At 41.1% G+C, this 121,896-nt stretch overlaps 1 protein-coding gene across 1 annotated transcript; it reads right to left on the bottom strand.

Annotated features, from left to right (window-relative positions):
• Positions 1-8,530: 8,530 nt before the first annotated feature.
• On the bottom strand, positions 8,531-112,010 carry LDLRAD3 (low density lipoprotein receptor class A domain containing 3). The gene is made up of 6 exons (XM_066552596.1): positions 111,912-112,010; positions 76,625-76,771; positions 58,141-58,266; positions 55,594-55,728; positions 10,479-10,824; positions 8,531-8,860 (listed from the first exon to the last, which is right to left on the bottom strand). Exons 1-6 carry the CDS (start codon positions 111,943-111,945, stop codon positions 8,599-8,601), a joined length of 1,050 nt encoding a protein of 349 aa, XP_066408693.1. The 5' UTR covers positions 111,946-112,010; the 3' UTR covers positions 8,531-8,598.
• Positions 112,011-121,896: the final 9,886 nt, after the last annotated feature.

Here is a 121,896-nt window from a genome sequence, read left to right as displayed (position 1 = left end):
GGTGCTCTCCCCCCACACCCCCTTTCTCAAAGAAGAGATAAGAATGCAGCTATTTTAAAAGGAGGAGGTGAGATGAAAGCACTCACTTTAGTTAGGATGCTGCTGCCATTCCATAATTAACTTCACCTAAATTTTCAAAGGAAGGAAAAAAAAGCCATCCAAAAATCATTTTGAATCACTCTCGCCCACGTTAGCCATCTCATTCTTGATATCAGTATCAAGAAAAGAAAATGGGGACTTCTTTTATTTTTTTAATATTACCCTTCAAAGCACTATCTTGAGCTAATTTTTCAAATGCCAGCATGAAAGGCAGCCAGGTCACACTCTTCTCTCTGTAGTTCCTTGTATCTCTTTGGGCTACCTATAAACTCAGGGTCAAAATGACATTTCTCCCTCCCATCTCCTCCCCCCCCTCTCCCCTGTTCCATAAAGCAGAAAATGTCGGTGCCAGCCACCTGACAAAGTGTTCCTTCAGTGCCTGTAGTACCTGTGGCCCTCCCTCCACACACTGTAATTCCAGTGTGCATCTTTAAACCAGCATTATTTACAGCAAACCATTTCCAGTACACTCCCCCAGCTCCTTTCTGGAGTCCACATATTTGTTAAGCTACAACCTTCCTTTCTGGAAACCTACAGAAATACCTACTATAGGTTAAGACCTAGCCTGGAATCTTACTCTAGAGCAAATCCTCCTCCATGTGAAGAGCTAGACAGAGTAACTGTTTCAATGAGTCTGCAGAAATAACAGGGCTAACAAATACCTAAAAGATAGAAGAAAATAAGGAATTCAAAGATTTGTTCATATTTTTTTGATCACTACATGAATTTTCACAAAAAAGAAAAAGAACTTAAAACAGTTACCTGCACATCCAGACTTACCTCTTTTTTTTTTTTTCCTCCATAAATCTGCAAAAAATCTTCTGTTAAATGGAATGGATTTAAAAGATTTCAAATACATGAATTAGACAACACTATCCAGTGGTCAGGAAGCTGGATCTTGGAAGATGCAGGTTCTGTTATTCCTGAAACTCATTTTGATGTCTCTCCCTGTGTCAGCTGTCCCTACTTAAACAGTGCAAATCTTCCTCCCATCCCTGCAATGGATAAGGAAAAGAGAGTGGTTAGTTGCTTGAGAAACATGATGCAAACAAAGCAGCCAAATGACTTCCATGCAGCTTCCTGAAGGAAGCTGACAATTGGTCTGGAATGATTTTCACATATTTCAGATATCAGATACTAGAGAGACTAACTCATGCTGCCAAACCTGAAACAACCATTGGTTTTTTGGTTTTTCCTCTGAGTGCTGCACTTGCAGCTTCACAAAGGGTCTCAGTGCAGGAATTTCTAACCCTGACCTGCAGCCAGCTCCTAGACTGGCCTTGCTGATGAAGATCTGCTGCATCTCTCAGATTCACAGGTTTGCTGCCTTTTTTTTTTTCCTGTAGAAGCTCAGGTACAATTTTATGTAATTTATGTCTCAACTAGCATACCTAACATGACACCTTGCAAGTGGATATGTAAGCCAGCTCCTTTATTTCTGAAGCAAAGCACTCTCCAAATCCACTTCAGGTAATTCACTGGTTCTGCTAACTCCTCTGCTCTGCACAGATTGCCAAGGGAGAACGATAAACACAGCAACAGAGGCATGGAGAATTTTTGCTCTTGACTATGCATCATATTTGAGTAAACAGAAATTAGCAAAAGAGCAGCCAAGTATCAACCATACTTCCTTAGTCTGCAAATTCACTTATTGTGCAGCACTTAAATATTTCTTATTCAGGTAAAAGAGCTGGAGCACATAAGAACTCTCCAAAGCAGTTATATATATACATCTACATTAAACAGCCAACCTTACTGTCCTCCCCTTGCCCCACACCTCTGTGAGATAGTGCTGCTTTGGATGCAGTGTTGGGCAAGAAGCATTTGAAGCATTTTCTGAAATAACTCTGTTACCAACAAATGAGAAGAAAAATCTACTCTGTCAAACACAACATCATACTTCTTCATCACTGTGCCACTATGGGACCCACATCTGTCAAGGAAATAGCAGGTGTTGCAAATAAATGTAAGAGACTCAGATTCATTCTGTCAAAATGATACTGCCAGGGTGCTCCTGGAGAAGTGAGAGGTTTGGGTGAAGCTGAGCTGTTACTCCTGTTGTTCCTGCACAGGTGAAGGTTATTGTACTTTTGTGTGCTGAAAAATGACAGTGGTTTCAGTCTGAAGGGGTTACAGGCTGTGGTATCAAATAATGAGAGATGAAAGGTTTTACCTCAGGGTAACTGATAGGAATTAACCTTAGGTAAGAGACTAGGAAAAAAAAAAAAAAGAAAAGCCACCTGTGCAGTGGCTGTTGGGAAGAATATAGGAAGTGATGGTCCCAAATCAATTCTCAGTGAATGGGGGTCTTCTACACAGTATCCAGCATCAAAGCAACTGCACCTACTGAAACACTTTGTCCTCATTCCCACAGAAATGCTGAGGGTCAGATCAGCCCCAAAACTGCTCCACCTCATCTTCTCCAGCAGTCCCTGCAATAAGGCTGTAAGGAATACTATTAGGATTTTGGGGAGCAGAGAATCGTGTTTCAGTTTATCTATTCACAGTATGTTTGGCAGATAAACAGAAAAGTTAATTCCCTAGAGAGATCCATCCAGTACTTTTCCAAAGTGCTTTATGCAATATGCATACCCTCAACTTTGCTTTGAAAAGCAAAGAAGAACTGTGAATTTCCACATGAATATGTCTTTGCTTCAATTAATAACAGCACATCATTTTGGACTACAGCTCCCCAAACAGTGAAAAGATGCTTAGCTCTCTCTCCAACAGATAAGTGAGGCTGACTGATTAACAGACTGCTTGCTTACAAACCAGCAAGAAAAGATGTTGCACTCAGAAATCACTGCTGCCTATTTAATTTTTAAGGTGTAAAAAATAGGATCTTTAAACAAATCAAAGCAGAGAGAACAAAAAAGATTAATTAGGGAGCTTAGCTGGAGACTATGGTATTTATTATCAACATTCCTCAAGCAAAGCTTTTGCTGGGTGTGACTGAATGAGTCAGCCCTGAGAGCCCAGTATTCCCTCTCCTGCAGAGAGCCCACTGTGGCAACCTCAACAGCTCCATCTCCCTTGTGCTGCTGGTGTGAATTCTGGAGCCACAGCTATTTTGGGGCAGTTTGCCAGCACCACACAAAGATTTTCATCTGAGAATCTGAGTCAGAGTATGTGATTTAATTAATGAGGATAACAATAAAACTGGCATGCCTTTGTGAAGTTAGCAAGAGGAAAAGAATCATGGAAGTGGAATATGTCAACTTCTGTATACTTACAGAGAGTCAACAATTTAGACATAACATTTGAATTAGCTCTCCTTAGACTGGGAAAATAACTTTATAATGTTGGGGTACTTCTTACAGTAATCCTTTGAGTGACAGGACTTTGTGGGTCTGGATGGTTCCCCTGGCAGTGGTGGTGCCTACACGGGGCATCTGTCAGGGTCAGAGCCCTGACTCAGGACCACAGGCAGACACGCCGCCTCCATGGAGCATCTGCACTTGAACCTGGCTCACACCCCAGCACGTGGATCCCAGACCTGGAGATAAACAGGGACATTGTGCTAGGAACACAGTGGTGGGAAGTGGCAGGCAGAAAGGGGGAGGTAGAGGCTGTTGCTGACAGCCCCTGAGCTCTGCTGATAAATCCATACACAGCAGCCAGCTCAGAGCACAACCTCTGCTGCAGCCTCCAGAGCTTTGCAACAAAGCAGACAAAAGTGGTTCTGACACCTCATCTTTGATAGCACAAACAGGACTGCAAAATGAGAAATTATAATATTAAGAAATTTTCATTGGTATAACTATGGATCACTAGATTTTTATACACACAGGTACATGTGATTTCCAATATAATTTCATTTAAAAAATATATTTAAAACCCACAAAGAGTTAACAAAACTTAACATGGAATGTAAAAGAAATTGTAAGAAGCCTCATGTAGGAGGCTATAAAACCAGAACAACTGAGACTTTATGAGACAGGGGACATGCCCACTTGCGAACAGTATTAAAACACCAATTTTATTCAGGAATACAGAATATATTTTTAAGATTTCCAGTTTACAAAAGTTTAAGACAAGGCTGGCTCTCAACACACAACCTCTTTTAAAGCATTTAAGTAACATCTAAATTTCAAGTTGACAAAACCCCTCAAAGAAAGAAAAAAAAAAGACAATTGAAGGCCACAGTCCTGTACTGGGATACATTCAGGCAGAATCCAGCACAGTATTGAAATTCTTCCTGCAGTCCATATTTTAGTCCATGGGTGTAATATAACCTTGTGTTAACAAAAAAAAATACTGCAGATCTACTAAGAACTGCAAGAAAAGCCCTTGTTTTACAATTTTAGTTCCAGGCATTATAGGCAAAGTAGCTACCAATAAGCAACAGTTAAAAACAGTATTTGTCATTTGATCACCACATGAAAAACACAGCATTAATTTTTTTCTTCATTTATACAATTTTAAATATTCATTAAAAATCAGAATCAGTGTCCTTCCATCCTTTTCATCGTTAATAGTTTTCCTTATCTACTAAAACCATTTGTCTTTGCTACGATGTCTAAAAGGAAAGAGCACAAGATTAACAAGCTGCAGCATTAATTAAAGTGAGAGTCATCTCTTTTCCTCCACTCAGTTTCTAAATCTATCACAAGGGCCCTATTAGCTGTATCAAAGCGAAGTCGTGTAAATAAAACTGATTTGGCTTAAAAGTAGAGGAAGAAGGAATGCAGTTATTTAAAAATTGCAATGCAGTCAGTGTTTTTGTATATATCACTGCAGACAAGAGCCAAGAAAATTATTCACAGGCTCTCTTTTAAAAGCATCAGTGCCAGTTTTCCATTTCCAATACCAGAGAGGCAAATGGCAATTCACCTTACAAGGAACTTCAGATTACCACCAAGCAGAATCACTAATGGCTTCATTTTAAATACACAGCACTCTGATTTCAGCAGAGGTTACGTTGAAGCTCCTGAATTTTATTTATTTGTTTGTATTTAAATGACCTTTCCAACATGCCTTCATTTACTTCAAGTAATCATTTCTTCAAACTCTTTTGTTTAAATATATTAATAGTTGCACTGAGAACTACTCAATCCAATGGTCACCATTCAGTACAGATGTGGAAAAAGAATTTGGCTCTTGAAGAGAAGTTTAATTGAATTTACTTTTGTAAGAATAAGTCTTTGAAATAACATCCATTTGTCTAAATATTAAGTAGAAAGGAAAGCTCTTGGATGACTAACATCAAACTAAAAGGTTAAGAACAATTGCAAACAATAGGATGATCAATTCCAATTTTGCCTGCTACTGAAAAGAAACCCTACCACATTTAACTTCAGCCCTACAAGCTGCAGGATTTTCAATGAAATATTTAATTTCATCAGCACATTTCCCAAAGATCCCACTGAATAATGCACCGTAATGCTGTATTAACATACTAGAAGTGATACACCATAAACAATTTCTGTGTGATTTCAGCAATTTCAAAGAAAACAGCCTAGCAAACCTGTTCTACAAACCAGAAAACTGGAGTAAGGTAAGCCACCCCAAGTTTTAGCACACCTTTTTTGAACAAAACACTGAATTGCTGTAGTCCTTAAAGTTCAGCAGTCCCCATAATGAAGAGGAAGACAAGACTTGTTGCTCTTTCTGGATCTCTAGACAATGACACATAACACCCAGAAATGCAGGTAACAGCTTTTCCAATCAACATTCAAACAGAAAGGCACAATCTCCTTTTGTGTTCTCAAAAACTAGACAATTCCTATACAAAGATAAATATACCCTTAGCTGGAAGGGAAAACATCACACCATTAAGAACATTTTTTCTTCTTTTTTGGTAAAGTCCAAATGGATTATCTTAATGCAAAAATTACATAAATATATACATCCTGAAAGAGTATCTTTTTTTTTACTATATGTATGTACATATATGACAGTGACTGACACAAGACAGAAGAAACAGGCTATATTCACTCTTTTCCTACTTCTTAGCAATGTGAGGCAACATTTTTCAAATGCCATAGGCACACAGTATTTGGGCTGCACACCCTCCAGGGTCTTAGAATACACATGGTGAAATGCAGTCCCCTGTGGAAGGCTTGTTTGAGGGGTAGTGGACACAAAGATTTGGTTTCACTAATACAACTTTAGGCAACTTTAAAATAAAAAAGATACCTAATTACAATGAAACTACTGCAAACTCTTCAATGGTGTGGGGTGTGTTTTCAAGGCAAATATGAAGTTTATAAAACTATAACAGAAAACCATTAAGGTTAATACAGCATAACACAGCTCTCTTACAGAGGCCAAGCAGAACCTCATTGAAAGGCAAGAGGGACAGCAGGGTCCAGTGATCACAGGAGATGTCCCTGCACCCATCTGTACTATTAATTCATTCACATACTTGAGTCTGATCTACCTGTAAAATAAAGAATAGCTGTCTGCTCTGTGCAATGACAACAGTCTGCCTATGGCCTTGGTCAGTCAGTAATAAAGCTAAATCCTGCTTTGTGCAGGACAGCAGATTTACACTGCTCGAGTTCTCAGCAAAGATGAAATCTGAGCCACTCTTATACATTACTTTGCAAGGACCTGGGAGCATCTTCACCAATGCACTTCACCACAGGCTGCCTAAGCCTGTAATGAAAGCTGCCCTTAATCTGCTTCCAAAGCCAGCCTAGCCCATCAGCATTAGAATTCTCCAGGACTCTCCGCCCTGTCCTCACACCATGTCCTCAGTCCTGGAATGACCTGTGTTTGTAAATCTATCTGGTCCCTGCCTCTTGCATATTTGGAATCTGTGGCAACAGACTCCAAAGCTGGAAATGAAAAAAAAAAAAAAACAAACCAAAAAAACACCAACCCAATAAGCAACACCCTAACTCCCTCCCTGAAAAATCAGGTCTATTTGTAAGAACTGAGACTGAACTTGAGTTGTTGCCTCACCTACACTCCAAATTCTTGGGTTCTGAGCATGTAACCTTTGGGCAAAAGAATCTACCTTACAAAGATGGGGAGGAAGAAAGCAGAAGGTGTGGGCAGTTAGCTTCCTTCACTTCCTTTAAAAAGCAAAGTCTATTAATGACACTATTCTTTCTTACATAGAAAGAGTGGGAAATGTGGGATAAACAAACACAAATAATTTTTCACGGCAAATTTCCCTCCAGACAAGAGGAAGACACTGTACTGTGTTCTGTAAGTACAGCACTGCAGTGGCATTTAAATTCACAGCTTCTTCCCTCTCTAAATACCTTTAACCTCAGAGGTGCTTTCACATGGTGATTCACCAAGGTGCACTGAAACACATTTGACAGGAGACCATTACAAGACTTATGAGAGAACAGACATAAATAGTTCTGCTGCAGAAGCTACAATTTCAACCAAATAAATGTGAAAAATGCAAACCCTGTGAAAACCAATGAGCTTATCAAAACCAAAACTTTGACATCAGAGTTCTTGTGGTCTAGCAGAACTAAACCCAAGTGATACGCTCTGTACATACCTACACACAGGTAGGTATCCATGTCTGTTCACACACATGCTGTAGATGGGATGTCAAGCCCACACCTTTCACTGCATGACCTGCTTTCAGGTATTTTACAAATATAGCAAACTACTAATGTAGCAAGCTACAATAAAGCTTTCTGTCCTGGGTGTTTGCCTCAAAGAAGTTTCAGTGTTGAAGCTTTTGCTGGAACAATTTGGGGGTTTGTTTTGTTGTTCAGTTGTGGGGTTTTTTTTAAAAGGGAATATATGGAGTAATGTTATGCCACACAGGAAAAGAAGCCCTGCCCTGTTGTTTTGAGATGCTTCAGTGCCTCTGTACTCAGCCTTGACATTTGACAGATAAGCCAAGCTTTGTGGTGTTGCTAAGACAACCCATGCAAATTTGGCCTAGATACTGGCATCTGGGGGAAAAAAACCTGACTTAGAGTTGCTGCATCCTCACAAGCTTAAACCTCCTTCACAGTGAGAACGTTCCAGACCACGCAGAGATGGGTCAATAGGAGATCTTCTGCAGTTTGGGCACCGTTAGGAGACTGGCATTGGGCACCAGACCTCCAAGCAGCATGAGTGCCTCTCATGTGCTCCAGTGACCACCAGTTGGCACCAGACAGTAAGAAGAAACAGCTCCCACATTGAGAGGATGGAAGGCAGTCTGAAAACAGGAGTCCTTCTGGCACAGTTCTCCTGTGCAACTTCTGTAAATATTATACACACACATATATACATTCATATACAGTAAGCAGTCCAATAAATACACCACATCAGTTCTTTTGACAAAGCACTGATGTTTCTCTTAGTTTTCTGAACCAGAACTTGCTCACAGAAATACTGTGGAGAGATGATGCGACTCTACGTTTAGCTTTCCTTGCTCTGCCTTCGATGAGCCCAAAATGCTGAATTCAAATATTAACTCAGTGTGAACTCAAAACAAGTCATCATTCAGGCACACGTCCCCCTGAAACCTATTAGCCACAGCAGATTAACCCAGACACAGTAAATGCCTTCTGGCCATCCCAACTACTGGAAAAGTTACACTTCTCTTTCAGCAGTGTGGCTGACCAGAGGATCACTCTGATCTACTGTCCTCTCCAGCAGAGTTCTGTGCCCATCCATGCTGCCATGGAAATCTCTCGTCCAGCTGTCGGATGTGCCCACAGGGCTTTCTGCCACGCGGCTGTCTGCGCTGGCCAAGCTTCCCGACCGAGAGCGGTAAGGAGGAAGGTCTGCCTGATTAGGGGATTCAGATTCAGAACAGTAAGGTGGTGGAGGAAGGTCAAACCAAGGTGGTCTGCTGTAAGACACACAACAGAGTAAGAAGTTACTGAAAACAGTGGGACAGAAGATCGTACGCAGTACTCCAATGATGAAAAAAACAAACAGCATTTCTCAGCTTTTCAGTTATGACACATATCAAGAGATCTCAGGCCTGCTCCCATTATTCAGGTAATTTCAAAATATCCACACCACCACTGGGAAGCAAGTTTTCTGGCCAAGGTGCAATATAGTAATCACAACCAACCAATTTAACAATCCACACGCTGAGTTAGATGGCTGTGAACTTCCAACAAAGCTGGCTCAAAGACAGCTGTACAAGAGGTAAAAAACTTTTCTGTTTAACATTTACTCCAGAGAAAACACTAAAAGAAGTTACATTAAGTGGTGGATTTACACCTATATATGATGATGCAAGCAGAAGAAAGCTCCAAGGAAACTTCCACTAAGTGAGAGAGATTAATGGCTTACAGTCTACAAATAAATAACAAACTGAATTCTCCACACTGACAAATCACTTTGGCTGTCATGAGATCACACGCAGAACAATTGTTAAGTAGGCACAGGCAAGATGAACACTGCATTCAGGAAGACTGTTCTGATAGCAAGCAAGTCAGAGTTGAGCAGATTGGTAACAGGCACTGGGAGCAATTAGCTCCAAAACTGCTGATGGTTTTATCAGCTCAGGTGAGAAATGATTACAATCTGGACACCTGCTCATTAGTTGTCCTTAATAATGAAAATATATCATTAGTATGAAAGTCAACATTAAGACAAGGGACCTGCAGCCAAAAGTGGTAGAGAATAGGAATTTACAATTATTCTTATATCCCACAGTTTGTACTGTAAAGACCAACAGGGTGATAGTGAACAATCTGAATTGTTGAAGTTTGTACCATATCCTTTTTAGGTACAGGGGATGTCTGCTTACAAGTTTTGTTTGGAAAGGCTTTACAGACAGAGGTTAAAATGAAGGTTAATTATCTACAAATAAAACCAGTGTCATAACCACATAACTACAAAAGCATCATATACAAGCCACACCCACACCAAACTTCAAAGCACTTTCAGCTATTTAAATTAGGAAGAGTCCTTTCCATTCCAGAGTTCTGTTTTTTTCTTCTCTTGGTAAAAGGTAAAACAGTGCAAAGTAGAAGAATGATACAGTTCTTTATAAAAGAATTGAAGAACGCTCTCACCTTTATATTATTATCATAAATGAACAGGGCTGTATTTTGTCAGTTCTATGACCTACAACTTACCTGAGGTTTTTTTTGGTGAAACTTCAAATTCAGTTTTCATATTTTGATTCCAGACTGGCACAGGTTATCACTACTAGACAAGTGATACATTCTCCTGCCATTCTTAAAATCTTACTACCAATATGTGCTAAGAGACTTGAGTTTCCCTCAAATCCCTTTTAATACCAGTAACAGTAAACAGACCCGAGGACCATGAATTTTTCATACACAGAATGAGCTCAGATTTACTGAAACTTGACCCTGTGCAGGTGACAGAAGCACAGCACTGGACTTCTGTCAACAGCAGCAGTAAGTGGGGAGCAGTAGTACAGGTTACCAGAGCTGCAACCAGCAGAGGGATGCTTTGGGGAGGCCACAATCAGCTCCTGTACATACCTTTGGTCGAGCACAGCCTCAGAGTAGGATGGTGGGGAGTCCAGCTCCAATGGCCTGGGGTAGGGCTGGCTGGCCATGTACTGGATGCCGTTGTTGACATTGTAGGTGACGCTGCAGTGGTGCGGGTGGTCGAGGACCACCAGGCGGGACAGCAGCACCGGGTGCTGCAGGCGATGCACTGGCAGCGTCATCAGATTGTTGCGCTTGCGCTGGTGGTGCAGCACCAAGGCCAGGAAGGCCACCACGAGCACGAAAATGACAGAGCTGCCAATGATGGCGTAGGTAATGCTCGGGTAGTAAAGCAGCTGATTTTCAGAGGTCACGTAATCCTGGCCGCTCCCTGCTTCTGCAAGACAAAAGGAAAAGGAAGCCTGAGATTGGTTTCAATATAAAATTGATTTTGTCCTACGTTGTGTATTCTGCTAACACGCTGCGTGACAAAGAAAGCTTTTCCCTTTTCCTTCAGATTGTGAAAAATGAGCTCATTAAAAGCACATGCATGCAAACTGGAGATGGTAAAGTATCCCTCAGTCCATCCTCACCCACAGTAGTGCCAGCATGTAAACTACTAGGGAGAGACAAGCTGAGATACACACTGTAGTAGGAAGCATGAGCATTATCATGGGAGTATCTCCCCCATCCATACCTAACAGTCACAGCTTTGGTTTCCAGAGGTGAGATACCCAGTTCCAAGCCATAACCACAATACTTCAGCTGCACCTGGCAAAGCTCACTAGAATCAGACATATAGAAGGCACAACATGTTTTGCTTTTTTTTTTTTTACCTTACATTCCCCTGACACCATTTAAGCCCCACACCCACAAAGTCATGCAGTCATTGAGCAATGTATTTTTGGGCAGGAATTTCTCTTTCAGTGCAGCCTGTAATTCCTTATAGCCTCAAACAGGCTATTCTGACATTCATCTACCTCAAGAAAAATATGAGGCTGAGTAAAAACCAAACCAAACTAAACAAACAGAACCTCAAATCCACACAATTGTGGATGATCCATCCAAATTCTTAATTTCCTACTGCAGAAGGCTGGCACAGTTAAGTCTTGGCATGTGATTTTCCTCTCTTTTCCTTATCAAGCAAAACTGCTTTTCAGTCATTCAGAATAGCAACAGAACCACTAACATATTTCTCTAACAACAGATAATGAAACATACACTGTGCCCAGCATAACGGAAGATCTTTACTCAAGCATCCATTGTTTTCATCCAAGATGCTTTATGTATCTCTCTCAATATTTGATTTTGGTAGTTCACTTCCATGGTTAAACACCAAAGCACAATTTCCAGCTTCACTAAAAACAGCTTCTGCATTTGTCAGTAAAACAATACAACATAAAATGGCTAATCCTTTAAACATCTCCATTTTAAAGCATACTTTCATAAGAAGAGATGAGATGGGGAAAAAAGACTGTAACAGAACCAAGAAAACATGATTTCTTCATTATGAGAGTAGTGAGGCACTGGAACAGGTTGCTCAGAGAAGCTGTGGATGCCCCATCGCTAGAAGTGCTCAAGGCCAGGCCGGATGGGGCTCTGAACAACCTGGTCTAGAGAAAGGCTTCCCTGCTCCCAGCAGGGGGGCTGGAACGATAAGGTCTTTATGGTTCATTCCAACCCAAGCCATTCTGTGACTACTGATCCTGCTACCAACTATGAAAAGTACCACTCAGCTAGAGCTGTTCCACTAATGATGCCACTACAACCACAGACCAAAGCTTTGCAGGATAGATGCAAGCCAGACTTTTCCTGTTACTTAGTGTAACACCTCAGGGAGGATCTTTGCTAACCTTACTTCCTTGTGCAACTGTGCTAGAGAAAGCAGAAATCACTGTTTCCAGTCAACATTTGGTCTCTGGCTCACTCAGCAAAGTGAACCAAGTCTGCATGAGGAATGTGAATGAGAACAGAAGGAAGGAAAGGAATTGACATGCATTAGTAATTTTAATTACAGCTCATCACGTATTACTCTGGCTCCTTTAATACACTCCCTAAATTCAACAGCTGAGAAATGAATTCGTGTCACGCATCACAGACAAGGGCCAGTGCAGGGAATATAATGACAAGCAGATCATTTTATGCAAGCATCAAGAAGTTCTGCAAGGACTGACCCATGGATGAATACTACTACCTGCAGCAAGTGCAAGGAAGGTAAATCTACTATGACATCCCAGTAAAATACCATAAGACTCTCAAACAACTTGGCCCACTGGTTACAGTACATTGGCATAAGGCTGAAAACAGGATGCCTTTGCAGACCTGATGAGACCTAATTAGTTACCATGGGGTCATTCTGCAGCAGCACAGTCTCTTCTCTGTATAATCTCCATCTTACTAAAAAGAGGAGAAAAATGAGAAGTGAATTATCCATCAACTTTTTTTCCCAAGCTTTTAAAGTTATCCACCTGTTTAAGATAACATCTTCTAGGTCCTACAAGAATCAGTTCTATAAATCCAAACAAGTTAACTAGACTGCTGAAGAAAAACTGCTTTGTCAAAAGTCAGGTGGGATCTGATGACCAGCTTCAGAACAGTGTGAAACAAAACATCTCTTATCTGATTTTACAGTCCTTTTCATACAACAACTATTGACATATTTTGCAGAGATTTGGGATAACTTTGCAGCTAACACGCTGTTTTGGAGATTTGGGATTACTGTGGCTAATGAAACATTAATTTACCAGTAACTATTCCTTTTTGGGTGTTTAGATCTGTTTCTCGTATTCCCATTTAATTCATTGTCTTTCTGAAACCCAGAGCAATCTAAGGGCATGACTACAGATCTGTGTAGAGGTCTCTGAACCAGAAGCAGAGCTATTAGGGTGCTCTTTTGAAAGTGCTGTCTGGAGCAACCTTTGAACCAGCCAATGCAGCAATATTGCATTTGGGACTGGAATTAGCATCTCCATCAGTTCAGCTAATTCTAGCCCATGTGTGTCCAACATGAAGCAGCACAGAGGAGTACAGATATATCCTGTGAAGAGGAAAGAATCTGCTTTATTTGTCAAGTGCTCTTTCTTGCACCCCAGGCAGAGTTGAGGATTTGCATAGAGACACCCTCCCCACACAAAGGATCCAGCTCCCTAGACATGCATAGTCTTGATACCTGTCCAGGAACGCATTGTACCCGAGATGGAGTTCTAACCAGGAAGCTTCAGCTACCATTGAAACTAAATCTTTTTTCACCACAAAAACATTACTCTTACCTTATTGGTGGGTTTTCTGGGCCAGGAAGACATAACCTTAAGGTCCCTTAGCAATCCAGACTCACAAGTGAAGTCCATTGGCACTTCACTTTTGCCGTGATATAATTTATTCCACAAAGACCAACCTGTACCTAATCTCTCTTTTCTAGCAAGGCCAGTACATCCAAGACTGCAAAAGATGAAAGTAACATTACCTGAGCCTATCAACACTGCTTGGCTTGCAGTTCTAGAGAGGTGAACTGCCCTTAATGGTCTTCCAAAGTAATGTTTGACAAGAAAATTGCTCTATGGCACAGCTAAAACAAAACATAGTAGAGAACTATGAGACAGTTTGGCATACAGGAGACTTTTGCATCAAGTTTTTGCTTTGTCTTCCTATGTACCTGATCATGTTGAAATATGTAACTTTTTAAAATTCCTTGATAACATTCTGGTTTTTTTGTAGAGCCTGGTGAATATTCACAGGTTTGGAAGGGAATGAGAGGTACTGAGCTGAGACTGCCTGATGAACCTATCCATTTGGCACTTGATGTAAAAGGAAGAAGGTGAGATAAAGAGAGCACCTGAAAACTGTCTGTAGGACATGCACGACTACTTAAGGAAACAAAATCCATGACTCTTTAGCTCTGCTCTAATAACTTGCAGCAAATGTTTACACATCACAGAAGTCATTTAACTGAATTTCTTGGTAATTCAGTTATCGTCTCCCAGGAGAAGCAGGCATTATCCAGGTAGATTTTAAAAGCTCTGTCTGCTCTGCTACTAAGCGCAAATGCATGAAAAAGAGTGAGTGGGCAAACAAATTTCATCTAAATTCATGGAGCATTTACTATTTCGTGCCTTTTCTTTTCCCCTTAAGAAGATCCATTTTCTATCATGCCACATATAAACAGTTTATCAATGCCACTTACGCCTATTAAACCCCAGTATCTGGGAAATGCCAAATTCACAGATTAGAGATTTTTGGAATGTAAAAAGCCTTGTGAACAATTTAGGAAAATACTGATAAAGGAAACATAGCAGGTTGTGCTTAGAGGTCTATTTTTGACTGTGAACAAATTGGGGCTGCAGCCCGGTGTTGGGCACCAAAATATTGGAATACGATCCCAATATTACTAGGTGGAACGTGCCTGGGCTCTTCTGGCCCTTGCTGCTTGGCCAGAGGTGGCAGCTGTGGTGTTTTCACCTCAGAGACACTTTTGGCTGGCTGGATGTTGCAGCTGGCACTTGGAACAAGTCCAGGCAAGCAGGAACTCAGTTTTACCTCTGGTGGAAGGGCTTTAGGCAATGGTGAAGGAGAAAAGGAGACGGATTCTGACGGAGGGTTTAATCCAGAGCTTTTTTCCAGGGTCACAGATCTCTGAATCTTGTAACAGCTCCAACAGAATCCCGACCGCATGGTGTCTTTTAAGCCCCCGGGGAAAGGGGGAGGGAAGGGATAGGTGTGCCACCAACCAGGTAGGAGGGAGGAAGGCTCAGGGGACAAGTGACACTTGGATAACCCAATGACCCCAGGGCTGAGGGGCACCTTTTGAACTTCGCCAATCACACGATACCCTTGCTGGCATGCCAAGATTGACAGACAGCTCTCAGCAGGACACAAGGGGAGGGGAAGGGAGAAGGTATTGGCACACCTGGGAAAGGACTGGGATAGCTGAAACAGGATATTGCATCACACTGTAACAAAAAAAGATCTGAGAGTAACTGCATTAAGTCTGCCAGACACAGGGATGAGAGGCTATTATTTTATCTTTCACAATCCTCTGCTCAAGCCTGGCTTTTCACAGTTCATTGGAGAAAAAGCTTTTGAAATACATAATCTAAGCAGACATCTGTAGCCTTAATGAGCACGAGTCACGGTCCATCTCCAACAAAGATGCTACTGTAACAACACATTTAAATTCCAACTGGTTAAAGTGCAGAGCTGCAGCTTGGAAGGTTAAAGAACAAAAATCAAATGCAGACAGGCAGAGCCTCTGCACATTATTTACTTTTTGTGTTTGGAGTTCTTAGGGCATCCAGCTAAGTCTCTCAAAACTCTTATTAAATTTTTCATCCTTGATGATTTTATGTGCCACTAAAACAAGTCTTTCATAGATTTTTGTGCACTGAACTCTCAGAATGTTCTTTATTCTAGTGATGTTTTTCTAACTGACTTATCTTTTTTCCTATTGCCCTTCTCAGTGTTACAAACAAGATCTCTCTCAGACAACAGAGCACCTTGACCTCATGAAGCCTCCTGCTAGGTTACCACTGTTTCCCTCCTGAACAGCTTCACAGTTCCCACAGACACCAGAGACAAGGATTTGTTTTCAACTGCATTCAAAGCGTGTTTTTGCCCTGCTATGGCTTTCTCTGTTTCAGGCACAGAATAGAGATTCACTAATGGAAGTGTTACACATACAAAACAGGTCTTATCTATGGGAATTGGCCAAAGGAATACAATATGATTACATTTTTGCTTAACAGGTACTTGGTAAATGGATAAGATTTCTGGGAAGGCACCAGGATGAAGCTCCTTTCAGGTATGTCTGTAAGTTATGGCTTTACAGACAGACAACAGGCACCTGCACAGACGTCGTGGCTTCAAATGGCACCAAGGTTATCTCCTGTGTTTAACTCCCTGCTAATCACAACTGTCCCAAATGCCCACAGCCCAGAACCACAGCAAACAGAACAGCCCTTCATCCAAGAAGTTGGAGGAAAGGGTGGATCTATTCCCAGCTCTTGAAGTTTCCCATCAGGTAATTTTCTCCACCTCTGCCTGGCTAGCCCCACCTGAAAACTAGATAGTGATGTTCCCACATTCCCAGGACATTCTCCAAAGCTGTTCCATACTGACAAGAACTACATTTTCCTGAAAAGTCTAAGTGTTTCAAGTATCAGTCAAAAGTCTTAAATACCACTGGATGCTCTGTCTTTACCTATTCTTTCAGATGACTGGAAAGAAAGTCATGACCTTGCCTGCACAAACACAGCAGGACGTCTTGATATGAAGAACTTGTTAGCTGTACATATATATATATATATATTTACATCACTATTATTATTAGTATAGCAACTTCAGCTCAGAGCAATGAAACAGAATTTCTCTGCATAATGCATTTGAGGCTCTGAGCAAAACAATGGTTATTGCTCCCAAGAATGTAAAGCTATGTGTAAGACTTGGAACTATATATAGTTATAAAAGTAGCTAGCAAGACACAGATAAACCTAAGGACAGTAGCAGTCAGCAGAATTAGAAGCAGTGCCGGCATGTCTCATTCAGTACACCAGAATGGGTGCATTACCAGTGCCTTCCTCCCCAGACTTAAATCCTCATCCTGACCACACGCTGCAAGAGCTGTGCTTTCAAGTCTTTGCAGCTGCTCTAAATGAGCAGCTGAGTCAGCCTGAAGATCAAGAGCCTCACCTCTCACATGCCATCCTTTTTTATCTTCTGCAGGGCAGGATAATTACTCCATGCACTTCACACACACACACACAAAGAAAAGCAGCAAACTGAGCAAATAAGTGGAGAACTAAGAAATACTTAGCAGTAGTCATAGCAACCAAAGTTCTAAAATTAACTTGGCAGCAATGTAAAAACCTGCAAAGCCAAAACCTGCCATAAAGCACAGAAGCAAAAGGTCCAGGCTTGGCAGCTGGAGGGAGCCCAAGGAGGAAATTAAAGTGTTACTCAGAAGTAATTTAGGATTACTCCAGCACTGATCTATGCAGCAGTTCCTGGACACATGATAGGATAGTGGTGTACTTTGATTAAATCACAGCCACTACAAAAACCCAGCCCAAAAGAGGGGTAAAACATAAAAAGGAAGCACTTTGTCCTGTAAGTCTCCTCTTTCTGGTTTGCAAATGTAGAGTCACCATTAACAAGGCTACCATGAAATTAGTTACTATAGAGTTCTTGCAACATTTTAGGACAGGAAGATGCCGCTCAGGAAGAGTCTGGGGCACTGAAAGCTTTAAGGGCTTGTGCTATTATTGGCCCCTCCAAGCACTAAATTAAACCTGCTCTGCAGAAAGAAAATCTCTAACTGCACCCACCAGAAGGCTCTTGGGTAGACCAAGTTATAAAATAAATCAAGAATCTGCATCAAAGAAAGAAAAACAGTATTAATCTTCATAGCATAAACATGCTCTGGTGCTCTTGCTGAGACACATGACAACTACACACCTCCCAGGCTCTAGTGCCATTTCAAACAAGGTGCCTAAGTTGAAGATAACAGCCACTGATCCTAAAGCATAGCCTGCTCCTTCCTCCAATCTCCCAAGAGATATTCCAGTCTCACACAGTATTCTCCAACTGCATAAAAAGTCCAGGTTTGGGGTCTTTGGCTGTGCATAATCTCTTGTGTGCCATTAGTGAGTAGTATAGGACAGTCTTGAAAGTTAAAACAATATAATATTTTAATGGAGACATTAACAGAACTATGAAATTCAACCAGAAAGACCCAAGCACACTCAGTCTCCAATATTTAAGGAGTAATGGACATACACTAAAATACAAGTTCCACCTCATCATGAAAAAGAATTCCTTTACACTGAGGGTGGCAGAACACTGGAACAGGCTGTCCAAGGAAATTACGTCATCTCTCTCTGGAGACATTCAAGAGGTCGCTTCGAACACTAGTGATTCTTTGATTCTGTAACATCAGCTTCATCTTCACTTCTTTAACTAAAGCATACTGTTTTCTACCAAAAAAACTTGGCATCACAGGCAAATGTATGTGCAAGTGCACTGTGCTGTCTTCTGCAAAGGTTAATTGGAGCTCTGAGCCAGGAAAGAGCCTGGACATTGTATCAGCTCCCTGCCAGTGCAAAGGCATGCCCTACCTTGATTATTTTGAAAGGTCATCAGTACAATTCTAAGCCAAAAGTATGATGGAAAACAGGTTTGGCAAAGGATGTGGGTGGCTTTGCCTTTCCTATTCCCTAAGTGTTTAGAATCCAAGTTTCCATGACATACTCCACTCATATTCCTTGGAATCATGTGAATATCTAGGAGGCAGAAAAACCAACAAATAAAAACAAAAAGTAAACTAATTAAAATGAAAATTTGTAGACAAAATGCTTGTGTTTTTATCATCTATCAACTGTGAAAAGAAATTACACCCATTGCAAAACTGTTACCAATTTATCTTGAGTGATCTGTATGCCTGAAAAAAATACATGTTATTTCAACAGAATGTATGGGAAAAGCTGAATGTGGGATGCTGTGCAGGACAGCTGAATTGCATTTTTATAGTGTTTATTCTGGAGGCTGGCAAGAAGAGACACACAGCGCTCAGCTAGAATGTGCACATTAACTTTTTCCTGGGTGCTGATTAGTGCTATGAACAGCTGGAGCATAAGAAGGATAATAAGGCTTGAAGAAATACAGTGCAGGATTTATGGAGCCTGCAGTCAGGTATACATGGCAAGAAGTACTGCTTAAATGTGATTTAAATCTATTTTAGAGTAAGTTTATAATCAGTTTATAAATTTAGTCTCATCGTTCAAGAACTGTATTTTAATGGCTCTGATTTTTGAAAAAGTATTAGTACAACATCCATGTCCTATTTTACATATTAATATTGTCAATCCTACTTATTTTCTAGAATTGTGAAGAAGACACGTTGCCAGATACACAGTACACATAGTTTCACTTGTTCAAGAAGCTACTAACAATCTAGAAACCATGAGCAGGTTGTGATCCCGAGTAAAAAAAGAAACAAATCTGCAGAAACAGAGAATACCTTCCAGGTCACCTAATCTCTTTCCATCAGCCATTCATTCATACCTACTCAATGCCCCTTCAATGGCTGCCTCCAGGATGCCACAGAAGAAACCAGCAGCAAATCCACTCCAGCAAGAGCCTGCAGGCCACCCTCTGGCTCTAGGAATCAAAAGGAGATGGGAGAGGAAAGCAAGACTACAACAACTGAGCAATGTGGGTAAACACTGAGTCCAAAACAAAATTAGCTCAGTGCTTGGCTCCAACAGACAATACACCTGTGTGAAGTTACATTCTGAGATGCTTTCCCTCTTAAAATTATCCTGACTTTGCATTACATTTGTTTGACATACAAACTAATGTTTCCTTTCAGGCACAAGCTTCGTAAACTCAAGAAACTCTTGCCAAACAGTGGCCTCAGCAGCTTTACTGTCTTCAGGTTCCACCTTCAGGAAAGTCTTAAGAAACATTGTACCTGGCTGCAAACCAAATTCTAAATATTTCCTTAAATATTATATGCACATACATACAACAGGGAAAAAAAAAACCACCAAAATACAACAGCAGAGAAGACAGCAACTGGCTGTGAAAGCAGCTCTTGCACTGCCCTTTTTGGCCTTCCTGATCACGAGACTCAGACTGTCAAATGCCAGAGAAAGAGAGAGGGAGGAAGAAAGAATAGAGAAGCAAATGAGGCAAAGAGAAGAAAAAGAAAAAAGCTGCATTTGAAAGCTAGTGTACACAAATGGGACACTAACAAGCATCTGGAAGGCATTAACACCAGGAAGAAGATAAACATGTCCTTTTCATCCTCTGCTAAAAATCTCACTTGATCAGAAGAGATGACACTGAAAATAGGGAGTGGAAGGGAAACATTCAAAGGCTATGGCTGCTGTGGCTCATTAGAAAATTGAAAGCTTTTCGGGGGGTCCAAAAGGCTCTGCTCTGAACCTGAAACTATTCAGTAATTACCTGAATGACAGAGAATGATTATTCAGCTTGCTGTTAGGCACATCAACCCGGCTAGATGAGATCAAAATTAAAACTTATTTTAAAATAGCAGAAATGGTCAGGATCACATGTAGTCAGGTGTCAGCAGGGAACAGTATGTTCACTGGCAGTGAAAAATACAACCCCAACAGAATCTAGCTCTAGCAAGGTGTGTGCTCAAGCAGATATCCAGCTCAGGACATCACACTTTAAAAAAAAGAGCAAAGGTGAATCAGCACTTGATGGAGAACATGAATTATCAGATGCCCACATAGACACTAACTACCAAGAAGGGATTGTTTAGGCTGAAGAAAACATTGCAGGGAAGCCTTTAATATGTTTAAATATAGAAAGTTTGAAATTGAGAATCAAAACTATGCCTGCTCTAACAATGTAAGTGCAGGGCTTTCAAACACTGCAGGGAAGTGTCCCAAATTACTAATGTGAGAAATCACAGCTTTGTTTCACACATCTAATTGATTAGAGCTGTCACCTCTGCCAGTAAATAAACACTAGTAGCACCACGTGCCTCCATGCCTAGATTTCCAGTTACACTGATCACTCTAATAGTTTTTCCATAGGGACTATCATTCCTGTAAGTCCTCAGGAGAGTTTCTCAAAGTTTTTCTGATGAATATAAAAAAAAATCCTATCAATTTAAAGTGTGTACATTCCAGGTTGAATTTGAACCACTGACCTCCAAAGGGAAGGCACCACAGTAACTTACTACCTACATGGGTAGCTCTGGTGTGAGGCGCAACTTGGAAAGTGGCAAGGAGAATGCAGCACTGGAACAGATCCCCTTGAGCTAGCAATGGTCTAGCTGTGCCTTGGATATACCCTGAGACCTCTGACAGTTCTGAATGCATACACTGGCCTGCAGTCAGAAATAACAACACTTTCAACCCTGACAATCAAATAACCCAAAACACCTCACAGAACCTAAATTTGGGTTATTTCTCCTGGTGAGCTGACAAATCTGTTTCACCAAACCTGTCTTCAGATACATAGAAAAAAGACAAAAAACACCTTCTAACAATGAGGATGGCAGCCCTCTTGTAAGGAGCTTTATATCACTTGTTACATGATCCCATTATTCTCCCAAGTTCAGTAGGAGTTCATACTTCATTGACAAATCAATAAATTCTGTAAGCCTTAGAAGCTAACCATGCATTCAGAATGGAAGGAGGAGCTCACCCCCTCCTTTAGAGTGCAGAGGACACTTGGACACCTTTACCCTGTGAATGGACTTACTGTAACATTTCAGACAGTAAATCAAGATATTACAGTACCTGGGACTTGATCCAGAACCTTTTTTTTTTGAAATATGCATTATAAAAATTTTGGTCTCACTTCAGCAAGTTTTCATATAAATAAATTAAGCAAAAAAATATCTTTAATTACAGAACGGAGAAAATTGCTGCACTTGATGAAAGGCTGTTTATTCAGCACTGACAAATGCAGCCTAATGAATGTGAGAGTGCCAGCTTTTATTCTTGCTGAAGATGTAGTCTTCTTTTTGTTTCCAGAGAGATTGTGGAAACATTTATTTTTCCTTTGACCCTGGCTGACTGACTAAACTAGTCATACTGAATTGTGCAATTCTTGATATGAAAAGCATGTGTACAATGCAAGAAAGAAAAATGTATTTTAAAATTTGTATTAAGAGGCAAGAATCATAATTATTAATCACTATGTCAAGATAATTACTGTATGCAAGGGCAAATGAAGAGACTTTTGGTGGCATACTTATAGTTCTCATTCTGCCTAAGAAGACTGGAGGCAAATAATAATGATTAGTACAGCTTAGCATAGTTTAAAAGGCACTGAATTAGCTAATGTGTCACATGAGAATGAACCTTTATTGACAGAAACTTCAGCTAATGCATAGCAGTGCTAAAGAAGGTTAATAAAAAACTGGCTTATCACAAGGAAAGGATATTAACTGCATTATGGCATGATTCTGCAAAACCCCAATGAAACCATGTTTGAACACTGGCAGCCTATTTTGGCCAGCTTACTTGAAGACAGAATTAGGTTGATGGAGAGTGCAGCCTGAGAAACAAAGATGATGAATGGGGGAAACAGGGCTTAAATATCAAGAGAGAAAAAAGCATGCTTTATTTAGTATCGAGCAAATATTATTAAGAGGAGATATGACTGAAGTATTTATAATAGCCACTGGTTATAAAAAATAAGCTCAGTGAGTAATTCTTAGATTATTGGGCAGATCAGAACTAAAGGTGAACGAGGGTAAAAGGGAAAAGATGCATGACAAATTTAATGAAATACTTTTCAGGATGAAGAGAAAATAGGTAAAATGATGCTTCATGACTAAATTTAAACAAAAGCTGGGGGACTGTGTGGGCTGGGTAAAAGCTTCTAGGGAGCATAATTTGTAATAGTTGAGACATGTTTCCATTTACACACACACAAGCATCTGCTGCAATTTTAAAAATAATTCTTAACAAAGGTTAAGAGTTTAGCTAATTTGAAAGAGGAAGAAACAAAACCATTTACTACTACTCCTTTATAGTATAGATACAAATGGCCAACTATAGTATTTTTTAGCACTATTCCTTTAAGTATTTAAAGACAAATCACATAAATGTTACAGTAATACAACAAGATAGGTAAACCTATTCCATACCTAAAAAGCAAGACTTAAATTAATAAAACAATTCACTTCAAGTTGCAGAGCTAAAGATTGTCAGCCAGGATCAGAAAATGAGAATTCTCAGCTTCCATCAGCCATACCCTGCTCTCCACACACACAGAGACTTTAATGAATTATTTACTTTTTCTTTACTATCAAAGAGGAGGCAGCTTTATTGCTTTACTCTTAAGGTGCACTTAATTATCCTTGAGCAACCCAGTCCTGTCCTCCCCAGCACTCTCTGGTATTTTAACAAGCTGTCTATATACAGTGTTCACACGTTAAAGATGGAGGCTGATTTAATATGCCTACGTCTCAGCTTAAAAACTTGTTTAAACTCAAGTTAGGAAAGAAAATTAAAATAGAAAAAAAAAAAAAGACCAAATCACACTGGATTCTAGTCTAAGTGGAACAAATCAAGTATCTAAAAAATACTGAATAAAAATGCATAACAAACCACAGACACACACTGGTCTGCATGACTCCTGGCTCCCTTTACAAACCAGCTTTTATTTTTCAGCTGATTTTGTAGCTGTAGATAAGCACTCCATAAACAAAGACCTCTGGATGCTGAAGGCCTGACTGATCATAACATAACTATTTAGCAGTCACTCTTACCTGTGCTTGATGGTTCCTCTGCATCATGCTCACCTGTGCAATTCTACATGCTTCTCTTTGAACTTTTTAAATACATAAACAACAAATTGTGCAATTTGCTTTCATCAGGCTTTTCACAAAAGTTTCAAGAGCTGTAAAATTGGAACATAGTGATTACCTGTAATTCATAAAGTGACAGATGACCTGGGAGACCTCTATCTAGGAAAAATAAAACCTAAAATGCAATTTTCACACACTGGGGTGTAACTATCCTGCCTTGGGAGTGTCACTGCAGTTTTGAAGGGATTAAAACAAAGAGCAGTCTCCATAACTAAGCCAGCTAAAAGTTTAATTAAATACAATTGCTTGCTGTGCTTCCCTTCCCCAAACAGCCTCATACATATTTATCACTGTAATTACAGCAGTAAAAACCTCCACAACTAATTATGCCATGCTTCTCATCTTCTGTATGCCTGGAATTTTTTACATAATTACTACTGAAATTAATTGCAAGTTAGTTAATTTTGCACTTTGTCCTTTCAAGCTTAATTGAAAATTAAAATTTTTCAAACCAGTCATTCTTGAAAGCATGGTGCTTTTACCTCAGATGGTGCCATAACCAAAATGCTATTTTAATGGCTTTTAGTAATACAGCATAGGGGAGTAGTGTAAATGTTATCATTTAAAATAAGAGAGCATTGCTCTAATGCATATGTACCATATGCTTGGTAGTGCTACACTTTCCATAGAATGTTCAGCCTGTCCAGTGGCCCTTGGCCTCTGGTGCAGTGCATTAGCATGTCATCCCTTGAGGCAGAGACTGCTATCAGCCACAGTTAGCTTAGATCCAGCTCAAACCTGGAATTTCATCTGACTATGGTTTAAGCATTGTGCTAATATTTTAAGGGTGACTATTGATTTTGGATGTCCAGTTCTACAACTGATTTTGAAAAAGTAATGAACATTTCCTCCCTTAAGAGGTATGGGAAGAGGGGAAGAGCCAATATTTGACTTGGTCTAGAAAAATAATTGCCCAAAAAGTTTTGACTTAGCCCAGGCAGCACACAGTGTCCTCATATTCTAGGGTAGTCTCTGCAGTTAATAGTGATTTATTGATTTGGGAGTGCCTTTAATGAAGGACAACACAAAATCTTCCTATCAACTAAGGAAGCATCTAAATGCCATGCTGTGACAACAGACAGAAGATGCAGAACCCCTGGATGGGGATCCCAGCAATTTCCAAAACACAACTGGCACTCAAAGAGGACCAGTGACACATCTCAGCAAACCAGAGGACATTTCAAGGGCTCACACCATATAGTCCCATGTAACTCAATCCACTATTTTTATTATTTCACTATTATTTTCATTTAAACCTATGTCCTTAGGATCTTATAATAGTGGCAATATTAGTGGATTTTGCCCACTCAAATAATTCATTATTGTTTTAAACAAAACAAAGTCTTTATTTCAAACACCTTTTCAATCTTAACTTCAAAGCTTCAATCTTGCTGTGTTTATTTTTTTCCATTTGTCAAGAAATCTTGCAAATTTCTAATCAGATAGAAGACTTTCAAAAGTCCAAGAGAACTTTGCTAGGAGAGCACTTGTTCCTCACTCCTTTACCATAAGTCTCCATAAGCCAGTGACTCAATGGGTAATTTTTCTCTTACAATCTTTTGTTTTCAATTTCTGTAGAATCTTTCAATTCTGTAGAAATATTTAAATTTCTGTAGATTAGTTGAATATCTTGTTGCAACAAAAATCAGGATGGTTGGGGTGTAATTAAAAAGGTAATAAGAAAAATCATTGAAAGTCAAGAGCCCAAGAATGCCAAGAAAGCTCTTTCAGCAAGTGTCAAAGACCTATGACAAGTGATCGCTTACCAGTAAATGAATACAGTATTTGTTCTGTCCCAGTAGACTAAGAGCTGCCAGTGAGTAGCTGTGAACCTGTGAGCCACATGTGTATTATTAGCTAGGAGGTTCTGAGCAAACTAGACTAGTACAGTGTCAAAAAGCAATGATTTCTGTTTTACAGATAATTTGCAATTCAATGAGGAAAAAATCCCTACTTGTTTACTATGTCCAGTTTAAAAGTTGAAGCAAAACACGAATTCACTTGTGCGCTTTCATAGACTGACTATAGCTCAATACTTCTACCCACATAAAACTGCAAAGCTTTTTGTAAACCAGTCTCACATTTTCTTAACCAAAGAAACTTCACTTCTGGTAGCAAGTGTTACATAGATGTATATACAAAAATACAATGAATGATTTGGTGTGAAATTCATGATTTTTTTTGTACTCTGCAGCTTTATCTGATGAAAGTCTTCTATGCTCTTATTTGAACCTCAGAAAACACGGTTCAAAAATTTCATGCTAGTTCAGATATTCTAAGGAATTCTCAGTGCATACCTCCATACTACACTAAAAAGCATTTTTAAAACCTAAAAAGAACAAGGGAAAAAAAAAAGATTCTGTCAATGTTACAAATGTTGACAGTCATTTATTTCAACTACCCCACCACAATATTTCTGCTTTAATTAAACATTAAATCAGTCAAGTAGGCATGCAGATTTAATTACTGCTGTGGTTTAAAATGAGCTTATTTTCCCTTGAAGCCAGTGAAGGTTAGCAGGATGACCTCAGTATAATGGAAAATACTCAGTCTGGCAGGATGCTGGACACAAATTTGTCCCTTATGGCACAGTTTAAATATCATTCTCAGTAATACAATGCTCACAAAGAAGTACTGGTTTTACAAGTTTAATCCAAACATACCTGAGGGTCTATGGCAACTGAATATTTGATGGAAATAAATCAACCTCTTTTAGGGAAACAGCCTATTCAGCATTAACTTTGTCAGCTCAGTAAGAGTGGACCTGATGCAGAAGTCCCAAGACTTCTTCATGTTTCATTGATACTTTTCTCCTCTGAGTCATCACTGTGACCATTTCAGCCATCTGGGTGCAGGAGTCAGGGTCAGGTCACTTCAAGTGAAATAGTCAGAGCTTTCTTGGGGACAATGGGTGGTACAGGAAAGGGGAAAGAAAAGAGGAGTCTTTCAGGCCACATGATATCAGTTCACAGCAGTTTCCATCAGACATGACAGTGAGGATTGTCACCTTGAGCAGAGTCTTGTCCTGTTCATACCAGGGGATTGAAAGAGGCCAAGAGCACACCCACCACAATGATGGTAAGAAGTTCTGTTCTCTCCTGAGTTATGTCCTACAGGGACTTCTGGAAAGCTGTCAGCAATCTGAAACCCACCCACTGATTTCCAGACCTCTGCGAAGGACAATTTGTGTACATCTTCATCCTTTTCCTGCACTAAGATTTTTGACCAAGAATCCCAAAGGCTCTATGTCAGATGCAGACAGTGATTCTGGTTCTGGGCAAAACCCAAGCAATGAGGGCAATTACCTGCTTAGTGACAGATCTGAGTAGTTGAAAACAGGGCAAAGTTGTTTAGTAGGAAGCAACTACAGACGTCTGTATTTATTAAAAAACCTAAGTATGCAGTGAAAAGCAACTGGCAGCTGAAAAGGTAGTTAGTAATAGAGTCCTCTTGCATTTAAAAATTGCAGATGTTCCTGAGTATCTTTGCAACCCTACTCTAATACTCTGTCTAGACAAAAACACCATAGAATGTATAACATATGACACTTTCTATATCCTCTGTGGGGATTCAGCAATAAATCAGGTTTTCAGACTCAGAAAAATTGCATTCTTTTGAAAGTGACTTGCCAAATTTCAGTAAAGGAAAGGTTTTCTGCCCTTGGGAATAAACCCATGATGCTTTAAGGATGAGTACCAAGAGATCACATCCAGGAAAATAACTGAACCAGTTTTGAAGTAATAGAACCTGTAGAGATCAAGGAGAAAACAATGACATTCTATGCTGCACACCCTCTTTTTAATGCTGCATCTTACACAAACACTCCAAACTTGACACTCATTGCACAGAACAAATATTATGCATGTTCCTCATTGCATGCTAATTCTGTAACAGAGCTGCAGCATTATGACATTCAACACAAAATCAGTATTCTTCCATTCTCCTTCTTCACTAGCATCTGATAACAAAGGCAACTGGGGCTGTGTGATTCTTTAATCTCCCCAAGTTACTGAACCTACCTTCTAGGTTGTGGCCTAATAATTACAGAGCTCACCCAGGAAACGCCAAGTCTCATCTCTTCTGCAAGGACTGCTTATGCTTTCCTGTACAGTGCAATATATAAATACATGAACCCTACTTATGGAGAATGGAACACAGAGCTGCCTCCTCCCACACCTCTTCTGGATCATCCTCCCTCTTTCTCTTCCTTACCCACCCAAGGACTCTCAAATTCTCTCCTACAAAGCAATAAAATGTCATAAAAAGTGTTTCCACCCATATACCCTGAAGCTGTAGAGTTCAAGGTTCTCTCTTAAGGTGTTTTGCTCATAAACATTTTAGGATGAGGGCAGCAAGGTGTTCCATTCTCCAACAAAGATTTAACTAACCCTGATAGAGGATGAAAGGGAACATCAGCTTATCCTGGGTATTTCTGAGGTAAGTGAATGCAAGTGTTACATTTCTGGTGGAAATTAATCCTGTTTGTGCATGTGAGTCCTCCACCTTGGGAGTCTTTGATAAATGAACTCCAGCTGAGACCATCTCAGTCAGATACATGAGTGATACCAAAGCCAAACTGCTTTGCTCCACCCAAATGGAAGCAGGTACAGAACACTTCAGCTGCATTAATCTAGGTCCCTCTTTGGACTAACAGCTTGCTATACAGTGGCACAGATCTTTCAAAACCACGTCCTTCTTATTCTGTCATCTCCACCATTATCATCAGCGTATTGTAGAAAGATTAGCAACAAGCTTTCTTTCTGACTATGTCTTTGGCATAGTTTCTTTATTGAAACTCTAATGAAACTAATTCATTTGCTCACTAGTTGCTTATTGTTCCGCTGCTAACAGGATATACAGCAGTTCACTCAATGAACTGTACATCCTTATTTAACAATCCTTTATACTGCACTGTTTTTACATAAGGGACCAAGTGAAAAATCTGCTGCATTACATCATACAAGGCAAACACTTTCTTAAACAACGAAAATTTGCTTTCATCTGAAGCCCACAGACCAAATTCATTGGTTCTATTTTCTTATACTTGGTGAATGCATGCCACAAAGCATAAGTATTTGCATGGCAATACATGGTGTGTGATAAACATCTTAAATACTTTATGCAAATTCCTTCTTCCTTCTTTTCCAGCACAGGAAAGCTCCTATCCATCCTACACCTGAATTTTTGACACTTCAAGGGGTGACTTAAATAAACCCTAACTCAGAATGAATTGTATGGAAATAGCCCCAGGTTCTGACTTTCTCCTGTAACTAATGACACCCTTATAGAGCACATAGTACATGCTCCTAACTATTTTTCTTGATACCCTATAGTAAACCAGGTATCCTGGAATTTTCCTTTCACCCCTCCACTCTGACAAACTCCTGATCATTAAAATATCCGAAAAAGATGCAGCAAGTGCTTTCATCTGTCTAGAAGAATATTTTGAGCTAGGCTGAAAATCAAGAAACAGAAGATACAGACCTCCACTATTCAAGCCACAACATGTCCATGGATGAAGTCTGTTGTTCATTACCAAAAGCTTTTTGGCAGGAAGAAGACATGCCAGGAACCTGTTCTGCAGTAATAGATGTACGTGTATATGAAAAAGAACACATCTGTTAAGACTGCATTAATGTTCACTTTTGATTGCTCTGGACACACAGTTAAAAATTAACCTGCACTGTGGACTGAAAAAAACCCCAAACTTTCTACCCCTTCTAGTTAATACAGATGCTTTCTCCTCAGGAAGAAAAACACATTTTTCTGTAGCACCCAGAATTGTGAGTGCAGGTTTGCTGTTCTGCCTTGTGGTTATACTGTGCATTTAAATCATACACCATTTAAGATAAAATAATATAAAGTTTATGATCCTGTCAGTTTTTAAAAGCTAATGATATGTGCTACTTAAAGCAAACTGCAAGCCCAGTGGGAGGCATGATAATTAATACAGTTTGTTCAAAGAAAAACAAATGCAATTCCCCCTCATCTGTCAGCCAGCTGCACTGCAACCTGAATGCAAGGAACATGGAACAATAAAGCAAGAGTGTGAGAAAATCAGACAGAATTGGGGCTCAACAAAAACCAGTAAGACTATAAGCCAACTGCATCAATATCAGGCAGAAAGATTTGAGTTTGTAACATCTATTTAATAAACATAATATTTCACCATCTGTTCTGATTTCAGGTTTATCTTTCCTAGCAGAGATTACAAGGCAATTTTGAAATGCTCCCTCCTAAGGAGAGCTCTTCAATTGTAATTATAAATTATGAGAATTTGCAAATTCAGGCACAGAGAAAAAGCACCATAGAAAACAGGGGAAAGAACAAAGGAAAGTTTGCACAGCAGAATAGGCCATAGGAATTTCTCTCCAGTCCCTGAAATCTCAGCCACACCAATCAGTGGGTCCCATTAGCCACTAATCTGATATTGATTTTAATCTCATTTGCACCAGATTAATTGCTACAATACCAGATGACTTACTACTCATTTAAAATGGAGTATGTTATACTCAGATTAGGTCCTTAACAGTTTGACAATCTTAATATTGATTCCCTCACGGCATCTAGTCTTGCAGAATTCCTCTCAGGACATCTATAAAGCCATTATTTCAATTTTTTTTTTTTTTAACAACACCACCACCAAAATTTCAAGACTGGCTGTCAAGAACTCACAACAAATTTGATCAGTACTTGCTAACATCTTCATGCTCCAATATTAGTATGGTACTTCCAAGCACTTGCTGAGGCTTGAAACAACAGAGACATTTTAGTTTTCGCACTGACGCAAATGTAAATTTTTTAACGTGCTGTGCTGCTAAAGTTAGACAGCCTTCATCTGAGTGAGAAACCAGTCCTGTGGACTGCAGGTTAGCCAACAGCTTCCAGGCAGGACATGTGAACAGGTATCCTTGGTAGAAATCTACCTAGAGAATGGCAGGGACACAGCCTCCTCCTCTCCTGCTGAGCCCAAGTGATCCCAGAGCTGTCAGCTGAATATTTAAGTTGAGGTGCACATAAATGTATGGCTGAGTTTAAAGTACCATGTCAGTACCAATGTATTGCTGGGCATGTCTTCACACACATAAACCTGCACAGCTTTATTTTCCTTCATCACCAGGCTTCATTTACAGCCAACAGCTGTTTCTATCTTTAAATTATCAATACTTCATTTTATAAAATGAGGAAAATAGTCAGCCAGGTCTTCTCTACACTATTATAAAATTCACCTGGCCTGTGAGAGGAGTAACACCAAGAATCTTCCTCTTAGCACATTTCCCCTTAAAGCACAAGGTATGCATTTCTTTTTGTGTTAAAAGGAAATGGGTGGATAATGACATACACTGCAGATCTACTTAGAAAGAAAATTACTCAAAATTTGGCATTCAGGAAGCTTTAAATAAATTAATTTTTTCTTGCACTGTTTTTTCTCCTTCCTTTCTCCCACACCTCTACAAATGTGAAAAAAGTCAAAATCTTTTTTATACAAGTCCCAATATTTATCTTGGTACAAAAGCTGTAATAATATACTCTTTTTCAAGCAAAAGGGACAATTCTGAGACCACACAACCCAGAGGAACTCAGGACAACATCCCTCAGCACCCAACTAGGAAAGTGAAAATCCACTGTCACCACCAGCATCTGATCTCCTCCTCAGAGCTGATTACTGCATTGCTCTAATTTTTGCTTAGCTCAGTATTATATAGCTGTGCATACGATACATGCATCATACTTGATAGGAAAATAGAAAACTGTTTTATTGCTCATTGACTACTATAAATGTTAATAACTGTTCCACAGCCTCTATTCTCTTGCTGCTTTCATACTCTTTACGGGAACGATGTTTTTGCCTCACACAACATACCGACCCCATTCGCTGGATTTTCAGCTTGACTGGTCATTTCTTTGAACTGGTGATTTAAAGTGGTAGACACTGTATTTCTACCACATTTATTTGTGACAGAATTAATGTTATCTTTTAAATTTGTGTAACCTGAGGACTGTTGCACTTAGCTATGCAGAGAAACTGAACAGAAGCAGCTGTATGAGCAGCACTGAACACAGAATTCACATCAATGAACTGCATAACATACATAATATTTTACATGATGTAGAGTTTATATTAAGTCTTTTCAGTACGTACAGAATCATATAAAATTCAGAATTGTCTTCACAATGGTAAATGGGTTTAAATTTTAATGGGTTAGAAGTTTCCTTTCAGACTCCACTTCCGAAGATGCCAAAACAAAACAGTGTCTTCTCAGATATTGATTATAAGCAATTAACAAACAAGAGCTGCTCTTTGCTGAGTTGAGGGGGCACGGGAGTGTGCCAGGTTTGGATTGCCAATAAATCAAGAAGCAATGAGTTTCCTTTCCCTAGCACCTCCACAGCACTTGTGTCATCCCCCAAACTCCATGGGGCTTGTATGTTGTAACTCAGGGGAACAGAGGCTGCCATATACACTGACTGTGTCAGCATGATCATTATGAAGATGCCAACAAAGAAATTACTTTCCAAGTAAAAAGCCTCAATAGAACACCAGATGTTTCTTCCTGTGGTTAATTAGCAAAACTTCTCCCCCACCTCTGCCTTCCCTGTTCTCATGTTTATTTCATCTTTTGGCCTTCATCACTGATTTGCAACAAAAATTCCTCCTTCTCTATTTCCAAGAAGAGCAGATCTGAATGAGCATAGACTTATCATTTGAGGAAGCACACCCTGGAAACACTTTTAATTGCACTGTTTTAGTGAGAAAATATTAACCTCTCCCTGATAATTAGTGGATTTAATTAATAAGGACAGTCTTTCAAAAGAACTAAAATCTGACTTTCTAATGCACACCAAGCTTAATGAAAAGAAAACCTCCATAAAATCAGAAGCAGGGATAACATATCTAGAGTCATTAAAATTATATGTCAAGACTACAAAAAGGAAAAAGGCTATCCAAGAGACAAAAATTACCTGTGTAAGCAAAAAAACCCCACCCAATAAAAAGCCCCAAAACAAACCAGATAGAGACAAAAATTATAAACTTTGATTCATCATTATTTACTCACACAGACAAAGCAAAAGAGTGACTTAATCGTATTCTGATGTTCTGATACTTCCATTTAATCACTGGATTGATTTCAAATGGAAATGTAAATATATGAAAAGAGATAAAAACATCTGGTAGATTTAGAGGCCAGAGTAAGTATTTTGAGATCATAATGTGAATACTTATTTTGCAAATATCCTCTTGTGACCATATTATTTTTTATACAACTCTAAAGTGTTCTTATAAGAATTCCTAGGTGAAATGGATCTTCAGTATTAGACTCTTCTTGCTGCTCAAGAGGATTAACAAGGCATAAAAGAGTCACGCTAGAAAACAAAGACTAATGCCTACAATCAGACTCTATTGATCAGAAGGGGAACTATATTTTTTCTGTTGCCCTTCAAATTGCTGATTGATACAAGTATGTTCCACAAACTGAAAAATGCCCATTTCACCCATGCAGAAGCCACACAGCAGTTCTGTGTGTCAGCATAATGAAGTACTAAAAGCTTTTTTGGGAAACTCCACATACAGGAGGCACCTCTTTGCTAGAAGTGAAATAATCTACTGGGAGAAACATGATTTGAATTGAACTGCAAACATACAGCAGCATCCAATCAAGATCACCCCCTCTCCAAAACACCTTGTCGGAGATGCCCTGGGGAACATCATGAACTAACTCCTAACATTTCCAAGGGCATGTCCAAAAGAGAAACGGACTCACAACTTCTTCCTGAACAATGTCATCAAGTGAACTTGTGGCAGTATGTTTCTGTCCTGCTGGATATAAGAGACAAGATACTAATGCTTACTGGTTTTTTAATGTCTTTTTACAAGGGCACGTAGTGACAGGACAAAGGGGGTGGCTCTAAACTGAGAGCAGATTCAGATTATGTATTAGGTAGAAATTCTTTACAGTGAGGGAGGTGAGGCACTTGAAGAAGCTGTCCAGAGAAGTCATGGATGCACCATCCTGTTCAAGGCTAGGCTGGGTGAGGCTCTGAACAAACTGATCCAGTAGGAAGTGTCCCTGCCCCTGGCAGAGAGCTTGGAACTAGATGATCTTTGAAGTCCCAACCCAAACAGGTGTTAATGATTCCATGATTAGGTAAGCAATCAAAAAATAGTTTACATAAATCTCTAACTATACCCTTTGAAGATAAAGGAAGTGCAACTGCTAACTTAAAAAGTTGGGGAAAAATTATCTCAACAGAAACTTGCTGTAAGTCACATAGTAGGATCACAGATGATCAAGGAATTAAATTTATTCTCTCAATTCTTTGATTAGATGGCTCAAATGTCAAGGATGCCTTATTTAATTTTTATGATCTCTAGTGATGATTACAGTGTGCCAGGAAACCTTTAGAGAGATCATTCCTATATTTCTCCTCTAGCTAAAAGCAGAGTAGGAATAGAAAGTATTTTTAAAAATAAAAACTATATATTTCTTGATTTGCAAAACCAGTTGCTAACAATGCAGATCCTTTTAGTAACACTGACAGGGATCAAGAGCAAGGAATACCTTCACATTTCAGCAAGTAAGCACTCTGAATCGCAATGTCAAATGTGTGACTAAACGTCAGACTCCCTCCAGCAGCTCTCTTCCTTCTCTGGAGGATGCATTCAAAAAGATAAGCTCCACAAATATACCTAGAAAATCTTTCTTCCCTAGGAAAATACTCTGTATAGAGGAATCATTAGAATCATTACAATATCAATAAAACAGCAGATTAAGACCACAAGACTTATCAGAAATACCCTGCTCCTGAGTCTGTCAATGCAGCCATGGCTACACCAGCATAAGCAGCTGGGATGTTCCCATTTACTCTGCAATTGGTCTGAAGTACAAACAACAATAAATTCTGGAACCACAGTGGACAGGAAAATTCAGCGTAAAGAAATGACATTAAAACATCCTTCTTTACATCTCTGAAGATTAAGACAGCTCCTGCTTTTAGGTGAAATCTATTCAGCATAGGATGGCAGTAAATGAAGCATGCAATGAGTATCTACTCACAGATGGGGCTTCAATACCTTTCCTAGATTAGTGACATTCTGCTGAGCCACTGCATCCCCAGCACAAGTCTGCAGTCTGAAATCAAAAATACCTGGGCCATAATGCAAAGTGCTACTTTGGGTTAAGAAATTTAAAAACAAGTGCCTGCATCTGAAAACATTGTGCTGGATAGACATCACCAGTCTTTCTTCAGCTGACCTAAACTCAATGCTGCGGTTAACAACAAAAATATGGCCAAATCTGTACCTCTGACTGACAGAACAGCAAACATTCCCAGGATTAACAATTCTGGAACCATGGTCTCGAACCGATCCTATCCTCTGACACAAGGCACTTGGAAGGAAGACAGTATTGATCATCAATACCTTATCCATGAGCATACATTTTAATTCTTTGGGGTAGAAAAATAGGGTGTTTGTATGAATGCTTTAGATTTGTTCATTTTTACAATTACTGGCCACTTTTAGAAATTCTACTATAGTTCAGAGGCAATATTATTCCCATGGATCAGGGAACAAAAGTAATTGAGAGCAGAAAAACAGAGTCACAAGGTTGGCATAGACAGTTATAACAAAGAAGGCAAATAATTTATAGTATGAAAGGGTGCAAACACAAAAAGCTTAATGTTAACCTGATGTGATGCCAAAAAAATAAAACAGACTGAAAAGAAAATATTTGACAGTACATTCTCTGGATCATTAACAATGTCTAAAAATATCCTTGGTCAGCAGCTTTCCTTGACACAAGCAATCTGTTCAGAAAGGCAAGTCAGCCTCCCACTAAATCCTGATCAATAAAAAAATCCACAGGATACAGTAACATCTTCTCTTGGCAAGTTAAATAACCAGTGCTTTGAACATCTGACTAAGCATGGTAGTGAGGGAACTAACAATTAAAGCAGCAGAAAGCTGAGGAGGCACATGAGGGAGAAGTGCAGAGGACAGAAACTGGAAATACCAGTGTTCAAGCTGCACATGAAAATGCCACTCATAAGCACTTGATTTACACAGCTGATCTGAAAACTCATGTAAATAAATATTTCCTTTGGAAAAAATATCTACTTGGCATACAAGAATCAATCACATGATTACATGTTAATAGACAGAAACAGAATGCTCTGAATGCATTTAATTATAGTAATGGGAACCAGAAGGGAAAACATTACCCACTGGAGTGACAGAGGCTATGGCAAGCTATTCTGATAGAAAATCAAACATGTTATTCCAGAGTTTTCTATGTGTAGCCCAGAGAAAAATGATCTTCCTTTTGCTCTAACAATTTTAAACACAAATACTCAGCCCTTACATGACACCATTAACAGCAAAACAGATTTACTAAAATATAACTAGCATAACCCTGGCATGGCACAATTATTTGAAAGGCTGATAATCCCTGCAGAGTGACTGTAACACACCAGAAAAGCTCAGCCACAACACAACCTAGAGCTGACTTCTTTATCTGTGCCACAGAGGCACAGCAGCTCTTGAAACAGGCACAAACTTAGCAATAGCTCAAGACATTTCACTCATCCTTGACAGAGGCAATGTAGCTGTCAACACAGGAAATTATACACAACTCTGACATTCAAGTGTGAAGTTTCTAATTTTAAAGGTTCATCTTGAAAATGGTCTAGCTCAATTTTTACACAGGAAGGTGTCTGAAGTGGCCTATTTTCAAGTCATAAAAATGTGATGAAACAGGAATATCCACAGCAAAATATCTGGGGCAAAATATGGGAACCACGCCAACATTATTTCAGCTTTCAAATCAATCTCTGTATTGGACAAGGACAAACCAAAAGCTTTGACTGTTAAAGCCCATAGTGATGAGTTGAATATTCATGAACCAGATCATGGAAAATGAGCCCACCAGCAGCAGAGATGCTCTGGATCTGCTGCTCTCTGGAAGCCAAGACCACGCTCTTGCAGAAGGTGGCAGATTCCACCACTAAACATTCACACTGCAGCTCAGGAGCCTCCCCTGACAGCTAGACAGCACTTGGGGTGTGACAAACCTGTGATGGTTCACTGCTTCACAATGAAGCCTTATCTCCATCCCTATCTGGCTGCAGATGCCAGGACAACAAAAAATGCAACTGATTTATCTTGCTGGTGTGAGGAGGAAGAGCAATGTTCAAACCAGACTGTGATGTAAAGACATCACAAAGGTTATATTGAGTAATTATCAAGTTACTGCTTTTCACTCTAAGCTTAAAACCACATGGAAGTGATCAGATTTAATATTTTAAAAAACTGACCCTGACCTCTAGCTATATATATAATTCATTAAATATTGTGCAACAATCAAACTACAAGTTTAGTAGTGCTAAGAAGCTGCATTGTCCATGTTCTCAGCATAACGCAGACCTGGGAAGGAAAGCTCTTTGCCAAACACAAACCTCTCAATTTAACAGGTGAAATTCACTTCCATCCTGAGCAGCAATCCCAACTTCATCCATTGCAAGCTTCAAAGTCAGAATTCATAAACTGACAACCTTTTAAGGTTAAAGACGTGTTAACTAATGGGCCTCGAAGTATGGTCTTGAACAAGCTGCCTATTGAATCTCCCTCCCAACCCTGAGAGCTAGAAGGAATTTGTTTTCACAGAAAGATGGGACAATTTGTGAATGCTATTTCCAATGGCACTTGACAGCACTCACAAAAAGTAGTTTTGGTACCACGTACCACACATTGTACCTTCACAGAAGAACAATATTCTCCCAGGGTAAATAAATCCTCCCATGCACATCACCAGTCCCTACCAGCTCCTGCATGTACATGACTAACACCCACAACTAGACTTTAATAAGCCTTCGAATTCTATTTTCAGGTAGGTGAACTACCTGACATGGGAACTCCCAGAGCTGCCCTCCAGCCAGGAAAGTTCCAAGCAGTAGGATGTTTCATGTGGTGTTCTCATTCCCCTCATGTTGGATCAGACTTACAATCAAGAACAAATACATCAGGTCTCCAGGTGTAACAGGAATAAGGCTTTGTCAAACCTCACTCCCCTGACAAACACTTCCTGTATTGTACTAGAAAAAATTAGGGACCCAACACTAATTTATTTTTTTTAGCCAAATAGCCAGAAGTTTTTGTTCTATGTATTTTCACACAGCCTCACAACACATGCCTTTCTTAAAGAAAGCCAGCAAATATGCAGCAAACCCCCAAGCTTTAGTGGAATACACACAATACCATGCAGGACACGGTCTCATTTGGCAAACACTGCCATCACACTGTTAGATTTGTTTGGTTTATATTGTCAGGGTTCTTTAAACTTTTAAAGATTAGTTATAAATCAAAGCAACATGACTCTTCTTCAACAGAACAGAGAGTCCTACCCTTTTGCGGATGCATCTCATGCAGCTCTATAGACAGACACTAATTCTCCTGGCAACTGCACAAGTTAACAAAACCACATTTACATAATAGGATTGTGTAATAAACTCTTGGAAACCAAGAATCTCAACGTTAACAGTCAGCTCTTTGTCAATGTTAATGATGTGCATACTTGTGTGCATGTGAGTGGGCAACAATCATCTGCAAAATGAAAAAAGTGCATTAGCATTAAATTTTGAATTTTCTGTGTCTTGCTTGGGTTGCAGATTTAATTACTTTTTAATACAGGCTTCTTGTCCATTTTCTGAAAAGGGAAATAAATAGAGGGTTGTGAAAAACAAAATGCATCCACAGAATGTTATTGCTTTAGCCAAGTGATTATTTTAAACTGTTTTAATGTTTTGAAAGCTTTGTCTCAAGTAATCAAACACCACTTTAAGGAGGCTGTTCATGATATTTATGAATGCAATTGCTACAGCGATTTATTCTCAAGCTATTAGCTCATTGGGTCTCATGAGTCAAACACAGAATTAGGCTAAATGACTTTCCTGAGATGCTTGTGACAGTGCAAGACAGGAAAAAAGGGAATCAAAAAGCTACTGCCAACGGTAGAAATAGGAATTCAGCAAGCTAAATGCTCACTTTCATCAGGAATACTGCCACACCACCATGCCAAAAGAGTCACAATATTCAAGGTTTTGTCTCAGATGAAAGCACAAGATCCTCATTGAAATATAGTCCTGTATTTAAGTGTCAATACCTGATTTGCAGTTTATTGGCACTTTTCACAGGACCCAGATTACAACTTCCCTTAGGCTGTGCCCCATCACCCTCAATGCAATTTCTCTGGAAAGCAAAAAAAACCCCAGAGCTGGCACTACCACAGCACCAAGTGTTCACAGAGAGCAAAGCAGTTCTTCTGTGTGAGCTCTCAGGACTCCCACTTTGCCTTCTGGACTTCTATGAACATGTCTCTTCCAAGCAAGCTCATGTAATGAATTTAGCTACTGATAGTTTGCAAGGAAAAACTGATATTAGGATGTACCTAACCGAAGACAGACTGAAAAACTTGAGCTTTGGAAGCCCATTTGGAAGCATTTTAAAGATGTAGTAGTAAGTTGTAAGAAATTATGGTGAATCTGTAGAGTGGGAATTCTCTCTCTCCTGTAGGAATGAGAACTACACCAACACTAAGGACTCCTGCTGCAGTGACAGCTGTACTTCGATGAACCAAACCCGTGCTTCATTTAAAGCCCACGTGGGCAGAACATAGGTGGCATCATAACTCATAATAGTAAATGCTTGTAAATGACAACAGACAGGAGTTTTGTCCTTGCAAGGAATAAACTTTCACAACCTTGGGTAAGCAAGTGAAACTAGAGAAAGCAGCAGCTTTCTCCAGGGCTGACAGAACAGATGGCCAAGGTGCAGCATGAAATCAAGAGGGAAAAGACAGGTTGATAATCTCTTCTGAAAATGCTCCCACTTACACATTACTGCCAGAGAACAGACCTCTCCCTCTCCTTTCTTAGACTGCATAGTGGTAAAGGACCTTGTCTCCCACTTACATCTACTTTCGCACCTTTCCCACTACTTCTCCACCAACAGAACGAAAACCACATCAGCCAAACTGCAGCCATACCACACACCATTTATCACCAGAGGGGGAAAACTGCCCAGGGGAAGGTGACACCGAACTGCAAAGCCCACAAGGCCCAGCAGAAAAACCTAGAGCTTCTCATGTCACTAAGACACACTGTGCAACAGTCAGCATCCCTTTCAGATTCATCAGAAAATTAAAAATAAGCTGGTGTAGAGGACACCAGAGAATTTTCCCCAGTTAGAGAGAGAGTCAAGCCCTCAGAATAACCATCACAAGCAATAACAACTCCTTTTTGTGTTCTGCACTGACATACTCCCTCATTTCAGCAGAGCATCCCTGTATCTCAGCAAATGAAGAGTACTGAACATCCACCTGCACTTTCAGACACTCTGCCCAAAGTGCGAAGGAAAGGATTTTCACCAGCATTGGTGAGACAGGGGCTGGAACAGCATTGCCAGTGAATCAATGTGAGATGAAGTAAAGAATGACAGAAGGAAAACACCTTTTAACAAGCAGCAGCAACAATTGGAAGTTTTAAGAGATACTGGTGGGGCAGAAGAAAGGAAAAGTAGGACTCAAACTTTACTATTAAGGCCAAAGAGATCTCCCTTTCTACCTCACTGAATTCCCTCTGAAAGTTTCTATTATTTTCTTCTCCTTCTACCCTCCCATGGAAGGTTTTCGAGCCAGATCTGTTTCCTGGATCTTTCATGCAATACTTGGCTAGTACAAATGCTTTTCTGCTGCTTGAAATAATTTTCATGCAGCCTGAGAGTGCCTAACAAAACAGATGCTGTTGAGCACTTTCTGAGGCTGCAGCAGAGCTACCTTTACCCACAGCAGCTGGACACCAGGCAAAGCTCCCTCCCTGCAACAAACCCTGGCCATTCCCTGGGCCAGGCAGGGGACAAGGGCCTGGAACTGGATCTTGCCCAAGGAAGCAGCTAAATAGGGAGGAGGAAACACCAGGCATTTACCACCAGGATCACAAGATACATTTAGTGTTCCAGACTGAAAGTGTAAACTATGTAGGGCAAAAGTAAGGTTTAGAAATTGAGATCCAGCAAAAAACACAAATAGGCAATAAATTCATCTGGACTGAGGATGGATTCATGTGATTTACCAGTCACCGACTCTGAAAACTGACCTCAGTTACTTACATCCATGGAGAGAGAAACTAGTGCCAAGAAAAATGAAAGAGAATCCTTGTTTGATCTTTGTTGTGAGTTCCAGAGATCAAAAAAGCCCAAACGGTATAATAAATAATAAAAAATGAAGTCATAACATCTGTATCCTCCTGTACTCCTCTGAAATGAAGCACCTATGCAAACACATGAGACTTGCAGGAAAAAAAGACCTCGTAACAGATAGAATGCAGAGGACAGAATGAGATCAGGCCAGGCTGAACCATGCACAGAATGTCAACAGAAAGGTTGATGTTTGAAGATGAAGCCACAGAGCAGCAATTTAATAACTTCCTAATGGCAAAATGGGGCTAAACGCAGCTGATCTAACCACTGGAAAAGTAACAAGTTAAAGGACAAGCTCAGCGCTACGTGATCCTACCTCTAGCCAATGAGAATTTTCTTTCAAGAGCAATTTAGCAAGACTCAGCAAGAACTGGTCCACAAGACCTTAATTAAAAAAATGCAGCTGGGATTGAGTGTTCATTAAAAACAGGAAGCACATTTAATATATAGTTCACAGAAAGAGTGGAAGCAGCCCAGTGAAGGGGAAACCTCACTTATCTCAGCATCAGTTTTCATCCAAAACAACTGAGATAAATTCAATATTCTATTCAGGATAAATCAATGATCTAGAAAGTTTATTCTGGATGCAAAAGACAAAGGAAAGGTAAAACTTAAGAGTCATTCTACACTACAAGCTTGCAGAGGCCTTGAAACCACATAGGCTATATAACACTTGAGTTTTCCTTGGCTTTAGAGCAGAGGTGAGGTTAGAACAGAAAAACATGTGAGAGCTGCAGTTACAATAATCCCCCAGAAACAGTAATTAAATCCTCACAGCCTGAGGCCTTGAAATTTAGACTGAACAAAGCATAGCACAGTGTACAGGACAGAGCAAACTGAATTGTCAAGGTATGGTGATCCTTCTTGAAGCCTCTAACAAGGAAATAAGTGGAAAGAAGGACTCTGTGATATCTGCTCCAGTCAGCATTCTTTCAAGCAGGGAGAAGCCTTACTTGTATTAACTTATCTTTGGTGCTTCATTATTTACCTCCTTTAAAGAAAACCCACATTGACATTATATAAAGGGTGATCTTTTCAAATTTGCCCAGGAGTACAGAACCTACTAGAAGTTGACCTTCCTTGTGCATCTAAACATATGTTTTGGAAAAAAAAAACCACTTCTTAATTTTTGGCTTTCTTATTGGGACAGAGCCATAGCACATGTAAAAGAGACACATTCCTTTCTCAATGTGAAAAGGGCAGAGGTGTGCAGCACCCTCTTCATTTCCTTGGCTTTCTCACTGCATAGTAAAAGTAGAAGGGAAAAGGGTATGGAAAAGAAAAGAAAGAAAAAGCTAAAGAAGTCTGTCCAAATTATCAGGAGAAGAAACAGAATATGATGTGATTGCAATTCCAGAGACAACTGCCATAAGATAAAATAATGGTTTTGGAGAGGTAGTCCTGCAGCCCCTGGAAAGGAACGAATTGAAGAAGTCTGAATAATTTTTTTCCTCTCCCCTATCTCCCACAACTGAAAAACTTGGGGACGAGCACAGCAGGGAACTCCACCCTGTTACGCATGACAAAGACTTGTGGTTGAAAAAAGCCAAAGGAGACACTTCTCTGAAGCATCACTCAGGGCAGTGAGGGATGCTTCTGGACAACTGCTGGCAGCAGCCTGAGCTCAACCCAGCTGCAAAGGCTTCTTCCCCCTCCTCCCTTTTAATGTATGAGTGGGCAACACTTCCCGCTCTGCACCCCAATCTCTGCAAAGCCACATTTGCTGCTGCGTGCTGCACGGGCTGGGGTTGGCCAAAGGCTTGCCCCCAGCTTACACTCCAGAAGCAGACTATTAACCCAGTTCTTGTGGAAACTTCCTCCTCCAGCAGATGTTTAATGCAGTAACTTCTTTCAAGACATTCCCCCCACCACCTCCTTTCACTACAAGGGTTTGGTTCTGGTGTCCAAAGGGAAGGTACTGCAGCCAACAAACACACCTCATGTCAAAAGCATCAGGACACTGCCCCCACCTAGCAAACCACAGGCAGGGAACTGCTAGCAGCATCAGAGAAACTCATGACATATGCTATAAATCATAGCCATAAAATACAAGCAGTACAAATAATATGGTAAAAAAGGCAGAAAGGAAATTCCTGCTCTAACAGCTATAGCACAACCAGAGCAGAAACTGACTCCTTTTCTCACCTGATTGTGAACTGCAGGCACCACTAAACTTACACTAAATCTCTGCTGAAAGAAACACACAACTGCTATGAATACTGCCAGCTGGCAATGTTCTTGTAGAGGGCCACTGTCTGGCAATCTCATTGGAGAGAAGAGATGTGGTCCAGAGATGGAAGAGAAAAGAACTCATACCCAGTCTTCTCAGGGAGATGTGTGATTGCTCCTGCCTGTAGGTTTTGAGTGTTTTCTTATATTTGTTGATATTTTAAGCCTAGATGATCTCCTGCTCCTCCAAGGTGACACTAAAATAGGAGAACAATGATTATGTAGGAGAGATTTACCTGAATAGGGCAACAAAACTTTGTGATGTTTTAACTAGCGGTAGTAGAGTGAAGTCTGGATATGGCTTAGTGCAAAGTTCCCCTTGTCTAACACATTCAGAAAAGGCAAAAACAAATGTGTGACAAAAAAGCAAGATGCAAAATTTGAAGACAGAAAGAAACCAAAGCAAACAAACAGAAACAAATGAGGAAAAGCCCCTGATGTCTTACAGGAAAGAAGGCAATTAAAAAAAAAAAGCTGGGGGGGGGGGGTGCGGGCAGGAGAAGCACAAGTTTGACTTAATTTCTTTACTTAAAGAACTTAAAGAGTTTTTTCCAACAAAAGAAAGTAGAGAGTATGGTGAAGGTGAAATGATGAATGAAAGAGCACAGAAACAGGAGAAACAGGGGTTCAGTATGTTTCCTCTTCTCTGTATTTACACCAGGCTTTCTGGAAAGATTGACCATATTGCTGATGTACAGATAAGAGAGACACAAACCAAAAGCATTCAGGTACCTTCCTGGGAAATGCATTATTCAAAGGTTAACTCATTGCACAGTGGTTTTCCAGGTGCTTGGTTTCCACCTCAGACAGGCCATACAGCTTACAGAGGCATCTGCTGGGATCTGTCTCCAAGATGTGGGCTCACAGCACCACATCTGCACATTTCCTAAGGCACTTCCAGCCAGCACTCCTTCACATACGGAGTCTTGAATTACGTCCACCTTGGCCAGGAAGGCACTCCCTGAATATTTTCTTGCAATTATCAGTCATGGCTAGAACCTGATCTCATATGGCTGCCAACTAACCATCAACTGGGATTTACATATCGAGAGGTGCAAAAGGTAGTCTGGAAAACAAGGGAGAGGCCAGCAGTGGCTTCCACAAAAACTCAGTGATTCAATCACATGTGCTGTGAATTCAATGAAAAAAGCAAGATTTTGGGCTCAGGATTGTAAACCTTGGCAGCTAATTCATCACAAAACTGATCATGTGTGCAGATGAACAGCATGTTACTACCACCTCAGTCTTAATTATAGGAGCTGCCTCCCACACAACAGCAATTGACAAGACCGTGGCCAACTGACCCTTTCATAAAATGCAATTAAAAAAAAAAAGAAAAAAAAAAAGGAAGGAGGAACACAGCTTAAGCCTCTACCTGTGATGTGCAGCTGTGCAGTACTATTTGCACAGTAAGTTCTGCTCACTGCCACCAGGCCTCATCTTTTATCACAACAGCTGCTTCCATCCTCTCATTCCTGCTGCAGCCTCCCTGTCTGAGCCCATCTCTGAAAGCCTCGTTATCAAACCTATCCCAAGCACAGCTGTTCCTATCTGGTCAGACAAATTCTGCTTTAATAGCAAGTAAAAACAACAAAGAAAATCAACCTGGAATTTGCTCAGTTTTGAATAGAACATATGGTCTTCTCATTCCCCTTTTTGTGGTTGATCACAGTTGACCAGTTTCTAAGAAAGGACACAACTTCCCTCACAGCACTGCATTCCTGAAATCACATACTTATTGTTCTCTAATTCTACAGTATGAAATAAAAAAATTAAATTTGATGGTGACTTACTGTAAGGACCCATACAATATTCCCTTGCGGTATTCCCACAACTATTGATTCTTACAAGTATCAGCACAAGATATCTTGCAGAGCTTCCATTTTAATTGCACATAATGTTCCTTTTCTCTCAAACTAACTCCAAACCACATCCTCACAACCAGTCAGCCGGGCTCCAGCCAGCATGGACTTTGAAGTCGACTGACCAAACAGTTCAAGTTTTAGTTCAGAAAACCTCTGAGGTCTAGGATTTGTGCTGCAGCACAGTTTTTAGTCTCCTGTAGTGAACCATAAACACTATTTGCAGTGAAAAAAACGCCTCAAAAAGTTTTCAAGTGTTTTCCTAACAGCCATCGCTAAATCAAGGCTGGTGTTTGCTTGCTATTCAGCATGAAGGAGGCAGAGGGAAATGACAATCTACAGAAAACACTTGAACAAATGGAACAAGTTAGTTTTTAATTCCCACAGGTAACACGTTTCCTGCCTCTTAACAAAAACACCAGATCCTCAAAATTATGTCCACTTAAGAGCTCAATAATAATTGCATTTACTGTAGTGCATTAATGCTGTTAGAAGCTTTGAAGATGTACTTCAGCACCAATGACCAGACTGAACAGTGACTGGCTAGTGTACTGCAGCTGACTGACAAATTCAGAAATTATGAATAATGTATTTTCTTCAACTGGCTTAATAGTATTTTACACACCTTTTAAAAGTTGAAAGTTTGGTATTTTTCCCATGCAAAATAGAGATGAGGCATACAACCCAAACTCCCCAAGGTTATTTACCACACCAGTAGCAGTGAGCATCAGACAGCTCCAGCTACTGCCACCTCTGTGCTCAGGACATGAGAACAAGCACTCCCAAGTGTCCCTGCCTTCAGCCACGTTAATGGAAGCACTATTTAATCACAGGATGCCACAGCATATGTCACAGTTGAGACAGCCACAGTACACAATTTCAGAAAGCTTCAATCCATACAGAATAACACCTCACCACATCAGAAGGCTTCAGGTATCTACCCATACAGAGCAACTTCACTTCAGAAGGCTGCAAGCATCTGCTTCTCTTGTTCTTTAGCTAACCTTTTATACCCCTCATGTCCATGCACTGCACCTGTGTGCCCTCTGTTCCCTTTGGTGATTGGTCAGTGCCCCTGGGCACTCCAGGGCTCATTGCTGTCAGTGCTGTTCACCTGCTCCTCACAGCTGTACCCATTAGGGATGAGGGTCAGCCACAGCCCCACCCCAGTTACCACAAACGGTGTCCCTACAATAGGGCATATGTATCAACAGGAGTTCTGAACCCAGTGCTTCCACTCACCAGGTTGTGACCTCCCTTAATAGCCTATACCTGTTTGGACATCTGAACTGAACAGAGATGCTAAAAGCACTTTATGGCACCATACCCTTCACACTTGTCCCCCTGCTCACTCTCCAGGTTTTACTGTTTGCATAGACTCTATATTACAAACAAATAGAAAATTAATTATTCGGCTTCTAATTTGCATTGCATGTTGATGTTTATGTAATTGAAAACCATATAATTACTTTATGTTTTAACATCCCTCAAAAATACGGATTTTTAAACACAATGCTTTACAGCAAATTAGCACCAAGAATCTGGTAACGTGAGATGGGAGCAGGAGTTACTTTGCCAAGCTCAGGGAACAGCACGAACACTAAATTCCAGTGTGATGTCTCTCATCACTTCACAATTTTCAGCAGGCTGAAGAAAATCCGCTGCAGTTCCCAGCTTTGCTAGGAAGCCCGATCAGCCTCTGCGACACAAGTCTGAATGCAAGAGCAACAGAGAAGGAAAATCTAGAATTCAACAGCCTCATCCTTCACACATTTACAGGTACTGAAATGCTTGGCTGAGGATGAATCTCAGCTTAATCTAAAGCCTGGCAAGAAACTTCCTTTTCCATGATAATCCACTTACTCATCAAGTTTCATTTGGTAGTTTTAGATCAGGCAGTATGAAATACCTTTCTCTGGAACCCTGGCTGGCAACTGGCTTGGGCTTTAAAGCCATCCTCAAGCAATGTGTGCTCCAGTGAATACAGCACACTGGCATAGCAACTTAAGCGTGATCTACAATAAAGAAACAAATGCTTTCAGCTGCAGAAAGTTAATGCTTCCATTGACCTGGCTGGGACCAGCACATGGAAGGAGTGGGCATGAAGATCACTAAGGCCTGGTAGATACAACTTTGAGATTGGTATCACCTCAGTGATTTGGCATCCCCCACCACAATTCAGTTTTCCATACCTTTATTTGTCCTATAGGATGATATAAAATCATATTTTCTGTAAGGCAGAATAAAACTGCAGTTATGCTAGCACAGTGAAGTGAAACCACTTAGAGAAAAACAGGAACCACCCTAAACAAGGATTTCTCAAAGTAATAGAGAAACTGCCAAGGTCTGTTGAGGTCCTGCACTCATGGGATCACGTGCACTTCTAGGGACAATTCTGCATTTCTACCTGCTCTCCTCCCTACAAACCAAGTGCATTGCAGCAGCACAGATTCCAGCTAAAGGGACATCTGGCTAACCTGGAGCCACTGACCTTGTTGTTGTTGAGCAAATGTCAGTAAAACTTCTCTCAGCAGAGCTTGGTAACCCTGCTCTAGGGGACTGTCTACACTGAAAACATACTGCTTTAGGTCAATCACATAATTGGCTATGTACTAAACTGCTACACAGTCTGAATGGAGACCCTTTTACATCTGGCCACGTTGGCTCTGCTGGTGGCTTTAGCTTTGCATATGAACACACATACAAGCTCAGCCAGAGCTCACATGCCACAGATTATTCCCAGATATAACTGAAGTAGTGAAAATATACAGATTTTAACCACATGCAAAACTATTTACAGTGGGGACAGAGTAGCAGCCTGACATTTTAGGAGCCAGATCTTCCAACTTTACTCTTGGCAGCTGCAGGTGGAAAAAAACCAAACCAAAATTAAAAAACTACCCCAAAGTCAGACACTCAAGTAGCTAAGATCTGTTCCCCCCCCCCACCATACAGGTATATGCAACAAAACTGGTCTTCTTGCCAATTCCAGTGCTGCATAAAAAAACAGTCCAACTTCTTAAAAGAAAGAAAGGGACAATAGTGCTCTCTGCCCAAGTCCCAGTGCAAATTGCTGAATACAGCCACCTTCCTCAATATTTCATCTTGGGAAATCATTTGTAACCAGTGGTTACAGACATGACCATGTCAGACCAAGATTAATAAAGGCATTGAAGCATAAATTAACCTCATACTTTTTGCTGACCTCATTAATGCACACAGGTCTCAAAGCTAGATTTAGGCTAGAGCATTAATACTATCAGAGATTAATGCCACTAATCAGGCTAAACAGCAAGGTTTAACTAAAAGTGCAGGGTTGATGGGGGCAGACCTAGTGGGAGAGCCATGCAGACCAGCTCCCAGCTGGGCTTGAAAGTAGAATTACAGGCTGGGGCAGGCCAGTGATGAATGAGGGTTAGAACATGAAACAGAAGACACAGCCAAGCCAACTCCCACTCTGCTACTGAGAGTGTCTCTTCAGTACTTAACCCAGGAAATCTTTGTGGAGGCTCTTCCATGACAAATGTTTGCTATGACAACTCCCATTTTCCAACAAAAAAAGTACAGTTGCCCCTGTACTGAAACTGCAATAACAGAAGGTTTCATTTTAAATACAAATGCTATAATCATTTCCTACAGCAACTATAGAAAATACACTTTGTCATCTTACCTGGAACTGATTTTGTTTCACAGCAAGTCAAAGATTAACATCTGTGCCTTTTATGTAGATTTCCCCCAGTGACAGCAAAAAGACTTGGGTCTGGCACCTAGAGTCCAGCAACAGGAGCCTTTTGCCCAATTAGATCACACCGACATAATGAAAAGTTAATGCAATTCAGCAGCCAGGGCATGTCAATACATACAATGTACTTCAAACACCAACACAATATTATAAACTTGTGGAAAATGTATTTCACAGGAATTTATTTATTTTTACTAATGAGAGCTCAAGAGATAATTTAATGAGCCTCAAGATCAATGGGGAAAAAGAATGTCCTTTATTTCACACTTGTCTTCCTCAAGTGTAACATTTTATAGCCTGTTTTTGAAGTTTTGAAGCACAGGCAATGAAACTGGATATCCATGTCATCACCTCTTTCGGGAACCTTTAATTAGACATAAATGCCACAAAGTGAAGGTAAGAATATCTGGACACAAGCGTTCAGAGCTCACATTTCATCTCTGCACAGGTGAGAAGACCCCATGCCTTTTCAGACTCAGTTCCCAGGTCTTCTCATCAGCTTGATGAAAGAAAAGTATCTCTGCACCTCCTGTTTTTGTAGGTAGCCTGAGAACTGCAATTTCAGTTCCAGCAACAAAAAAAAAACAACCAACCAAAATTAAAAATCATGGTATTACAATAAAAGTCCAGTAAGGCATTCCAGTGAGACCAGCACTTCCATGATGGGAGTAAGCTGTGCCTTGAGGGAAGGCATTTTGAAGTATACCTGTCTAAAGAACATACTTAACACAAGCTGGAAGCACAATGGTAGTTCTTCATCCTTACAATCTTCAAGGAATTGCTTTCAGGTCAAGGTGACTGTTGCCAGATCCTATTCTTCTTCCCTATCATCTCTGATAAAGCTGTTGGTAAACATGGTGACTCCCAGTGACACAACAACCCAGCCAAGATCATAAAACTGATTTTTACAGTAGCCAAGTCATCATCTGCTGGTAAATCTGAGCTTGAAGTCATCAAAGGTGAGCTGAGCAGGAGATTAGGTAAAGAGTCTGGACACCTCCCAGATCTAGAAATACCTTTTAAAGTAAGGTTGTTGCCCATTTGAAGACTTGGAGTCATTGCTTTTCTATTGCCACATCACAGTTCCTCTTAATAGAGCATCTGTGCTCCAAGCAGGGGCAGCATAACATTTTGGCAGCATGTCTTTTATTACTCTGCCAAAATGACAGGCCTGTAGAAGCAACATGCTGGTCTACAAGGAGACTATTCCTCATCTACATTTGCCTGTTCTGCAACAAAACCTTGTCATACTCACAAGCTCAAGGAGCTAAGAGGCATAGCAACTCAAATCCACTTGTACAAGCTGTCTGGACCTCTCCCTGAGGTCCCCACATCTATTTTAAACTGCTTTAATTCCAAAGCCTCCATGCACAGTGAAGTAGGAGTTCCTCTCTTGATCCCACTCAGAAGATACCATGTTTCTGAATGAGTCTGGGCCCATCTACAGTAATGGCTGGTTATTATCAGCTGTTCTTATCAAGGGATCAACAATCCATTTTACAAATGATGGGAGGCACAACAGACCACAGAGTCCACGTGCAGTCAAAATTAACGTAGAGATGAATTCGCCCATCACCTGAAAGGTCAGTACCAACCACATGAACACCTGCCTCCCATAGCTCACCCCACCTGTTAGACCCCATGTTAGTCCCAAATGGATACATTTCTTCCATGACAAGAACCTTCTCAAATAAATAATCTTTTGAGGAGAAAAAAAGGGAAAGAAGAAGCATGGATTCAGGGAATGAAGAAACACAGCAAAGAAAAAATTCACAGCTAACAAAACCATTTCCATTAGTAAGTATTACAAAAGAAGGATATTAGAGAGCTAAATATGGTCAGGCAAAGCCTTCATTTAATAAAACATTCAGTGACATTTTATTTGTGTCCTTCTTTATGTTTCTGCTTTTATTCAGTCTGCCTCTGAGTATTAAATTCCTGCTGCAGGCTGAATCTGGGCTAAGATTATGCATAATAATTGCAACTTGAGCTTCAGTTTACAAACTGAGACAATAATGAATCAGAGAGACTCAATAAAACTCTGTATACAGACAGGATCAGACTACAAAGCCTTGGGATGTCTAAGCGATACCACAGCATTTGGGAATTTCAGAATTTCAATTTATCATGTGCAAAGGGCTGGTTACAAGCTCCACACTGAGCAGGATGTTCTGGGAGCTATTTGTGCTTCATAAACTAGGTTTTGTTGTATTTCATTGAAATTTAGAGTACGTGTGTTCCACTTAGCTGTCAGTTCTAAAACCCACTTTGCATTGCGACTCAATCATGCAAACAGTAGCAACGGCCTTGGTGCTTACTTCTACAGCCAGCCTACTTTCAGCTTTGCCTATAACTTAATCCACAGAAATTATCATCACAGAATTCATATTATCACTTAAAGATTCATTTTAGGAAGTCATCATTTTGAATGATTTTCCTCTTATTCGACACAGGTCAGATTTTTTACTATATACTACGCTGACAAGTTTTATATAAGCAATTTATAAATGCCCCAGAGAAAAGAACAGAGACTTCTAAAACTATGTATGCTTCTGTTTTAGAATACTGGGGTATATAAAAATCATAATGCAAATTCAATGAAAAGATACACAAAAAATAAAAGGAGGTATCCACATGGACAGCAGTGGACATTACCAAATAGACAGAACAAGAATTAACTTCTGAACACTTGCAAAACATTTGGTTTATAAGATGACCACAACAGTACTGTTTGCAAACAACTGCAGAGCTAGAATTTCAGGAATATAACTTAAGTCAAGAGCCTCTCTTTACAGTAGCAGACAGAGTGAATACAGACTAGCAGCAATAAAACTCTCTTTCCTAGGCAACGGGGTTAAAGCTACTAAAGGTATTTAGCAACTTAGATGGAGAAAAAAGAAGGGCTGTGAAAGAAAAACGGGTTTGAATTAAACTACCCAGTATGCTTTTGTTAGCATTGAAGTCTTCTAAACTAAAACTACAAAATGGAGGAAAAGAAGAACTGTGAAGACACATTTAGATTAAAAAACCTCCAAACTAATTAAGAGAATAAATTAAACACAGTCCTTGAGCTGAACAAATTTATATGGTTGTTGGAAGATACTGAAAAGGAGTAATTCCTTCCAGATTGAGTGGATGCCTGTCACAGAACAGGAAATCCCCCCCAGCAACAGACAGGCCTGAGGAGTACACCCAGAGTAGATGCTATGAATGATTAAGATTAACTCTGTCAGCTAAATAGAAGCATAGGAGAAAAGTGTATGGGGGAGAGAAACTTTCCTCTGAATTGAGATAAAAAAACACAGAACAGGAGCAGAAATTTCTAATCACTGCTGGTTTTGTTAAACCTGGAGTAAAGCCCTAGAAAGAACAGTTCTTAAGTAATTCATGTATTTGATTGGTGTAGATAATCCAAGCAATTATGACTCCAATCCCAAAACTCAAGCACATACTTTGATGAATATATCACATTCCAGATTAAGGGAAATATTGTGCCATGCTACTTCACTGCTGGAAAACTGAGATGACCAAAGTATAGCTAGAGTGGGATTAAAAGAATTGCTCTGAAGTTCATCATGACAGTGACAAGAGCTACAGATAACTTCTGTGAGGAATTAGAGAAGAATTCTTTGACTTGTTGATAAATTGGCACTTTTTAATCTGACACTTTCCTCATGACACACAGACCTTTGTAAAATACACAACACTCAGTTACAAGTGGTAAGGAGAAAGGAGGACAGGAACATCCTCCAAAATTTGATGATCTTCTCATTTTCACAACTAAATCATGGGGCCCTCCCTCCTGTCAAATGAATCTGCTCTTATTTGTGACTAAAATTAATCTTTATAAATGCATGTCTTCAGGTTCATCTCAAATTGCAGCATGCTAGCAAAGCTGTTATTCATCGAGGATGGCACATTTTGAAGTGTTCCATGTTAAAGCTGGGTCAGTACTTTTTCAGTAGGAGGCCACATTCCCATTTTCCTCGTCTGCAGAGTGACCCTTCTTAACTGAAAGGATCCTTACGCATGGAGGAGTATCTGACACAAACCAAACTGATACACTACTGGAGCTCTGCAGTAATGACAGCAGGATAAAGGAGGCCTTTGAAGTTCATGGAAGAGCAGGAAGAGGTGATAATTTAAAAAGCTTGTCAGTATACCCAAGAGCAGAAGGAGAGCAAAGTAGCAATTAATAATTCACGCTTCTAATTCCCATGTTGTCATAGTATCTCAAAACAGTTTGCAAACATTGATTAAGTCTAATGGCATGCCCCTGAAGCAGACAAGCACAGCTGAAGCTCTATTCCTACCAGTCAGGATGGCACTCTGGGAGCATTTCCTTTAGCTGATCTATGCCCTCTCTTTCCCATCTGGTAAATGGTGATGACACTATCATGCAGTGGTTCAGAAGCTTAGTGACTTCTAAATCAACACATTTACAGATAGACAAACAGCACACAAGGACAATCTCATATGTCAGATTACACTCAATTACACTGAACTAAAGCTACCACATTTGACATAACACAGACAGTGGGAAGAAACCCCTCTATCTTCATTTTATAACACCCTACAGATTTGCCTTGCTCTGTCCCTAAGCACCCACAGCACTTGAGTTCTAGTTAATGACCAGGATACTTGGGTACTGTGTGAACACAAACACATTGTAATTACAGTAATTAGATCTGCTGTAGAAAGAATTGTGAGAAATTAAAGACTGTCCACAGTAGCATCTAATTCCCAATTAACACAAAGTAGTTGCTGTGTTTGCAACCCAGGACAGACATTACCATAGCTGCAAGATCCAGAGGGAATCGTCAGTTATATTCAGATGAGAAGCAGATGAACACATCACACTGTTTTAATCCTGGCTTTGAAAGACAGGTACCCACACATTGTCCTCTTACAGACTGTGAAACAGCAATTCAGGGAGGCTCTGAGCTGCCAAAGGGAAAAGCCAGTTACACAGGTTCCCCACAACCAGCATTTCACTTTGGGAACTCCTCATTCCCAACCCCATACTTTGACCATTGCTTTTTTAAATTAGCCCACAACCATGGCTGTTCTTGTCCTAATGGAGAGAGTTTCTTCTTCCTTGTTTGGGTCTCTTTCACACATATAATCAGAAAGAATTACTTTGCTTACCCTCTTACTAGTCTAACATTTCCAGAAGGACCAAATATGAAGACAAAAGTAACAGCTTCATGAAATACAGCTCTTTTCTTCTCTTGAGCCTGACAGTCAGTTCCAAAAGCAGATTGTCATGACAACAAACAACCTGGAGGCAATCCAGCCAATTAATCTGCACAGGAAGCAGTCATCCCAATCTAAGAGAATAGTACTGCTGTTTTAAGCTTCAGAAGCCAAAATAAAGAAGAGAGAAAGCAAAAGAAACCTTACCACCCACATGAATGTGATTAGGCTGCCTTAGAGCGGTAGTGAAGAACAGCCCAGCCCTGGGCACGTGCTAGGCCCTCGGCAGCCCTTTTGTCCCACTCCCGACAGAGCAGGGGCAGGCCAGCCCCTCTCCAAGGCTCTGCTCTGAGCACAGCTGCGTTCCCAGGCTGTGATGTAGCTCAGCACGCAGAAGAGTCAGCAAGGTGATCCCCCCAACCTTGACATGTGGAGCCAAGAAAAGAGCTCACAGGTTAAGCAGAGGTATGACACAGATGAGTCTGTCACACACCACTGCTATAAACCCCTGTTTTGTTAGCATTGCTTTTGTGTGTTCTTCCTCTTCCTCTGTGAGTTGTCAAGAATATTTATCAGCTCAGGATTATTTTTTATCAGCATCTTAAACTCAGGATTATTTTATTTTCTGCAAAGGACTTATTTGTCAGTTCAAGTCGATAGTAAAGTAATTGTCCTTCAATTTCACTAATTACAACTTTCTTCATATGCTGCTTTATCTCTCTTCATCTGTCCTGCTTTCTACAGGCTGAAGCATACCACATCTCCCCTGAAAATATCCACATCTCCCATATTTTTTCTACTCTGGCTTCTTGGTAGTAAGTCAGACATTAAAATGTTTAGCAACAGATGCCTAATACACACTGTTTGTTAACCTCAAGTCATTCATATATACTTCTTGTTTTATAAAATACTGTGGTATTAAGTTACAGAAAACAAAACTGAAAAACACTACCTTGTAGTGTTTTTCAGATTAAATGATAGGTTAAAAAGAATAAAAATGTCACCGTGTTTTGAGATTCTCCCAAGACTCAATACACAAAAATTTTCAAATAAAAATTTTCTTCCGTCTTCAGGAGAAGGGTAAGAATAAATGCTTTCATTGTAGATCTGTCCTGCAGTTAAACATATCTTTCAGGAGGTAACTGAGCAATGAAGATCTAAAGCTTTAAGCATACACAAGATTTACTCATCCGGTAAACAGATAGATTCACTTCCAACTCAAGTTTTACTATCAAGCCCCCCGGGTCCAATCCATCTCCCAGAAGTACTAAATGGATTCCCAGCAACTTCAGTGAGCACTGGATCACAGATTACAAGCGCTTCCTGCAAAAGTGTATTTTTACTAACCTGAAAAAATACCACTCTTCTGAGCACTGAGAATGCAATGTATGCATGTGCACACTCTCTACACATTTCACTCTCACTATCTGCAGTGCTAGCCAACACAGAGCCAGCCAAGAGAATAGTATTTTCAGCTGAGCCTGTTCTGTGTTGAGTTGGTATAATATTGCAGAAGAGAATAAAACCCCTGTGCCTACCTTGAGGGCTTTCACAGCTTTCTTCATCGCTGTTGTCTTGGCAGTTATTTTGACTGTCGCACACAAAGCTTTTATCAATGCAAAGACCATTTTTACAGTGGAATCGGGCAGTAGAGCAAAGCAAGGGATTTGCTGCTGCAAAAAGAGAAAGTGAGACCTTCCATTAGGAATTCTCTTGCTCAGGCAGTTAAATAGCTGATAAGCATCAACCACAGGTCACAACTCAACAGCTGGTCAATTCGCTGAGTATGTGGGAGTAACCTGGCAATCAAAGCAGCCCTGGCTCTCTCACCAGGGAGAGCTGAAACTTCTAATTTATGCAAGATTCATTACAATTAGCAGAGATTTAGCCCACCCACAGTTGTGATAAGCCTTCTGTTCATTTTCATGAGGGCCCAATCATGATCACTGTTCCACATTTGCTCACACTGAAGACATATGGAGGGTAGAACTGCCTACCATAAACACTGCCTGTTGATTCCTATTACAGAAGGCTCAGTTTAGCTCAAGTTTCATATTATAAGACAACAATTTTGACTGAGAACTGCTAGGCAGTGGTTTATTTACCTCTGATTCTCTTCCCCATTCTCTTCACTATTTTGAATTGATATAACAGCAGTGTTGAAATCTCTCAGCCTCTCACTGTTTGAATTTTAACTCCTTTTCCAGGAACAATGTTTACACCCTCCATACACGTCATAAATAACCATATCCTTCAAAACAGTCATCACTTAGCTGAGATATGCATAATTTAGCTGAATTTAATATCTACTCATGAATCAATCTCTGTCCTTTAATACTTTTTGGCACTCTTCTCTGAACTTCAAACAGGTTTTGGTAATGGGGTGACTGAAACAGAATGCAACTTTCCAACTGAAAATTTTTAAAAGGCTGCTTAGATGCCCTGTCAAACTGCTTCTCTGCCACAATAACGAAGGGGATTTGTTTCCAAATACTAACTGGCTTCCATTTTTTTGTCTTTAAAGTAAAAGCTACATTTAATTTTTTTTTAAAAATAAAGAAATAAATAAAACTTTAAAGTCTTATAACTGCATATAACCTGCAGGAAAAATAACAAAAACTACCAATTTCTCCAGCTCCCCAAGAGTTTGTTTAGCATAAACATGCTAAAACTCCTTTGGTTTGAAACTCCTGCACACTTGCATAGCACACTGATTTTTGAGGTCACCTCAGAAGCTAAATGATTGTTCCTCTACATAAGCAGTAACTAGACATTTAGACATGCTAAAAACACCAAATGCCTTACTGGCATAGAATAATGGGGAGATCAGTAGCATGTTCTCATCAGCTTTAAGGTCCCATTAGAGCTACATACTACAAGCTCACAGGAAATTGTGCCATTCCTAATGAACTCCATAAGCTGGTGCACTTTCAGCTGAGACCAGCCACTTGTCAGTCCACCACCTTAAGGATATTCAAAGCACTTTTGTCAAGTCTTATTTTTAGTCCACATGTTCAAGCATAACCCAGAGTAATTTCCTTAGCCTTCAATGCTTCTTTGGCTTCGCTTTCTCCTCAGAAATGCTGACTCCTTGCCACAGCCACACAGTCCTTGCAGGGTCCAAACCAGACTCTCCAGGACAACAACAGATGCCACCTTGAGAGGTTCACGCTGTGGAAGCACACCAACCACCAACAAGAAAGGCAAGTCCTCCACAAAGCAGACAGTGACAGATCACACTAAAGATTGCCCCTTTTGTTATCTTTGAAAGCTGCTGTCTGTTGTCCTCCTCCTGACCTTCAAAAGTCATTGAAAACAAAACCTCAGCATGCCTCTGACAGGAGAATGAGCAAGTATTTTGCTGCAAGCTTTCACCTAGAGACCCATGCTTTTACCAGCTCTTGATAGTAACAACAGAGCTGCTGGATTCAACACAACGCTTCCCTACTGCTACGCTATATCCCTGCTAGACTTACAGATACAAATGGATCTGTGTAGCCACATGCAGAGGGTTTAGCCCAAAACAAGCAGTACTTCAGATCATCTCTCTGCTACAACCTCCCTGCTGCTGTGCATTGGCAGGCATGTCTGGCTTCAAGAATCTGCCTCTCCTTCCAAGAACCTGTTTCACTAAATATACCATAATTTGCTTTTTGTTGTTTGAGAACATGTATAAACAGAGAAACTCAGATGCGCTGATGACCAAATACATCATATTCTTCAGTGACATGAAACAGACAAGTAAAAATGGAACAATTCAAATTATATTTAATATTTGTCCAATCTGAATTACATCTGAGTACAGAGAATGTGATCAAAGCAAACATGCAGCTTAAAACTAATTTCAGGGGCTTGTAGTAACACACAGGCATTATATACAAAGCAAGACTGAGGTGGGCCTTAAAAAAAAAAACAAACAGCAGACTAATTTTCATGAAGTGAAAAACCAAGGATCGTCTGGGTTGTAAATGACAAGGACAATATTTGACTCAAACAGGAAGGCTACTGAATGTTTCCTTTCTAAGTAGCATCAATTAGTTGAAATAAGCAGGAGTGCCCTCACTTGCAAGCAGGCTCCCACTTACTGCAGTTCTCCTCATCGCTGCCGTCGGGACAGTCCTCGAAGCCGTTGCACCGGAAGCGGCCAATGATGCAGTGGATCCCACTGGCACAGGGGAAGAACGTGGCACCACATTTGGATTTGGCTTTTGCTGTGAGAAGAGACAGAAGTGGGCAGAGGTGAGGGAAGCAATTTACAATGGTTAGAGATCCATTGCAGCAGTACAGTTAAGGGTGTTCTATGCAGTGCTGTTGGCACTGATGTTAGGTGCCTTACAAGCAAATTAGTGTCTTTGTGAGACTAAGAAACACAAGAGACCATCATAAAAATATTTTTCAGGCTGCAAACACAAATTACACTGCCTTTATTTAACATGATTTATATAAAACAACCACTGTATCTCACGTTGCACAGCACAGCTATTTATAAAACATTAAATACTAACAATAGCATCAAAACGTGTTTAACATGTGATTACAGAATCTCATTATGATCTCAAGTGCTACACATTTTTTACTTTACTGCACAGCCACTTTTTGTAGCAAGAGAACACTGCCCTCAGCCATAGTAATGCAGACAGTTCCACCATGATGCTCAAGGCAAGCACCAGTTAAGTACTGCAGTATCATATCACCAGCCTAGAACAAAACAACTCCCAGCAGAAAAAGCAATTTTACAAGACAAACGGTTACATTTTTGCTTTTTCAAATTATCTCATGACTTGATAGACCACACCACAGGACACTGAAGACTTTGGACAGTCCACTCTAAAGCAAAGGCAGTCTCTGCAGGAAGGTGTGTATGGTGCAATAAGGTAATACCACTGATGGGAGAACATCAGGAAAGAAGCCAGATCCAGAGCTTGCTGGCCTTTTAAGCAAATGTTTCCTACTCCTACACCAAATCTAAGGCATTCTTACAACTCACAAGTACCACAGCAAGAGGCAAGTTTTTTTAATGTGGCCCTAAGGCACATCAATACACCAACCTGCACAGTTTTACAAAGCCAGGACAAGGTCAGGTACTATCAGTGTACAGACCAAAAAAAAGTATCTAATAGGGATAAACAACATTCATTTGGAAGGAATCCTCTCTTCCAGGATTAGCTACTAAGTACAGCTGTAGCAAGGCTTTCTTCCATCACTCAACAGAATGCATATAAATTGTTTTAAACCACAACTACGTAATTCTCACTTGCTTTAGTGTCCTCCAAAATCAAGTTCTTGCAGTTCCTCTCTTACATGTTTTTCTTCATTTTATTAGTAGTTTTCAATTAGAATTATGAAGTAATTATGATGAAGTAAAATAAGATATATCACTAAATTGCATATATTCAACTACCACTTTTTCTGAAGACTATCCGAGGTCCACTTGGGGAAAAGAAAGTGAGCCATTACTTTGCAGAAAAAATGATAAATTACCCTGAAGTAGCCACTGTGCTTCACACCTCTGGCTATAGAAAACCATCAGCAGAGACACTTGAAGCCCCTGCAATTCTTCACACAACTTCAAAGAGCAGCTCCTGTGTTAGAATTCTGAGACAGACAGATCTCAGCTAAATAATTTAATAACCTCGAGGTGTGAAGCAACATCATACCCCCAAAAATCTTTAAACGAAGGCAGCAAAACAAGCTCAGCAACAGACTCAGTGTCATCAAAGCAAACAGTCCATACTAATGCACTAACAAGCCAGCCAAGATGCTGCTGGAAGAGAGTGATAATAGCACACACATGTGAAGAGGTGCTCAATGTTTCACATGTTGTGCTTTTGTTGCTGTTTTCCTTTCTATAAGAGCTAACATCCTTCTGAAACCCCCACAGTGAACACACTCCAGGTGCTTCTGGACAACTTATTTTAGAGATGTATTTTGAGCCAGAACAGTTCCAGAAGGGACAAAAGGAAGAAGTTCCAAGAGTTTCAAGAAGGAGAAGAAATAAGAAAAGAGGGAAGCAACTGTACTTTTGCCTCTGTTAACTTTTACTGGATCCCATTTCTCCAAGCAGGTTTACTCTCGTCACTTGGGGTCTGAATTCAGAGGCTATCAACTTTCTGGCAAATCATACTCAATGATGCTCTTTGTCCTTTTTGAAAATCTTGACAAATTAAGGCTTCAAAATTATTTACTTTTAACATTTTTAGCATGGACCATTCTCTTACTCTTGTAGCCTATTCTTCCCGACAGATTTCAGACCGTGAATTGTCAAAACCAGAGACTCTGGCCCTCTGAAGAGGTCATGTGGCTGCACATTCCTAAGCAGAGTGAACGTGCAGCCAGAAGTGGCAGTGAGCTGTGCATGAACCCCATTTCAAGCATGACAGGCACAGGTCACAACATCCTTGGCTGCTCTGGCCCCAGAGGGTACAAAGCACATCTGGAACATTGCCTTGAGCTACCACTGTAAAGCCATGAGTAATATTTAATGTTTGGCCACACCTGGAAGAAAATCATGCTGGAATGACCAGGAACAAAATCAAGAGCTCTTTCTTCTGTATAAAACATATAGATACCCCACCAAAAAAGAGGGAGAAACTGTTCAGGACAATTATCTAAGATAAGTATTACTTAGATAGTTATACAATATTTAGTTAAGCATTTTATGCCCAGACATCTTTCTATCTTCTCCTTGGGAGACAGCTGCCAGAGCACAAGAAAATTCTGGTTTAGAATAACTGTTCATAAAAAAACACATACTAGTAACCACAGACTAAAAACAAACAAGGAACTAAACACCTTCAAATTATCTCTAAGTTTCCCTTTTCTATAGTCCACTAGTTTTGTTTTGTTTTTTACTGAAGAGAAGGAAAAAATAACAAACAAAACTCAAATTCAATTCTCAATATTTGCAACAGACATAACATATAAACCAATCCCAATTCAAACTCACACTTATATTAGAGACTCTAGGAATATAAAAGAGCATTTGAATCACCAAGGTGATTCACAAGTCAGTCAGCTGCTTACTAGACACAAGTCTTTCTCCCAAACAGAACTTAGTTTTCCAAGTTCCAATTCCAGACACAAAATGCATTTTTCATATGCTGTACGCAAATGCAGAAAAAATTAGAAACCAGTAAAGGCTAAGTTCAAGTCATGTCCCCTGACTCTGGAAAACTCCACTGAAGAATTTCAGCTTTATTTTCAATTTGACATCCTTCTTGTCCCCTGGCATAGTTTTCCCAAGGTTTTCAAGTGTTTTTTCGGTCACTGCTCATAAAGTTCCTATGGAAAGGACAATAATTTCTTCCAGAGCAGAAACCTACCTTCCCATTCTGCAGGATCTCTGGAAATACTCTAAACACGAAGGGCTATCATTTTCTTCAGGTCTTTGGCACCTTAACAAGTAACAGACACATATACCATGATCATGACAGCCTATAGCACATTCAAGTCATGTGCTGCACTATCCCAGCATTCCTCTGCAATTCCAGCTCCCATTACGTGACTGTTACAAAAAGTTTTCTTCTCCTTTGCTCATCATTGTGTCTCCTACTGCACAGGTTAAGAGTTTTCAGGCAGATCTGTATGTGAGAAGCTTTATATTTATCTAACAGCAGCTATCTATTTGGCTATTTCAGCCTCAATAAGCTTTCAAGAACAGCACTGTCTTTGCAATCTATATTCTTCTCTGCTACGCTTGGTTGAAACAGGCTCAGGATAATCAAGAATTACAGGGGTATCTGGAAATGACAGAAGAGAAGCAAAAAAATGAACAGGTACATGTGGATTGTTTGACCTTATTTATCCAAGGTTTTACAACCAGCTAAAGGAAAGGGAAGGGAGGAAGATGGTTGTTCTTAAAGGAACTTGCAGGCAAGTCCCCTTGAACCCATGTCTCCAGAAAGGAAGAAACCAAGAGACCACACATTGGACAGGAAGGGGTGAAATACAGCAAGAAAGCACAGAGCAACTTACAAAACTGTCACTCTGGATTCAAAATAACAAGTACAAAATACACCCCAAAAAACTGCCATTCAACCAATTTGTGAGCCTATGTCAAAAAAGAATCAATTCACTCCAGTTCCACTCTTCATTTGTTACCTGCTCATAGCAGAAGCAACCCAGGACTGGAAGATTAATGTGAATCTGTATTTACATTACACAAAAGGGAATTGCCGTGGTATTTAAAAAGAGGCGTCAGTGAACTACCATGAACTTGAGGAGCCTCCTATGACTCCATCACCCATGGGAAGAAATTGCTCTTCACTAAAATATTCTTTTTACCTCTTAAAATTGAAACATGAAGCAAATGGTGAAGGATGGTGGCAGAGGGCTGCTGGCCAGAGTACAAGTTTGCCAAATGTTCCCTCCAGGTTGCTTCGCTTAAGTTAAAAAAAACTATTTTGGCAGTTGTACGTGCAAGCGCGTGAAGTCGCTCCTTATGCTTCACAGAACCTAATCCTCCCACCCTCTACTTTCAAACTCTAAAAAAATACTAACTTCCCATCAGGACCAGTAGTACACTCCACTGACAATGTGACAGTTTGCAGGCACAGCTCTACAGCAGTAACAGAAAAACATTTTGCTATCTTTAGGATCCCAAGTGTGAAATTGTACTATTTTTAAAAAAGTGTAATCCGTTTTATTATTTCTCAGCAGAGATGCACAATAACAGAGAAAAAGAAATCAGATTTGGCAATACTATGTAAAGCCTTATGCTGTATACAGATAACACTCTTGAATAAAAGCAATTTTGATAGTCACAGCTACAATGACTTGGAACCTGATTAGAAGGTTACAACTGATCTGCAACGGGCAGGTGATTTTTCTTTTCATAGATAAAGCAGCAAAGACATCAAATGTATTTTATAATTAACAGTATTAACTGTAAGTTTAACAAGACCAAGTGCAAAGTGCTGCACCTGGGTCAAGGAAAACCCTCATATGAAAACAGGCTGGAGGGTGAATGGACTGAGAGCAGGCCGGCCAAGAAGGACTTGGGGATTCTGATGGATGAGACTGGACATGACCCAGCAATGTGCACCTGTGGCCCAGAATGTCAAATGCATCCTCAGCAGCAACCAAAGCAGTGTGGCCAGCAGGGCAATGGAGGGCATTCTGCCTCTTTACTCTGTCCTTGTGAGACCCCTGGAGTACTGCATCCAGCTCTGGGGATCTCAGCATAGGAGGGACACATTGATCTGTTAGAGGGAGAGCAGAGAATGGATCACAGAGCTGGAGCACTTCTCCTATGAGACCAGGCTGAGAGAGTTGGGGTTGCTCAGCCTGATGAAGAGAAGGCTCTGGGGTGACTTTACTGTGACCCTTCTGTAGCTGAAGGGGATCTACAAGAAAGTTGGAGAGGGACTATTTACAAGAGCATGTGGTGACAGCACTTCAGCTGAAAGGGAGTAGTAGATTTAGATTGGATACAAGGAATAAATTATTTAATGTGAGGATGGTGAGGCACTGAAACAGGCTGCTCAGAGAAGCTGCAGATGCCTCACCCCTGGAAGTGTTCAAGGCCCTGTTGGATGGGGTTCTGAGCAATCTGGTCTAGAGAAAGGTATTCCTGCACATGGACAGGAGGAGTGGAACTAGAAGATCTTTAAGATCCTCTCCAACCCGAACCGTTCTGTGATTCTATGACTGTTACTGTTGAGCCAGCTTATCTACACCTCAAGTATTTCACAGGTAGTTATAGTGAACTAGGCACTAATTACTGAGTGCAACATGCAAAGAGCACACAGCAGGCACCCCACACATGTGGCCAGTAGACAAGCCCATTTCCTTTTAACTTTACAAACATTTCAGTTTTAAAATGTTTCTCAATTATTTTGTAATCTGAAGTGAGGAAACAGGATGCAGCAGATACAACATACAGACAGAAGTAAGCTACACAGAACCTGAGCATCTTTGAACTAAATTGTTGCCTTAGAACCTCTCCAAGCAGCAATCAAGTAACTTTATGCTGCTTCACAGCTATGCATCTCAACTCAACAACCGATAATGATTTATTCAGCTAATCAAAACTTGATTACTTGCATGCGACAAGAGCAACTCTCCAGACAGAAACCACTGCGTGCAGATGCTGCATTATTGCACAGACATCAGTATTTTCCTGACTTTGATTATAAACCACCTTAAAACTCCTCTGTTGTGGGTAATTTTAGTTAGGGATGTTACAGGCACATCAGACAGCACTGTAAAACCAGATTCTTTTGATGAACGCATGGTGAGATACAGCATTTCAGTAAAGGCTTTACATGAAGGAGATAAGGGTTTCAACTTTAATTTACAAAGAAGGACTGATTTGACAACAACATGTAATACAAGCTGGATAGCACCAGGATCTGATTCCTTTCACCCCAAGAACTGATATAAACCCTAACTCTGTTAACACAGTTATTTTGCATCAATTAACTGCTGTTTGGACCCTACAGTATTTTCAGTTCTGTTTCCAATGGGAAAGCCACTGAAGGCAAATGCATCATTTGTTGGTTCACAGAGCTCTGGAACAGGGCTGTCCTGCAGAATGACAGAAGTTTCACTTCTCTGCTTGCTATCTCCTATCTAGAAAAAAAGCTAGCACTTGAGTAATATTGTCAGTATAAAATGCACTCAACAGTCCACTATGTCAGAACTTCTCCAATTCAAAACTAAACAACTATTTAAGTTACTGAGTTATGATACAAAACACAGCCAACTGCAGAGCATTCACTGCACCTATAAAAAGCCCTTGGGTCACTCTTGCTTTTGCTCCCTGTTTAACAAGGCAGGTGAAAGAGCTGCTATTCTTAAACTGCTAATGCAAACATTATTAAAAAAGGGCCTAAGATGTGCTTTATTTTAAAGAAAGCAATTTTATGGGTTTTTAAGTAGTGAAATTAGCCCAGTAGGAAGCATCAGAGGTTGTCTCCAATATAGTAAACTATCAACCACTTACATGAGTAATATTTACACTGTAGTTAGCAGTAAGAGAGAAAGGACAATGCTAAAGCAAAAAAAAGTCAAGGGAGTCTGCTGCCATGAAGAGTATGGCTTCCTTCTAAAAAAATGAAAAAAGAAAGCACTTCAGAGCTGAATTACTATGAGTCGGTGGCCTTTAATTCTTGCCAGACAGTAAGGCCCTAAAGTAATCATGGTCTAGGAGTCTATGTTTTAGTCCTTCAAAATCGCCACAAAGCAGAGATGTGAGAGGAGAGCATGGACAAAAATCTCGGTTGTCAGACATTCAGTAAACCAGTTTCTCACTAAGAGAAGTATTTTAGAAGTTACTGCTTACTAAGCAACCCAAACAATAACATCATACTAAAGGACAAAGTGAGCACAGTTTCAGAGTTGTTAACTTACTCCGAATGCAAACAGGCAGGACAGAACACCACTCTTAAGGCACTTCAGTAGCAGTACTCCTCAGGAACAACTGTGCGCCTGATGGGCTACAATCCCTCATTCTATTCTGGGATACTACCTACCTGTTCTTTTTCTTTCAGTTGTGTCACTGATTCCATCCAACTGTTAAACCTGTCCAATTCCAAGCTCTCCAACCAGGCTATTTACAGACCTCCATCAAGAGGATTAAATAATTAGCACCACAAACCCTTTTGATCTCCCTGCATAAAAAGCTATCAAACATAAGCAGCTATTGCACTTGCCCTTACTCATGTGTAATTGAGCTTCAAATGAAACATTCACCATGGTCACTTAATTACAAATCTTATTATAACTACTAAGTATTTGGTTGCTTAATCATGAGTAAAATAAGAGCTAATTTCAGTTTGATATTCCAAGTTTGAGATCAGTCTGAGTAAGTGGCAAAAAGATCAGCAGCTGTCTTACAGCATCTTCCCACTTAATGCTGATGCTCATTTCATGCACTGTTTAATATCCAGCTTTGCTTAATAATTCTGATGTTTTTTACCTACCTGCAAGAAATATTCCAGGTCAACCTGGAGATGACAGGAAGCAGCAAAAAATACAGGAAGAGACTTAAAAGCACTCATTGATTTTCAGATGCAACTAGAAGTCCAGAGGTCTTCCATGTGTATATGTGCATCTATTACAAAACATTACAAAACCTTGAGAAATTCCTAGCTTTCTGCTATATATTCTAGTTATCTAGAAAAAGAGGTGTTAATTTCATTAGATTTTTTCACAAATTATTACTGGGTTCTAAATAAGAATGAGACATCTAAAGACTGGTTTGCTGGAATCCTAGCACATGACAATGCTTATTAACAGTAATACACAAAATCTACTGACAGCAGCTTTTCATTGCCGTGACCCTTTCAGGATGCTAATTCTGGTAGAATGATTCTCTCTTCCTAAGTTCAGGTCCTGCTGTTAGATTTTCTTCTTCCATATACTAACACACTCCCCACCAAAAGTTGTCAATATAAAAAATAATGCCTATTTATCACTGGAGGGGTATCGGGGACAGATGAAGGTGATACAGAAACTCCATCACCAGAAGGCATGAAAAGACACTTTATTGTTAGAAATCTATAGTTCTTAGAGAAACAATGGGGGACTTAAGACCTGATTGGCCTTTAGGAATCTTCTCTCACACTATTGGTGAACTATGAATAGCATACTCTGGAGAACCATATCTCTAAACAACGGTTACAGAAAGAGAGATAATAATTGCTTTCATTCTTTCCTCTAAGTTTCCCAGGCTCAGCCAGTGAGAAATTATCTCTATTCTTTCTTCAACCAAACGGAGAATATCCACACCTATTTATCATCCTGTAAGGCATCCACCTGTTTAGAAGACGCAGGGGATCTTTGGCAGACTGGCCAATTCAGTGAGCAGGCATTAAACCGAAGGACTCAGGGTGTGAGGTCCAAAGTGGCAACATTCACTACATCACATCCAGCTGGGGAATAAGCCAGGCCAACCACAGCAACAACAAATGTTCCTGATCTGACTACCAAGATGAGATCCAGAAGGAAAACCATCTCAAGGGTGTCCATGGCTTTGGCGGATCCTCCTGCATCCCTTCCTCCAGGAAAACCTGCAGGAACCATTACCTCTCTGAAATGCCTGTACACCAACACACAGCACAGGGAAAAAACAGGCAGAATCAGAGATCTGTGTGCACATTCTCTGCAGTTACAGAGACATGGTGGGATAGCTCACATGACTGGAATGCTGTCCTGGATGGCTGCATCTTTTTAGGAAAGACAGGCCAGCAATGTGAGGTGGTGGAACTGCTCTTTACGTGAGAGAGCAGCTGGGATGTATCGAGCTCTGCCTCGGGCTGGGTGAAGAACCAGACAAGAGCTGGCAGGTAAGAAGGCAACACGAAAGGGACAACACGGGTGACACGAGTGGGTGTTTGTTACAGGCCACCCTGTCAGGAAGGGGAGGTCAATGAGGAATTCTCCAGTCAGCTGGAAGGAGCCTCAGTCACAGGCTCTGGTGCTCATGGGGAACTTCAGCCACTCTGATCTCTGCTGGAGAAACAACTTGTGGGCAGACAGGAGCCCAGGAGGCCCCTGCAGAGCACTGATGGTAAGGTTTTGACACGGGTGGTGGAGGAGCCATTGAGGAGAGGTGTGCTGCTAGACCTTGTACTGACAAACAAGGAAGGACTGGCTGGGGATGTGAAGACTTGAGGCAGCCTTGCCTGCAGTGACCATGAGATGGTGGAATTCAAGATCCTGAGTGAAGGAAGCCAGGCAGTAACTGGAATTACAGCCTGGACTACATGAGAGCTAACTTTGGCATTCTCAAGGCCAAAGGAATCCGGAGGAGAATCCTATGAGTTATGGCCCTAGAAGGCAGGAAGGTCCAAGAGAACTGGTTAATTCTCAAGTAGTGCTTCCTTCAACCTTCAGATTGTTTAATTTCTTATTCATAGGGATGCACCAAAGGGGGCAGGTGCATCCCTATGAGTAAGAAATCAAGTGAAGAGGACAAAAGACCTGCATGAATGAGCAAGGAGATTCTGGCAAACCTCAAACAAAAAGAAATGGTATTGAATGTGGAAAAAGGGACAAGTCACTTGGGAGGAACACAGGAACACTGTCAAAGTAGACAGGAAAAGCTATAAGAAGAGCTAAGGTCCATTTAGAATTAATGGGCAATGGATGTCAAGGACACCAAGAAGGGCTTCTTCAAGTACATCAATAGCAAAAGGAAGGCCAGGGAAAATTTGGGTCCACCCATTTAGAAATGAGGTGGGTGCCCTGGTGACAAAGAATACAGAGAAGGCTGAGATACTGAATGGCTTCTTTGCCTCAATCTTTGCTAAGGGCAACCCTTGGGAATCCTAAACCACGAAGGCAAGAGAGAAAGTCTGGCTTTCCCTTGGCTGAGGAAGAACAGGTAGGAGATCAGGCAAACCTGGCACACACAAATCTATGGATCCCAATGGGATGCACCAACACATGTGAAACGATGCTACTGCTAAGCCATTCTCTATCGCCTCTGAATGATCATGGAGAACAAGAGAGGTACCTGAGCACTAGATGAAAGCCAACGCCACTCTACCTTGCCTTGGTGAGGCTGAGTTGGGAGGAATCTGTCCAGAGCTAGTGCTGCTCAGAGAAGTTCTATAGTCTCCTCCTCTGGAGATATTAAAAAAGCCACATGAACATGATCCTGTGCAATTGGCTGCAGGTATACCCGCTTTAGCAGAGGAGTTTGACTATGACCAGCCTCACCCCCATGCACCTTGTATTCCCTCACCTAGGGTTGGGCTTATTCTTAGCATTTGGGTTAAGCCTAGTTTGTATCAACCATTTGTCTGTCTTTGTACACATCCGTTTGCAGCAGAGGCTTGTCATCACCTCCACAACTACACACAGACAATGACCAAAGTTCACAGCCACCTAACCCTCTGGTAAGTACTTTGAGCCTTATCACAGACACTCCACACTTCCCAAAGTAGCAGACAGAGGTTCAATGAACTGAAGACTACAAGTTCAGCAGTAATACTTTTGAATTGTGTTACAATCATAAGGTTGTAACAAAATCCTCAGATATGAAAAAGTGATTTCAATGCTGGAATTCCCTTTTCAGTATTTTTTGGGTTTACTTAGTTTTTTTAAGCGCCAGGTCACTAAATCACTTACATGCAAATAAGAAATAAATGCATACTTATCTTCTCTAAAAACGAGTGAGCTTTGATACAAGACCACTTCACAGCTACTTAGCTCACACTGCCTATAAACTGTTCACTAGAAAGACAGAATACGACTTATCAGACGCGGTATCTTCTCAAAGCTGGCTAGGAACTGCAGACTGCAGCAGCTGAGATGCCTTCAACTTTATATATGATGGGACAACCCAAAAACTTGTTGCAGGTATGCAATGCTGGATCTTAATCCCAGGAATCTGAAAGCATCTCTTCTAAATATCACTCTGCCCCTCATCTTCTGTAGAATTACTCTTAGTCTACACCTAGCTTTAACTGATGCTTTAAGCATAATTTTCTGGGGCTACTGAATATTAATTCAAAGTCAGTAGTCTTTACTGATGGGTAGGATTAGTCCTGCCCAAGTCATGGCCCACTGCTGTATTTCTAGATCTCAACTGGTTTAGACAATCCCTTCTGAATGAGGCAGACATTTCTATTTTCTTTTCTAGCAAAACACCACATCTCATTCTTCAGTGCACTGAGCTCTGCTTGTTGAACTGAAAGCCTAGTATTTAAAAGGATGAGAGCCAGAGTTACTTTGTGCCCTTTGTTCCTGTACATGAAAGCCAATCATTAGACTGACCCTGCTAAGTGGTTAAATCCAAGCAAAATGTCTTCAGCTGTAATAACTGCACTGTCATAATAAGCACTTATTAATACCTTCTAAAGATTGTAGCACTCATTGTGTCTTTACAAATTTTTTTCCTCTGCCTTTAAAAGTAGCTGGTTACTTATTCTCAGCAGTGTGGAAGTCGTGATTTTAACTGCTCTCAGAGCAAACCTTAACAAGTTGAGAACACACATCTAAATTCAGACTGTCACCAGAATGATTTGAGTTGTTAGTAATGACCATTTAGTACTAAAATTTGCCTTTGCCTCTATTGTAATTTTGGGACTTAAAAAGGGAAAAGCACACAACGTGTCTTAGTTTATTCAACTTGTGAACTTCCTATAGAGCAGTCTCAAAGCATGCTCTTGGATTGAGGGCAAACCCCATGATTTACCTTAGTGGTTTTTTTTTTTTTAAAGCAGCAAACAGCAACAAATCTAAAGGCCACCTCCAGAAATATACCCTACATCAAAGAGGGCAGGACAAGGCAGTCTGACAGTCCTCATTTGAGGCTTCCAAGCATATGACAGGGCTTTGAAGCTGTTGCAGCCCCCACTCAAACCACCTTCATCCTACTGCAGCCCGTGCCAGCAAGTGTAGGAGTTCTTGCACTCAAGAGCTTCTCCAATGACAGACAAACTTCCTCAAACTTGACTTTGGTTCCAGTGGGATTTTTTCTTTTTCAAAAACTTTCCAGCCCTCAGATGCAGTTGTTAAAAAAGTACCTCTTTTGTAGAAACTGAATGCAATTAAGTCAGTTAAAATTCACCTGAAAAAAAAACCTAGCTAATCTGCTTTTGTTCTCCAAGAGTTTCAGTTTCCCAAATGAAAGGGTTTAGAGCACAGTAAAATATTCTTCACATGATCTAGGAAACCCGGGCTACTAATTGCAGAGCGTTGGTTTCATTTGGCATTCCTGTGAAAAGACTCTTTCTCTCTCTCCCAGGGCCGTGTGTAGCTGATCATTACGAACCCGTGGCCTCGCTACTCCTCAGCGTAGGGAGCTCAACACCTGTTGCAAGGGAACGCCAGAGGGAGCAGTAAACATTTGTCTGGTAAGAGAGCTTCATATTGGAGATGGAAGAAACAAGGAAAAAAAGGTACAGCAAACCTCGGGGAAACTTAAAAATGGTTACTATGTGCTGCACTTTCAAACTACACTATACTGCTAATCCAGTTTAAGTCCTCACTAGTGCAGAGACAATGAAGATTTAGAGCAAGCATGCAGATACAAACACTTTGCATGATGCAGACTTACTTGTGCCACATCTCCCACCCCAGCATTCCACACGCCGATGACACCTGATCTATAAAATCTTCTGAGACTATAAAGCATTTATACAAAATCCTGTGTGCACTGAGATAGATTAAATGGAAATGCAAACATACTCAACATGGGAAAGAGACACAAAATGGAATGTGACAAAATAGGTCATGTTTACTATACATAAACACACAGTTCCAACTCTACAGGGTAAAAGCAAGAACATAGCTTAAAGACATACAAGAGAAGATGAAATCAAAGATTAATATGCTAACATATCAGCAATTAACAAGTAATTACAGGACTATCTCAAATATTATTCTACGTACCTGACAAAGACAGTTAAAAATGCTTCTGCATTCCTGCAAAACCAGCAATGGAAGCATGGCCACAAGCATAACCAGAACACATTCCCACCTCCCACCTTCATCATTGCAACTATGGCATGCAGCCTACCAGGTGCAGAAGTTCCTACAGTGCTTGTCACCAGACCCTGGCTTCAGCAGGGGTGCCAAGGGATTAAATTTCCTGACACAAATGGAAATGTTCTTACCAGATCTACTGGACACTTGGATTAAACTGGTTTCTCAGATTGCCTAAATACAAGACACAGTATTCAGGACCTTGAGAGTTAGCCTGCTGCTGTGAAAGTGCAGAAAAGCTTAGCTCACCACACCATGCTGAGTGCAACCCAGGTTTGCAGGTATTACAAAACCTTCAGTTCTGATTGCACCGAGTTCCCTGCAAGCACACGTGTCTCAGGCAAAGAGACAGAACTGACCTTTAGCGGAAGCCTGCTTGGCAGGTGGCTTCAATACCTGTCTGGGGAATCCTAATTATAATGGACCATTTTCATGCAGCACTTCATTTAATAAAGATATTCTCCCCCATGGAGGAGACTTGCTCTGTCTGAAGGACGATCAGAGATCAAGGTTTGATGACAATGGATTGCGGGTGATGAAATGAGCTTTTATTACCACAGTTCCGGATGCTCCTACAGACCTGCTCTTGCTAGCCAGCCCAGGAGTGCATTGGCAGCACATCCTTACAAGCATGGAAGATACTCCATTGTTCAATATAGACATCTATACAACCCAGTCACAGCTTTTAGCATTGATTCAGAAACCTGCTTTACCTTTATGTTTGTGTTGAATGAGCAACAGCGCCAACTGGAAACAGAAACAAGTGAGACAGAGGTTTGAAGGTGAGAACACGCTGCCCCCAGGCTATCCTTGCACACAGTGTTCTTCTAGCCCACAGCCTACACTCTTCAGCCCTTGGAGTAACATAGATAGTCACTGCTTCACTGTGTGCCACTATTTGCTCATAGCTAAACATACAAATTTGGCATCTCTCAGAAGAGCAGCAAAGGAAAATCTAGACTCCTGGGTATTTAGTACGTCTCTAATTCTGGCTGCTGTCATGCCAGGCACTTAGCGTGGATGATGTGCCATGCTCTGAATCCCCACCATCTGCTGCTCGTTAGCTGACAAAGGCAGCACATGCCATCTCCCCACTAACTGCTGCTCATTAGTGACAAAAGCCATTCTGTGTTCACAATGTTCTCTCTGTAATAATCTAATACAAAGATGTACAAAGAGGCAAAAGAAAGAGGAAATAGAGATGACAGAGTAAATTATGAGCTTAACTAAGAATATTAATGCACTCGTAAATCTCAAGATGAGAATCCTTCCAAGAGCAAGACACAGGTCTTGGCTCCAAAGGAATAGGTCAGCAGGTAGGTATAGAAGTCAGCACCAGAGATAATCCATTTACCTCAAAATGTTTCAAAACATGCAAGCACACATTTCTAGGCTCCTTCCATTCAGGCTCTTTATTTTGCAAAATTTTGTATCTTCCATTCCTGATAACAGAAAGAACTGAGTGCTGACAGCATGTAGCTCCCAACCTGACCAGGGCAAGCACTAACACCCCAGGTATCTATAAAGCCTGGTGTGCAACTAGAGGAGGATTTAGGATCTGTGCAATCAATCCCTCCAAGCTTCACAGGAAAATCCTGTTGGTAAAGATTCTGCATTTGTGAAGAAGAGCCTCAGCTTCCTTTATAAATCATCTAGACAGGTGAAAAGCAGTAATAATAGCAACACTTCAAAAAAATGTGTGTGACGGATACTGGACAACAGGCTGAGGAGCAATCCAGTTGATGAGAACCAGAAGATGGGAATGAACTACAAAACAGTTCTCCACCGGGAGATACACTGTTGACAGCAGTTTACTCAAACTACAGAGAACTGGAAGTACTCACAAAACATTGACATTGATATGGTAAATTAATCCTTTTCAAGCTCAATTAGTTACTTGGAGGAAAAAACAAAGCAAGGTTGTTCTTCAAGAAGTAGTTCTTATGTACTACAATGAGAAGTCACTGTCTCAGTTTATTCCCTTCCCTTCCATGCTTTTCCTCAACCCTCCTCCCCAGATAAAACCAGGTAACATTTTTCAGTCATCACATCACTATTAGAGAAGTAAGAGTATGAGAAATGTTCTGTGCACTAAACAGCACAAAGACAGCTGGCATGGGATGTGTTAAGGTGACAGGTAAGGGCACAGAGGAAGCACAGAAGATGACAGATGGGTTCTGGCAAGTGTGGGAGATTAAGGAAAGGCCATAAGCAAAGTGACATGGTTAACAGAGATGGTCCTGCAGAAGAGACAGAAAAGGAACAAAAGAAAGAGAGGAAAGAGTTAAGACATGAATGGACAATGTGCAGGTAATTCTGCTTTGCATCTTATTTCCTCTTCACACAGACCATCACTTTTCCACTTGCTGGCCAGAAAAATCCAGAACCAGACCCAGAGTTTTCCTGTTTAAAGGGGGGCAGACAGGATGAGATGCTAGAGCAACAGAATTGATAAAATATTGTTGGACATCCACATTCAACTGTAAGACAAATCAGAAAAAAAAGACATTCCACATAACACACGTGTGCATGACTACTTCCTCATGCTCATGCCACAACACAGCATACTCATCTTCACAACAAATGAACCCTGTAACCAAGCTCCTACTCACACACATATTTTTTAAGCAAGATTAACACTTTTCGGTGTGAAATAGTTACTTGATGAGGAATCACAGACAAAGCAGCCTAAAGTACAGCTGTGAGTAGTAACACACTGGGAACTCAGCCATCTCATGCTGCTAATGCAACTCCTATGGCTTTGTGCTCACCATCAACAGCTCAGCTATTGCAAAGCAAAATCACAGTAGAAAACAAAGAACTCTAATTTCGCTGCAAGGTAAGTTTTAGGAAGTAGAGCCCTGTTCTCATGGAAGGAAAGTAACAAATATAGACTAAAATGCTGGGAAAAAATATATACCTATAAGGCTGCTTTTCAATGCCTTATCTCTGAGCTAGGAACAAATCTAAAACCAGATTTGGTCTGTATAAGCCCATCCAACCTCTGATTACTTTATAACCTAAAAGACTGGTTGGAAACACTACAAATGTGGAGATTCAAATGAGCACTATCTGCATTCTGTTTTGGCTTATCTGACCTGTTAACAGCAGGCCAGCATAGGATTCACATTGATTGCTCTCCCTGCAAGCCTCTTTTGTATGCTAGTTTTACATTTGTGAGGAGATCCAATAACAGATAGATGTATGGCAAGAGGAAAGAACAGTCTAATTATCTCCATCAATTAGTGCAGGATCAAAAGATTGCTCATCCAGGAAACTGTCAGCCAATCAAGCCGGATAAAAGTATTTGAAAAAAAACCCAGGAAGGACAGTTCTGCAGCAACTTAAAATTCAGAGCTGCAGCATAGCCTACATCACTGAGGTTTATTTGAGTCTGTGGTGACAAGAACAGCTTTTATGAACTGCCATTTTACAGCTATTTATATTTTATTGTCAGTTACTATGTTTATTACTGTCTGCAATTCACCAGACCCAACTGATTTTGGTAAGGAAATTTTTGAACAGAGTCACAAAGCATATTTTCTTTTTACTGATTCCTGAGTAAATACCCAGTCCAGCCTTCATTAGGAAAATCTTCATAGACATCATCTAATTGTATCAAATGAAAAAATTTAAGCAAGCCAGACAAGGACAACATTCTTAGAGACACAGAAACTCCTGGTGTGTATCCTATAAATACAAAGAAGTACTGTCATTCAGCTTGCTTTAAAAAGTAGAAGCAGCACACCAAAAGTCATGCCAGCAGTCTATTCAGGAGCCAAGTAATGAGGAACCTGAGTCACACAGCTGTTGTCATCAGGAACATCTCACTGAAAGGTACAGGTTGAACTTTAGATATTTTTATTCTTGCCAAAGCTCCCACTGAGATAATTTTCTGCTAGGGTTTAAACAGATATGCATGAAACTAATCAATCCTTACAACAGGCCTATCCTTTAATATCAACATTTAAGTGTGAAAAAAATTAAATTAACCCGTCTTCAATGCTACAACACAAGCCTGATGCTTTACAAAGACTGCAAAGCATTAGATACTTCATACAGATAGTTTTAATTCTTTAGAAAGTGAGCAAAGCTCACTGGCCTAAAGCAAAACTATATATGGAGATTTACACAGCACAGGTATTAAGGCCCCATTATTTAAAAGGGATGGATTACTGGCATTAAAGAAGAGGAATCAAGTTTTAAAAAGCAAGAGCATTTAACAATTCAAGGATTTCTAGTCAGGTAATTTGAAAGAATTCTTTTTCCCTTCTGCTCTATCAGCAAAGCTAATGCTGTCTTGGATGTCCTGGGAAAGGTAAGCTTATTATAAATTCAGTTTAACTGTAATGAAAACCTCTGTAAAGTATACACAGAGAAACCACATTTGCTACATGAAAACCAGTAATGTCACAGAAATTTCTCAGTTGCTCTAGAATCACATGAAATTTGATTTTTTTCACTCTCAAGTGGATTTCATTATGATACAGCATAATTTTGCTGTCTGGTTAACACATGTAGGCTAGAAATTTTCATGTTGTGGCAGAGTAACATCAACTAAATCTTGCTTAATACTAAGAAAAAGATGAATTCACAGACAAGAACCAGACTTTCTTAGCTCTCTAGAACTAGAAGTTCTTTAGGAAGGATTAAAACTTAAAAACACCAATTAGCAAATTAATTTAGCCCACTTTTTAGAAAGTTATTGTTAAAGTTCATAGAGTTAAGAATTGCATTTTGATTGGAGATAACAAAAATCACAGGATACAGTCAACAAGTTTGAAATGGAAGGAACTAAGTTTGATGGTAGTGAAGGTCAACTTACAGCACTACACCAGTGTGCTGAAGCAGTACATACAAGATACCTGAAAATCACAAAGTATCATGGAAGAATTGTAAGTCAAGTCCATCTCAATTTATCCATCAGTTCACGTACCTCCAAGTGCTGTATTAAAACTGGACATTGAAGAATATTAAAGACCTGAAGCACTAAGTGTTTTTTCCAGCAAGATCCAAATGAGGAAAGTGGCAGCAGCTTTGCTCCTTCTCTAACACAGAACACAGCAGTAAGACCAGTTAGCCAAGCCCTGTGATAAAAAGCATGATAAGGTCACAGCAATGGTCACTTACGGCATTCCTTCTCATCACTGTCATCAAAGCAGTCTGTCAGCCCATCACACTGCCAGGCCCCTGGGATACAGCGTCCATTGCTGCACATGAAGTTTCCAGGAATGTTGCATTCATTCGTGAAGTTATTCCCAGGCAACAGTTGGCTGTCTGCAGGAAATGAAAGAGAGGTAAGTTCATTGAGGATTTAACAAAGGCAGCAAAAGCTGTTACTGAGCAAGCTGTTTATTGGTGGTTGAATGAAGATTAAACAAATGGACCCTGATCCTGGTTATTTTGTCATCCTATCAGTATCCTGTGCCTGGTACTTGGTAGCACTTTCTTTTTCTTAAATTCTCATTTTATCTGTTCTCCATTCTCACACACTATTTTGCCAATTTCCTCTTGCTATTTTCTTTCTAGGAACACATACCCAACTTCTATCCTGGTCAAAGCAATGTTCATTTTTAAAAAATTCTCTCTTCTTCACAGGGTCAGTCTAAACAATTTAAAAAATGAGGCTACATGAACTCAGCTCTATCCTCCCATGCTTTTGTCAGATTAGTACTTAGCTTGTAGAATATTTTGTTGTTGTTGTTATTAGCCAAGGGCTATGCACAAGGTAACACACTGACTAATTCATACTAGATTTTCAATTAAACTTTAAATATAGTGCTTCTGGTCAAAGTTAGAATTGAGCTTCTTGGTGTCAATACAGTCCCCTGGCACAATTTGTCCACAGGGTAGTAAGGCAGCTGGCACACTGAGTCTGCCAAGTGGAGGGGGGACAGTAGCAGGATAGTGGAGATCAAGAGAACAAGTGAGAGAAAGAAACCTAGAGATCTGCTATCAAGGTTAAACACAGCATTAGTCAACCATCTTAATCTACCATTTTTCTCATTTTGTGCATTTTCTTTTGGAATGCAGATATCACAGAAACATGAACGAACTTCAGTGAAGGAAGAACAATGACACCCAATGGCTTTAATAAGCATCAAAATGGCATGACCTGTCACAGAGCTGGGAGGAAGCTGCAAGACAAGGCAGAAAGTGAGAAAAATAATATCCTTCCCCTTGTCTTCCTGTCATATTCCAGACTAGTCCCAGGCAACCTACACTTGAGTAGGTAAAAACCCTAGAAATACAAACCTTCCCAGGTAAGGATGTCCTAAAAACATGTCTCCCCTGCCAATCTGCATACCCTCATGGGTCAGAACCAGGAAGAACAAACTAAGCTGACACTAAGCTTAACCACTTACCTATCATTTATCTATTTTGAGGATAACCACATTATTTTTGGAACTCTGGAGGAATAGCAGAGCTGTAGTTGGTTCCCTCCACTGCCCATCCCTATGTCATCTTGCTTCCTGTTGCTCTTGGAGTCCAACTCCTTCCTCTCCCAGGAAGGCCTGAACACCAAGGGCAAGGAAAACTACTGTGAACACAACATGGCAAGAGCCCCATTCTTCAGTGCTGCACAGGGCACAGAGCAGATCACAACTGCCAGCATAAGAAGTTTCAGGTAAGCCCTTTTTCCTAGCTCATTCCTGAAGCCCCAGGGAGGAATCTGCTTTGTACAGGCACCTTTGGAGAACACACCTACCAAAATAATAAGTTTTATAGCATGATTAGTGAATGAGGCCTTTCGGAAACTTCTGAATCAGCCAAATGTAGATTGTTCTCTCCCTCCCCAACACATCACAATGCTCCATCCATGACACAGGCAAAACTGCTAAGTTTCACATCACTATTTCAAAAGATACAGAGGAATGCTTCAGGGAGGCAGTCTCTTTAAACCAATGTCTGTCTCAAACAATCTACTTCCTTTCAAATGTTATTTCTTGCAAATGGCTGACTTTCCTGGGGACATTTCAAGAATCTGCCAGCACAGAGCAGATGCCTTAATGGAAATTTGCCCTGAGCTGTTAAAAGACAATGTAGTTCAGAAAAAAAAAGGTGGAAATAAGGTCTCCAGAGCCACCTGTAACCCTCATGCTGTATGCAGCACCTTAAAGAAAGAGAGTGACAGCCACCAAAAAGCATGCCCAGGCATGCAGCTGGCAATTAGACATCTTTTAGCAGTGTCATTCAAACCTCAGTTTCATTCCCTGCATCACTGCTCTTCCCATGGAGAAACAGCAGGTTTGCTCTCCACACTGTTACAGCCTACAGCACACTGGAGATGGAGACTCATCTCCATCACAGTCAGGCAGGGCCCTCACTGCTCCCAGCAGCTCCTGGGGAAACACTACACCAACTTTGCCTCATGCCTGAGTCCCTGACTTTAAATCAGCAATTGCACCAGTTTGTCCTTGGCTACCCATGCCACGCAACACTGAACAGATGCAACGCTGCCAATCAGCATCCCCCAGGCTAGGGCAGCCTTACAGCATCCCTGTTAACTGAGTTTGGCACTTCTGTGTTCAACCAGCAAGGAGTTTGATGCTGTTTAAGGCATTTTTTTCCTGTTACAACAGTAATCAAACACACTCAGCTCAGTCTTTGTATCACTGACATGTACCTGCTAAGTAATGACCAAGTGGAAATCACCACACTCAAAGAGCTGCAGGGTGAAGCTCTCAGCATTAGCACAACCTTTTATTAGCAAGCCACTCGCAGAGCATGAACACCACCTCTGCCTGCCACTGGAGAAAACCTACCACAGTAAAACAAAATTACAGGATGCCATTATCAGATCAAAATAGGAAAGAGATACCTCAGTATTCTTTGCAATGCAGAAGTTCAGTCAATGTACTCAAGCTAGTTACAAGGCATGTAAGAACTTCAACAGTAGAATCTAATTCCCTTCTCCACAATTCCCCCCAAAAGCAGTTTCAGGTCAATATGGTACTACGAAACTTTCCTGGTAATTTTTTTAACTTTCATTAGAATTAACAAGTTCTCAGATACTACAAAAGAAATGTCCTGGCTAAGAATAAACCTCATATAAAACAGCTTATTCAAACTTGATATGAGAACTAGAAATTACCAAGGCTTTTGCTCTCTCAGAAGCTAAGAAACTAGGGCAGACCATTTAGGCAGCAACAACAAAAAGGCACCAGCCTCATGGCATCTCTCCCAATTGTTCTGCACTACCTTCTCATCTAACCTCATATATCTCTCATCCAACCTGCTCCCCCTTCCACATGGAAGCAGCACCTATTTAAAATAAGAAGTCCTTCTGTGAACACTTCAGTGGGATTTCTTCTTGACATGGGCAAGTTGTTGGGTAAGAACCAGCAGCAGGTCTCACAGCCACCTGTCCCAGCTACAGAACTGCCTTTGCTCCATGAAGCATCCTGGTGTTCCCAAGAGAAAACGTAACTGGATATATCTCAAGCACTGTAACACCTTGTGTGCAGAATAACCAAACGTCAGCTCCTATCAGATCTACTGCTGTTATCCTACTGAAAAGTTTCAGCCATGATCTCCACATTCCTTTAACGAAAAAATTTAGACCAATCTAACTAATTTTAGAAATTTTTAGAGTTTCAAAAAACATGAACAAAAAACAACTTCCCTAAAAAAGCATTATCAAGTCCCTGTTTCTTTTAACAACTCCCTTAAATAAATGGCATACTTCTACCCTATTAGACTGAAGCAACATTCCAGGAACAACTATCAAATTTTGTTATCCAGTAAGTTATTTACAGGATTTCCTTTGTCATATAATAAACTTATCCTCAATATTCTTTTAAAGTCAGGATGTATTATTAACCCTTTCACCGAACAAACAAAAGATAGTGGCAGATCAAGATACTTGCAGACAGCCCTACCCAAGCTTTGCTGAGGAATGGGAACATGGGAACTCCGACTCGATCTAGTTTCAAAGCAACCAATACTTCTCTTAAAACACAACCTTCATCAGCTCCTAGGAGAGTTGCATGTTACAGAGAGCAATTTGAGAGTCACAGCCAATGCGTCTAGAATCTTGTTTAGTGCATTACTCCATGCCCAAAAAATCCATTGGTGGATTAAAAAACTGTCAAAACAATAGCACATGTGGAACTGCTTTAAATGGTATTACCCATTCTGCTTCCCTCACACTTTGCAAGTCTCCCCTAATGGATCTTAAAAAAACCCCCCAAAGAAATCCTCAGTGTGGTCCTCAGTTCCCAGCCCTCAGGAATGCGATGCTCCTGCCCACCCAGCACACAGCCCAATGCAGGACTGCACACGCACAAGGAGAAGCAGTGTCACAGATACCCAGTACAGACATGGAGAGAACCAAAACACATCATCGTGTCCATTTTTCGAACAGGGTCCATAAAGATGTCAGGTTTTGTGTAGCCATCTTGCGGCACTGCCTGTTGGCAGGGGCAGAAACTCCTTCAATCTGGCAGAGCTGGCAATCCAAAGTTGACATATTTACCCTGCAGCCTCTTTGATTAATTTTGAATTCAACCCAAATAGGAGCTACATGGATGTGTTCAGTTAAGTAAAGGAGGAAGGAAAGAAGGGGAAAGTAGTCCATTTTCACTGCAACACATTGCTCACTTTAAGCAGCATACCATCTGGGCTGAATATAAAAAAACGGACTCGTGTTTCACTCTGAAGGGGACTGAGTAAGGAAAATCAATCTGTTTTAGCAGCCACTTGCAAAAATGTTGGTATCTAAATATTTAATATTCCCCAAAAAAGAATCAGGGGAAAATAAATGAAAGGAAAAGTCATACTAAGCAAGCACTTCACACTGTATTAAGAAAGCAAGTCAAGGATATCCTTCACAAAACCACCTTTACCTGAAAGCACTCCAGAGAATTGTGCACATTACAGAACAGATCATTACTGATCACAGCTCTGTATCAGAAAGTATAATCAGTAAGAGCAGGCAATCAGCTTGGCCAAAGAGGTTTTGAGGAAGAAATACAGGACACATATGTGTTCATTGCCCTCAAGAACAATGCTAGTAACATCAGCCTCATAGCAAGAGGGATCCACCACCAAGGATGAAGCATGAACACTTCACTGCCAAAGCTTTGGCATGTCTTTTGTGGGAATCATGGGATCTTCACAGGATACTTTCAATGGATTGCTGCTTAAAGCTTTACATATGTAAACAGAATTATTTTGATCAGGCTGGTATGTAGCTGTGAGGCTGAGGGTTACTGATGATACTTTCCTGTCACGCCATGTACATATTATACTCCATACTAATTTTTAATTTCTGCTTAAACCTTTCCCAGGTATAAATCCACACTAGGTTTGATTTAAGCACATCAGAAATCTGTTTTAACTCTACTGAAATCTGCAACATGTTACGAAAACAAATGGAGAGAGACTACAGCAAGTCAGTATCTGGAATTTGCAGCAAGATGGCATCCAAAGACATACCTTCAATACCTGCCAATACTTATCACCAGCAAAACACATCAGAAATAAAGAAAAGCCAGCAATAATAGCAGACTTCAACAAACATTATTTGATCTTCTTCTGTCATCTTAAAAGACTGCAAATAAGCACAGTCAAGTGACTGGTAGGCTATTACAAGATTTGATTCCTCAGAGAACACAAAACTACTTCCAAATGCTTGCAGCCAGTTGCTTCTGTGAAATTAGCCCCACAGGACAGATGTTTCTTTTCATACCTCTTTATGTTCACATGAAGCATGTGACTCACTCCATGTCCACTTTACAGAGATCTAATGCAGGTGATGCATTCAGAAAAGGAATTCAAAAGCTGAGCATGAAGAAAGTGCTTTGCCTATAAACTTCAGTTTAACATGTGCATGCACAAACTTCACTGGCAATAAAAGTATGTTGTCAGCAAGATAACAGCAGTGGCATTAAGGCATTGGATTAATGCTCACTGCACTGAAACAGAAGGCAGAGACAATTTGTGCTTATGGGAGAAACTCAGGACTTACACAGTCACCCAGAGAGACTGTGGGACAAACATGTTCAACCTTTTTATTACACTTCACCCCTTGTTTAAATGAAAACAAGGCACTAGCTTTGAAGAGGAAGGCACCCATACTGAATTCAAGCACATAGGGTATAAAAAGATTGCTCATTAACAGCACCAAAAGGGTAAGGAAAATACATCAATGAGGGGGAACTTTACATTCCATCTCTCAAATAAACACCTTTGGTATTACCGAAAAAGTTGTTTGCAGCTCAGTGTTCATAAATGTATCATGTAAATCAGCAAAAATGCCAGTCTTCACTTTAATCTGCTTTCCTATGCACTGCTCTAAAGGTCCTTGCCAGAACAGAAGAAAAGCATGCCTGTGCACATTCATGCTGGCTTTGGGAAGCAAAGAATAAGACAAGCACTCTCTTGCTCTGCAGTGAAACCTCTGACAACACCTAAGCCATCTGCCACGAGTAAAGGACACCTGCCACTAATTATCTGACAACTTAAATCCCCCTTGAGTAGTTTTAATCCCTATACTCCCCTATCCTCATTTAAACTGCCTGATGATTACAGTGCTCATGCTATATTAGAAGTTATGAGGGTTATTTGTAAGGGCAGATTGACAGTCCCACTGCAATACAAGTGCTCAAAAACATTTCCTCACTGAGGCAGCAGGTAATTAGTGATTACTCAAGGAACTGCTCATTGATCAGGTTCAACTTCCCCTCCTTCAGTTTTCCATGAGATGAGGTATATTTGGTATCTGGCATTTTCAAGATTTACCACGGATCAGTCTTAGCCAAAAGACCAGAAACTACTATGGTAACTTCAAATTAAACACAAAATATTACTGAGGCAAGTCAAAGACAGTGGGAAAACCATCCCTTTCAGAGCACTAAAATGGATAGCTTCTTTGAATTTAGACAGAAAAACTACTGCAGCAAGGAACACTGACTACTACCCAATGTCCATCATTCACCCATTAATTCCTCACTGCAAAACCTGACTTTGTTGAACTGGAGATCAATTAATCCATCATGGTCTCCACCATAAATAACACAATATGCATAGAACAGAGTATCTTCTTTTAAATATCTTACAGCGTTAGTTGAAGCAACTGACACGTTCCCAGTAGTAGGTGGCTGCATTTCAGTACTCAGCCGTGGAAGCACCTTAATTAAATATAATCTTCTAAATCATTCCCTATTAAACAACCATTTGCTTTTTCCTTGTAACAACACATGCAGGAAGTGAGCTGAGGTGAACAGGCTTACTATAAACCTGCACCCTTCATGGCTGGATTCTATATTTGGGTGACTGAGCACTTCACCAAAGCTTCCCCACTTGCTTGCCTCAGCAGCAGTGCAGCTGCTTGAGTATACACCAAAAATACATCCCCCAGGTCTGCAGGCTCTCGGCACACTTACCATGATGGAAGGGAAACAGGCTGTGGGCCATTAACAGTGCAGAGCGAACACAGCTCCAAACTAGTACATGTTTAAATAGAAAAAGGAAGCAGAAATAAATAAAGAGGAAAGAATAGTTTAGATTACTGAACTTGGTGCACCTCGAAAGACAAGCATTCCCCAGCAAGAAGGTCAAATGGAGATTTTATGCTGCTCTTATCCAAGCTAGAGCTACCCACACCGCTTCCCTTAAAAAAGCAGCAAAGATAAAGACATTTTATTTTTAATACCTTTAAAGGACACCAACTATGCAAAGTCTAACAAGGCAAGGTCATGTGCCAGATTCTGCACCTGGGACAGGGCAACCCTGGTTGCTGGTGTGTATAGATAGGAAATGAGAGGCTGTAGAGCAGTGCCACAGGAAAGGGACATAGGGGCTCTGTTTATGGGAAGTTGGATCTGAGCCAGCAGGGCCCTGGCAGCCAGGAGGGCCAGCCCTGTCCTGGGGGCATCAGGCACAGCATCCCCAGCCAGAAAGGGAGGGGATTGTCCCCTCTGCTCTGCACTGGGGCAGCCTCACCTCGAGTGCTGGGGGCAGTTTTGGGTGCCACAATATAAAAATGACATGAAGCTGTTAGAGAGGGTCCAAAGGAGGGCCATGAGGATGGTGAAGGGCCTTGAGGGGAAGCTGTGTGAGGAGCAGCTGAGGTCATTTGGTCTGTCCAGCCTGGAGAAGAGGAGACTGAGGGAAGACTTCATTGCAGTCTGCAATTTTCTCCTGAAAGGAAGAGGAGAGGCAGGTACAGGTCTCTTCTCTCTGGTGACCAGAGACAGGACCCAAGGGAATGGCCTGCAGTTGTGTTAGAGCAGGCTTAGGTTGGATATTAGAAAAAAGATTTTTCACCTGGAGGTGGCTGGGCACTGGAACAGGCTGCCCAGGGAAGTGGTCACAGCACCAAACCTGACAGAGCTCAAGAAGTGTCTGGACAATGCTCTCAGGTACAGGGTGGGATTATTCTTGGGGTGTCCTGTGCTGGGCCAGGAGTTGAACGTGATGATCCTGATGGGTCCCTTCCAACTCAGCATGTTCTATGATTCTATGGCATGTTGCTACAACACCCTGAGGAAAACATTATTTTTGTCTCCACAAAAACAAGACTAAAGGATTTATGCACAGTTATGCAGAAAACCTACAGCAGATCTTAGGACAGAATTTAGATTTCATTGTTCGTGTCTTTCATTTAATAATACACTTGTAATTACTTGGCATCAGTTTTTGTATCTAACAGATGTGCCTATAAGAAATGAAATGGGGAGTAGGGGTAAACAAGTAGATAATAAGCTCATGTGATCCATCACACTACTCCAATTTCCCAAAAATCAGGCCAAGCTCAACATTCTGCCCAGAAAATACTGAGATCATGCCTGAAATATGACAGCAGTAAGACTGAGTCTGATTCATTCACCATCAAATTTAAAGGAGTAACAGAAGAGCAACAGAAGTGATTAAAAAACCCCTTCCATTTAACAAGAAGCACTATGGGTATTCTATTGTTTTTCTAACAACTGAGAGGGACTAGGTTTAAATTTCCTCACATGACATTCTATGCCAATAAAAAAACCTACCTACCATAACTAAGTTTAAGTTTCCCAATCAGAATCAGAACCTTAGCTTTCAAAGATCAAAAGCTTTTAATTGCCTTTTGAGACTTGTTTCTGCAAGGACTTTTTTTGCAGCGTGCAGAAGCAAGAGATCATAAACAGCTGCTGTTAACCAGATTTTCTTGCTTAAAAACATGTATTGAATTACCTACATTTCAGGGCCCTCAGAGAAGATGGGTTAGCTGTGCAAATTCCGGGATGTTCAGCCTTACTAGCTGGGCAAATACATTTAGGCCTTACACATGATCTAAGAAAAATCCCACAGTTGCTCTGTCTGGAGAAAACAACTGAATTCACTATTAGGTTATTTCCCCACAAGCAACTGGTACTTCAAGCTATTCTGTTATGTCACATGGCAATCACTTAAAGCGCTGCTCCAATGAGAAGTAACCACAAGGACTGGCAAAAGCCAACTGTGAGGCTGTAAAAGTGTTAATTCTCTGGAAAAAAACCCAACTCCATAATGTCAGTTGCTCTACAAACATTTTACTGTGGTAATGGTTAAAGTACACTCTAACTTACAGGCATAAAAACCACTGAAGTCCTTTGGAATTGGTAGCTGACACTGGACACACTCCTCCCTCTTTTACATCCCAGTATACAAAAGCAACAATGCCCAAATATGCAGCAGTACAAAAATGCAGAAAGGGAGAAAGAGTGCTTTAGCAAAGTATCATCTTTCCTCTTCTTCAGTGAGTAGTTGCTCAGCACTTCTAACAATATTTAATATTTCTGTGGTCTTATGTCTCAGCACACAGATCAGACACAGAATCAACCTTTGCAAGTGAATGCAGTTAAAGAAAGAGCTACGTGTTACAGGAAAAACAAACAAACAAACTGATATCATTAACTGGTAGACAAAAGAATGTTCCAGACAGCAAGAAAAAAAAACTCAAACATACAAAATTACAACCACTGCACCTATAGAACGCCCACAGATCCAAGTCCATGCAATGATGACAGTATGGAATGCTATTGCTGCTCAGGGGCAGAGACACCATGTCAAACTTTTCTGTGCTGCTTTCTGTGCATAGCTGATTAGCTAAAGGTGCATGCCCTCATCAGTTCAAGCTGATTTAAATCAGAGCAAATAGCCCCATCTTTCTTTAAACCCGGTCGTAAATTCCTGTCTTCCTCTTACTATCCACTTGCATGAACTCCACCACAGGTGAGCAGCAAGCTTTCAAAAACACTTAACCTAGAGCCTGTAGCTCTCAGGGCTGCCTGAATCAACCCACCACAAAGTTCCAAGAGCTTATGCCACCACAAAACAGAGAGAAAGGAACATGCATGCCCTCTCCAGATTAAGAGCACAACAAGGACTGTAGTCTTTCCTCAGGCTAAGTCAGGCAACCTAAAGCAAATGCTTCTGCCATTTTCAACTGCAATAGACACCACTTAGTCTCACAATGTTGCTTGTCTTCAACAACTATTCCACAATTGCTTCTTTAAGCAGCAAAGTTTTCAAGAGCACTAATTTCTTCTTGATAGCTGTGTATCAATCTTCTCCAGCAAGGAAAGCTGCCTGTCAGAACCAAACATGCCACTGTGTGCCCCAGCATACGTGTAAATGGTAAAGGCTGGTTTCCCATGCTGACATTTACTGGTGTCACAGGAACTTTCCTGTCCAACCACCAGGAGTCACTCTGGCAGTCACACTCCTACTATCAGACTCTCTCACTGCTGGGACTGAAACCCCTACACAGTGCGGGGCTCAGTGACCCAAGGGGTGCACTTGACTCCCTGAACACTCACACCATCAGACAAGGTTTCCTTACCACATTAATCCTGGTTTCCCATCAGACAAGGTTTCCTTACCACATTAACCCTGGTTTCCCATAGTGCACTCTCAAATCTTTGGTTCCTTTAAGTAATTTAATCACGGTGCATAACACAAAACCAGCTCGAGCTGGTGCCTCTAAGAGAGGGAGCCTGAGCAAAGGAATTCCTGTGCTTTCATACCCTCAGTCTGTGCTGCCAATAGTCTGGGGTCTTCCTACTGAATCCTTGGCTCCTGCTGTGTCCCAGTGCCCAGTCACTTGGCCACTGCCACAGGTCCCTGTGCCCTCTGCTGTGCAAAGGGTCAGCACCAGATCACAGCTCCTTCCTTGTCTGGGGCTCCCAACATTCCTCCCAGGCAGGGCACAACCTGCAGCTCCCACTGCAGCTGCACACACAGTGCCTGCTCCAAGCGTATCCCTCAGCACTGGTCACTGACCATTTCAAAGCTGTGCTAGAGACAAAAAGTGCAGGGCTCTGAAAGCTAACTCACTGTGGAATAATGGTGAGGAAGGCAAACCAAGATGAAGCTGTGGTAACGATTATCTTTCTGATGATAGAGATTGGCAGAGGGACCTTCCCTCTGCAGAGTTTGCATTTAGGATGTGACAGCACTAAGCTCTGCTACTGGTAATGAGGGGAGAACTTGGGCTCTGACACTGCATGAAAAGGTCACACCTCAAAGAGCCTGGAAGAGACAGATGTGTGTGAGGCTCCAAAGAGGAACCAAGCCCAAGGAAGGCCAGGATGCAGATCAGAGTAACAAAACAAAACATCAACATTGTCCTTAACAATAAAGAAAAAACTCATAACCCTTCACTCAACAACACTGAGCTAATTTCCAAGTGTGAGAAGATTGATGACAGATAACCATGATTTTCATCTAGACAAGAGACAGATCTGCAGACTTCCCTACCCTAGGAAGGCAACTCAGCTCCTGCTTTGAAGTCTTGCCCTCAGAAAAGAAAACAAGGAGACCAGAAACCTCCCTCCTGAGGCTCCTAAAAAAAATCTGGAAAAGGGACAAGTACATTTTTCTAAATACATTGAATCAACAGTTAAAATCAGAAGAACTACCAGAAGACAATCAGAGCCAAGGAAAGGCAATAGTATAAGAAAAGGGACAGACTGTACTAGGTGGTAGTGATGGCACAGACAGTGAAGATGGGATAGTATTCCTAAACAGAAGCATCACCTGGAAATAGATGATAACCTCTTCATATACATGCAAATCCAACTAAGAGGTAGGAGTGAAACTGAAAAGAGGGCATACATGAAGACCATGTGTACTGGGTGACAAAAAATGATGCAAAGTGAACTTAGAACATCCTTGAATCTTTAAGGAGAAAGGTAACTCATTGCTCATCAGCTGCAGAATGGAGAACTGGACCCTGTTAGAAAAAAAAACAATTTTAACAAGACAAGCCAAAACAGAGCCTTGATTTCAGAGCATCACCAGGCTGGGTTATAATCAGCTGATTTTCATCTACCCTATATAAATGAAACCATGACGAGCCATGGGACCGTCACAGCAACATCCTTCAGACGGTCCAGGAGCTCTCACCACTCTCAAAGTATTTTGGAGACCCCTCCTAACAGACTGGTCTAATTTAACCACAGGACACAAGCCTCTTCAAATGTCATGCTCCAGGTCCACTTGAAGAGATTTTGCCATTACTTTAGAGTTGAGAGCTTTCTTTTTATACGAGAGTGTGTATTTGCCCTTTTCCTCTACCTCTGGTCACATGTCCTCCACTAGGTAAGCCTCAAAGAGAGTTAAGTGGGGGCAGAAGATGGGGCTCAGGAATGACAGATGTATACAAGTAATGGTTATTTATTTGAAGTTGGAAATTTCCCATCATCACTACCAGAGACCTAGAAAATAATAATTTCAAGTGAGAAATAACAGCTTTTATATCCACTTACCTAAAGTATGATTTTCTCCCATTCAAACTGAGCTCTCTGAGGTGCTTTATACAGCAATAATAAAAATTTATCCAGAAGATAAAGTTACTCAGTGTTTGCTACATGAATTAGACTGCTGATGCTTTCTGTAAGCAAATCAAAACCAGAAAAATAAGCATAATTTGCATTTTGTCAATAGGAAATGTGCTGTTAGGCAGATATATAGCAGGGATTATATTGAAGGGAGGGTTTCACTCTTTTCACTGGAGTTTAGTTTCACCTTATGTCTTTCACTTCGTGTGCCAGACGCCATAGCCAAGAGCAATGATGTTGTTTCCCTATAGAGGAATATACTGAGTGCCTCCACACGACAGGACATTAACATGGGGAGCACAGTGGGGCTATGCAATCTCCCTGCAAGGCACTGGTGACTGATTCTTTCCAGCAAATACTTCCACAGCAAGACACCATTCCACACACCACATACCCCAAACTGCTTTCGAGCTAGCAGTAAAATCAGGGGGTTCACTGCAACATAGGTAATCTTGGAGTTTGGCTCTTTCAACAGCTGCTGTATTTAACAGCACAACAGAGTGAAGAATACAGGAATGAAGGTAGACAGAGGAAGATGTAGCAAAAAGCAGAAAAGCTTTTCACAAGAGCGTGAGAAAAATGAACTTTCCCTAGGAGCCATGGATGCAACTGTAGACAAGTGACTCTGGAAAGGGCCACAAAACAAAAAGACCAGGATTCAGTGTATGTGGTGTACCAACTTTCTTCCTTTTCCCACTTTTTGCTTTCTGACAGTTCTGTTTCCTTTATTTCCTAAAATCCTCTGAAAAACTTCTCAAAAGAAAAGCGACATCTGCTTTTTAGATACGTATCCTGGTCCCAAAAGAAAAAAATATCCTATCTATTCTATTCAAACTGCCTATGACGCAACAAGTGTCAGAAAAAAGCTTCTCAGTAGGCCCTAGTTAAGAACAATTACATATTTCAGCCCCTAATCCAAATATTTTGGGTGTCTCACTTGAGCCCTCTTCCAGCTTCCAAACCTGGATATGTTTCATTCAGATGAGTCAATCCCAGGCACAAATCAGTTAACAAAAATGAATACATTTCCAGTTAGCTACCATTAAAAACCATTCTTGCCTTTTAAGGCTTCATTCAACATTTTTTTTCTAACAGGTACTCTCCACTGGGCCAAATCAAAACTCAGGAGATCTCTAAAACCCAGTGCTATAATGCCACATATCATTTTCCTGGCTAAACAAACAAAGTCCACATTCCTTCTGGCACCCATCATATTTCTGTATGCTACAAAGTGTACATTCTGCAGAAGCTGGGGCAAAGACATGTCCAGGCAGAGTGCACCATTCTGGCAAATGCTGTGAGGGCTGCAGGGCAAACCCATGAGCTGGGGAATCACCTATAGAGCTGCACACACTATGAACAGAAGAAACACACAAGATCTCAGGAACCTCATGAAAAAAAGATTTTTGTTTTGTTGAAAATTATCTCAGTAAACCAGAGAACTCAAAATGCATAGACAAAAGACATGGAATCTACATAGTAATAAATTTTTGATTGGCAAAGTGCACAGGACTTGGTTCCAAGGCAGGACACATCTGTTTTCACACAAAATCCAAGCTGGAATTTAGGGTGCACTAAGCTCATAAATTTGCCAATCTTTTCCTCAAGCTTCTTGGAAAGTAAGCACTATTGCTGCAGTGGCACCTGAGGCTGGCCAGGACAGAGGTTCTTCAGCACCTTGCTTGACACAATAATGAACAGCAGTTTCAGCATGCTGCCATAAGGGTTAATTTTAATTTTGACTCTTGTTGGCCTGGTTGGCTATTTCCATAAATACCAACCCAGCAGATATAATTGCAAAGCAGGTATATTTGGTTCCAGTCCCTCTGCCAATTTAGTGGCAACTAATGTTTGAAAATTGCAGGGTGTAAATTTAGCATAGTGGGTCTCACATCATGCTTTTACTGCCGGAGACTGTATTTGATTAATGAGAATTAAAAGAAAGATACCAGACTTTGTGAAAGCTTTTCTGTTTTTTCCCCAAATCTCTGGAAAGAAAGAAGTAAGAAAAATCAAACTGTATTGACTTGATAATGATGAAAACAGTACAGCTCTGTGCATTTCTGAGTTTCAGCAGTCATTTTTTTCAAGTTGATGAACAGAGAATTGCTACTGCCAAGCAATGCCAAGACTTCTGCCAAGCATCTATCAAATCTTCGTAAGAAAAAACAAGCAGCAGGATATGCCTTTGGAATACAAGGACAACCTGAACATATTTTCTCTGTAACAACAATATTTAATTTTCTTTCACAGCCCCAAGAAATCAGCGAATGGCTAGCTCTAATTGTGGCTCTCCCAGTACTACTCACATACATATTTGCACCTTCCTGTCCTTGTCACTCATTACAAGTTCAAAAGACAATGAAAACTGTACATAATAGGTATTTTTAAGGACACTTTGTTAAGTAATACACAGTGCCAGACTGACAGTCACTGCCATCAAAAGAGACCACCAGTGTAATGGATACAGACACTACTTAACAGAAGTTCTTGTCCTACTTAACAGAAGTGTGCACCAGAAGCAACAAAAGCAAAGCAGCCTCCAGCCTTTGCATTTCCAAGAGTCAGCGTGGCAGTGCATCACTGCTGTTATGACAACTCTGATTCCTCCTTGGCAGAACAATGTCTCAACCCACTCGCAGTCTTTACTTGCTTCTGCTCATTTAGAGTTGACTTTTCTAACCAAATACCTAAGCAGACTTACTCCAGACTTACTGAGATTTTCAGTCCTTCAGCACCAGAGACTCTGTCACACATACCCTCTCTTTAAACACAGGCCTATATTTAAAAGAACAGGAATCTTGCCAAACATTGAAAACTCACTTTTCTCCTGGGGAAACCTGAACTGAAGACACTTGGGAGCAATAAAGTTCTTAATAAGGCACCTGAGATTCTTCACAGACTCATTTCTCTAATTTTGACTCCCAGTTACTGCAGTAATTTTCTTAAAAGTCAAGGTGACAGATTCTGCTCAGATCTTCTGTTGAAGGATCACAGTCACAGCTGCCACCTCCACTGCTGGAAAGCCCAGTAAACTCCAACCACCCATACACTGAGGCTTTGCCTATTCTCTGAAGCTACTCCATTAGCATCAGAAAAACAGGCTTCACAGGTGAAGTACAAAGCTCTGAGGTAACAGACTCTGCTATAACTGGAAAATTAGTTAAACACTTCAGAAAGGTTTCACATAATTTGCATCAGACAAGATGTAAAGCAAATGGAAAAAAAATTAAAGAGAGTGAAGACTTTCTTCCTACAAGACAAGTAGGAGGGGGCTTTCACTTAGCATAATTATCTTCCCTAAATTTTCCCTTCAGTTTCATTTCCCAATACTGGCAATTTACTGAAGTATGTGGAGATCAGCACCTAAGCAAAAAAAGCACTCTCACAAAAGCAAAAAATATTTGGCCGAGAAGACAAATCCTGCGCTTATATCATAAAGACCACAAACTTGGGACCACTTTCAATATTCTTTTTATTACATACAAAAAAGTCACTATCTTCCAAGATGCTTCCAAAAAAGGATGCTTTCATTGTTATTATCACTAATGCTCAATTTAACAGGTCAGCTGTGCCATCCTGTTAGCAGGAGACATTACACAACACAAAAAGACAATAAGCCATACTGTCTAGGACACAGGATAAGCAACATGATGAGAATGGTGATGTCACTGGCTAACCTGTGATCTCATATATTATACAAGACACCAGGCTGCTCTGTTTTCAGAGACCCCCAAGCAAGCACCTTGCAGCTCAGATCATTCCAGACATGCCTTTGTTTATCAATCTGTACGAGAACGCTCATAATTCACTGCACCAGAACCTAAACTCCTTGAGTTTAAGGACCCAGAAGAGCTGAGATTTGTGAATGACACCGACAACTCAGTCGCATTCTCTTCAAGTCCAGAAGAAAGCCTGTCTGCATCTCATACTGCTCCATGTGGAATGAGACTCCTGTGACCCTGGTGACCAACCCAAACAAAAGAGAATGCTGAGAGTCAGGAGAAGCTTCCTTCAGACTACCTCATTCATAATTTAACTGTTAACAGCCATGTAACTGGAGTGGCTGCAGGAAAAATTAACTGTATAGTTCTCTGTTATGTTGAAAGCACTTCAACTGTGTCTGCTTTCTACTTAAGCAACAGGACTTTATTTCAGGGGTTAGTCCCTTTGGGAAAAAAAAAGGGATGAAGCTCAACTAATAAATAGAATTAATTTAACTTCATTTTTAATCACTCAAGAAAGACTATAGTAATCACATTCAGCCTTTCACATTCTCCTAATCTCCTAGGCAATTAATTTTCACATATTCAATCACAATATAGTCTATAACAGAGAAAAGAAATATTTATGTACTTGTTGCTTTGCTACAAGTTTTGTGTATGGATATTTCTGATTCAGGGGGTTGACTCAAAAATAGCATTCCTTTTGACCATGTACACTGACCCATATTCTGTGAACAATCTGAAAGTATAAAGGGAAAACTAACACAGAAAATATAATGGAGTGCTAAGATTCACCCAGGACCAAGAAACTTTGTCCAAGCTGTGTCATAGATCATATTATTGTGTTTCACACACAAAGCAGATGATATGGCTCAACCAGAAACACTTAATACTATCTATTAGCTCTTTGCACGATGGCTGTGTTTTTTTCCACAAAATAACTTTAGAAGTAATACACTAAGTATTGACTTCATTACAGCTGATGACTGCACACACAAACTTGAGGTGTTACCTCCATCAAACAACATCCATTCATTCCGTGTGTGAACTCAAAAGAGGGTCATGTGAAAATGTCTATAATACAACACCCCTAACACAGAGATCCTTAAGATAAGGTGAAAAGAAGCAAGAACTTATATCCTCATCTGATCACCAAGTTCATTCATATGATCAGAAATGGTATAATGTATCCTTCAGCAGTCTAGAAGCTTCATCCAAAAGCAGGAAGACGTTCTCAGAGACTGCTACCACAAGGTAACGCTGCAGTGTCATCACTGCCATCATTTGAATGGCCATTATGAATTTTTCAGTGTATTGCAGATCACCCTCTACCTGGCTGACATTCTTCATCACACTCAGACACAACAGACCATCAATCACAGCAACTGCCAGAGAAGGGTGGTGACACAACTTTCCCAGTATGCCCACATAACTTCTGTGTGTCAGAAGCATCTTGGCAAGAAGCACACACTGACAGAGATGCTTACTTAGCACTGAAAAAATCTGTATGGCAAGATCAAAACCACAGAAAAACTTTAAATGTATGGCAGAAAAATTTTCCTTCCCCCTCGTATTCCCAAACCAAAAGCACAAAATTCACTGTGCCACTAGAAACCAGAAACTAATTACTCCTTCCCCAAGCCTTAATTCTTCCTTCTGCTGCACCTTTATATCAGAGCTTCTCCACTAAACATGTTAAAATCGCACTTGAGAAAAGCACTGATTCAAGGATTACTCTTGTTTGTGGAAAGTGATGTTTTAAGCCATTGTACAGACTTAAAAAGTACTCTTTTCTCAATTTGCTGCCTAGAAAGGTTGGCAATAAATATTCCTGTTAGTATATGGAAGAACAGATTTAGGAACGTAATGCAGGTACATCGTTGTGCAAAACATCCTAGCTGCAACACATTCAAGTCAAAACCCTCAGTCTGACAACTCCTCCTTGGGAAACTATTTACTCAAAGTAGCAGCATCATTTGTGTCCTCTTTCCCTGAAGACAGGCAAGAGTGACTACAGACCTAACAAAGTGCAGCAGGCTGAAAAGATTAACTTCCTTATTTAAATGAAATATCATAATTTGAAATTTCATTTTGAAACCAACACTTTTTAAAGGAAGCTTGGTAAACGGAAACTGAAGCAAGAGTGCAGTAGGTCTTTAAGGAATCACACAAAGCAGATGATTGACACTGATATTCTTTCTAGCCTAGTCCCTTTAATGAAGTTTAAAGACATCAGAACACATCAAAACAAAACCAACAAAGGGTGGCTTGGGCACTTGAAGAGGCTCCCCAGGGAAGTGGTCACAGTTCCAAGCCTCACAGAGTTCAAGAAGCATCTGAACAATGCTCTCAGGCATAGGAGGTGTCCTGTGCAGGGCCAATATTTGGACTTGATGATCCTTGTGGGTTCCTTCCAAACCAGGATATTCTTTCATCTCTGAGAACTGAGATGTCAATTCATTTTTATTCCCACAGCAGTTGAAGGCAAAAAGTTAATGCACTGAAACAAACCCATTGAGGTTATTTTAAAGAAATGTGATGCAAATTCTCAAGAATGTAAAAAAATAGCAACAAAATCATTCTTCATGCGTGTTTAAGATAGAACTGAATCAATCTGGAAGCTATGTATGTTTATACAAAAAACCCAAAAACCCACCCCAAAAAACAAACCATATATTTCCCTTTAATGCCTCCTTGGCAAACCAGACTCGGATGAAAGACATGCTCCAACAGACTGAGCACTGTTTTTTAGGATGCAACACAGTGTTTGAAAACATTTGGCACTGCCAAACCCTGCACAAGTGTTAAACAGTTCAGATTTTGCAAGGTGAGGCAATGTCCCAAATTTTAAGAAAGTGATCAGAAAACATATGATTAAAGTCCCGTTGCAGCTATTTATCTTTGGACCTTCATCCAGGAAAGTAGATGAAAAACCCTTGCAGTGTCCCAGGGGATAAGCTATATAGATAAATTAATACTTTTTCCCCATCTCTCATTTCTACATATCAGAGAACGTGATACTACCCTGCTTCCTCATTTATATTTTAGTTCACATCTTACACAGAACAGAGACTACCTATGCTAATAAAAATAAGCACCACATATTTTTCAGGACATCTATTTTAAAGTTCCCCTCTCTAGCATCCAAAATGAAATCTGCCAATGCTCCACCCTAGGAGACTGGAGGCACTAACTTCTTGACATCAGGAAACACTGGAAGGAGAACCTGCACAACTCCAAATCCTTATCTATGACTCCTCACATAAGAAAGCAAAACATGTACAACTGTTATCCACTCCCAACCTACATATTCTGATTATAATGAAAAACTATCAGAAATAACTCATATGATTCAAAGTAGGGATATAAAAGGGACAACTGAAACAGCCTTCTCACACAAACTAAGAGACAAGCAAGCACTTTGAGCATCAGCAAGAGGAAAAGACAGCAGTCTAGAAGTAGCCTACTTGAAAAAAGGAAAGAAGCAAAAGTAACAAACAGTGATAGTGTGTCACACACGCAGGGCTGAGTCCTCCCAAGTTTAGCCTGAGTTTCAGCCCTTCCTGGACCTGCTGCTTTGCTGATGCAAAAAGAAATCCACCATCTCACCTGATGCTGTTTGTTCCATTCTTCTCATAAGCTACTACAATTTTATTGGGGCTTAAGGGCAAAGCATTCATGGAGGAGAAGGAAAAAGTCATGTGCACAACAACCTCATAAAACATTGGGAAAAGCAGAGAAGTGGAACTGACAGTGGCAACTACCACTTCCTAGCGTCTTACTTAGCAAATCGGAATCGAATCGGAAACCAGCTCCAGCAATTAAGTGATAATGAATTATTGATGACACTCACTTTGGGGAACTGAGCACTTACCAGCATTTATGAAACTAAAGAAACTGAGGTGGGTAAGAGCCATCCCCATTTTGCAGATGGCACAAAGCCAGGCAGACAGCAAACAATTCCAGCGACATTACGCCTTGCCGAGGATCACTTATCTCTAGCACGTTATCTCAGTTCTGTTTGTACATGGTCACACACTACCTTGATTTGTAACACACTCCTGCTTCAGAGAGGCACAGTGAATGCTCCAGGTACAGAATTCAATAATTTCAGTAACCACATCCTACTACCATTTCAGAGGTGGGGAGAAAAAGGCTGCTCAAAATAAAGGACAGCAATATTGGAGCCAGGGAAAAACCACTTTAAAATGTGATCTACAACATATGTTCAGTGGCAGAATTTGCCCTTGAGAAAGCAAAGAAGGTATTCAAGCTCTACTATTTCAAGATACTTTATGTCTGTGCTTAACATGTGTTTAAGTCAGCCAACTAATTTTGCCAATGCAAATATATTCAACTAGAAACTCAGAAGAAAGCCAAGAATTCAGTCTCAGATTTAAAACACTCTTGCCAGCCACTCAAGGCTGTCAGTAATGCCATACAGGAACATTTCCTATCACTAACACATAAAAGTGATCTAGGAAAGAGAACTCACTCTACTCCTACCATACTTCACAACTGAGCTTTCCAACTGTTGCCATTATCTATTTATATCATTAAAAACCAGACAAAGGAAGATACGAGCATTCACTGCACATTATCTATCCTGCCCCTTCACAATTTTTCATCAGACTTAGCAAGCAGACAGGCTAATGTCTACATGCACTTAAAGGTAAGTCTCTCACACTTGTACAGCTTTCACCCTCAACAGCAGCTGCTAGAGCTGAGGCAGACACAGATGCAGCTTTACAAATTAGCAGCCGTACATCATCCAGCTGGTGTGAAACACCATGACATCCCTTCAAACACCACAATGGTTACACCCATGCGAGTGTGCTGACTTGTAGTCAGGTCTCTGACAGGAATGCTGGTGACATAAGCTTCAGGAGGAGGAAGATGAATGTCAGTACCTGCCATGTAGTCCAGCCTTGCAGACAGGATGTCTTTCAGGGAAGGGCAGCTTTCTGTGTGGAATTTTAGATGACCAGAGATAGGGTTCAGCCCTGCCACAGATGTCTTACATGATCATATTATTCTGCTTTTCTTGGCTTCAGTTTTCCTTATCTGTTAATGACTACTAATGCTCTCCTATCCCATGGGAATACTGCCAGCATCCATAATTTATGTTTCCACCCTGCTTGGATGCTGAGAAGATGAGTACCTGGAGATATATACTGATCAGTTGTCTGCCAAATATATAAACTGTTTTTAAAGAAATATTATAAAAAATTGCAAACTATTAATATTAAAGCCCATCTGTGCATCATATAATCATTAAGAAAGGAAAAGGCCTCAATAATCACCGAGTCCAAGCATTAACCCAGCACTGACAAGTTCACTACCACATCATATCTCTAAGGACCACATCTACATGTTTTTTGAACACTTCTAGGGACTGCAATTTCACCATTTGCTGGGCAATCTGTTCCAATGCCTGATCACCCCTTCAGTGAAGAATTTTTTCCTTATTCCCAATATAAATTTGCCCTGGCACAACTTCAGGCTGTTTCCTCTTGTCTTATTGCTTGTAACTCTGTCTACCTCAGCTCACTACAGTGTTCTTTCAGGGTGTTGTAGAGAGCAGTAAGATTTCCCCCCAGAAAAGCCTCCTTTTCTGCAGGTTAAACAACCCCAGCTCCTTCAGCTGTTCCTCACAAGACTTGTGCTCCAGACCCTTCACCAGCTCCATTGCCCTACTCTGGACTCATTCCACTACTTCAATGTCTTTCTTGCAGTGAGGGGCCCAAACCTGAACACAGGATTCAAGGCGTGGCCTCACCTGTGCAGAGTACAGGGGACAATCACGGCTCTGGTCCTGCAAGCCACACTGACTCAGGCCAGGATGCCAGTGGCCTTCTCACGTTCAGCTGCTGTCAACCAGCGCCCCCACCAGCTCCTTTTCCACAGGACATCTTTCCCCCAAGCCTACAGTATTGCACGGGGTTGCTGCGATCCAAGTGCCTCAGGACTCAGCACCTTGCCTTGATGAACTTCCACACAATTGGCTTCGTCCCATTGATCCAGCCCACCCAGATCCCTCTGCAGAGCCTTCCGACCCTCCAGTAGATCAACATTCCCACCCAGCCTGGTGTTGTCTGCAAACTCCATTTACTCCTCAACAGTAAACAGGCATTTTTATATTTTTATAGCCAAAAATCTTTGAGTTATGCAGGAATGCAGCTGATGCACAGATTCTGACTAAAATAGGTAGGACCACTCTGTAACAGATAAGCAGGAAGGAGTTTGGGAAATTGCAGCTTCAACTACCAACTAGACTCAGTTCACATAGTAACTCTAGAGATAAGTGATCCCCTAGACCTAAGAAACTCAAACCATTTTAGATACAGAAATTAACTGCCCTCTTATTTACACTTACGGGTCGAACAAGAACACCTGCTATGGTTCAATTTCTGTTTTCCTTTTGCACATACTCTTTACTTTGTTTAATGTTGGGATGAGATTAGTGGGAAAAGGGAACAACTTGGGAAGCTTGTTTGAAAACAGATTATAAATCTGTATGTTTCAAAGTATCCAAAAAATCACTCCACCCTGGAAACATGCAATGACTAGCTCTTAGTATAGCTGCTTACACCTAGGGTTTAATTTTGACAGTTGAGATCACTCAAACGGTTCTCTAACCAAAACATTTACTATAGCATTTCAGTAACACATTTTTTCCAACACAACAGGCCAACATAGTCCTTCTAAACCAAAGCAAACAAAGCTGGAACAGGAACTAAATCCGTGCCAAGTTAGTTTTCTTACAGGAATGTGCAAAGTAGCTTGGAAGGCTTGTGTTTGCAAACACTCAATTTATTCCATCTTCAAGGGCCAGACTGGCAAAGGCGCAAAGATCATTCTATTTCCTCAATGTCACTGTTCCTTTGAGACATCCCATATCAGACATGCTTCCTTTACAAAATGGAGATAACCACCTGATATTTTAGAAGTCTAAATCACGCACTCTTTACTGGCTTAAAAACTGGCTGGATAGCCAGGTCCACTGGGGAATGTACATCCAGATGGTGGCCACTCATAAGTGGTGTTCCGCAGAGCTCAGTGTTGGGTCCAGTCCTGTTTAATACCTCTATTAATGAGGTATTAAATTGAATGAGAGGAGCAAGCATCCTGTCAGCCAGTTTGCAGACAGTGCTAAGTTGGGCAGGAGTGCTGATCTGCTGGGCAGGCTGGATCAATGTGCCAAAGCCAGCTGTATGAGGCTCAACAAGGTGAAGTATGGGTCCTGAGGGAGCTGGTGTTGTTCAGCCTAGAGAAAAGGAGGCTCGGGGGACCTTATCACTCTCTACAAATGCCCAAAAAGAGGTTGTAGCCAGGTGGGGTTTGGCCTCTTCTCCCAGGCAACCAACAACAGGACAAGAAGACAGCCTCAAGCTGCACCAGGGGAGGTTCAGGTTGGACATTAGGAAGAATTTTTTCACTGAAAGGGTGAGCACTGGAACGGGATGCCCAGGGAGATGGCGGAGTCACCACCCCTGGAAGTGTTCAAGAAGCAACTGGACACGACACTTAGTGCTACGGTTTAGTAAACATGGCGGTGTTCAGTCAAAGGCTGGAGTCAGTCTTGGAAGGCTTTGGTGAGTCCATGATTGTGGGCCTAATTTTAACAGATCTAATGGGCCTTACAGAGGTCTCTTCGATACAGGCCCAAAGGAAGTTACACTGATTGCTTCTTCAACTGGAAAGTTTGCTCACAATAGAAATCTGCCTAATTTTACAACTACTGATGAGAAAACAAAGTACCAACACTGCAGGGAAAAAATAGCTAAACCATGGCCGAACAGTTTCCCCATGAGACTACTCACAAGGAGCAGTGGCAGTCAGCAGGTCAGCAACTCTGGATTCAACCTCAGTTAGGACATGAATATCCTGCCAATGATCAGCACTGTTTCTTGTGTTTCCAGATTTTATTTGACTCAGCTAATTGGCCATTAAGCTCCAATGAGGTGGACATTTATCTACAGATAACACAAGGAAATTGGAAAGTAAGCAGCCTGAGGCTACCCTGAAGACTGTTAACCAAATAGCAAGGCAGAGCTCAATTAAAACAATTCATCAGAAAACCTATATAGTCCATTGGCAGATTTTCAAGGATCCCATTAGCAATTTTAAGGATATTCAATCTGATTAGACGCTGAAGTCTATCTCATGTAGAAACCATTAATAAGTAAAGAGCCCTTAGCTTTGAAAGCCTGAACATTACCAAAGCCACAGCAGGAAGAGACACTGGGCCTTTCCTGTGTAACTAATATGCACAATTTTGCATAAGAATGGCAAACCCTTTCTGTACTATATTGAAAAACGTGAGACTGATGAAAAGGTAGGGCTGTGCAAACCAAGCAAGTTTGTTATCAAGTACCCACCACTTTTGGGTGGACTTTGTTGATGTAACTAAGAGACACACACTCTTACATGCTACCTCTAAAAAGCCTACGTGCAGGATCTCTGAATCAGGAGTATTCCATGAAATGTCTAATACCTCAGTTATTGAAAAGGGCAGGCATTTCAATCACTTGAAATCTCGGTGCAAATAGGAAATTACACTGAAAAACATTTTGTCTCTCATTTTATGAAAACTTGAAGAAGAAAAATGGCTATTGTGCTCTTAACCTTAATGGACATATAATTCAAGTACAAAATAAGGTCACTGCTATTCTGGACTCTCTTTTTGAAAAGAAAGGTTGCAATGAAAAACATTTCAAAAAACATGAAACTGACAGAAATCCCTATAAGGGAAAAAAATCTGACAACACTCTACTTCAAACTTGCAATTTTGAAGCTCACATTCCTCATGGAAGATTTTCAGGGTACAACTGGTACTGCCAACTCCTATTGTTCAAAAATACTCTTAGGAACTCTACTATCAATGTCTTTTTTGTCTTCCAAGTACTCTGCTAATGTTCTAGACAGACCACTTTGATCTTTGGACAGAAGTAGATTCTTAATTTGTATACTGCACATGGTAGTTCCATTTTCAGAGTAGATAAAAAGAAGAGGTTCGTGAAATTTAAATACTGCTTGCAGATAACAGAGGGAAGTCTTCCATCTGAGGACAAATGCTTGTGGTTGGATTAAGAATGTGTAAGCTGAAAAATATTACAGGGATGTACTTTTCTCTTCCCTCCACACTTGCTGATATTCAAAGCCAGTATATTCATAAGACTGAAAATGCCTAAAAAGAGTATGTAGATCTCACCTTTTAAGACACGGCTACCAAACACTTCTTAGAGAACATAAATCGGAATTCCAACAGGACTCGATTCAATTAATGTCAAGTTTAACACCTAGAACCCTGGTTACACAGTAAAATGAATGATCTGCTCATTTAAAAGTTCACAGTGTTTTGGATTGTTTTTTTTCACAATTCTACCTGTAACTCCATTTATGCTTTCATTTCACTCACAAGCAGGTACTGAACATCAGCCATATGGATTGTTTTCCTCCCTCTCCACCTTCTTTTTACCTTTTAAAAACTTGCTTAAAGGAAAAAGAAGCCTTTTTTGAGTTTGAAAGACAGCAATCACCACAAACACTGCTGTTCTTCCTTAGCCAATTCTGAATTATGCCTACTTAGTTTAAGGACTTGGTCTTTTAGAAGTAATTGAGCAGTAAGTTCTTCCAGACTCCAGGATTTCACAAGCGCAGGTTGCTTTCTACCAGACTGAGCAGATCTCGATCTCAGCATCTGTACTGTGCCTTTCCAGTTACACAAACAAGCAAAGATGTTCAGATTTTACATGATGCCAAGGCCTTGAGAAGACATTTCTTACTGTTGGATCAGATCATGGAAGATTCAGTTTGGCATCTTCAAGATCACCCATCCAAGATCACCATCAGAGCCTCAAACTCTTTTGGTGTACAGCCATTCTCCTCAGGACAAAAACCATGCACATCAGGTTTCATATAACCATATATTCAGTTTAGGAGTGTGCAGTTCCACTCAGCTTTTAAGATTTCACTGTTTTGGACACAGCCACAACAGCAACTTGTGTCACTGGCAGGAGGCTGCCTAACAGGACTTATTTGGCCATTGAAACTCATTGATTGCAGTGTGTTTCCTTTGAAGGTCACACATGCTGACTCTACCAATTATGTGTTTATGAAGAACTGATGTGCTTTGGCAGGTGAAGCAACTCTACATATTTAACTCTCTAACTAGTCTATGACTGCACATATTTAACAATGCATTCACTAATGATTTAGCAATTTATAAAACATGTCTTGCATTGTGAACATTACCTGTTCTTCATAAATGATCCCTGAGAAATGGCTCATTTGCTTAAGATGCACAATTCACTTATAAATTGTACCAGAAACTGAGTAAGACCAAGTCCCAAGTAGTCTGCTCTTACTAAACTCCACCTCTCAAACACAGCAGCAAAGTCCTACACAGCCTAAAGCTGAGCCTTAGCAAACAGCATAGCTAAGCAATGGACAGGGAGAAGAAAAGCAAGCCCAGCACTGGTGGTAGAGTGAAGCAGAACATCTGCAATAGATAGAGGCAATGGAAAAATGACAATACCTACCTTCAAGTTTGGCATAGATATAGTAAGTATACATAACAGTCTCTTTCTTTTTAAGTACGGAGGCATGATGAGGAAATCCATGGCTAGCTCTATGCTTCAATGGGTACAATTTGGTGAGGTCATGAGGCACAAAGGAAAAAAAGAGGAAAGGATACTGAGAGGAGGAAGGAAGTGGCACAAATCATCTATGAAAAGAAGCATGTAAAGCCTAAGTCATCAGCATGCAGCTTCACAACAACAGATCAAGGATGCAGGCAAAGAAAGAAAAAGAAAGGAGTTTGAATCTGACAAGAAAGGGATTCAAAATCCGAGAAATACTGGCTATCTTTAGCTGCAGAATTTTAGCTAAGCTTATACAAAGAGAAGCAGAAACATTTAATAGCCCTTAACATAACTTCTTGCATTGGGAGACAGCAGCAGAATACCAGCACTGAGACTGAATTAGCAGCCTTGAAACTCAAAAGTGCAAGCTCAAGCATTCCCTTCTGTAGCCATGTGTGAGCAGTAACTGCATTCCCCATCAAGCAGCCACTATTTTGCAGGTTTGACATGGTCCTGAACCACGGGTTCCCTGTGCAGAGCACCCCAGACAAGCAACAGTACTTCAACTTGTCAGCTCCTGCCCTGCCTTACAAAAGGGAGAGAAAGTGCAACTTGACAAATACATGGATTTTCATAAGTACATCAATTTGTGTGTCTCTATCATGCTTCACATCTTTGTACACCTAACACTCCTATGTTTGAGGAATCTTAATGCCTTTACACTAACAACAAAAAAGAAAGGGAAAAAACCAGGAATATTTGACTAAAAATTATCATATCAAGAAAAATCTACTTACCTCACATCAAATCCGTACCAGGCAAAGCAGAACATCTCTTAAACGCCAAACCCACTATTTTGAACTGTAAAAACATATGCCTGATATTTGTGGCACATAGCTCTTGACTAAAACTAGGGTAGCACTAACAGCATCAGAGAAAGATGGTAAGAAAGCTGGTGTCAAAAAAAAAAAATTAGACAAATAAAAGAGGAGGGAATACAGTGAGGAAAGAATTAAATCTTGCCCAAAGTCATACCCTGATTAGTAACACAACCTGGAATAGATCTGTTGTCATCTCATTGCAGGGGCTCCATACTGTTGTCTTCTTATCCCAAAAGTTTCATACCTTCTTGGTGCTTCTCGTGGGCAGCTCCTCAGAGCACTGACTCTTCTTCACAAAGCAGCCAACTGACTCCAGTTCCCCTCTCACCCAGCCACCCCACTCTCTTATAGCACTCTTTTTCTCACTGGTTACAGCTGTGGCCTGTTAAAGTCAGGCCTGCTCCTGATCTTTGCTAATTGGCCCAGTTACAACCCCTTAGGGGTAAGATTACTTTCTACACTACCTTTATTTTCTTATATTCTATCCCCCTATATAGATCCTGCAGCAGTAAGATGGTGAATAGCTTTGCCCAGAAGAATACAACTCTTCAGTTGACACATATACACATGGCTGGCGATGGTGTTCTGTCTGGAGCGATAAGCATCATCTCACTCATTAACAATTGAAGTGATAAATTCATCTAAAATACATAAAGCAAGAGAAATTACTCCAAGGAATGATGGAATCTGAACACAAATACTTAATAGCCAGAATTCACATCTTAATTTTTAATGGAACCACAACCTACTTGCTGCAGTAACATTATTACATTTTATGAAAACAGAGATAGGGCCTCACAGGAAAATGTTACCTAAAATCGAACTTTTCATCCAACAAACCCAACAGTTTCAAAATAGACCAACACAGGATACCTCATGTGATTTCCATCTAAAATTTTCAATAAGAGAATCTTGAACCAGGAATCTTCCTGACCACATTCCCTAGGAGCCATCCAGAATCTGTCTAAGCAGATGAAAGATAACAACGCAACACCAGAGACCCAGAGCAAGGTGCAGTACTTAGGGCTTTCTCATTTAATTTAAAAGGAAAAAAACTAATCAGAATCTCTATTAAAGAATAAAAATAGCACTACAACTTGAAAAATTATATTTTTGCCCCTATTGAAACAGGCTATTTTATAACACAACAGCTTATTTCAACCATATTCAACTTATAGACTTTCCAATCTTTAATAAGTTAAGTCTCACAGGCTACTTGAGAGATACCAAAGCCATTTTAAAATAGAAATCTTTTGGCTAAGAAGACATAGTATCAGGACCTTGGAGTTCATTAGCTCCCAATCCTAAATGATCCCATATTTTAGCAGTTTCACAGCCACATCACCTTCCATTCATTACCTCAGCTCCCTGTTCACTCTGACATGTGACACAGAAACTTACTCAACCATTTACACATTGACAAAGAGCAGCTTTGCTTGATATGTTTTAATTGTGACAAGTTCACAGCTGTCCAGCCCATGGCTGGAAGAAGGCTTAAGAAACACAGAGGAAAAAATTACCAGCAGCCACTCCACCCCATCCCCCAAATTGCTTCCATTTTCATTTTGTTCATCTGGAGCCTTTTGATTATCCACCCATATGATTCCCCAGTCCTTCAACACATTTCTCACACTAACAGGAGCTATCTATTATTTCTCTCCAACTTCCAAAGAATACACATTTGTATAAGCTGCAACTAAAATAAATATGTGATTCCACAAGTTCCTTTACAACCAAGAAGTGGGTAAGTGGGGATCTGTATAAGCAACAAGAACAAGACACCAACGGCTTCATTTAGAAATTTCACTGCCTCAGCATTTCCCATGTGCAAGTTAAAACACACCCACACACCAAGCCAGCTACTATTACACCATCTTCTCTCCTAAAAGGATTTTTCTGTCCTGATAGACAACACTGCATGCAAGGTGAGGTTGGCCTAAAATGCCTTTTAGTCTGACAGTTTCACTAGCACAAGAGGCTGCATGAAAGAAACTAAACATCTGATCAAGTTACCGCAGCTTACAAGCTTCTAGATGTCAAATAATCTGGACACACACACAGTCCTGGCAAATGCAAAACCCCATTGATCATATAAATCAAAAGTTTCACTATCAGAGGTAACTAATTTAGACAAATGCTTTCTGCCATGGTGTTTTGTTTGCTAGTTTTTCTTAAGCTGTTTGTTATTTTCAATTTTGTTATTGGTTTGGGTTTTTTTGTTTCTTAATATACATGAGCTGCTCCTCAAAAATTCTATAGCAGTCAATAAATGTATGATAAACTGATTATCCTAATGGCCGACTATACAATTACCTCCAGCCATGATCTATTTACATTTCAAGCAAAGGGCAATCTGTCATTCTATGTTTCACTTGAGAGCTACCTTAAAATACATAATGAAAACTGTTTTCACTTGAAATATTCCATTCTGCATCTTAGATATAGCCCATTATGAGGTCCTGCCAGGACAGAAGAGTTATTTTAATAATTGAAAAGACAAAAATGCCAAAACCCAACTATTGAGACCCAAGATGTTTCTCCTTCCTCATCTTCGAAACCTGCCAGCTGATAATGAAGCTGTTTTCAAATCTTTTCAGACCCTGAAAATGTCAGTTGAAATAGCTATCGCAGAGTGCCTTGTACCAAAGGTAGAATATCCACAGCTCCAGTCTGCAGCAAGCAGGACAACTGAACAGCCTTCCAGGCTTTCTAGCAATTCATAAAACTCATCAGCTTCTACAACAGACAAGACACTGAAATGGAGAGCACTGCTACCATCACAGCAGTTCTCACACTACACATTTTTCAGGCCTACTCCATTATTGCATTTCTGCTCACACGGACAGAGAGAGTAACCACAGAACAGGATATATGACAGACACTACTCTGGTAAAATGTACCAGTTTGGAGAAATAAATTAAAATTTTAAAAACATAAATAACACAAACAAAAACCAAAACTAATTCTTTCTCCAGGTGACAAATTAATTTTTAATTAGGCCTTCCCACATTGCCCTGAAACACAGAGATGCTTGAATCTCAGCTCAAATTAATCACTGCTACTTAACAAATCAACATAACCCTGTAACAGTCTACCAGATTTACAGCAAAGGGAGCCATTTTATTCCTCACCCAGTAGATAATCAGGATAAGAATGAAAGCAGGATGCAGGTTCCTATTGTCACAATAAAAACATTATAGTATCACCAAGAAACTTTTTTTTCCTCTAAAGAGGTATGGAGCTTGCTGGTCTCAGTGTATCAAGCACTACAGACTGACTGCATGCTTGTAACAATTTATTCCACATTTGTACAAAAGGTGCATTTTTACTATCTATTTTCTTTGTAACAATCTCCACTGCCTATCACAACATGCGAGTACAACATTGCAGTCATGCTTCCTCCCTCTCAGCCTGGCAACTGCAGACTCTTTGCAGCAATTATGCCAGGCGAGATGGGATGGCTGGAAGCTCCTGGGCCCTGCAACTCCCCACATTCAGTGAGTAAGAGAAATCTGTTTAAATCTAGCCAAGGACACACCTCCCCCAAATCATCCTCTGCTTATTTCACTCCCTGCACAAAAAATGTACTTGCAAGAGTAAAGTCTGACAACAGCCTCAAACATCAAACACTGAATAACCAGAAACTCATTCAAGACAACTCGTGTGTGGGCACAGGCTCCTGTGACAAATCCCATAGCATGGGGGAGCATGGCTCTCCTCAGCATGGCTGGGGAGCTTTGCATTGGAGTGAGTACCCCTGGCTGCTCTCATTATGACCACTGGCAGACTCACATCCTCAGCAAATATCCAGTGCTTGTCGTTTATTACTGTCCCAAGCTGGAAGTTTCTTGACTTACCCACTCCAGGAATCTATCTCCATCCCTCCCACACTGATGTGCCACCCATGCTCACTGGCTTATGTACCAAGAAAGACAAACACTGGTTATGAAGCACTAGACTCAGTTAAGAGTTTTTAAGAGGACTGCCTGAAAAACACAGAACAGACCTACTGAATATACAATACAGACATGAGTCTTCAAGTAGAGAGTGGCTTTTTTCTCTCTGCTTATCTAACAGTGGAGACCACTACTCAGCACTGCTGATTACTCCTGCCATGCAGTACACAAGGTTTTCAGCAAAGTAATTCTATTAGCAATACCTCTGAATGTCAGTGCAAATGAAGACTCAGTTAAGGAAATAATGGCTATCTCCTTAACACCATGTGGAAGTTTTAAGTTCGCAGATATTACACAATGCAGACTAATGTGGTAACATGACTCATCAAATAGCTCCTACCCCTCCTTGATTTTAGGGATGTTCTGGGTTTTTTGCAAGATTTTGAGGTGAAGTTGGAAAATGTAATGAAAGCACACGTGTGGCCCTTCATGTTTATGCTGTCTGTGGAATGGGTCCTGGTTCTAACAATCTTAGACCAAAATACTGGAGGGAATAAGACACAGAAGCTTCCCCTTAATACAGAGCAAGCTGAGTATATTTTAAGAGGCATAATATCTACATTATATATTTGACTAATGTATCAGAAAGGCCCTTATATTGAACTGTGACACCTGGGGATGATACTTAGAAATCCCAGCTGTGCATTGCATTTTGATTCTCCATTCAAAGACTAACATTGTAAAACCTTCTTCAGTTAAAACAGAAAGGTCTGTAATTGTCAGAAAAAACAGCGTCCCTTTTTGCTCACTTTGTAAAAGCAGTTAATTTACCTGAATGTTTGTGACTCCTGCCATCATTTCTCTTCTTAATGGATGATATACAGGTTGAAGAAAAAAAATACATAAATCTATGTTCAAAACATGTTCAGTAGGATTTAGGTTTTTTTAATAAAAAAATGTCTTGGATACACAGTACAGTGGCAGTCAGGATTACAGAACTCATTTTTCTGTTAGGGATTGTTTACATTTTATTGGTTTTTCAGCTGTAGTGTACTTGCAATTCACTGAAACAATCCTTTCCAAAACTCACTGTAACTGTGTGTAGATCAGCTTCCATTACTTCATACAAGCAGTAGAAGATAAACATAGACGTCTGTTTTCTAACTAACAGACCTTCTTCTATATTAACTTAACTTGATAATGTTGTTACAGACTGAGCTGGAAACAGGAATCCTTGCAGGACCTAACCTACATCCAGGAACTCCTGGGCTGACACTGAGCCAAAGAAAAGTGCTGGAAACTGGGTCACACTATGACATGTACAGGGCAGCAGGAGGGGATCCGAGCTGAGCCTGACCTGCTTATACTGGCAAGAGCACGAGAGATGAAAGAAACTGGGTGCATGGTGTGTGAGCTGCCCAAGAGCTTGATGAGACTTGAAATGAGATGGGGACTAGAAGAAGAAAGGAAGGTAACCAGGAAGCTCCTGTGCAGGGAACAGAGGCTGAAACTTCAGATCCATAGCCTCTTTCTGATCAATTACCAGTTAGTTACCAACTGAAATTAACAGCCTGGTGTAAGTTCAAACTCAAATATCATAACAAAGTAAAACCTTTCCCATGCAGATAGGCTCTTTCAGGATGAAAAGCACTATTTGACACAACTACAATATTATGAATAAAGACAAAAATAAAAGATCAACTTTGCCTTGCAAAGGTTCACTGCCAACGCAAGTCAACAGTTACTTCTGCACGCTTGCACGCTAGCAGAACTGTTTAGACAGGGACACTATACTCTGTTTATCTTCTGTTAGCTGAAATTCATCCCTAGGGTTGCAAGGTTTCCCATCTGTACCCAAAAAAGATTCAATAGGAAAAGAAGTATTTATATTTTATATCAGGAGTTACCAGAAGTAAAATTCAAACCAGAGTGAAGGCCAGGCAAAGACAAACTTATGCTCCCTGTGGGAAGCTTGCAGAGGTGCCAAAATATACAGAGGAAGCAACATCTAAAAAACAAATCCCTGAAGACCCCCTACTTTATTTTTCAAAAGAAAAACAGAACACATGAAAAAAAGAAGTTTCAGAAATTTCTTTGAATCTGCCCCAAAGTAAGCCAGAGTCTCTGGTTAAGTAACTGCAAGAATGTTGTGCAAGAACCACAGCCAGTAGTCAAAAAGCTGAAGTACCAACTTCCACACAAGAAACAGGTCTTTGTCACTGCCCCCAAGCCAAGGCGGAGCAGGAATATGGGGTGTGGGTGGCTGGGAAACCTTCAGATGCAAAGATCAGTATCTTGTAGATGGGATCCCTCCGTGTTAATATAAGGGTGGTATTACAAGAAAATATATTCAACACATGGAAACATATAACTTGCTGTGAATAATTAGATGGAATTTTGGCAGTAGTAGAATGGAAATTAATAAGGAAGAAGGCAACACAATCCAGGTAAACAAAGCTGAGCTTCATCTGAAGTCTTCCAAAAATGGAACGGCGGAAATAGTTTTGCAAAGACACCTAAACCTCCAAAGACTTACGAATGTCACAGTCAAAGTTTGCAGTTGTCTAATTTCAAAACAGTGCAAGTCCTGTAACTCTTCTCCTTCCTACTCGTCTACACCAAACTCGAACTTTTACCATAGAGGCTGTGAAACTTACGAGTTCTTCATGACAACAAATACTCTTAAAAGACAAGAAAAGAAAATAATTTGAGCTTGATAATCTGAGTTTTACACACTGTGTGTCATCACTTCATCGCCAAGGCGTGATTCGGAAACAGACACAGCAGCATGCAGCCAGGCTACTTACACTGTCTGGAAAAGTGCCCGCTAAGATCATGTTGCAGAAATAATTCACACCTGCAGCAAAGCTGCACAAAACATCACCAACTCGCCAATTTTGACAGGCATATGCCGACCGTGGCGGGGAGAAAGAGTTTCTATATAGACGAATATGAGCAATAAGTATGAAACCCCCTTTCCGCACCCCAAGCAAAGCCAGGCAGGACCCGAGCGCTTCACTTGGCCGTATCCCGCCACGGGCCCACCGCCACAGGGTCGCCCGCACCGGTCACGGCCTCCCGGGCCCCGAGGCGGCCTCGCAAAGGAGAAGGGGGGCCGCCCTGGGATGTACCAGCGGAGCCGCGACCCTTCGGCCCGGCGGAGACTTCGACGCCCGGTTCGGCCCCGCTGCCCGCTCCATGCGCCCCGCTCCATGCGCCTCGCCCCACGCCAGCCCCGCTCACCCCCGCTGGGGCCGGGACCACCCCGAGCACGCCCCGAGGAGCGGAGGGGCCGAAACGCACACGCCGCACCCGCGCCGTGGGCATCCCGGCCCGGCCGGAAAGGGAGGGGAGCGCGGCGAGAGCAGCCCGGTGAGGGACGGCCGGCGGCGCCCCCGGCCCGCCACGAGCCGCCCCGGGAGGCGGGGGTGGCGAGGAGGCCCCGGCGCCCTCCCCCGCCGAGCGGAGCCGCCCCCTCGCTGCCGGGCAGCGCCCCGGGGCACCGCCCCCGCCCGCACTCACCCGCCGAGCCCAGCAGCAGCCACAGCAGCCACATGGCCCCGCGCCGGCCGCCCCGCAAACTTCGGGGCTGCTCCGCCAGTCCGGCCCGACGGAGCCTGCGGCGGGGAGCGGCGGTGCGGGGGCCGGCCCGGGGGAGGGCCCGGGGGTGGCACCGCCGCCGCCGCCCCGCCCCGCTGGGCGGCCGTGCCCACCCGCGGCTGCCGCCGCCCGGCCCGCACGGCTGAAGGGCCGCCTCATCTTCCTCACCTCTGCTACCCATCAGACCCCCCCGGCCAGCTTTGACGGCCGGGTTGCGGTGGCATTGGCGTGTCTTACAACAAAGTCTGCGCTTGCCGTGCAGCGGCGGACGGGAACCCTTAGTTACACCTGGAAGAGTTTGGGTCGGAGCTGCACCCCTGCGGACATGCAGGGGCATACGGGCTCGCTCAACACTTCTGCAACGACCAAGGGGTATATTGCTTTCAAAAAGCCTCCCCTTACATCTTCTGATGCATGCTCCTCTAAACTTCATTCCCTAACTAGAAGACAAGGTATTTCCATAGCCAGTCAGAATCACTTCTGAGATCATCAACTCCAATTTATGACCAAACACCACCTTGTCAACTAGACCTTGGCACTGAGTGCCATGTACAGTCTTTTCTTAAACACTTCCGGGGACAGTAACTCCAGCACCTCCCCAAGCAGTTCATTTCAATATCTAATCACCCTTTCTGTGAGGAAATTCCTCCTACTATCCAACCTAAACCTCTCCTGACTCAGTTTAAGACTATGTCCTCTCATCCTGTTACTGGCTGGCTGGGAGAAGAGGCCGAGCCCCACCTGGCTCCAGCCTCCTTTCAGGCAGTTGTAGAGTGATAAGGTCACCCCTGAGCCTCCTTTTCCCCAGGCTGAATACCCTCAGCTGCTCCTCACAGGACTTGTGCTCCAGGCCCTTCCCCACCTGTATTGCCATTCTCTGGACACACTCCAGCACCTCAATGTCCTTCCTGAATTGAGAGGCCCAGAACTGGACACAATTCTTGAAGTTTGGCCTCACCAGTGCCGAGTACAGGGGGAAGTGCCAAGGACAAAGGAAAATCAGAGCCAGACTAGGCTTTACTATCCTAGTAAGGCTCTGAGACACAGCATTTGGGAAATTTATATTGCATTTTCAATCTAGTGGCCCAATCCTGACCCTACTTCGTTTCAGTGGGAGCAGGAGTGGGCCTTGTTTCAAGGAACAACATTTTTCAGTATATGATGACCAGGAAGAAACCCAGATTACTGTGTGCCATTCTGCTTTCATGTAAAAATCATGAGCGGTTCATTAAGTGGCACTGTTTAGTTGTAAAATATTCCCCTGTGTGAGTGTCAAGGACATAAGTAGATCTGCATGCATATAGAATAAAATTTTAACTCTCTAAAAAGCTTGTGGCATGTATTTAAGAGCTGGAGAGGAAGGTTTAGTGCAGAAGGTATTTTAGCTAAGAATTAAAGCCAGTTTATAGCAGTAAGAAGCTGCCAAATGATTTCTAAAACTATGCCCAGTTGATCTGCACAATAATAATGTTTCAAGCAGAATTCTTACAATTATGTTTAACATACTCGGAAACTTGTGGAGATTTACTGATAAGGGTTTCCCAGCATTTGGAAAGATGAATTTAATTTTTTATTTAAAATAAGGCTTTTATGTGAATACTTAGATGTAGCTTCTGTTAGTTTTTCAGTGGTATTTTAACCACTGATAGCTAATTCCCACATAGAAGTCAGCTTGGGAACTAGTTTCCAGAAGGGGGTCGGAGAAGGAGGAGTGGTTTCTGACTCCTGAGCGGTGTGGCTCTGGGAATTTCCTCTGCCTGCCAGGACACAGATCTCCAGCTGCTGCCCTTCCTTCCTGGGGTCCGTGTGGCACCCCAGTGTGACAATCTCACCACCTGGTGGGCTCCTGCCAACTCGCCCTGACTACATGCAGCAATTGGGGTTCAGAGGCAAAGCAAGGGGGATGGGAGTCTCCTTAGCAGCTCCCAAAAAGCAGGATCTTCTGGTTTGCTGAGATTAAGTGGGAAGCTCTTCATCTGTAAAAGCATTTTGTACACCACAGTTTCTTAGCCAGCACAGAATAAAAGGTCCAGTGCGTGTGATTCCTCGTTACCTTTCGGATGTTGGGCTGTGTGACTAAAAGTGTAATCCCTGTTAAAGATTCGGGGAGAACAAAGACAGGAAGAGAAACCTCAGTAACTTTGTCAGGGAAAATGGACCAGACAACACTGGCTGCTCCAAAGAACATCAGATAAAACTGATTAAACCTTGGTAGCTGGTGTGAAGCCTGCCAAGAAACTGTCTCCCAGATGCCTTGCAAACTAAAGGTGATTATTGCCTGTGGTATAGGACTCATGAAGGGATTCAATGGGAACAATATTTTAGGAACCTGCAAGATTTACTGTGCAATGTTTAGGGCAAAGAGCACAGGTAGGGAGAAGGAAATCTATGAGATGGGTTGAGGAGGAAAAAATGTGGGAAAATAAAGGGAAAAGAGGATGAAAGGGGCTGGCCAGATCTAGCTGAGCCCTGTGTTTGATCACCACAGCCTATCTTATATTCTAATTAAATCCTGTTTCTAGCTATCTTACATGTAGGTGCACTATCAATTCTGAGGGGATATGTGTGAACACTCATGAACTTCCAGCTAGATTAGCCAACAAACAAACAGTCTGAGTATATGTAAGTGAATAGGACACAGGCCTCAGGTCAACAATACACACTCTGATTCTCTTTAGCCTCACATGAGGCTGCCTTCTCCTCTCTCACTAGGGCAGATTTCTGGGTTTGTCCCTCAAAGCAAGATGTGATCCCAGCTCTGCTGCAGACTTTGTACACCCACAAGCAAGTCACTCTTGTCAACCCTTGCTTTGACTCTCGATGAAACTACCAGCCACCTACACCACAAAGATAAAGGAAAAATAAATAATTTCAGATTGCTCAGAATGTGCCTAGATTCTGAATGGCTACCAGTAATGCAGCCTATAATCAGGAAAAACAAGGAATATACTCTGAAAAAGAGATTAGCTTCATAGTAAATTAGCTGAACTAATGACAAGTTCTCATAGGATCCATTCCGAGAAAGCCACATCTTTCAGCTGTGTGCACTGTGGTTAAAGGCAAGAAAGGGAAATTTTGTTCAAACAAGCTTATCACAGAAGACTCATTGGTATTCCTACAAGATCACAGAATTACAGAATTACAGCATGGGTAAGGTTCAAAAGGACCACTGGTGGGACCATATGGTCCAAATTCTCTGCTCAAGTAGGATTTCTCTAGAACACATCACTTGGGGTTGTGTCCAGACAGCTTTTGAGTATCTGCCATGAGAGAGACCCCAGAGCTTCTCAGGGAAATCTGTTCCAGTACTCAGACACCCACACAGTAAAATTCTTCCATATATTCGGGTGGAACTTGCAGTGCATCAGATTCTGCCTGTTGCCTCTCATCCCAATGCTTGGAGCCAGCAAGGAGAGCCTGGCTCCATTCTATTGGGGACCCCCTTCAGATACGCAAGTACAGATACATTGATGAAATATCCTCTCAGCCTTCTCCAGGCTGAACAGGCGCAGTTCCCTCCTCCAACCCTTGTAAGAGAGATGCTCCAGATTATCCTTGTAGCCCTCCAGTGGACCTGCTCAAGGAGCTCCATGGCCTTCTTGTACTGAGGAGCCCAGACTGGACCCAGTGCTCCAGATGTGGCAGCAGCAAGCCTGAGTATAAAATTGTTCTTTTTTAGGTTTTGCAGGTCATGGAGTATCTCCAACAACTCACATTGGAAGACCTGCCAGCTCTTATCTAGGGGGACAAATGATTATTCCTACATTGTAAGTACATTGCAGAGGATCTGCATCCCCAAGAGAACCTGACCTCTCTAGGAAGTACCAATTCTCAGCGTGTTGTAAGCTGAAGCTCAAATTTTTCATTTCTTGTTTCTAATCAGCTCAGTATACAACCCTTATTTATTTTCACAATCATTCTTATAAGGTAGAAGTTGATTTTTTAGGGAGCTGACACTGGTTTGAGGCAAAAGAGCAAAATGCAATAATCTCTCTAGGTACAATCTAAATTTGCTGACTTCCATCTGTAAATAGAACTCTGAACAAAATTAATACTAGTAGTTTATATGTGTCATGCTCAGTGACAGGATTGATAATGATGAAAAGTCAAGACTGTTGTAATTAAGGATAAAAATTTGTTATAATGTATTGCAATATTTTGTATGTGACAGAACTGCCACTTAGCAAGCCTGGGAGTTTGAAGCTATGATTAGCAACAGCTTTTTGAAGGATTCAATATAATAATAATCAAATTTTTAACACACTGCAGCAAAATTATAAATGTGGATCCAAAGATATTTATGAACTTGTCATCAGCATTAGCATCTATCAAGTTAAACAGGTATATTAGCATATCAGCCTATATCCATCTATCCATGAGAATTCATCTTCATTATGGCTTTGTAATGTTCTGATCTCTAGTTCACCTGGCTGTTGAAGCAATATTCTCTCTGCAAAACAGGGTTGGAGATCAGTTTTTAAAGGAGGAGTCATACCAGGCATTCAAATTCCCTGAAATGACTCATTTGCTTCTCTCATCTTGACATGTGAAGGGCTAGTAACTGTTTGCATCGGTATGGTCCTCATCACTGTGCCAGTTTAAAACATAAGGATCAAAACAAAAGTAAGGGACAGTTCTCAGACATGTGCAAATACATTGGCAGCCTTCTCAAAGAAAGCAAATTGAACTAGGATGGAGCTCAAAGAGTGCGACAAGTCTCTCCTGCCCCCTGTGGACCATGGGCTCCAGAGCCTGCAGGGGCAGGAAGCACCTGGGCAAACTCATGCATCTTCCCTTGAGCTCCAGCAGTACCAGCCTTGGATTCAGGGATCCACCCAACCTCCTTGGCCTGCCTCTGTGCTCTCAGGACCACACTCCTCACTGCTTCCTCAAGCATGCAAATGGTTAATTCTAGGACTGGTCTCTAGAGATGTGAGCTACTCTGTAGTTTGTGTACACAAAAGGGATTTAATGAGCCTCCAGAAGGAGTGTGTTATGATGGACCAAATCCATGATAGTCTGCTAGTATGGATGAGGTTATCTTAAGTATGGAACCCTCTTCCTCCTCTCCTGCCAGGTTCTGGGTTCAGCAAGTTAGAGACTCATAGCTTTCAATAGCCACTGGCTTTTCTGCTCTAGTGATATGAAAAGGGGAGGTCCCAAAGCTTTGGCCCATTCATTTTCATTTGTTTCTTTGCCCAGTCTGCAAAGGGCCCTCTGCTGTGCAGCTTCTGTTTGGCCTGAGCTGCAGCTCTAGCAATACTCCCTGTTTGGGACTCAGAAACCAGAGATGAAAAGTCTTGTGAAGTCAATTTGTCCATAACCTGGGCAGTGCAGGACTGATAGTGCAATGCTTTTGTTCTTGAGCTATCCCATACTGCCATTGTAGGAGGCTGGAATCCTTGGCAGTAGCACCATTTCCTGACAGCAGCCAAGGGGCTTCGCTCACAACTCTGCCTACTGTGATGGCAACTTGGGAGTGTTACTGGGTGGTGTCTCTGTGTTCCCTGATATCACAAAAAGGTGCAGGATCCACCCCTAATTTTTATCACTCAGGTGGCACACAGCTGTTTCTCCTCATACTTATTTTACTCTGAGCTATGTTAAATTTCAGCTGGGTTATTTTCAGAGCCGTTTTCCTCTTCCAGCCACCCACCCACAAACACACACACCCCCGTACTTGCCAGCACCAGTCTGTCTATTCCACATTGCTTGCTCAAGCCAAGTAAATTCCCAGTTCCAATTAGTCTGATACAAAGGACAGTGTTCAAAATCAGAAATGGTAGTGGAAAGTTCTGATACCTGTTTTATCTTTTAATCCTATTCTGTGGAGTGTCAGAGGGGGCAACACGAGCAGCATCAATTGCAAAATAATAACACTTTCCAAACTATTGCATCCTTTCTATTTTACCTGTTGTGCTGGTTTTGGATGAGGTGGAGGTGATTTTCTTCACAGTGGTAGCATGGGTCTATGTCTTGGATTTGCACTGAAATCATTAATAATAGATATATGTTTTTATTATTTCTGAGCAGTGCTTGCACAGTGTCAAGGCCTTTTCTGCTTAGTGCATTGCCCCACCAGCAAGTAGGCTGAGGTTGCTCAGCTGGAACAGCTGACCCCAGCTGACACAGGGTAGCCCAGACCATATGACATCATGCTGAACATAAAAAGCTGGGGATGGTGGAAGGGGGACATTCACAGTGATGGCATTTGTCTTCTCAAGTCACCATTACATGTGAGGGGGCCCTGCTCTCCTGGGGATGGCTGAACTCCTGCCTGCTCTTGGGAAGTGATGAATAAAAACCTTGTTTTGCTTTGCTCATGTGTGTGGCTTTTGCTTTCCTTATTGAACTGTCTTAATCTCAACCCATGAGTTTTCACGCATTTACTCTTCTGATTCTTTCCCCCATCCCACTGGAGGGAAGGGAGTGAGTGGCTGTGTGGGGTTTGGCTGGTGTCTGCAGTCAAATCAAGACACCTATTTATAAATATGGAGATCAGTTAGGAAGTTCTGTAGTTACAGTTCTCTAGCTACAAAGCCACACAGAGTTCTTGTTTACAAGCTCCTCACCTCCCACCTCTCCCCTACTCAGGTCACAGTTTTATTTCACTTTATCTTCTGAGTACTTGTGTTTTCTGGAGGGACTCATTAAAAATCCATTGCATTTGTGGGGGAAATGGGTGAGTTTAATTCAAAATATAAGTTTTAGTCATTACCTAACATGTCAATATTTTCAGCCAATGATTTTGAAGGAAGTATTCATAAAGAGCACGTAGAACAGCAAGATGATTATGCTGTTACCAAATCTTCCAATCACCTCTTGGACAATCAGCATATCAACACTTTCCATTGAGGTAATGGGCAGTGTGTGAAATTTCCAGGCTGCTTCCAGAATCTAAAGTAAATGAAGACAAATAAACAGGGGGGATTATTTGGAAATAAAGTAGCTAATCAATAAATGAATGGATCAATGCTTATCTCCTAGAAGTTTAGCTCCAGCTGTTCCTTAAAGAGCATCTAACAAGTAAATAATAAAAGTCAAATTGATTTGTCTAGGTAATGAAATTTGCTGTAATTTGCAGCAAAATTATCTAAAACTACATTATGCATGTAAATCCCCTGTTAACGTAATGTTACACCTCCCATGGTGTCTGTGTCACCTGAAGGTCTGAAAGTTTAAGTCTGCCTCTGGTTTAACGTCTATTTTAGAAGTAGAATGCCTGTCTTTTGCTCCAGGTCATAAAAGAATCACATAATGAAAGCTGCCTTTTAAGTGTATACGTGGGAATCTTTTCCTAAATATTTTCACAAAATATTTGGTGCTATCTCACACTGATGCCTTTGTATACAGGGCAGAGGGAAGGTAACCAGAAGCAGGCAAGTAATTAAAAACACAAGGTGGGAGGCCATGGAGTAGCCAGGATTCTGAAAACTTCATAGGAAAATAAGCCCTAAGCTAAAACTGAATTTTCTGAGCGCCAGATCTTAAATTAATTCTTTTGGAATTGAACCCTGAGGTTCTAAATCAGTCCTTTAAAATGGTCTTGACCACAAAATTACTTTGTGATAAGGTAAGAAGTGAAGGAAGGAACGCATCTTATCTCTTCGAAGCTCTCCTGAAATACAAGGCAACAAGATGTCAGAAGAAGATAACCTACATGGTGTTTGCAGTTCCTACTGAGAACATGGATGGTATTTGAAAAACTGTGAATTAAGTAATTCTATGTTTGCTAATAAGGGTAAATTGAACCGGATTTTTACATTAGAATGTGTGTTTAAAAGGTTTGATTTTTAAATGATAATCTGAAATTTGGATTTTGTCCAAATTCAGTCTTTTCAATGTTCCTCAAGCTGTTCATGAATAAAGTCCTCTTAAGCATTTCTAGGGTTCATCTGGCTTTTTAAATGTCTGCTTCAGGATGAGCTAAATCCCCAGAAATGCCTAGTTCTCTCAATTAAATGTGAAAGAAGCCCACAATGTCTGGCTCCAGTGGAAACAACTGCACTGGAAATGTCCAGAGCTTATACAGATGCAGAGCCAACACCCTGTGAGCTGCAGCCCTCCTGGGGCAAGAGGGGGTGCTTAAACTGGGGCTCAGATCCTTTCTCCCACCCCTGAGGTACAATCATCAGAGGTGAGTACAGAAAGAAGTTTGCACCCTGGGAGGTTCAGCAGAGGAGGCTCAGCAGAAATTTATGACCCACACAGGAAATTGTCCAGGTTTCTCTAATTTTCTGAAGGATGAAAAACTCACTGGTTATTGCAAGAACCCCGTAATGAAATATAATTTTTTGTCCATTCCCTTTTTGGGAAAAAGGAAAACTTCAGTATCTGCAGCATTTTCAGTGTGGTGGTTCTAACAGCCCCAATTTGAGGAAAGTGCATCTTCCATTTCTTTGCCACTGCTTCTGAACACTTGGATGCTTCCTAACTGAGAAATGTAAAATTGTGTTAAATGTGTAAGGGTAAATTGTGTTCAATGTATAAGATCGCAGCACAAACTTGTATGACCCAAGTCTGACGCAGGGGCCAGAAATGCTGCATCTCTATTTCCTAGAGAGGAACCTTTAGAGGAAGAGAAGCAGCAACAGAATGACTGTGTCCAGCAGCTCAGTCATCTCAGCTTGACTGCACACAGCCTAGACACAGGTATGGAATGGATTTAGACATGTGTTGTGGTTTAACCTCAGCCAGCAGCTCAGCCCCATGCAGCAACTCACTCTCCCTTGGTGGGTGGGGGAGACAATCAGAAGGGTAAAAGTGAGAAAATTTCTGTGTTGAGATAAAGTTCTATATGTAAAGCAAAAAAACATGCACACAAGCAAAGCAAAAGAAGGAATTCATTCACCACTTTCCATGGGCAGCTGTTCAGCTATCCCCAGGAAAGCAGGGCTCTGACATGTATAACAGTGCCTTGGGAAGACAAACACCAAACTCTGAATGTACCCCCTTCCTTCTGCTTCTCCAGCTTTATATGCTGAGTATGAGGTCCTGTGGTCTGGAACATCCCTGTGGTCAGCTGGGGTCAGCTGTTCCGGATGTGTCCCCTCAAGGCTTCTTGTGCCCCCCCCCAGACTCCTCACTGGTGGGATGCATGAGGAGCAGAAAAGGCCTGGGCTCCCTGTAAACAGTGCTCATCAGCAAGGAAAACATCCCTGTGTTGTCAACACTGTTTCCACCACAAATCCAAACATAGCCCTATGCCAGCTACTCTGAAGAAAATTAACTCTATCCCAGCCAAACCCAGGGCAATAAGGGGTATGATTCTATGATATTTTTGTTATTGATTGTTTGTTTGCGACCAGTGCAGGGTGTTGGATGGGAATAAGACCCCAAGTTGTAATGGGGAGTTGCTCTTATTTTACACAAGAGAGCAATGGCATATTGAAACACTCACTTTGATGGTTTGCCTTGTCTGCAGGGAGTGCTCAGTAAAAGCTTTCTGCTATGTCTGGATCGACATAACTGGGATTGTTGGTCCCACATGAATTGAGCCAGGAAGTACTGCAGTACAGAGATGGTGCAGATAGGAAAACAAATGTCAGTGACAGACAAGATCTAATTTCAGCATTAGGCTAACAATGTGACTGATGCTGAGCCAGTAGGAAATTATTATGGCCCAGATTAGATTATGCATGCAATGCCAGAAGGGCCCTTCTCTACCCCTGCATGCATCTCTGCCCTTCCCCACAACTCTACAGTGAGCAGTCAGCCCCTTGCCTCTCCTCCATCACACTCTTGTTTATACAGGTAGGTTAGAAAGCTGTATAAGCAATTACAAGCTCCATCATAATGTTCTATCACCCACCTTCCCTCACCCTCTCCTGAAATCTCATTAAAGAAAGAAAAAAAAAAAAAAAGAAAACCTGTCTGTATGGAAATCCAAAGTGACCTCTCTTATGCA

Source organism: Molothrus aeneus, chromosome 6 (genome assembly GCF_037042795.1).
Source record: "Molothrus aeneus isolate 106 chromosome 6, BPBGC_Maene_1.0, whole genome shotgun sequence".
Classification (NCBI taxonomy): Eukaryota; Metazoa; Chordata; class Aves; order Passeriformes; family Icteridae; genus Molothrus; species Molothrus aeneus.
The sequence above is the reverse complement of the archived record's forward strand: the minus strand, read 5'-3'. Positions and strand labels throughout refer to the sequence as shown.

Excerpts from the sequence above, each read along its gene's own strand:
- LDLRAD3 (XM_066552596.1), bottom strand. The coding sequence starts at position 111,945 with ATGTGGCTGCTGTGGCTGCTGCTGGGCTCGGCGG. Across the intron at positions 58,267-76,624 it reads CAGTGATGAGAAGGAATGCC|CAAAAGCCAAATCCAAATGT; the intron begins GTAAGTGACCAT and ends CTCTTCTCACAG. Across the intron at positions 10,825-55,593 it reads AAGCTGTGAAAGCCCTCAAG|AAGCAGGGAGCGGCCAGGAT; the intron begins GTAGGCACAGGG and ends TTTGTCTTGCAG.